Source organism: Pagrus major, chromosome 6 (genome assembly GCF_040436345.1).
Source record: "Pagrus major chromosome 6, Pma_NU_1.0".
Lineage (NCBI taxonomy): Eukaryota > Metazoa > Chordata > Actinopteri > Spariformes > Sparidae > Pagrus > Pagrus major.
In genome coordinates this window covers 31,725,831-31,865,412 of record NC_133220.1, presented here as the reverse complement: position 1 = coordinate 31,865,412, position 139,582 = coordinate 31,725,831, and the positions used below count along the sequence as shown (strand labels likewise).

The window sequence follows — 139,582 nt, the reverse complement described above, 5'->3', positions numbered from 1 at the left end:
GATCTGTATCATCTGTATGATCCAGGATTTTTTGCTCACTTTCTTCAACATTGCACTCTGGGAATAATGCATGGATCTTAACAAAGAAAATCTGGAGCATTATTTCTCTATTCTAATTCTAATTTCGTACAAGGTATCATGGGGGCTGGAAAAAATGTGGATATGAAGGAAATTTTTTTGCAAAAATATAATTCTAACACTCAAACAAGTGGCAAAAAGTTAATGCAGTGTATAGAAATAATCCAGTATAGGGAGCCTCCTTTAGCAACACAGCTACATGGCAGCCTTATGTACTTTTGTATGGATGATTTCACTCATTCACTCATGCTGCACAAGATTTATTCACTGAACTGTTGAGCAGTCACACAGGAGCCGACAGAAAATGGAGAGACGTGTTCTCCATCAGCAGTAAAACAGTTCAAACCTGCAGTTATCGAGTGTCCATTTGTGGGACAATTTCCACCAAAAGCACTTTACAATCGATTGCCAACCTCAACACATTCTGACTGATGGCGGAGAGAGCCTTGGTGTTTCTCAGTTCAGCCACACAACTGAATTTAGAGGAATATTATTGATAGCCGAGCATAATGTTCAGAATTGACAAAAGATGGTCCATAACATTAGACACATTATAACTCAGTAGTTCTGCACTGATGGTTTAAACTGCAGTCATATGCATTAAATATAAGAAAGAGGACATACTGCAAATGTCCATACAGCTTATGTAAAATCAAGAAAGCACTCTCATAGCATATAATGAGTATCGATAATTTAAAATATCAGATGACCCACGACAAAAAATGTCCTTGGTTGATTGTTGTTCTGTATAGTTCTGCCTGCTTGCAACGCATTTCTTCTGTTTCATTGTGTTTTGGCCGAGTTACTGTCTGTTTAAATCTGCATTCACTTACTTGCTTGTCATCCATGTTTGTTTGCCTGTTGCCTGGACATCACATTGGGATCCCTGATGCTGTGTTGTCTGTGATGTCAGATTAATTTTCTAAGTTAGAATAATGTGTTTGCTTTGATTGTCTTTTTATTTTGTTCTAGCTGTCCTGAGAGAAAGGTTCTTTAACACATGCACTGCTACCCTGAACTTCTGGAGGAGGAGCTGTATGCGTGAATGCAAATGTATGAATCATCTGGAGCAGACATTAAACAGACTTTACTCTGCCAACTCCATTTTTCAAAGTCCTTGTAATGATCGACTAAGCCCGTGTGTGAACAGAACCGGTCATTGTCCGAAGAATTATCAGCGAGCGAGTGGGCGTGTTGATGGCATTGCAGTGTGGCTACGTTGCACTCTTTTCCGCCTGCCCGTATATTGCTTTCCACTCTTAAGCTAATATTGCAGATACATCCAAATACATAAAGTAGAGCTATCAAAGCTAAAAAGGTCATCATATGGATGACTCCTCTACTCCTCCTGCACAATCTACCCATTAGGCCATTAGGTAGATGAGGATGCGTCTGAGGCAAACAATCTCAGAAAGCAGCTTTAGATCCCTGGATAATAGTGTCACATAATCCAAAATAAACCATAATATACTCTGTTTATCTAGGTAGTGTCTAAATCTCATTATGTAAGAATTATATGTTATATCTGCCTCCAAACCTTAAGGCATATAATAAAATCTGAAAGTGACAAGACCACACAAACAATGTGAGACCCCCCTTTGCATGTGTCCGCTCTGTGATGGTGATGAACATAGGGCAGTATTCTTTTCTGTAGCTGATCATTGGCGTTGGCTACATCTGTTCAAGCTACCAACCATTCTTCTTCTGTTTAAAAATCCATGTGTCAGACACGGCAAATATTACATCATCAAATACAGAACGTATGAATACCTTTAATGTCTGCTGTGTTCAATCAATAAACACTCAGAGCAGACAACAGATATGTATTAACGGCAAGAAGTCAAATTCTTGAAACATGTGCCCCAAGGCTCTACATCCCAGTGGTTATATTCAAAAGATTAAAGCTGGGATCCACAGACTACAGCCCAAGATGTCATGTAAAGCTTGGTGCTACCCAACAGGCGGTCAGTGGGAGACTGACTGTGTTTTCATGACGTGTTTAACATTTAACTCCTCATCAGGCATTGCATTCTGACAGTGCTGCCCATCGAAAAGACATAAATCTAACGTTCATAAAACCCTGCTGCTGCTGCTGCTGCTGCTGCTGCTCCTCTCCAGTACTGTGCCCCTTTAAATCTGCTGAATCATTCATCAGGTACAGCCACCGCCTGAGCAGCCTGCAAGCCAATGCAGCGTCACAGTGACAGTTAGAGGACTGTAGCTGTAGGGAAGACACAGCCTCGACTGCGTAGAGTGTGTGAGCTGCAAACAAAACAGTCTCTGGGATTCCACTGAAGGGGATGTTTCAAGGTTGGGCTTAGGCTAGGTTTCTCAGGTCGGACTTGGAGACGAATTTTGGATCAATCGATTTATCTTTTAGTTTATGTAATGTCAGATAATGACATAGTGAATTTTTTTTTCCCCAGAACTCAAGGTGACATCCTCAGGTTGCTTTGTTTGACAAACCCAAAGATATTCAGTTTACAATCATAGAAAACAGAGAAAGGCAGTCACTCCTCACATTTGAGAAGCTGGAACTAGCAATGTATTCCTCCAAATCCTCCAAAATTCATGAGGTTCGCTCGAGTTAAAGCAGAACATCAGTTCAGTGCTGATGGGTAGCTTTCATTTTTACTTTTAAGGGCTTCAAATCCAGCAACCAGTCTCAGCAGACAGATTTTTGCAGCTGCTGCCCCCGCCCCTCCTCCTCTTCCTTCTTTCACACTGCTGACAGATTCAAGTCAGTCAAAGAGATCAGTCTCTCCATGTCTACTCTGGGCTTAAGCGTTTGCTTTAATTACATCTGCCACAGAGAGCAAAGTATCTCTTTTTGTGATAGAGCTCTCACTCGACTGTTTCTACTCCTTATCTCTGTGGGATGCAGTGTAGATTTTGTAAAAACAATCGGTGGTCTCAAGCCTTTTTTTCTCGCCTTCCCTGGGCATCCAAGTGGTCATATCACAGCCCTCTGTTTTCATTTGTCGGCCCTTCCCATCCCCTTGTTGTGGGATGAGGATGTCAAAAGGATCAGCTGGATGCTCTGGTGTGCTCTCATGTGCAGCATATTGCTTTTACTCGGCTCTGAAAGGAATTAGGTCAGCACATGAAACATTCATAAAAGATACATTATGTGTAAATGGCTGACAGCTTAAGTCGAGTAGCTCCCCCCAACATGACTAGCCCGGTCGCTGGGTAGATCAGTGCCTCTGCTTAACACATAGTAAACCTCTGTCTTTCTTAAAGTAAGGCATATTATAGTATTTGCATATCTTACTACAGGAATGTGATTACAATTCCAGCATATTAAACTCAATAACAGCACAAAACAAAAACGTACACATGCAGAACAACAGTTATTTAAAACTATAAAGGCAGTGTTGCTCAAGTACAAATCGTAAACACAGAGAGCACAATTGCTCTGTTGGGAGAGAAAACACTAAGTTGGCTGTTGATAACATGCAGAGCAGTAAACACAAGCCATTTATCTTTTTGGCCATGGCTTCATCACCTCTCTTTTTTAAAAAAATCCTGTATTTCTGAGAATTTGAATACACCAGAGCAGCAAATTTTAAGTCTTTCTGTATGTGTGGCATCCTTGTTGTTTACAGATCCCATATTTAGTTGTAGGGGGAGGGGAGACAGTATTTGTGTGTATATGTGTGTGTTTAGCGGGGGATGGGGTACTGTACATCATTTCTGTCTGTGCTGCAGTTCAATCACGTCTGTACATGGAGACAAAGACTATCTATCTAGATTCATTTTTCTCTGTTCTCTGAAAGAGAAAACCGCCTAAGAACAGAATTTGCATATTGTTACGTGTTATTCCTTTGATGTTAATTGCATCCTGTGATATCAGACAATTTGTTCTTGATTCATGCAGCATGACTGTCAAATCACTGAGAATTTATGATAGCGACTCATTTCGAGGACACTTTGTCACCTGCCTGGTAGCCAAAAATCTCCTGTTACTCAGGATTTCCATTTCAAACTCAAAATTCTTCCTTTCTTTCTGTTTGTCAATGCTTCTTTCTTTAAAGTCCCAGAAAACCAAACATTGAGTATCGTGAGTAACTGTAACTTAAAGTTTGTTTCTGCTGCCTCAAAGTGATCACAATGTATGCAGGTTTAAGGTCGGGTTGTAACGATCCATCGATCCAAATTGATACATCGATTTAATGATTAATGATCGTACACCATAGATGCAAAGTTAGAACATCGATCCATATGATCATCTTTAGGTTACGCCTTTATTTTGAAATTCCAGCCTCACCTTTCCCGTATAAGCACACCTGCTTCCTAAACATTCAGACAGTGCTAGTGCCCGGCGGTAACGTTAAGCAGCCAAATAAAGACAACAAGAACATTGACTCCCCTCTCTTGAATAAATAAGCTGTGTGGAAATATTCCGGCAGTCTGTGAACTCTCTCTACAGCAGTATCAGCTGCTCTGTTTGAACAATGTTAGGCTGAAAAAACGTGCATGCAGACTGAAATTTCACCATTATGTTCTGTTGGGAGATGCAATGACTAAAAACCAGCGGTGAGTAAGAAAACGTATAAATAAATATAATGTAAGCTAATAATGGTGACGAGCAAAAAACATATGTCTCCTCGACCATTATTATTGAGCTGTATTTTATACTTTAAAAAGTTGTTGTTGTTAAGCCATGTTTTATGTTAGCGGAGACAGTTTAAAGTAAACTTGACTGCACTTTGTGATTTATGTGCTGGTTATAATTATTATATGTTGCTGTTTCTTCATGGCCAAAAGCAAAAAAAGGGATGGCAGCTTCCTCTGTGACTGATTGTGTTAAATGGGCAGATGATATCATCTCATATCGATTGCAGGCCCCTGAATTAAATCGAAATTGAAATCATATCATAGCAGATTTTGTGATATGGGCAGATATCGTATTGTTGTCCATACAATATCATATCAGGATCAAACTGGTGATTTGCATCCCTAGTTTAAGGTCTATGACAGCACTAAGCAATAGTCCACACCCTGTCCTACACACAGAATGTACACTTTTCTCCACCGATGGACAGCTTAACTTTTTTCCTTTTCAAAACCATAAATCTTAAATAGAATTAGATAGTGAGCTCAAAGATGGCGCCCAATGAGAACCACTCGCCCTGCACATATGCCAAAAAAGTTTTTAAGCTTCAGGGTTTGCCTCCTGGCTTTAAGGCCCACTCAATATGTTTGTAAGTCCACACTCCCACATTTTTTAGTCCTTTTTCAAACTTGTGGTCATCAGCCCCACCTGATGCCGACTCAAGTGACATCACTTGAGGAAATTAAGCAGACTTCACACAGCTCCCACAGTCATTTCACATACGCAGTAGTGCTCAACCAGAATTGAAAAACACTTTGATGAGCAAAGTCAGTGCAGTGCAGAGTTGGAAAAATCTCTCAGTCAGTGGGGTCCTGTTGGGAGACTTTGGACTCTATTTCTAGAGTTCTTGCTACTGCCCTGTATCTACCATATGAGAGTCCTCCATGTGGCGGTGTTTGTCCTTTCATTGCATTGGTGGAGGGTGATGTCATGTTTTGTCCTGCTGCTGTGCTGCTCCCCGGGGCTCTGTAGTCAGTGGGACCCAGGGACGTCTCTGCATCGTGTATAATGGCATGAGAGATGAGTTGGCACAAAAAAAAATGAGGTGCTTTTGAATTAGCCGCTGTACCGCTGTGTCTCGGCCAGCTAATAAAAAAGAATCAATGCTGCACCAAAGACTCAAGGGTAAAACTCACTGTTGTAACAACCTATTACCGTCTCAGCAAAGTCACATTTTCATTTTAGTCCTACATTAGAGTCACATCACTCCTGCAGTGCTCCACATTAACCATAACCATGCTGTCCATGCTAAATCCTTCACTGCTTTCAGATATTGCGCTTTTGAAATAGACATGAGATCCAAAAAAACTCTGAGATGTTGTATCAGTTCTAAAAATACCCACAGAGGGCCATCGAGTGAAGGAAAGTTTGGTTTTCTATGTGGAGTTTTCTGTTTCAACCACCCCTGATTGAATTTCAAAAGATTTCAAAGCTTCTTCTAATGCTGCCTGCACAACGTTCATCCCTTCTCACAGCCTGAGGGTTGATTTGGCATGAAGTGAATCTTCATTTAAAGCACAGCTCACTTAAGCCTAATTCTAACTCATCTTAAACCTTGCAGTATACCGCTGAGTAATCCTGAGTAAGTGTGTGTCCAGTCCCTCTCTATATGCAGCACGACCTTGGACAAACCATTTGTCCCTATTCTTTGTGAGAGGTCAGGTGACTGCAGTGCTGGACTCCTTGTGACAGTGACAGCTTACCTCATTTATGCTACATCTATCCATCTGCCAAGTAGAGCCCTCTTGTGGCAGTTTCACCCACTGATTCACTTTCAACTGCTCTTGACCCCACTTAGCAGCATTTTTGGACCTCTCCTACTGCGCAGCTGTTAAACATGCCTTTCAAAACTCTCTATTTTCATCTCTGCTTGGTGTATTCAAGAGGGTCCAACTGCAGACCTCATTTGTCAGATTCTAATATAATATTACTGATTTTAGTGAAATATGCTGAAGCTGCGCACTGCCTCACATGTTGGTTCACCACTTCGGTCTGGAATGAAATATTGCAATGCAATGAAATTTTCTACAGACCTTTGAGGGGCCCTATTATTCTCATATCCAGCTTGTTATTCTTGGACTGCACAAGATTAGCTTGCATGAGCTTGCATGCTCAATGGCATATGACCGCTTTAAACACAACTTTATAACTTTATTCACTGATTTTGGTGAAACTGGATCATATTTTAAGGAGGAGCAATTCTGTAATTCATGGAGATTGCTAGCGCACTAAGCCGTGCAGCTAGTTGGCTCAATTAGCTGTGCAGCTAAAGGTCCAACACTGACTCTGCTCGGAAATTGCTCTTTTTCTTGTTCTTCTCGAAATGTTTTACACCTTTAGCGCAGGGTTTTCGACTACCACTTTGATGAGGTTCTCAGGCCCGGGGTTGGGGGACCCGGTGGGGAAAGTCAGCTAATAGGACCGCTAACTGCACGGCTAACTGAGGCAACTAGCTAACACCAGCTACAGCAGTTAGTGGTTACTTTTGCAACAAGTAAAGCGCTCTTTCCATCAGAAAACTAAATCACAGAGAGTTCAGGCAGAGCAGATGCAGGACATCAGAAGGAAGACCAGAAAATATTTTCTCCACAAAATATGATCCAAATTACAGCCCTGGTGTCCTGTGTGAATCACCTCTAATACAAAAAGACAGACTAAGCAGGTGGATGGGGGCATCCCTGTAGAAAAAACGTTGGAAACCTAGTATTCAGAGCAGTCGTAAAGCAAAAAACAAAACAAAGTTTTGTCCATGTTTAATAAGAACATCCGATATTGTAACATTATATTAATGACAGAAAACAAGGGAACGCATCATCAGTCCCTTTCAATTCAGTTCTTCTAAAGATGACGTCTATTGACTTGCGATCCTCTGACTTTGCCATCATGACATTCACATGTTTGGCTTTCACTGAAATGTCTCGACAACTACTGGATGGATTATCATGACGTTTGGTACAGAGGATGACTTGTAATCACTTCTCTTCATTTGTACCATGACATGACCATCAGGTCAAATTTTTTATTAGTGGTTCATGGCCAAATACCAGCAAAACTAATCACAGCCCATCAGCCTCGGATGCTGATGTGTGTTTAGGCTAATTAGCAAATGGGTGGCCTTAAAATTGAGAAAATGCACTGAAGGGCCCTCTAGGGTGCCCTTCAGTGGAGAAAGGCAATGCAATGCCATACATGCTGTCCTGCATGCTATTAAATGAGTTGGTCTCTGTGTGCCTCAAAATGCTTAAATAGTTTATAGCTCACTATGTGTAAGTTGCCGGTGTACTAGTTAAACTCTTTTAATGTTCATCAGGGTTCGGAAATGTTTCACCAAATGCATCATGACTGGTCATCGTATGCAGCTTTAGCCCTTTCTATTTTTGTCACCCCTCATTATCAATTTTTGGTATAAGTAACAAAAAATAGGCTGTAGAGAACACTGGAAGACATTTTCAGTGAGCTCCCAGTCTATGCCATGGAGCTTTGTGACATGGCAATTCTTTACAGCTGACATCTCCTTTGAGAGAACTGTACACAATCGCACCAAAATGACATCTCTCTATTAGCAACAACGCACACCTTTCATCCCATCTCATCTTCAACTGCAGTTGCTGTGAAACGACTCATTTAGCACATGCTGAGCTGAACATGCCTGTGGGAGTGAGCTGCCAGGTGCCAGGTTGGCTATTCTCTCTGTTCAATCACAGCTCTGAATATGGAATGAGACAAACTGGCTCATGTATAGGCTTCCTGATTAATAAAACATGAGGCACCCTGATTCAAATAAAAGGAATCCTAATCTCCTCATCAGGCCCCCTCTGCCTCTTCTGTGTGAATGTGAGGACTAAACCAGGGCCTATCTGTAGCTGAGAGGTGCGGGTGGGGTGGTGGTGGTGGTGGTGGTGAGGGGGGGCAGTGGTTGGAGGACAGCGGAGGAGTCCAGGGAGAAAGCCTTTCATGTTAGAGCAGCATGTCAGATTAGTACAACAGCAGCAGCCTAAAAAGGGAGATGAGGGGAGCGAGAGAAGAGACTCCTGCAGGCTCGAAGCAGCACCAGGGATTGACAGGACACCTCTAGAGGTGTGAATCTTCACAGGCCTCACGATTCGATTACGATTCAGCTGTCAGCGAATCGATTGCAAAACGATTCTCAATGCACCTCGATGCATCTCAGTGTATGGCATCCTCAATGATCTATATCACTGCACATGGCTACTTTTTCATCATTTAAATTATTCCCCTTTTATTCAGAAAGTCCTTCCAGTAATCTGACTACAGCAGTGTACAAAATAAAAGCTGCATCTTTTCAAATCCATAAACATTACAAAAACACAACATTAATCCATCTGCAGTGCCTTACACGTTTGTTGTAATCTACAATAATATTGTTTTCACATGGCAGCTTTAAGATGAGGCATCTATTGACTCTGCTGCACACACCTCTGTCAAAGGTGGATGGCAAAGTTGACAGCGCCTCCTCAAATCTTGGCTGATTAGCTGGGCTTGCTGTAACAGTTATTATTTATGGCTGCAGACGTTAGCTTCAGGTAAAAATGGCTAACGTGTTTAGTAATTGTTGTGAGGCAGAAGTCACGCTCTGGGTCTCATCCAGTCCGTGCTTCCCAGCAAGGTCATAAAATCTGACATGTGCCCCGAGATGTTCGTTTAAAAAAATATGCCCACAATTCAAAACATGGGAGCAACGCCGTGACGTAACTAAATTGTCCAGCTGAGGCTGGACAATCATCAATCAACATAAGTGGCAGACTCTCGATTATACTCTGTCTCTGCATCGATGCAGAATCTTCCACGTCTGCATCGCGATGCATCTTAATGTCCACACCTCCATCATGTCTATTAATGTGCATCAAAAAAGATGCCCATGGTTGATGCTGTGTTCAAGCTATGGCCTGAACTGAGGTTACAACACTTCAATATCATCAGGGTGTCAGCCAGCTTCACCATTTCACTGCAGAAGCACACAACTGCACATCAGAACACTGATTGACAACACTTTCTTACCAGGATCAATAACCAGGGAATATTCATGGCTCAGATTTCCGGAAGCGAAGAATGAAACGAGGGTCACAGTCCAGGGTTCTGGTCAGGCTGAGGAGACGTGCAAACCGGCCTCCTCAACCGAATATTCCTCCAGCAAATGTCCAGTCACTGGATGATATGCTGGATGAACTCAGGAGCTGGGTGGCTTTTGAATGTGACACTAAGAACTGTAAAATTGTGGTTTTCATGGAGATTGGCTTGAATTTTCGATTTTCTTCTCAGCCATTGTTCCAGAGAGTATCCATTCACTGCATAACCTGACAACAGATTTGGGTAAGACCAAGGGTGGAGGTGTCTGCTTCATTTCAACTTAACCTAGAGCACCTTTGGATGGCACCCCTGTTATCTCGCCTGTTAAGTTTACATCAGTTGTCTTTAAAGAGGTGAACAACTCACAACTAACCAAGCCCTGGACAATCTGTATGGAGCTATTGACAGGACTGAGACCATGACCTGCTTTTTTTAACAGCGCCAACCTGAGGAAAGTCCTGCTGAGATACCACCAACTCATCAGCTGCCTATAGCGGTAACACGCTCGACCATGTTTATACTCCCTTCCTGGAAGGATAATAGGCCTTCCCTCATGCCTTCTTCAGCTAATCAGATCACGTCTCAGTTCTGCTTCTGCCTGCCTCTGGGCAGAAACTCAAGCAAGGCAGACCAATGATGCGAACCATGCAGCACTGGTCAGACCAATGAGACTTATTCACCAGTTTAGCACTACAGAGTGGTATGTGTTCCAGCTGTTCCAGCGTCAGCTAGTTATGTTTTAACCTTGAGTATGTATGTGTCATCATGGTAAAATGTGGTCCTCACGACACCTACTGTAGCAGGAACTACCACAGAAGCAATTTTGAGTACTTTGCAAGGTGTGTGTGTGTGTGTCTGTAGACAGATTTTCTCAAGGCAAATGCGTCACAGCTGCGCAAGATGCAGTCAAGAAATTTTAAAGGTGTGTAGTCTGTGGTTCTGGAGACATCTTTTGTAGCTGGGAGGCCGAATTCAAAGATGAATGTGGTCTTACCCCTGAGTACTGAGTACTAATGTAATGATCTAGTAATGACTACTGAGTAGTCATGGGTGGAACATGAACATATCGACAGGCTGGTGTGACCCCATCGCAAGATGGTCTATAGTTTTGAATTATATTTTAATCTTGTATTTTGGCTGCAGCACTTTTTCAGTTCTTGGATTCAGATGACATTTTACTTACTGGCATTCGCAGATATTAGCAATTTACTTGGCAAATACAATGTTATAGTAACCCATTGAAATAAACCAACCCATTGCTTACTTATAGCAGATACATACCAACTTTACCATTCACTTGGAGTCTTGGATGTTTCCATCTGTCTGGAAAATTTAAGTCCAATATCCACTCTAATTTAATCCCTCAACCAACTGCTGAGAAAGTATCTGGCTCGTTAGCTCCTAATGCTCCGCTATGCTTGCAAGCTCGCTGCTAACTTTTTCTGTCGGCTGCTTGCTGTGGTTGGAAACAATTCTAAAGGGAGTGGTGAGACTGGATTAAAATGGTGAAGTGATGAGTCATAAAACCAAAAAAATGAGCTTAAAGACGCTAAAACACTCCATAGAGCTGAGGGGAACTGCAGAGTCGGTGATTATTTTCTGTCAGTTCATCACTAGAAAGTGAGCAACTCCTTTCACACTAAAAATAGTGATTTCATTCATTGTTAATCTAAAATTATTGATTGGTGCAGCATTAAATTCAATTCAAATCCATTAATTAGGTATATCTTGTATGGGTATTATACTGTAGTTGAAAAATGATGAAAAAACAAACATGGATACACCCATTTGGCTTCACTTATCTAAATCACACTTGTCTTCGCTGCCAGCAGACTGTAAAATTTGGAAGAATCTGAGTCATTCTGCCAAGTTCTGTTTGCAGGCACGTTGTAGTGTCACATTGCACCAGCGTCGTCTTTCTCCTGAAGAAAGTAACGAATATCCGGTTCTACGACTCCTGCATATGCCAAAATCTAAAATGCAGCATGAGTTCCACCTTTGGGCTACAATGTTTTGGCTGCGCTTACTGTTCTGCATCATCTGTAACTCTGGAGCTAGTGATGTAACCTGTATGTGCTGAACAATGTGGCTGCTTATCACCAGCTCCAAATGAAATGAACTGCAGAAGTCAAGAGATTTTAATCGACAGCACACTGTTTTGCTCTCTCTTCATTCTCTAGCTGGTGGAGCAAAGCCTTGTCAACCAGCCTGTCAGGTGATAAGTTCTGCAAAGCATGTATTCAAGTTAAATCAGAGTCCTCGGTGCACTGTGTGCCTTATATGGCATCAAATTGAGCAGCATGAGAAATTGATCTGAAAGCATCAAGTGAGGGCTCAGTTCTCAGCACAAATGACAATTTACTGTGTTGGTTGTAGGCCAGGCCTCAGAGAAAAGACTAATTTTCCTCCAACATCATTATCGAAGCATCACGATGGAAGAAGAAGTCGTGTATCGAGTCCAGACTATTGTGCTGCTGATTCACTGTGACATTGCCCAGCTGGGTGCCATGATAATGCCACCATCAGAGATCTGTCACTCTCGCTTTTCTCCCCCTTAATGGAGACGGTTCTCCAAGTGCCAGGATCAAAGCCGCAGTAGGGGTGCCAGGGCTACGAAAGGGTTAGCTCCGAGCAGAGGGGGGGTGGAGGGGTGGGGGAGGGCAGGCGGGTTTTTCACTGCTGCATTGCCCGAGCCCCTGTCTGCCTGACGCTGCACAGGAAACGTCAGCTTTGGATGAAATCTGCGAAGGCGCTTTGGGTCGATCGGGGCGAATTTGATGTGAAGTTTGAAAAAAGGTAATGAGCGGGTATATCACAGGACAATCCCTGCCAGTGTTGTCTCGGAGTTGCACATACACCAACGCTGTTACGTAACCATAACAACCACGACAACGTGACAAGCACTGGATTCGAATCTGAGGGCAAGAGCACAACAATATCCTCCGTTGGCAAGACAACTTGAAGATCCTTCCTGCGGTGCTGCTGTGGCCCTCGTATCTAAAGATAGCTGGCCCTGCGAAATGTTCAAACAGACTGTAACATCACACACGAGTGGAAATGAGAGAGCAGTGCAGTATGCGTGCTATAATATGAAACCAAGACTCTTGTCTCAGATATTGTACTGCAACCCCCGCACACATCAGATTCAGTAACTGAGCCCCTCATTTGTACACATACAACAGCTGTACAGTATCAACTCATCACTTCTTCTGCTACCACTCTGCCATGAAACCAGTTGAATCTACAGTGCGTGGGCGATGACGGATGGCAAGCAGCAACATCAAGGACCTGCAAGTTAAAATGAGTGATTTATCCTGACTCCACATCAATCCAGCATTCAATACCTGTCAAAACAGTATATCTTACGGCTGCTGCCCGGTAGCTGTTGAGCAACGCTGAATGCCTGCCCGGTGGAAATGTGAATCCAATCTCACAAATAAACACGATTCACAGTCTAAGTGACATTTCACTTTGAATGGCTGGCTGCTGTACATCACCGAGTGTACTGGAAAAAAAAAAACGACCAGTGAGTGGAGCAGACAAACACCATGTCGGCTCACAGTTGGAGAGCCAAGTGCTGCCTTCTGCCATTTGGATCACCATGGAAACAGCCAAATACACAACCAGCACTCTCATCAGCTTCGACTCGACATACTGCAGTCCATGTGTGATGGCAAGTTGGACATTCTGTCTCCCCGTGCTGCAAATACACCTATTTCACAGATACAAAAAAACGGATCATGGAAAAATACATAGAGGACGTTCAGGTTTGCTGATTTTCATCGCTCTAATGGCATCTCTCTCATTTATCATCAACATTCATGTTTGATTGGGGATGTCAATCACAGCTTGATGATATGGAGAGATAAACTGGACAATGAGTGGGTGGCAGGAGGTGATGTACCACTACCAGTAAGCATACTGGCCTGCAAATGATTCAAATCAGAGGTGCAATGCCTGCTATCATTAACATATAGGCCTAATGAACATACAGCTGAACTAAACCTAACTGGTTTGACACCAGTTGGTCTCGTGTGTGGAATGACACAATTTTTCCTGACTCATTTAATCATTATTATCACAGCAATTCCACATATAAGGCCTGCAACACAGCAAAGCAGTGAGTCCATGTAGGGGATAGTAAATGACGCACGTTTACAACACAACCTACGTCTGTTGCATACAAATTCACTGGGATCACCGCGGGTGTGATCGGCTGCAGGCGAGCCCCAACACCGTGATGTGCTTCCTGTACGACCACCTGCCAAAGGCACACACTAATAATGAGCAGATGACAGATGTCCAACATGCGTCTCAGGGCCCCCTCTCCTCTCATTACCTGCTCTGTGCGCTTCACCCAAGCGGACCTCGGTGATGCTGCTCGGGTCACTCTGAGATCTCCCCCGCTGCAACACGCAATCCTCGTCCAGCCCGTCCGATGATGCCATGGTGGAAAGAAAAGAAAAATGCAAGAGTGAAAGGCGTAACCACCACCGTCTGCCAAGGTCACCGGCATCAAGTGGTGGAGCAGGTTTAATGTGGTCGGACTGCTGCAGCTGCAGCTCCTGGTCCCCGATAAGCAGCAGTGCTGGGGAAATCCATTACGCGCGCAGCATCATGCCACCTTCAGGTGCGGCTCGTAAACTCCTACTTCAAACATTTAAATTCGACTTCTTTTGGTTTTAAAAGCAAAATGTTTCACTGGTTTTGCGAAGGAGCTTCAGATCCTCAATGTCTGTGTAACACGAACCTATTGGTGATAAACATGGGCTGACATCTCTAGAATATGAGCAACAGCACTGTATTGATTTGTCAGGAGCAAGAATCAAAGACTAAAACGTCTCTATCTCTGTCCACAGAAAGCTGGACCCAACTATGATTTAAGCCTACATCTTCAGTATATACACAATGCGCTATTTACTGAACTGTACAACTCATCTTTACGCAAGGCTCGCAATTTCGCGCTGTAATGGCTCACATGTGAGGCCACCTCTTGAATGCGATATGTCCTACAGCCCTTGAAGGCAGCGTTGGATTCGCATCTTAAAACGTGAGGACTTTCTGAATCTAAAGGGTAACTCCACCAACACTAAGATGTGTTCACAAGTCTTTGTGGGTACTGAAGCAAATGTGAAAAAGGTAGTATCAAGCCTTTTGTAGCTCCAGAGGAAGATGCATGTAATTTGATAAATTGCCTCCAGTGATAGGCCTATATCACACTGTGGCTTGGTTGCTTTGGGGGTGATGTAGATGAGAGAGATTTTGAAAAGGAAGAGGAATGAGTGGAATGATAAAAAGACTATGTCTGGTTCTGCTGTATTGATGTGAAGATCTTTCTCTTCTGATTCAAATGTTTTCCCAAAATCACATAGTGCCCTTTAAAGGAGTGCAATGCTAGACCAGTATCGTGAATGTAACTGATGATTTGAGCATGCAAGAGCAGACTACATTTGAGCCAGCAATAGATTCCCACTCGTAATGATCAAAGCCGCTTGAGCTCCCTTTTGGCAGTCTGAATCCCCCGAGTGCAAACTCAAACTGAGAGCAGAGCATCACCTGTTCAGTTGACCAGGAAGTGAAGGATCATCCTTTACCTCTCTGACTCTAGATGGGAGTCAGTCACTATAGCTATATATCACAGTGGTTGTGTTAGATTTGTGTTAACATACATTTATAGAAGGATTTTCTGAACCAGATGTACATTTTATCTAATTTAGACCTTTTTTTAGGACTAGCCTATCATGATAATTATTAGAAAAACATAAATGAATGAGGCTCATTGTCACGTCTGAGTGCAATGCTTAACCTGACGCGCCATATGGTTTGTTACACAGAACCATGTGCAGTAGTCCTTAGAAACTGTTTGGAAAAGGGCAGGCACTTTATTTACATTATTGTTTTCAAGCACTTCTCTTTCTGCTCGTTGCCACACCTAAACCACACCCTCAGCTCTCAGGCTGCCAGTAGTTCCTCAACAGATGCTGATTGGTTCAAACACTGTGTGTTTGGCCAAAAGCCTTTAGAGTGCTGCAGGAATGAGTCCTAAAACCTCGAAATAGGTTGCCATTTTTGCACTTCCGGCTCCCTCGTGTTGAAGTCAATGGGTTTTTTTTAATGGGTTTTCAGTTAAATCCCAGATACCCAGACACCTTTACGCCTTCAGTTTGGCCACAGAAACTGTATGGGTTCTAGTCCATTTAGTTTTCGCCTGAGTTTTCACATGAACCAAGAGGTTTAAAAATAAGTCATACAGGCTGCAAGGTAAATCACTGATGGTTCAGTTTTGACAATGTCATTCAGCATCATAAGCATTACATGGCCCCCTTGAGGTAAAATCAAATTTGGGTATCCAACAGATTTATGACAGGTATGAGGTATAGTTGCTGTGTGGTCACAATATTCCTTTTGTTTCAGTGAAGAAGCACTAACCACGGTCTCAGTTCAGGTGTTTGGACCAAGTTCAATTGACGGCTTTCACATTATCATAATAACTGCAGTGTGTTTTCTGTACGCATAAACATTTACCTTCACAAGCAACACCAGCATCTTTGAGATGTCCACAGTTGTGGGACCCTGATTCCTGATGTGCACAGTCTGTTATCGATGAGTCATGTCCCGGACAATGAAGGTTGTTGACCCAGACTGGTTCGATGCCCTGTCCTTTTTTTGGTACTAACTGAGCCCAAAGGATACAAAATGACACCATGTACCCCAGCACAACCCTGCTATTTGTATAGGGAAAAACAACTGTATACTGATAGCTGTGGGATCTGCAGTATTGGAGATTTGTATTAAGATGGTTTATTAATATCCTACAGAGATTTAATCAATCAATTGGGTCTTAGGGATGAAAACCTTAAATAGAAATTATGGTAAGAAATGCGGGCGTATGACCTGAATAATAGCTGCTAAACAAAGACCTGACCTATTGAATATGTATGTCCTAGCATTTACTGGTTTCTGTTACACTTTAGTCAGCCTAAATTATTGTCAGCAGCATTGCAACAGCCTATAGTACACTTCTCCTGTTTGAACATCAGAGATTCAACATCATCCTGGCTGCCTCCCGTGCCAGCTGCACTCCTTTTAAATGGGGCTGCCTGCCCATTCTGGTATGCAACATGTGGCACATCAGCGCGGTCAGATGTGGTACTGAGAACACGAGTGGGGCTCTGAGGCCTTCCGTTTAATGTAATGCCATTAACGTCAACATTAAATAAATAAGTAAATACATACATAAATAAATAAATATGCCCAGGAGATAAATGAATATGCGCATTAAATAATTATTATGCCAATGAAAAAACAGCCACAAAGTAAATAAATGGGACATTATAAAATAAAGGCCCCTTTAAATAGATAAATGTGACATTGTGAAATAAAAGTTGTCCTAAAAAAAAAAAAAATATTGAACTATACTGACTCTTTTATATATTTATTTGTATATTTATTGCCCCATTTATTTATTTCAGGATTTATTTCATAGGCATATTTAGTTCCATATGCTTATTCATTTATTTATTGACTAAAATAGCATTTCGTACCAGTTTGACTATACCTTGAGTATTCTTGTGTACTCACTATGATATAACAATGCATATTAGGATAAAGAGACTAATAACACATAATATATGGCTGTATGTTACAATGTCGTAGGGTAAATGTCATTGAAGTGCATGAATAATTGAGATATTAAGGATTAATTTGTGAGAAACTTGATTTTGTTTTTGTTTTTGCTCCCAACAGTAGGTGGCGGTAATGTGTCGACATCTGACAGGCGACCGCTTCAGACCAGCTCAGAAGAAGATGCCAAACAAACATGTCAGGAAGGGAAGTGAACGATAGCCAAGACGCCGGCGGTTCAACTAATAATAGTGATTATCCAGAGAGTACTCCGTCACCGAAATCACCTGAAGATGAAAGCTCGGACAGTCCTGCAGCTCAGTATGCTCAGGACCTCAAAAGCGTCCTGGTCACCAGCGTTTTAAACCTGGAAGAGCTGGACGTAGACCTCTACAGGTAGCTGGCTGACGTTTGGTACTTTACCTTAGCTTATACTACAGTAAAACGATGAGGGGTATTTAGTGGAAGATACTTCAGTACTTTTAATGAAGCCGAATTTTGAATGGAGGTCTGTTGGTTGTAGCTTGACATTTTACATTGCGGTACTGCTATTTTTACCTAAGTAAAGATTCTGAGTACTTCCTCTAACACCACTGCTGGTGACCCAATATGCTTGTCATCACAAAAAAGGCTGTCTGATCAATTGGCTACGCTTACATTGGGAGTGAATGAAGCTTATAATGCTCAGTTTTTGCACATATATACTTGAGGCTAAGATAATATTAGGAAACAGCAGTCAGTATAATGTCTCATTATTGTACAACACCACCATTAAGGGTTCAAAGGTTCAAAGATTGAACTACAGCCTGAAAAAAGACAACATCTCTCAGGTGGGAAAAAAATAACTTTATTCACCTCACAAAGGCAGGATCTATTGTACGGCAACTATAATTGACTGCAATAAATTTAGGTATAGGGGTACACTTCTGTGAACTTATGAATAAATGTAAAAGACCACCCAAATACATGAATCACCTTCACTACCTAAGCATCATCTAGTGAGAGTTCATTGCAGATGTTTCAGGTGTTTTTCTATTTTTCCCCAGAGGGACACACCACTGGGTGCCTCGCAGTCAGCGTTTGTTTGGGGGTCAAATAGTTGGTCAGGCCCTAGTAGCTGCTGCCAAATCTGTCAGCGATAATCTCTATGCCCACTCTCTTCACTGCTACTTTGTACGAGCAGGTAAGATGAAGCATTGTTTTAAAGGTGCTAGTGCCCTAATATTAAAAACTGGGCTCATATTTGATGCAAATGAACTATGATGTATGAAACTCCAGCAGACTGTAACAGTAGCTGCAGTTATAATGAATCTTATGCTTTACCATGCTGCTAGTTTTATCAGCATTTGTGAACATCAAGGCCTGCATAACAAATACTGGACAAAACCTTCATCCTCCAATCATAATCCCATCAGAATCCTTGAAATGGTCTGATAAATTAGCCACTGTCAGTTCCAGTTACTGTTCCCTCATAGCTTTTTTCTGGGTGTTTTTCAGGGGATCCGAAGGTTCCGGTGCTGTACCAGGTGGAACGCACAAGAGATGGCCGCAGTTTCACAGTACGCTCTGTGAAGGCCATCCAGCATGGACAGCCCATACTTATCTGCCAAGCGTCCTTCCAAATGTTGCAGGAGAGTCCCCTGCAGCATCAATTCACTATGCCGGTGGTCCCCCCGCCTGAAGACCTCCTCACTGTAGAGGAGCTTATTCATCAATATCTCAGGTAAATCTGCTACAATGAGTCAGTCAAGAGAAAAGTAATTAAACTATTTTGATAATTTGTTGCTGCTTTTCTTTGTCACATCTGATTGTAACTTTTGAACATAAGGCTGCATGTAATAGCTGACAGCTAATCAATGCATTTTTGCAGCTCTAAAACCATCTGAGTAATATAGTATAATAGAATAATCAATAACGGCTAGAATGGCACCCAGTGGAGCACTTACCTCCGCCAAGGCGCAAATGTTCCCTTTAATTCAATCAAGCCTAATCCAATATCAAATAAAACATTTATATGTGTGAGATTTAGATTTCTTTGGGATCCACATCAAATTGTACTTACTCATGGATACCAGCCACCTACATATGCCTAATTTTTTTCATCAAGGTCCATGCATTATTCCCTGAGAAATTGAAAAAAAAACAACAAACAAAACAAATGGAAGTGTGGAAAAGTGGAAAAACAAGAACAATCTCACAGTGTCAAAAAAGTGATTAAAAAAGCCTCTCATCCTCCATCCAAGTTTTGTGGAAATCCATTCAGTAGTTTTTGTGTAATCCTGCTGACAAACCAACAAACAAACAAACAGACAGACATGGGCAAAAACACAACCTCCTTGGCGTAGGTAATAATCATAGCCTACGTAGTAGTTGCAGCCCTGGTCTCAGGTAGAATATCCAGCTATTTTATGAGTGACAAAACAACATGAACAAGGGACTTGAATAGACCCATGTGGTTTCATGCCATGCAGTTAGTTCATTTGTTTTTCTGTAGAGGATTTAAGATATCAGTCTGTCTGATCTCTGCCATCCCCCCAATAAAATGTTGGCAAATGTGGTTGATTTCTGGTGCTTCCACAAAACACATCTTGAGAAAATCCAAAAATTGAAATCTTTAGAAGGGTGCAGTAATCAAAAGACTGTATTTGTTGTATTCAAATTTACTGAACAGCGTTCAAGTATACACACCAAGGAATAACAGGGAGGCTCAGTTATGACATGTATTTTCTTCTTTTGTTTTACAGTAAACCAGACCTAGCAGAGAATGCAAGACAAGGCCTTAACAAACTGCTGGCTGATGAGGTGCCCATTGAGATAAAGCCTGTCAACCCACCACTCTTTTACGGACGTGCTGCAACTGAGCCGAAGAAGCTGTTCTGGGTGCGAGCACGAGGATATATTGGTAAAATGCAATAAACTCACATAGATATTTTAAAAATGTTTTTGCCATAAAGTTTTTATTTAAGCATTGCATACTTATTGGGTAAAATGTAATAAAAAATATTAATTAGCATTGATACTACACTAGGTAATTTTTTAGGTATTCTCAATTATAGTATTTTAGGCCCCCTTCTTAAGATTAAATGACTGCGAAAGTTAAAATAGAATACAGCATATTACATGATGACACATACTCAAGAAATAGAAACAGAGCACATTTTAACATTAAACAGCAAATAATTTCAGTACTAGACCAATATAGAAAATACATGCAAATATGAAAATACCTGAGAATGTAAATATAAACAAATATAACATGTAAAAAACAATCTCAGCAGTATTTGTGTATGCATTTCATTTGTGTGTTTATGTAGGTGAAGGCAACATGAAGCTACATTGCTGCGTTGCTGCTTATGTATCAGACTACGCATTCCTGGGCACAGCGTTGCAGCCTTATCCCAAGTACAGGGCCAGGTTTGCGGCCTCCCTGGACCACGCCATGTGGTTCCACAGCACTTTCCGCAGTGATGAGTGGATGCTGTATGAGTGTGAGAGTCCATGGGCAGGTCAGTATGTTGTTCACTTCCTATCTGCTGTACTTCATTTGTTTTGTCTGCCACAGCATCACAAGCAGGCCTTTTCCACTACAGGAATTTAAAGACCCGTAAACTGGAGCTTCCCATAACCTGAACTTGCAAGAACCCTTGAGGTCTGGGTTACAGGTTCTGCGTTGTTGCTGTCACAATATTGTCATTTTTATGCTCTGTTTTGTAGGCAAGTGCTGTGGGATACAAAACAGTAGTGGAAAGTGGAGCTAGTACTGTTTTTGTTTTACATTTACATGTGGTGACTTTTAAACATCAATACTGTTAAAATAATAGAAGACCCCTATCTGTGCTAGGAGGTCAAGAGAATGAAGCATAAAGAGAGCGCATGAGATTGACACCAGACGAGCTCCCACCCTGCTGTCCAGCTCTCCAGAGCTGCCACTCCTGTGTATCTGTTTTCTCTCATCACTGCTCAATTTAAAAGACGACTATCCTTTATGATTTTGTTATTTTCTTGAAGAAAAATATAACAATGCAGGTTTTGGTGCTGCCCCACTACTGGAACAGATGTCTCACTACTGGAAATGTGGAAATGTGAACGCTACCTGGAAGTTACTTGGAGATGAAAATAAGATTTAATTTACTCCTTATCTCCATAAATAGATTCATTCAGAATCATATGACTTCAGAATCTGGAGGCAAGGGACAAGATTTTGGTATTGGAAGCCTTAGGGTTTCCATTTGAAAAAGCAGAACCTGTGACAATGACTACACACTGAATAACTGGCCCTTCAGTTCCTGCAGTAGAAAGGGCCTACAAGTAAAGGAGGTCACATCTGGTCATACAGTTTATTTCTATGTATTTAAACAGGGCTTTGGTTCTTGTTGATTTATTTACCCGCAGATGCTTTGACAGTGCTTCACCTTTTTAACTAAACCTACACTTGCTAAACAGAAAGAACCTTAAGAATATTTAGTTATGGATGAATAGTAATGGAAACTTGTGTGTTTTGTATGTCATGTTTACTTTTGAAATATTGGTGTAAAAACAGATATTTTCAATTGTTAGTTTGACGGAAAATAGAACAGCTTACTTGTCAGTCATCCTTGTCAAAACATTGGACACAAATGACACTTTTCTGCATTCCTGGTTTGAGCCTAATGTGCAGCTTGTGTTGTGTCCCATAGGTCGCAGCAGAGGACTGGTTCAAGGCCGACTGTGGAGAGGAGACGGGGTGCTGGCTGCCTCATGTTGCCAGGAGGGTGTCCTGAGAGTGACGCCTGTCAGAGAGTCCAGCAAACTATAAGCACATTCCCAAGATTTAGATTGTTTTATTTATTTGCAATTGTAATTATACACTTAATTAAATTTTTAGACATAATTTTTTAATATAATAACAAATTCATGATAGTTTTATTTACAAATGATTGCAGAAATTAATTTTATTTCCAAACAACAACGAATATAATGGTAATAATAGATGATTACTTCTCATTTGTTAGCTGAGATGTCTTGCAAAAACTTACACCAAGTTGATTCCACTTGTTTTCATGTTCAGTCATGCTTGTATGTCAAATTCTATTGCAAAGACTGGGCTTTACATGATAACACATTAAGGCATGAAAAGCATGGGATTTTGTTCGGGTCAGAGGGTTTGTAATAAAATAAAATGGCCAATAATGGAAAGCTGCCTGCCACTGAGCTTTGTTGTGAAAGTTCCGCAAGTAGAAAGTGAGATGGCATAACATTTGTATGTCACATATGCTACTACCTGCAACAAGGTTATCTCAATAGGAAGGAAAGATCTGCCTGTTAAAGAGAAAAAAGGGGTTGAAGGAAAGGAATGCCCTGATCCACCAGTGGAAAGAGAAAAAAGTTAAATTATTGTGGAGTAGGACTTTAAAATACATGTACAACCTGATCCATGAATGGAAAATGAAATAATTGCAATCATTGAAGAGCGGGACAGCCTGTTCCTCTAAAAGAGACCAAAAAAGCTTTATGACAGGACGATAATGTATACATTTTTTACAAGGTGGCAGAAGGCCCTCCACATAATGTTAGCTAGTAACTTGCAGCATGGCTAAATTTGAGGGCCTTGAAGTTTTTCTCACAGCTATAGATTAAATGATAGTGTGAGGAAAGGAGATATTTTTACACCTACTTTCCTCACTAAACAGCAAAGTACATACATCATCTGTAATGAAGTTTCCCTCTTTTACCAAACTTAAAGGTGCTATTTGTAAGAAAAGTTCATTTCCGAGTCTCAATCCCAACTCGTCAAATAATGACTGGGATTGTAGGACGGGTCAGCCACCGTAACAAAGCATCAGTTTTTGACGAGTTGGGAGTGAGACTCAAAAATCAATTTTTCTTACAACTAGCACCATTAATTGCCTCACTGACTCATTCAAACTCAACATCAACTAAATACAACTTACCAAAACAGTCTTAGTTTGTCTTTCCATAATCACCTCTGGTTTGGTCAAAAGAAACCCTTGATTCACAGAAAAAAATGTGAAAATATTCTGGCTCTACATTCGGTTTTCACCCACTGCTGATGCTTGCCTCTTGTGTCCACCTCCTGCCGTGTCTTCTCTTCCAGAGGACATAGTCCTGATCATATCAGTTATAAATCACCTCCGTACTGTATCCCCTGTCTCGGCAGCTGTGTTCAGTCCCAGTTTGGTGTTGAGTCGTGTTCACTGGAGGCTGGTTGAACTGGGTCCTGCTGCCTACGGTGAATTCAAAGTTGCGGGCAGGCTTTCATCAGCTAATAGAGCTGCTTAGCTTCACAGCTAACTGAGCTACTTGCTAATGGTAGCTATAGTAGGGGGGTAGTGAGGGTTGTGATGCTCTTCTTTCACAATGTAAACTTAATGCAAGAGTTTTTGGGCCCCTGTGCATCCCGTGATGTTGTAATTACACTGCTCGACCACTGTGTCAAATTCACTTCATTGGCTGGCGCCCTTCCTGCAGCTTGGTCTGAAAAGTGAAGCCAGCGCGAGTAATTTGAATCTGCACTCTTCCTAAAGGCCAGCAGGGGGCTACTCCACTGGTTTCAAAAATAAACCAGAGTGTTTGTAAGCTTATGAGAAAGTGACCCCGTTTCTACCTTGATCTATTACCTCAGTAAACAGTATGATGTTCACTTAGCAAATTATGGTCGTATTTAAAGTAAAATAGACACTAAAGCAGGGTGTGCTGTAGGACATGGCTACCTTGTAACTGACAAGTCACTATCACGGCGACTGTCCATCAGGATAGAGGCACAGCAATGACCATGCTTTCCAGCTTCATCCTGTTGTTCACATATGGTCACTTCAGGCTCCAAAAAAACCCAAGATGGTGTTACTGCAGTCCATCAAGGCTGAAACCTCATGCCACAATAACAGCTTCTTTGCTGGCCTCATCAACAGGGACCCTCCCATCTCCCTCCCACCATAGATAGCAAGTTACATTAACATAAATCATGACATCTGTACATCTGCCCCAGTGCTTTACATTGACATAGATGTTTTGGATTAGTATTTCCGCATACTGCACATTTTCTTAACACTTGACACTGAACTTTTGCACATTCCTTGGTCAGTATTTTTCACATTCCTGCACAACACAGCTCTTTCGTTTCAAAAGCATATATATTATTAATATTCTCTGCTCTTTTGCAGTAGTTGCATTTTATCTTTTCTCTATTTTCTCTCTTTCGTCTCTGCTTATTGTTATGCACCAAAATACCAGGGCAAATCCTTTTTTATGTTAAAACCTGCCTGTTACTTGGGTGTACCAAGTGTTGAGCGTCGTTAATGTTATTCTGTTGGTGATTGGGTACGAAGTATTCAGGAAATAATCTAGCTCTGTCTTGCAACGCTAGTTATTGAGTCTTTAAATCCAAAATGAGGCCAAACGCGTGCCTTTCATGAATGAACTACAAACAGACTCAAGCATGTGCGCACTTGTATACTGTCCGGGTGCAGCACTGTGCCTTCGCGGTTGAGTTCCGCCCTTTTCGTTTCGTCGACATAACATTATTTAATAGTGCCTAACATAATCACAAATATAGATTTTTGGTATTTGTGACTCTTTTGAGAATCCTAGACGATCATAATAGCGACCCTTACGTGAATCGATGTCTTCACCCACCCCTACTTATTTTGCCAGACTGCTGCACTTGGTTGTCATGTGGTTAGCGCCCTTGGTTACCACTTTTCACCCATCATGCATCACTGCTAGCTAGGCAAATTGGGTAACTACAACTTGCAAGTGCAACATAACGAAGCGTTACAGCTGGACATTGATGTTATAGTCTGACAGTTACCGTAGCTCTCTCTTTAACTGAATGAGTAGAATAGAGAAACATTGATTGTACGCATCGAACTTTTACGTAAGGTAAATATGCCCAATGTTAGCCATTAGCTGCATTGCTAGTTGATGGCAATATTAGCTAAACGTCAACCCGTTAATTTAGTTGCCTTGTCAAAAAAAATGTAAACGCTAACGTCTGCATTGTAGTATTGCTGAATAATTCACGGGAATGTTAATTTTAGTCGGCTAATCACCGTGTTCACTAGATACATAAGTCGGCTAAGGTACTAATAATATTTTAAGGACATTTCAAAGGGGTCTTACTTGGAGTTACAACCTGTTTCTAGGTGTATGGACGCAAAGAAGAGTCAACTTTGGTGAGTGACTAATGAAAGAATGGAGAAGGAACAGCACAACACTGTCGTCTTCAATTTTTCGAAAAGAGAGCTGTTTACTACAAACAATGGATACAAATCCATGCAGAAAAGGCTCCGAGCTCAATGGAAAATCCAAGGGTAAGACCCTTCTCTGTTGTCTTCAGGATAGCTACTTGTTTTGGATTGAACCAATACATCTTCCATAGTTTTGCTGTAATGTTGAGGAAACCCCTCAGCTGCTGAGTAAAATGCTGTCTTCCTTAGTCTGAAGGAAGAGCTGGCTCTGGAGAGGCTGAAGGGCGTCAAGTTGTGGATAACTGCAGGTCCGAGGGAGAAGTTCACAGCATCAGAGGTGATGTATCAAAGGGGGGAAAGATGAAAAATTTCAGTTAAAAAAATAATTAACATGCTTAAATATGTTTGATTTCTATATAACTGTTCTTGGAATGTGAGATCGTAGAAATGGAAGCTTACTGGGAACTTCAGAATGAACTTTTACTGTGCTGCTTCAGATTTTCACACATTTGTCTCATTTTGTTTCAGCTCGAGGTGTTGAAGCAGTACCTGGATGGAGGAGGAAATGTCCTGGTCATGCTCGGTGAAGGAGGAGAAATGAAATATGACACCAATATCAACTTTCTCCTGGAGGATTTTGGAATAATGGTCAACAATGGTGCATATTAGAATTTCTTGAAATTGACATCATCCACACAGTTAAAGTATATGTATTTTTGTGACAACTGTATTGAATTCTGTAGTGTTTTTTCTTTGTCTTCATCACTACTGTAGATGCTGTGGTGAGGAATGTGTATTACAAATACTTCCATCCCAAAGAGGCGCTTGTATCCAATGGTGTACTGAACCGGTTTGTCTTGACAACATGTATTATTTAACTTGCACAAACACATCAATTTTATACTGTATTCAAATCAGGCCCTGAATGTTTGCAGCCTGTATACAGTATATGTATTCAAATTTAGTTGTTATAAATGTATTTCACTTGAATAAATTAGATTGTAACCTGATGCACATCAAAGTCACAATCGTTTACCTTTTTCTTGTTTAGAGAGATCAGTCGGGCTGCTGGCAAAGTGGTCACCGGAATCATTGAAGATGAAAATGTTGGAAACAATGCACAGTAAGAGATCAACTATTAGTACTGCATTTCTATTTTGAGGGGTTTTTAAAAAAACAAAACAAGCGTTTCTGTCTTTATTTGTGCAGGGCTCTCACATTTGTGTACCCGTATGGTGCCACACTGAGTGTGATCAAGCCTGCTGTGGCTGTGCTTTCAACTGGCTCAGTCTGCTTCCCCCTCAACAGACCTGTCCTGGCCTTCCATCAAGGAAAGGTCAGAGGCGCAGTGTATTTTTAATACTAAATCACAGGCCATAAAGTACTTGTGATGTTAATTAATGTCTTTTATGTCTCATGAAGGAGGCTGGCAAGCTGGCAGTGTTAGGTTCCTGCCACATGTTCAGTGACCAATACATAGACAAGGAGGAGAACAGTAAGATCATGGTGAGTCAAGTTGACATTTAAATATAATTTGTCAGCTAACAAATCAGCAGTGTAGGAGAGTATTCTGCTGTCCCGTGGAATTTGTTGAGTGTCAGTTTTTGTGTACAACAGCCTGTTGTTACATTTCATTCTAGGATGTTGTGCTCCAGTGGCTCATGACTGACAATATTCAGCTGAATCAGATTGATGCCGAAGATCCAGAGGTGAGGAAGTATACTTGACATGAGAATGTTGTCATTGATATTGTCTATTAGATGAGCTGACATCCATCTTGTCTAGGGCTGCAACTAAAGATTATTTAATTATCAATTAATCTGCAGATTGTTTCCACAAGTGTCAAAAAATTGTGAAGAATGCTCATAGGAAGAGGTACTGGAAGAACGGACATCTAACTTGGAGATGTGCCGACCATGATGAAATTACAGATAGGAAGGAAAATAGTCTCGTGTCCGTAGCCTCAATGCAAAAAATGCTTTAATATAATTACAAAGCTTTGACATGAGTTGTCCTAGGGATATTCAATGACGCAACAATACCCTTAAGAATAAGACTCATGTCGAAACTTTGGCAACTTATGAAAGCACTTTTTGTCATCGATAATTTTCCAAAGCCCAAATGATTCTTCAAATTGTTTTCTTGGTCCAATCACCAATCCATAAGACTCTTCATTTACTTTCATAAATCACAAAAAAGCAGCAAATCCTTACATTCATCAAATGTAAAAGCTGGAAACAGCAAATGTTTAACATTTTTGCTTTGAAACATTATTGAAGCAATGAATCAATTATCAGTTGTTGGTGATAAAGTTTCTCTCAATCTGCCAATCTCTGTAGCTCTTACCTTGTCCTTCTGTCCTAGATCACAGATTACACCATGTTGCCAGACACGGGGTGTTTGTCAGAGCAGCTCAGAGTGTGCTTACAAGAGGGTGATGAAAACCCCAAGGACTTCACCTCTCTCTTTGATATGTCTTTGTTCAATTTGTCAACTGACACTTTGCCCCAAGTCATTAGGTGAGAATGAAACATGTCACCCGGGTGTGTCACTGCTCTGTATTTCTTCATTGCTAAAACTTTTCTTAAATGTTTTCTGCAGTGCTTACAAGCAACTTAACGTCAAAGACGAGCCACTTCAGCTGATCACACCACAGTTTGAGACGCCTCTGCCTCAGCTTCAACCTGCTGTAAGTTTCAGTCCTGCATTTCTGTCCCAGACAGTGTTTTGTCATACTTAAACTGGCATAAAAGGTTTTTGCTTTATGAAGTAAATGTTGATTGCATAATGTCATGGCTACAGAATGACAAACTTTTGATTGGTTTTCCTGGGATTTTGTGCAGCTAAAATGTTATGGGAACAAACATTTTGTTCACAGCCTCACAAGCTTACACCCAGAACTGTCTTTTAGGTCTTTCCACCAGCATTAAGTGATTTGCCTCCACCCATGCTGGACCTGTTTGATCTAGATGAAACATTCTCTTCTGAGAAAGTGCGCCTGGCACAGCTCACCAATAAATGTAAGTTCTGTACTTCACTTAGCCAAACTTAACTGGATAGGTTTAGGCCCTATCCACCTATATAAGAATTTCTTTTTGATCACTGAAAACGGACCCTTTTTGGAAAACTCCTTCCAGGGTGGAGCTATTCAGAAACAGTTTTTATAGTTTAAAAAGTGTAAAGCTGGAGGGTTAGTGTTAGCCAACCCTTGGACAGAAATTTGGAGACAATGATGTAGACACACATTTGCTTCCTAAATAGAATCTTAGCATGTAGCTTCATTGGCAAATGTAAACCTGGAACAGGTGATATGCATTTTCAGGTATGCCTAATTGTTTTTGAAACGCTCATCTGGGTGGTATGATTGATTTTTAACTGGTTCCATTCTCAGGTACGGACGATGATCTTGAATTCTACGTGCGGAAATGTGGTGAAATCCTGGGAGTTACTCCAAAGTTGGATAAAGATCAGAGGGATGCAAAGCACATCATGGAACACATTTTCTTCCAGGTTGTAGAGTTCAAGAAACTCAATCAGGTGAGACACCCTTAAAAACTCCTACAACTGAGTTTATTATGTATCATTGGCCTCTTCTAAAATGCATTTCCCCTCTTACAGGAGCATGACATGGACACTGAGGCACGATTTACCCCATTGTGAGTGGAGTCACAAAACATTTAAGATTCTCAACTCTGTTCTTTCAATATACTGTACCATTACCAAGCAGATGTGAGTGTATCTTCAGTAAAATGAGATAATGGACTGTTACAGTTGTGGCCTATGCTCCATCAACATGGTACTGCAGTGATTAGAAACTGTACATAAAGCTACTATTTTTATACATCTTTCCATTGCATTTCATCTTGGAAAGAAATTGTTAAAATACACTTGAGAAAATAAAGTCACTTTTATTTAAATATTAAAATCTTTAAAACATGGTGTAGTATTCTTTGCATTAATCCTCACACATGGATCCTGTAAAACAAAAAGGGAGATAGAGTATGGTTTAGCAGTTTTTGCCGGAGCAAAAGAATTATTCAAATGGATAGCTATGCTGAGCTCCTTACCTTCACATGTACATCCAGTGTTTTAACTCAAATCCTTTTGTCCTTGATGCATGGTGAGTGCAGAGGCAGTCTTGTACCGCTCAAAATCCCATCCTTCTTCCTGCCAAACCTCTGAATTATCCATGATGAGGGTGGTAATGGAGGGACATTCTTGGCCACATCAGGGAGAAACTTCAGCACGTGAATGTTGTGAAGTCTGTGGTTTAGGACTCCATGTTTGCTCCAGAGCACTGGACTCCATGAAGGGTTTAGGGCTGTTGCTCTCGGGTTTAATCAAAGACACATCCCATGACATTTGAGAGGCAGTGAGATCATTGTTCAGCTGGTCAAAAAAAGCAGCCTTTTTCTGCTTTTGAAGGAGCACTTGGGGAGTAGAAGACATTCCTTGTAAAGGCACATTCAGGTGACAACTGTCAGTGTCTTGAGCATTTAAGCTGCTCATTGAATAGGCCTGAGTGGGAGAGATAGCATCTGAGGACAGGTAGAGAGAAGCCAGGATGGACAGTCTGGCGTCAGATCCATCAGCTACTGTGTCATTGGACACTCTTGATGTGGACAGTTGTTCCAGCGACAAAGCAGACAGCAAACTCTGCTCCTCAAAAAACTTCCTGTCAAGCTCCGATGGAGATGAACACTCAAAGCTTCTCATATCTAGGAGGATAAATGTTAGATACCACTTAGAATCACATCATCTGATCAGACTTAAAGGAGTAAATCTATCTTGAGAATAAAAATGGTTTTCTTACCTTTAATGACAAAAGCTTTCTCCATTGTTTCCTCTGGGCCACTGCGTGTCTGCTAAGCTCCAGGTGGGTTTTAAACTGTTGAAGCCGCTTGTTAATTGACCCAGCTGGAAGCTGAGTAGGTCATCAGTGTGGAGGAGGTTGGGTAGCATACAGCCTAGAAGAAGTGCAGATATATTTTATGTATGGTCAATTTTTGTTTTTATATTTTTTCTATCAATTTTTTAGTAAAATGTTAAGTTCATTATGTTTTTTTAAATAGTTTTTTTTCTTATAAAGTTTGGAAAAAAATCATTTTTTTTTTAACTTTCCTGAGCACTCAAATAAATAAATGCAAGGCTCCAGCTAACAATAATCTATATCACTGAGTAATGTATTGATTATTTTTTTAACTTTTAAATTAATCAGTAACTGTAAGAAAATTTCTCATTTTGAATAACCAGTATTAAGAAATTTTGACTGATAAAACTAACTTCTGACAAACTAAAAACAAAACCTTTATACATCAGATATGGGATAATTGTTTTCTAAAAATTATAATAAATATAATGTTTTTTTTATTTTCCATTATGCATTCATAATTATCATTTAACAATTATAGGTGGGGGGGTTACATGACAATATACTGTATATAGGGCAATGTACAGGATTCAGGTTGTCACTATATCGTAAATTAATGTATAACCCTTGAATGTATTACCCTAAGTTTGCTGATTGAACATTTTTGTTTAAGATAAGCACTTTTTACTTTAGATTTTATTTTGAAGCTCCCACCGGAAGTTTTCTATGCAGCCTCTTGACCCTGCGCGCACATCTAATGCGCATCTACGTCACCATCCAGTGTCTACGATAGAGAAGGGCGCGAGATAGAAATCCAGGAGCGCGGATAACCCGGGCGCTCCGCTCCAGCTGGTTACAAGCTACAACCCGACCACTCAACACAACAGCACCGAGCCTCCATCACCACCACCGACCACGTCATTTAGACAATAAACCTGTGGAATACAACCGTGTGATACTGAATATACATGCACATGACGTACAACAGCAGCAGGACAAATCACCGTCTGACCGTAACAACAGAAACAGAGGGAAATGTCTTGGTGGCCGCGCGGGTAAGATGTGAATCTGTGTTATCTGGATTAACAGTATCGTTAGCAGTAATTATTTTATTACAGACGAGTTTAACATTAATATTTAACTTTACGGTTTCGATGGCATTCAGTTGGCTAATGGTAAAGGTTTGATTTTTGACCTCCAACTTCCCATGACTACTTCACGGACCCTCGTCTGTGCCGCCCTTTTCGAAGAAACTTGATAAAAAGGCTTCAGTACTTGATTTAAGAGACACTCACAGCGATCAAGTAAACATGTCATACTCTGTACCGACCTTATAATTCTGGCAAACAGTAGTTTATAAATGTGAGATTGCCGCTAAGAAGTAAACCTGATAGTCAAGTTTTCCTCGCCCCACCACCAGGGCGGGGGTGAGGAGCTAGTTTCTGCTTCCACTGTCAGCTCACCACAGCTGTTTGTTTCTCAGTGAGGATGGAGAGGAGGCCATGCATCAGGACACTGACTCTGATGTGGCAGAGCAGAGGGACGGTGGGAAAGTGAAGGTGAAATGGACACAAGAGGAGGTGATTGCCTGGACTTGTCCCAGTGATTTGCATATTGTCTCAGGGATTCTCAACCTGTAATAATGGCTGCAGAGGCAGACAGCAGACATAAACATGCATGTTTTGTGTTTACAGGATGACAAACTCAAGGCGTTGGTTCAGAAAGTGGGACCCAATGATTGGAAATATATTGCCAGCTACGTACCGGTGAGTTTGGTTAACTATTTGGTCTTCATAGTAAGCCTTAAGGCGCCATGTCCACGTAATGTCAACAGTAATCCCACTCAGTGTTTAGAGCTATCGTGCATTTGTTTTGTTTTGCTCAGAGTCACACTGAGCACCAGTGTCAGCACCGTTGGTTTAAGGTCTTGGATCCAGAATTGGTTAAAGGTCCATGGACCAAAGAGGAGGATGAGAAGGTAGGTGACATGTTAGCTAACGGTGCAGGGGTTTAACAGAATAGTATATTCAGAATGAGTTGTAATTCAGGTGCATTCCCCTCATTCCTCAGGTTATAGAGCTTGTGAATCTTTACGGCAACAAACAGTGGGCAATGGTAGCCAAACATCTGAAGGGCAGACTGGGAAAGCAGTGTAGAGAGCGCTGGCACAACCACCTCAATCCCAATGTGAAGAAGTCATCTTGGACGGCGGAGGAGGACCTCATCATCTACAAGGCCCACTGTCTGCTTGGAAACCGCTGGGCTGAGATCGCCAAGCTGCTCCCTGGAAGGTAAATACTGTCCATCAACGCTGCATCAGCTCAGAAGATGACTTTGAAATTGCTGACATGGATTTCTGCGTGGAAATGATTTAAAATGTTATCATATTTATTCACAGAACGGATAATGCGGTGAAGAATCACTGGAATTCCACCATCAAACGCAAGTTAGAGATGGGCTTCTACGCTGGGGAGGTCTTTAGGCCAAATGAGCTTGAAGAGCTGTTGGCCCGTGTTAATAAAGATGTGCAGGTGGGCTGTCTTTCCATGATGTTCTTCTCTGAAATTGATACAGTGTATGGACAGTATTGTAAAATTCTGTTTTCTGATCCAGCAGGTGTCCAGTTGCTCTCAAGATGTTGCAGACAAAGAGCCAGAGCAGAAAACACATCCCTCAGTAAGCATCCAGTCACATTTGAAATGTGTCACAATTTAAATTAAGGGTAGCTTTGAATAATTTAATCTCGTTGGAATTGTTTTTAGGGGTCGGTAAAATATTGATATGGCAATACATCGTATTGCTTCCTCTTGCTAGACGATTATTGCCAGATATTGATTATTGACACGGGCAGGCTCTCTAAAACAGATTCCCCTGACAGTGTGACTCACCAGAGACACTACTCCATGACTCCTTGTGTTGTGATGTAAAATTCTGTAATCTTAATTTATACAGATTGAAAAGGATTTAGTGACCCGTACTTGTATCCTTCCTTCAAACATTTTAACTCCAGAACTGTTCTGTTCTCTGGCATCCCAGCCTTTTGCCAGGTTATGGCTATTTTACATTGGAATGATGGTACTCATGGACATTGTGTCAGTGTGTTAAAGAGGCATTAAGCTAAGACTCTATGCACTTTTGTACACATGGTTTCATCTCAGTTCATGTCAAATTCAGGGAAACTGACCCTATAATCCAACGCATAAATACAGAATTTGTGCATTTTACAGGATATTGTGATGTATCGTTAGATGATTGTCTTGCAATGTATCAATTATAAGCAAGGTCATGATACTATTGTTATCATGGGCAGAGTATTATATTGTGAGTTTCTCTGTGATTCCCGCCCCTGCTTGTTATGAATAGAATCTACTCGAAAGAATATCTGTATTACACTGCAGTGATCGTGTTTTAAATGTCAGTATTGACATAGTTGTTTACTATTTCCACCAGCTACAGGAAACATTGGTCTCTGCCCCTGTTAAAGTCCGACCCAGCGAAGCAGGGCCGTCAAAGGCTGAGTCCTCTCCAAAGGAGAGTTTAAGCCCCAAGACTGAAGCAGACACGACCTCAGGAGACATGAGCTGCTCCAGCTGGGTGGTGGACAGCTCCGGCTTTCTCTCCCCTAATGGTCCAGCACTGAAGGAAGTGCTGGACATGGTGGATGGGGTAAGTGTCCCCAGTAACCCAACACATAGCATGTAATTTAAATGTGTACCCAATAGTTGATGCTGCTGAACTGCAACCTCTTTACAAAATGTCTCTTCTATCAGGACCTTGAGGGTTGGTGCAACCTAGCAGCCTTTGACCTGCCAGAGGAAAGTCCGAGCCCAGAGCGCCACCAGTTCCGTCTGGAGGGCAGCGCCTTGCAGGAGTTGAGCAAAGGCAGCAAGGGGGAACTTATCCCGATCTCTCCTGGAGGGGTCACTCCGCCCTCCATACTGAACCACAGAAGCAGGAGACGCATCGCCTTGTCTCCCGATGCCAACAACTCCATGACTCCCAAGAGCACTCCTGTCAAAATCTTGCCCTTTTCTCCATCTCAGGTAGGTAACATGATGCTGTAGCATTGACCAGGGCAATGTCACATGAGACACTCTACTAACTGCAGTGTGTTGTTCCAGTTTCTCAACATGTGGACCAAGCAGGACACTCATGACCTGGAGAACCCGTCCCTCACATCAACACCAGTTTGCAGCCAGAAAGCCATTGTTACCACACCGCTACAACGTGACAAGACGCCGCTCACTCAGAAGGAAAACTCGGCGTAAGTGGTGTAAAACTAGTGATATGTTTATAGATGGTTCCATTTTGGATCGGGTTTCTGATCTGCAATAAACATGGATTCATTAAGCTCATCAAGTCTATTATCAAACCTGTCTCCTCTCGCTCTTTAATTATAAGCAAAGATCAAATAATCATCTTAAGCCATTTGAATCTGATCAATTTCATAGCTCTGAATCAGGATATTTGGAGTACATTTCTCATTCTGTCCAGGAGGCTGTTTGTTGCATGTGTCAGATACACTTAATTAACATTTCATGTATTAACCTGCTCATTTTAAGGTTGTAGCTACAGACTGCGAACATTAGTTTCTTACAAATGTGGAAAGGTAACCTAATACAATCTGATAAAGATACGAGTTCCCTAATCGATGCTGGAGTTGAATTTGATTTTGAACCTCCGTGTTTTGTTTTCATGTAGATTTGTCACACCCAACCACAAGTCCGAGCTCTGCACAACCCCACGGACTCCGACGCCGTTCAAAAATGCCATGGAGAAGTACGGTCCTCTGCAGCCTCTGGTAAGCATCTGTGACTGTCAGTGAAAAGTTATGAAATCAGTCAATGGTTTTATCACCGCTTCATTAACACTACAATGTAATGTGTGTGTAATGTCAGCCCCAGACTCCAAATCTTGAAGACGACATAAACGAGGTCATCCTAAGAGACTCTGGGATTGACTTGGTTGTTGTACGCTCGACTCCGCCTGAGCAGAGACGCAAAACGATGGTAACTATGAGTCAACTTTCAGAGTTTAACACTTGTTTTAACGTTTTAATCCACTGTTAAAGGTATACCATAACATTTTTATGTATTTGTGCTTGATCATAGAGCCATCATGAGACATAAGGCAACATAACAAAACCTCATTCAAAAAATGTGCTTATTCAAAAAACAACTACTGTTGTACATTCTTACTTATTGCTCACTGAATATAAAAACTTTTGGAACAACAGTTTTTCCGGAAGACCACTGAAATTAGACCTCTGAATTAGCTCTCCAACTCAATGTTAGTGAAAATTCTGTTATAAATGAGATGTGAAAGCATCAAACATGCATTTTAGATGAAGTAGATGTGTACACTTGGAAATAATGTCATGAAAAAAGTTCAATTGAATGTAAATTAATGTGTGATGCAGGGGTTTTCTATGCTGAAGAAATTGTAAGCAAACATTGTGATTCAATCTATTGCTCTGAAGCTAACGTAACAGCAGCTAGCCTAGATGTGAAGTTCGAGTTCAGCCCTCTGTCAAGGTGCATGGTAACACTTTAGCCCAGTGTAAATTTAGTTTATGGTACAAGCTAGACCTGTGGTGCAAAATAAGTAAGAGCTGGAAAAGTGTCCTCAAACGTCTACTTGTTAGTTTTTTTGTGATCAAGTAAAATGCTGCAACTCTTCAGTGTATGTATGTAAACTAACACTGTAGATTGTCGTTAGAAGGTGAATCTTGTTCCCCTTTCGTGCTGGCCAAAAACCCACTTACACTCGCTAACGTTTGGCTTTTGTGTGCAATGTGAATGGAAATTTTACTCCCGGCTCAATTAACCCTGCAGTTGTCACGGTTATTTATCGCCTCTGGCTCAGCTGAGCTATAATGTAAGCGTGACACTCCTTTTTAGGCGCAATGCTGTGACATTTGCTGAAGTTAAGGCTGCTAACTATCTTTCTATCTGTCCCTGTCGAGCAGTGCTTGATCATTGCTCAATCAGGCCTGAGTTTAAAAGAGGGACTGCAGTTAAAGACATTAAAAAAGTAACCATTTCATGTGCAACTCTCATCAGAGATCAGAAAGAAGCAAGATATCTCACTCACTAGCAACTTCCGTTATCAGCTCCTGGAAAAAATTATGTATATAATTTAGAATATTAGCGATTAAGACTTTAAAACAAGTTTAATGCCTTCTGGATGTATTCTGATGAAGTATATGATCTGCTGCTTTCTACTGTTCACTGTTTTTCTGGTGCCTTCGTGATGGGGGAAAAAAGCAAAGGCAAACTCGTCCACTGGCAATGTGAATGGAGTTCATTGCAGATTATAAGTGGGTTTACCCGCATTTAAAAAAAACCTACAAATACACGCTAATTTCGGTGTAAAAGTGGTTATCGTTTGACTGCTTGGGAGTGTTGTGTACTTGCTGTTTTTCAGCTCTACAATGCTTCACGTTCACACATTCACACCTTGGAGCTTTGCATTACAAAGACAGTGGTCCACTGTTGGTCAGTAGGCAGCTGCACAGGAGTGTGAAATCCCCCGTACTATCACTTCCCCCAAGCAGATATATCTTGGCTTCTGCTACCACTGCAATTCAAGAATGCTTTGAACCAATATATTTCAGCTTCCATGCTATAACCTTGATGAAACCTGCTTCTGTTTATTACCTGAACTTACTGTTATTGCTGTATTTATTTATTTATTTTTATTCCTAGCATCGGGCTCCTATGAAGAAAGTGCGAAAATCATTGGCCTTAGATGTCATGGACTGCCAGGTGATGCCTAAATCCAGACGCAAGTCCCTCAAAACTGAAGTCAAACCCAGCATCAAGGTAAACAATGTGCAAATGTATTAGTTATTAGCCTGTCCCTAGATTTAATGCATCTTAACAGATTCTCCTCTCCGTTTTTGGCCACAGGAAGAATCCGTGTTAGTTCCTCTCAACTCCTCCTCGTTTTGCAGTAAGCAGCATGAAAATATTCTGGATCAGGGCTTCCTTTTGGGACCAAGTGACAGCGCAATATTTCCCAGTTCAGTGGCTCCCGTTCCAGTAAGTTCCAGCTTTAACTTTAAATGGAATGAATTCCTTCATCAATGAAAAAGTATTTTAACATGACTTTTTTACTTTGATTTAATTCTGCTGTGATGATTTTTTTCTCTTCAGATGTCAAAAGAATGGGAGACGATTGTCTGCGGACAGACTAAAGACCAGCTCATAATGACGGAGAGAGCACGTCGCTACCTTCGCTCACTAAAACCCCACGCTACCAACCGGGCTCTGATTCTGTCCTGAGACTTCAACATGTTAAAAATACACAACTTAATATTGCTGTTGTCCCCTTACTTTTCGCTGTTGTAATTTGTGATGGGGAGAACATGACATACGTAGGTTTAGCACAGTTTTTGAACAAGTCATTATTAATCAAGCTATCAATAATTTGAGAGAATGGAGCTTTTAGATTTAGTCTCACTCCAGAGGCCTATTGCAAGGTTTAAAAAAAATGAATTCATCACAGTTCATTGTATTGTTGTCATTTAAACATGTTTGATTAGAAGAATGAATGTAAAATTGAAAAATCACGGCTATATACTTATGCTATCACTGAAAAGACATGGTTTTACATTGCATAATGTGTCTGTAATGTAACAGTTTTAAAAGTTTGAAGAGTACAAACACTCAGGTTGCACCTCCATAGCTAAAGTTCTGTTGTATAATATGTGAATATGGAGTAAATTCAGACAGCTTGATCAGGAGTACATTTAGAGACAAGGGATCAATGTTGAAAATGTCAAGTTAGCATTGTCTGTTCAGCATGTGTGTATAGATTTATAATATAAATCTCAATACAGATTAAAAAGGAGGGCATCACATGAGTTAGATTAGACATCTGGAAATGTAAGCACACACAAATAATCCATCAATTTGACTTACTGCTTACTGAGATACAACGAAGTGATGAATATACTTGGGAAGGTTTTATGTTGTATCCAAGTTGTTCAGATATAATGGAGGCATTGAAGGCGTACCAATGTTGATGGCAATGGTATAATGTTATTTGGCACTGTTTGTAAATATTTAGTGTTGTATGTTTTTACTTTATCTTAAAACATTTTGTTAAGAATTGTAATTAAAAAGCCTATAATATGGCCAATATACATTTTCCTCCTGGTATGAATGCAAGGCAGCGTCATACTGTACTGCATATCAAACCTTTCATTTAACATTTGGCTAGTTGTGGTTTTATTCAACCTGGATGAATGTCTAAAACAGTTCCACTTAATATAAAGATGTGCTTAACACAGGTGATTGAGAGCAAACAGTATTGTCTGTTACAGAATAGTGTACAGTTTCATATTTCATCTTAGCAAATGGGTAAAGTTGTTTCAGGTTGATTGTCCATTTCCCTGCTGTTTTAGTGCCTGGAAACAAGTCAAAGGACAATAAAATACTTCCAGATGGAAAATTGTTTTGTCATTTCTTGGATGCCTGTAACCTACTTAAGATTATCATAAATATCAGCTTCAATTAAATTCAGAACCCTCTATTAGGATTTTTATACATGTCACAATTTATGTAGGTTTATGGGCCTTATATGTAGTGAACTCTGGAGTGTTTTAAATGTTGAAACATAGGTATATCTTGAATACAAATAGTTACATATTTAATAGTTTCAATTGATGAATGATTATAAAAATAAAAAAATGCTTTGAAGATAAATAATAATAAATAAAATGTCCTACTTGTTTTGAATTATAAATACGCCGTAGCCTACTTATTAACATTATAAATGTGGTAATAGATTGCTAATACAATAGTCATGAAATCATCATTATTATTAAATGGTGCACAGCGTGCAATTGTGCCAACGTGTACTTTTAAGACATTGCTTTATTTTGAAATGTCAAATATACAACCGGATATTACACTTGTGATGACAGCTCACTCTCTGAGACACCGGAAGCAATCGTCGGTTTTGGTGACGCTGCATTAGACTGCAAGACATGGACCGGTCTAGTAAGTGAATTTCTTCTTAAATTTCAGATATAATATTAGAAATGTGTGTTCTTCGTGCAATTTACCTTTTGTATGCCATTTAGGAATTGCCTGTTTCAAAATTAGTGTAAAAATGGCACGCGGCGCGTGAAGTGAGTTGCTTCCTACTGACGTTAGCTAGCTCGCCTCGTTAGCTTAACCTGCAGTGAGCGAGCGAGCGTTATGTCAATGAATGAATTGATATCGTGAGAAGAAGTAGTGGATTATAAAATTGTTTTATAGTTTCCTCTCTTCGGTGGTAAAAGATAAATACACATTTCGACCGGCCGGCAGGTTAACTTGTGTAACTGTGTCCGCAGGGTTGCTCGGTTTGTTCCTCCTCAGCCTGGCTCTTGCTGGAGCTCAGGCGCTCACACCGGCGCACTACCTCTCCCTGTCTGATGTGTCCCGACTGCAGAACCTCCTGAACCAACAATTCACCGACCTGGAGTCAGCATACTACTCTGTTGTTGGTCTGACCAAGCTTGGAGCAACTGTTCCCGATCAAGACGTAAGAAAATCATTTATGCGGTTACTAGTTATAATAAAGACGAATGGGCTCTTGAAATATACATTTAGTCATACACGTTCAGATATCTAAATAATATATATTACATGAAGTGTTGATGCTCAGTGTTCTTAAATATGTGTTTTTGATTCCAGGGAGTATGCCAGTTCGTAAAATCCCAGCTGGACCCCACTAGTGTTGACTCTCTCTTCTTTGCTGCCGAGATCAGTCAGGCCATTTCAGGATGTGAAGTATGAAAATATTGTTATTGCTTTGGTCTTTTTTATCTCTCCTATAGCCTTTCATTACAATCAAATGCATTTTTGGAGTATATAAGTGTGTAGCTGTGTTGGACAAAATAGAACAAATGTGACCTTTTCTCATAATAAATCATTTTGGGTGAAACATGCATACTTGCTTCATGATAAAGATGTTAAAACCATCCCTAATATGATTTTTTTGAGAGCAGAATAACCATATAAGATAATTAGTTTGACCTGAACATTGATGTGGCAATGTGGATGTTGCTGTACTATTGTGTGAACTGCTAAGAACCAAAATATTGATTTGAGATTTTGTTCACTTCATAGATCCCTGTGTCCAACGAAACCCGTGACATCCTCCTGGCAGCAGTCAGTGAGGACTCCACCATGACTCAGATTCATCGGGCGGTGAGCGCAATCGGCTCTCTGGGGCTTCCTCTGGCTTCTCAGGAAGTTGTCGGTGCTTTGACAGGTCGCATCAACAAAGAGGACAATGTCATGGCGTAAGTGTTAGTTATGTTGGTTAAGGAGAGCGGCATTATGTGTGGAGGGTCCTACAGTGATTGTACAAATGAGTGGAGCAATTTAATTAACAATAAATGTATTTTCTCTTTGGACAGTATCACTTTAGCTCTGCAAACAGCAGCCCGCCTGTCCCAGCAGGCAGAGCTGGGAGGAATTCTCGAGGAAATTGAGGTGAGCTCTTTAACTTCCACCAGGTGGTGCTGTGCCCCTTTCCTTTGACTCAGAGCAAGACTGACTGGATCCCTCATTATGTACCACCTCCTTATGTTTTTAGCAGAATACATTTTAACCTATTTTTTGCTATCTTTCTCTCAGGACTTGACCGCTCGTTTGGATGATCTTGGTGGCATCTACCTCCAGTTCGAAGAGGGACTTGAAGTGACTGCCATGTTTGTGACTGCTGCTTATTCCCTGTCAGATCATGTGGACATGGAGCCCCCTCTGAAGGAGGTATGATCGCCGTCTGTCAGCTGTTTTTTCATGTGTTGGTGTTATCTTTCCTCTGAAAATGATAGACGATGTGTTCTCCCCACAGGACCAGGTCATCCAGCTGGTGAACTCTATCTTCAGCAAGAAATCCTGGGACTCTCTGGCTGAGGCCTTCAGTGTGGCGAGTGCCGCCGCTGCTCTCTCCAGCAACCGCTTCCATGTGCCAGTTGTTGTTAGTGCTCAGGGCCCGGCCACAGTGTCCCACAGCCAGCCAACCCTGCAGGTGCAGATGCTGCTACTCAATCCAGCTACAGTCCTCTGCATGGTGTTTAGTCACCTAATAGTGACCCTGTTTCTCTGTCTCATGCACAGCTCCTTGTCACTGATGTCATGTCTCAACCTTTGGCCTCAGCCAACGTGCTGGTGGAATCTGCATACGCTGTGGCCTCCAAGAGCATCATTCTCAGCCAGGCACCGTTCACACTTAATGAGTATGTATCATTAGAGTGATAGGTGTTAGCTTTATATTATTTACCAGAGGTGTGGACTCGGGTCACTCAACCTGACACAATCAAAATAGACTTGCAACTTGACTTTTAACACCAATGATTCATAACTTCACACAGGCATTATTTAAATGGTGTGGCACGAATCACTTAATTTCAACATTCAACTAATGAATTCCCAGGATGTTGACGCTAAATTCCTCGGATCCACTTTGTTTGAAACAATCAAACAGCATCCAATTAAGTTGCATGAGTGAACCATGAAGAACTAACAAGTTGCAAAAAGAAAGGTTAGTTGAGGCGCTGTTTTTAAATATGGCATTACATTCTGTGAAGAGCAAATTATGACTTTAGGACTCGAAATTCAAAGTTTGGGATTTAGGAATTGAGTGCAAAGACTTGAGATTACTTGTCACTTGCACAACAATGACTCTGTCGCAACTCTGTAATTTACCCAGGACCCCCGGTACTTAAGAATTATTGCAAAAGCAGGAAAAAATATACACATATGATATTTTGTTAACTCATCTGAATGTTCAGCTTAGCTTAGCATATTAAGTTTCTTTCATGGTTGTACCTACTATATCTACTTATGTTAATCTAGTTTGAGGTGTTTAAGGCAATATTCTTCATCAGTACTTCCAGGTTTTGATAGGACATGCACTATTTTTCTTTTTTCCCCAATTTTCAGTGGCATCTTTGAACTGAACTTCATGTCCAACCAGCCAGCCAGTGGATATTACCAGTTTACTGTTGCAGTGACCGGAGACAGCCGGCTGGTTGCCAATCATGTTGAGGTGAGGTGGTGTTCGGTGTCCTAGGTTGGCAGTCAATCTGAATGTGGTTTTGTCACTTTGTTTATGGATTTGCATGCTGCCCGTATTTGATGTAACTTTATGTTTTGCTTATGTCCACCCGTAGCTTAAAGTGAAAGTGTCCACTGAGGTGGCTGTCACTAACATGGACCTCTCTGTGGTGGATAAGGACCAGAGCATCGGCACAAAGACCAGCAGGTTAGGAGACAAGTTTTATAATTGAAACCCTTCTTTCTGAGCTTTAGTAGCATGATAATAAAATACTAAATGCTTTTGTGTTTTAAATGATCCAGGGTGGACTATCCTTCCAAAGCCAAGAGCTCCTTCACAGCAGACAGCCACCAAAACTTTGCTATGTCCTTCCAGCTGGTTGATGTCAACACTGGAGTGGAGCTGACCCCACACCAGGTGTGTAATCAGGGTGGGACAAGACACATCAACAGCAAAATCTGGAGAAAGCTGTTGGCTGTTTCATTATCACTGTTGTGACCACACATGTATATCTTGTTAGCCAGAACAGTCATGAAAAAACTTCGACCAGTTAGGAAAAATAAGGTTTCCAATCCTGTTTAAGATTAAGATATATACATTTTGTCTGTCACAGACTTTTGTAAGACTGCACAACCAGAAAACTGGCCAAGAGGTCGTGTTTGTGGCTGAGCCCGACAGCAAGAATCTGTACAAGTTCGAGTTGGACACAGCAGAGCGGAAATCTGAGTTTGACTCCATCTCTGGTACCTATTCCCTCTACCTCATCGTTGGGGACGCTACCCTTGAGAATCCCATCTTGTGGAATGTGGTAAGTGTCTCTTCAGCCTTGGTGGCGCTAATGAGGATTATTTACTCGTGTAACAAGTGCTCAGCCAGTCAGAAGTTGATATTGGGCTCTAACGCTGAGTTGTGTTCTTTTAAAAGGCTGATGTGGTTCTGAAGTTTGTGGACGAGGAGGCACCGGCTACCATCCAGCCCAAGACTCTTTATGTACCCAAACCAGAGATCCAGGTAATACTCATGTTCTCCTTATTCCCATCAGATAAACCACTCATTTTAATCAGAATAACTCATTTCTAGCCAAATTACTCCTTATTTATATCAGAAGAATTCCTTATTTGCATCAGAATTACTCCTAACAGAATTATGCCTTATTCCTATCCATTTAACTCCTTATTTATATCAGAATAACTCCAAACAGAATTACTCATTTCTAAAAGATTAACTCCTCATTACTTTCAGATTATCTCCTTCTTTATATCTTAAATCTTTTTCTTACTTATATCACAATTCTCTTAATTTCTATCTGAATAATTTATTTTTTATGATTCCAGCAGTTTAAACTCTCCTCTTATCTCTGCAGCACTTGTTTAGGGAACCAGAGAAGAAGCCTCCCACGGTGGTTTCCAACACCTTCACTGCACTCATCCTGTCTCCGTTACTGCTTCTGCTCATCCTGGTAATATTGGAAAACTAACTTTGTGCAAAATCAGTTCAACTGTAGAGCAACTTATTTATGGAAATGATTTACACACCATTAATGTTATTTAAAGGCACACCTAATAACAAACCTACTTCCATCAATACTCAAAAGCTTTTTTAATCGAGCATTCATCTTTGTTATTATAGTTGTAAGCACAGTGTTCTATTTTTTCTCCCAGAAAAGCTCTTCAGTAGGAAGCCTTCGTACATAGTGAATGGGGCTCCAGTACTGCATGAATATAATGTTTGTTTTAATTATTTTTTTAATTTGAAATCACAAAAGCTATGGTGTATTTTTTTCCCTGCCATTTGCAGTGCTGAGTAATAGTTATTGTTGTGGTGGATCAGAGCATTGTGTGCTTGGTGGTAAACAATTTGTCAGCCCTTTTGTGTGCAGCTCTCGCAGAGGATCCAAATCACATTGTCTTTTATTCTCCCTCTCGTCTGTAGTGGTTTAAACTCGGCGCCAACATTTCCAACTTCAGCTTCTCTCCCAGCACCGTTCTGTTCCATGTAGGACACGCAGGTGAGTCCCTATCTTTGAAATGAAATGTTTTTTTTCCCTAATGTGATTGTTTTACAGCCTCTTCATCTACTAATCACCTGCTGTTGTTCAAGATGATAAGTGAATTGCAGTAATTACAGTGTGTGACATTGGGCATTATTATAATTAATTATAATTATTAATTTCAGCTATGCATTATTCATGAACTTCCACACATAAAATCTTTTAATGAGATATCCCCAAACCACAAACATTTCTCAAACGTTCTCAGTTTTGTACATCACAGTCTAGTTACTGTCAGAATTTAGTTAAAATTGCAGGAAAATGAAAACTGAATGTGCGTTTTCATTGACTGTACATATTCAAATTATATTAATAGTCTAAGAAAATTAAAGAAATTATTCAGAAGGAAGAATAGGAATTTTAATCTCAGAAATTATTTCAAACAAAAATGGTTAAAATTTGATTCCACAAATATTTTTTTAATAATTATGAAGACTGCATTGCCGTCTGTAATTAAATTTTAGTCAAATAAAAAGAGGGAGTTATGAAGTGAAGGTCAAGTTCAAGAAGTATAAAATGTATGCTACAATATGTTTCTGAAAACATTTTAGGTGACCAATAGGCAGTGTAGCAACAGAATCTCGGCTTATAATTAAGTTTGGTCGGTCACCCCTCACTTGATTCAAGAAAGAGGAGCAGGTGTTTCTCTCTTTGTGTCCGTGGATGTAGGCATAAAACATGCAGAAGTACAATCTAATAACTCTGGTAGCTAAAGATTTTTCAAAGACGTCTCTTAAGCTTACTAATTTTGTTCATTTTCAAAAGTCATCTGCGAACTTTCCCTCTTTATGAAAATCACGTGCCAAGTAGCTTTAACCATACAGACTCGTTTTGTTTTTGGTGTCTTTGGCCCATTCTTAAGCTGAGTATATGTTTGAAAACACTATATTAAAAGGGTTAGTAATATATTCATGAAAACATCGTCCTGTCTTCTAAATATGGAGTGACGCATTATTAAATATGTACAATAAAAAAAAAATTGAAATAAATTAGAGCACCCCACTCGCTTGTAGAATCACTGACACTAGGGATGTTATATTACATTGTTGTTGTGGGAGGCACCTCACGATTTGATTCAGAGGGCTACAGTGTAATTATAAAACTATTACTGGTGCATCAACTCGGTTGTTTCATTTCAGCCATGCTGGGCCTGATGTACGTCTACTGGACCCACCTGAACATGTTCCAGACTCTGAAGTACCTGGCAATTATTGGCGGCGTAACTTTCCTCGCTGGGAATCGCATGCTGGCCCAGAAAGCAGTGAAGAGGTACGTCTCCCAATGGTGCCTGGCACAAATGATTTCTAGAGAGTCCTTCATCCCAGAGAGAAAGCCTAGCCCTCTTTAGACGACAAGGACACGGGATCTTTGAGGCCTCTTGGTAGTTCTTAGCCTTAAACCTGAGGAAAAGTGCCTATTCCATATCAGTAGCTCCTCAGTTGGTCCCCAGAGGTTGACTTCAGTGGCAGGAGAGCTAGCATGTACTTAGATCAGGAGAGAAGCGTGGCAGCAAGATCTGTCAGAGTGATGCTCTGAGTGGGCAATTTCTTCACTATCAATATGTAGAGCCCTCAAAGGGCCCGAGGGAGCAATTTGAAGCCTGTGACACTGACTCCTGACATCACTCTAGAATTGTTCACTTTTACTTCCTGTTCTTAAGACAGCCCATTTAACCCTTTAAAGCACGTAGATTATTGCAATTAATGATTTCACAAAATATCCAGTGAGGACTTTATTTTCCTTCTTTTCCTGCTAGTCTGTCTCCTTGCAGCTGTGTCTCTTTAACCCCTCTATCCACCCCTCGCTGTCTCTTTGCTCCTTTTCAGGATTGCCGCAGAGCAAAGTAGTAGGTTGGCAAAGTATAGGAGCCTACGATAAAGCCCCCCATTTGTAACAAATGAGTCGGTCGTGCTTCCAGGCTGAAGTAAGGGCATCCTCAGAGAATGCATCTCCATAATGGCTGGCAGCGTGCATGGCTGTGTGGTGCTCACTCATTCTAACTCCCCGAGCGTTCACATGTACTTGCCGCCCTCCCCCTAGTTTGCCTCTCACTCATCTCACCATGATCATTACAGCCATATCCATACCCACACTTTAATAATTCCTCCACTGTGTTCTGTTTGACTGACATATTTTGTGTTCATGAGTCAAGGTGTGCATCATCCAGATCTGAGACATTAGTCATGAGAGTTTCCCCGTGTTCTTGCCACCATACATTCTGTTTGTTCTTGAAGGGAGCACATTTAAATGCATGATCGACCCTGTATGTGCTTTGAGAAAGATGAGCTATTAAAGACTCCGGTTTGTTTTAACTAATGTTTGTTTTTTTTTCTCTTCCACAGAATTGAGAAAAAATAAGGGCGGGAAAATTAAAAGAAGACACTGACAAAGCTCATTTTTGTTTCCAAGGAGTCATTCAACGAAGCATCAAATCAGACTTTAAACACGGCGTGGCAGTTCAAGAACCCATTCAACAGTTTAAACATGCAGTTTGTCTGTGTTGCCAAATGGAAGAAATCGAGATATCACAGTGTCTCCGAGGACAAACGCTCACCTACTGAGGGCTGTACAGCCACTGATCATTGCACTTCATCTTCCTGTGAGATTTTTTTTCTTATTGTCCAACATGCCAGTGTTTTCTAAGTGAGCTGGGATTTTTATTTGTGGTCTCTTGATGGATTTTTTTCCCGTTGATTTGTGGATTTTCTTTTTTTTGTACATTCCTCTCTGTTGTTGCTCAGTGCCCATTTCACCTCATAACAGAAGCTGTTAGTCAACATGTGTCGGCTGATAAAAACTATTGGCAGTAGCACTGATTCTTTGGTCATTACTAACTACGTCAGTGTGTTTGCTTCTATGGTACATCAGATGTGTGGGAGAAGTGGTAATCTCCTATTTGATACAGAGTAAATGTCCCCCTAGAAAAAATGTTAATAAATAAATATGGGCAATTTGAGGATATGATGTTTTTGTAATGAAGGAGAGGAAATAAAGAGTCTGAGGTGAATTGAAGTTTCTTGTCTTTCTTTGGTAGCAGAAAAAGGGGACTGAAACATTGTGGGCTCAGTGGAAAACAAGTTGGGGAGATTCATGAGCAGACGTGCAAGATATTTTCCCCTAAAAAAAAAAGTCAACACCTGTTGTATTGTTAAAAGGAAAAGTTCACCCGAAAATGAAAATTAAGTCATTATCTTCTCACCCCCCTGCCGATGGGAAATGGCATAATCCAAGTCTCTGGAAGCCCCGAGATCCCAAACACATTTGAAAAGTTGCATTAACACCCTCAACCAGCAATTGAGCTTATGCACCAGCTTTAGATGGTGTGCTTGCTAAAGCTTTTAGCTTAGCAGCTACAGTGATTTGGGTGTACAGAAGGGTGGAAATAATGTCAAGCTGTATGGAGCCATTTTTTTTTCTGTTCAGTCCCCATCTCCTTCAGTTGTTGTTATTTGGAGAATACTGCAACACTGTTTTGCTGTGATGCTCCAGAAATGTTTCGTGAACCACGAAACTTCACCTGGAGATTTTCATTTCAGGGTGAACTTAGCCTTTAACATGAAAATGGTACTAGATCACAAGTTCCCTCAAGTGACTGACTTACTGCGCCAAGTGTCACAGGTTTTTTTGTTATTTTTTAAATTAATCAATTTTAAATTTTTTGGCTAGAAACGTCTGGCGGTCCAAATCAAACCTTATAGCAGGCCAACTTTGGGCTGTTCACAAGTGACAATTCCAGGATAATGCTAACCTAAGTAGAGAAGAGTCATAAAATCAGCAGACTGACTCACTAATGCCTGTTATACAGCAATATCTCTATGATGTTTCCTAAAGTTAGCCACCATAAGCTACACTTTCCAAAATGTTAGTGCTTATGAATGTAACTGAGCAAGAAGGGCTTATTTGTTCTTCAAAAGTTAAACTGTCTCACTTTAGCCCAGCAGTGAACCAGCACGCATGACACCAGGACCCCAGCACTCAGTGGAGTGGAGTATTTATCAGTTGTACCTGTGCTTTGTCAACTGTGATTACACAAAAGGTCTACAAGGGGTCCCCACCGAACAGCTGCCACAGGACTAACAGGACGATGAGAAAAATATCAACCACATTCCGTAAGTGCTCACACAGTCCTGACAAGAGGGCCAACCAGAGAATGTAAGTGAAAACACCTGTTTGTAGGAGCTGTAAAGCCCAGCTTCTCACTGTGTGATGTGTTCCTACACTGACAAACAGAAAGCTTTTGGTTATTTCACCTGAGAGAATCTTGTATTTTATTTTATTTTATTTTATTTCTTTGTCTGTGCTATTTTTACTGCTCTGAAATGGGTGGGACTCAGCTTGAAAAGTGATGTCACATTCTTCTTTAGCTGCACTGGAATCAGAATCTGATGACTGTGGGTAGGAAAATCGGCAAACCACGACCACACAGTCCTGATGAGTGAATGGTTTGTTTGTGACGTATGATCAGCAAACTGTACCAATGTAAAAATATACAGAATGGAGTGTTACATTATGACATACACCGATCAGGCGTAACATTATGACCACCTGCCAGATATTGTGAAGGTTCCCCTTGTGCAGCCAAAACAGCTCTGACCTGTCAAGACATGGACTTAAGACCTCTGAGGGTGTCCTGTGGTGTCTGGCACCAGGGCATTTTATAGTGGATCCTCTGGGTCCTGTATGTTGGGGGGTGGGGCCTCCATGGATCAGACCTGCTCCAGCACGTCTTACAGATGCTCGATCAGATTGGGATCTGGGGAATTTGGAGGGCCCTTTATTGTTGTTCCTCGAGCTGTTCCTCGAGCTGTTCCTCGAGCTGTTCCTGAGCAGTGTTTGCGGTGTGTCAGGGCACATTGTCCTGCTGGGGGGGCCACTGCCATTGGGTAGTGTTGTTGTGATGAGGGGGTGTACTTGAATACCTCTTATCAGCGGTTCTCAACCTTTTTTCTAGTCACAACCCCCCCACCACTGGGACTTTTCAATCACAACCTCCTGACAGTGCCACAATTTTTTCTTTTTTTTTCCTTTTACAATCAGAACTCATGTGACTCACACTTTGACTCTCACAAACACACTTAATAAAATCTATTTTAAGGCAAATTACATCACTTGTACAGGTAATGTAATGTTGAAAACTATTCTCCAGTCAAATTATGTTATTTTATTTTTTTGTCTATAACCAGTTAACTCAGCATCCCTTTGGCAGTCCCAGCCCTGTTATTGAGGAACAATCCTTTCCTTACTGTTGGGTAATTTAATATATGTCACTACATCATGTTTTATAAGCTAATCATATGGATTCAAACAACTTGTGGGCAACTGAATAGACAACAAACTAATAGGCCTAACTTAAAAAATAAAAAGATTGTCCTCTGAAAGGTGACTGAGCATATCGTAGAGTCTTAAATCTTTAAAATCCATTGTTGTTGAAGATTAAATTAATACAATTATTCCATGTTGGTATTTCAGTAGCCACTTAAACAAAAGTAACATTCTTGTATTTCTGTTCAAACAAGATTGTTTAATTTAAAGGGCCACTATGTCGTTTTGGAGAATAAATTTAAACTCAGAATGTTTATATTTACAATACTAATGAGGTAATAATACCATCTCAGAAATATTTATTTTTCCAATAACTGAATAAACAAGCTGTTCTCAGAGGACAATAAAGTCCCCAGAACACTGTTTGAATCTAGAAAGGTGGCAGGGTCCACCAAATATAAACATGTACATGTTTATTCAGTCATGAAAACAAAGAGAGTTTGTTCATTTAGTTTGATTAGGCATTAAAAAAAGAAGAAAAAAACAGTCAATGAAGATCTTTTTTGACCAGAACTACATAGTGCACATTTAACTGCTGGACATAAGAAGTCACAAGCTGGGCTGTAGGTTTCATCACAGCTTTAATGGGAATACAAAAATGACAACATCATTTTCATCCGTACAGAACAGGTCGGAGGAAGTTTTAGAAAACAAGCAGTGATGGCTGAATAGTGCCGCAACGAGGAGCTTTTTGTTGTCCACCCCATCAATCTCAACTCAGCAGTCTGTAAGGAGGAAAGACTGACGTCAGCACGCTGTAAAAGTCAGATTAGTATTTCTAAATGTTTTCACTGGAGCGATGAGCTTTATGGTAGCTGTTCACCTGGGCCTCATGACGTTCCCGTGCACTCCTCTGTATCTCTGATTGCTCAGAATGGATGTAAGATCTTCTTTATAGGTCCCTTCATAGATGTCTGACCGACGCTTCATGTAGCTCTCACTTTCATCTCTGTGGAAAGAAACCATCAACAACTCATGTTTCACTGTGTAGTCCTGCTGTTCATCTTACAATACACAGACTTGCAGATTGAACTGACATCGTTCCTCCTCTGCTACCTACCCCAGCCGTTTGCCCATGATTGTCTGAAGGAACTTTCTGGCAGAGATTTGACCCAGGACCTTCCTGTAACTGTTTGTAAAGATGGCATCAGCGTGGCGTCCTGAGCTAAAATCAGAAAGTGGACACTTAATTACATGACAGTATTCATGAGTAGCTTTCAGAAATAAAGTAAGCTATAGTGCCATGAAGCAACAATAAAAGCGGTAGGCCAACTAAATGGGTCAGTTCATGTAAAAGCACATTTCTTTACTTAACACTAATGGCCCAGCTGTGCAGATGGTTTTGTTTTATTTGCCCAGATGTTGAGGTGTCCTTCTATCTCACCCTCCTGGAGTAAACTTCCTGTCTTTTTTTGGAACCACGTTCTAACAAATAAGGAGTCTCTATAAAAACTGTTCACAGTGATGTCTGGAAATAATGCAGAGTAACTGGTAAACTTTTTATGAAAGTACGTGCTGATGTTGAATAATATAAAAAATAAAAATAAAACATTTAAAGATTTGGCTGCTGTGAAGACCACTACAGCAGTTTCATTTGCCTCTCTTGTACTGAGGTGGAGGCAGAAATCTTAACAGGCAGATATTTTAAAAACCAAATCAATCCTGATCCACTAGAGGTAAGTGAGATTTTTTTCTTAGTTTGACCCTTTAAACCGTCCTGTACATCGGCCACTCAGTCCATATTAACAAACTGACCGTATCTCTGTCAGCTCCCTGGGAGGACTGGCCTCTTCCCGCAGCTGCTCTGCTGGATTCTTCATAGAAGATGTCATCAGGATGGATGTATCCCTCTGGCCAAACCTGACAAACATCCACGTTAACTCAACTAAATGAATGTAGAACATCGCACTGATGTGTAAATGTATTCAAATGTCTGCCCAGAAAATGTACTGATTAAATTATTACACAGAGTTTTGATGGTGAAGATGGATTTCAGACAAAAACAGTATCTTAAGAATACTCTTGTCAAATAAAATATTCTGCAGCTTGGCTGTGACTACGGCACTGTGTAAACGTAACGTGTTGATTAATGCAGACATCTTGACCCTTTTTAGCATAACAAGTGCAGAGGGCACAGCTCTGACATGCAGTGAAAGGTTTAAACATCATGTGCTGCATGCATGAATGTGCCCATTCTTTGAGCCCTTATGTCATTGTCTGAAATCAAGCCTATGTTGTGTATTCTTCTTTTACACATGTTGATTTTATCCCTGTAAATATGAAGTTAATTATTATGCTTTACATTTCACTTTGTAAAGCTTTGTGATCATTTCAGCTGAAGCTTGGTTACATTGTTACTTAATTTGTCAGAATTGTATTTAAAAAATATCTTATTATATTATATACATACACAAATTCAACCACATTTCAGTATTTCTACAAATTTCAACACCTGAGTTTACCCACACGTGTGTATACACACACACACAAGATTATATTTGTATATATATAGATACATATACAGATATTATCTTCACGCACTTTTCAGTATTTCTTCAGATTTCAACACCTGAGTTTACCTGTCATAGTGGATTTAAATAACTTTAAAAATAATCTACTAAACACTTACACAAAAATTCAGTAATTTGTGTAAATCAGTGAGGACTTACCTAATGGATGGGTAGAGCCGGGCGCCTGATAAAGACATGACCAGGCAACAAACCAGCAGCAGTGCAGATTTCTCCATCCTCACAGCTAGTCCAGGAGAAGAATGGACAGCTAGAATAAATGACAGGAGAAGAAATTACATTAGAAAAAAATGCTGAAACCGCAGCTCCCCTCAACCAGCCTCATCGCTCTGCACAGGGCACTGAAGTTGCAGCAGGCAGAGATGTACGCTGTGATGGAAAACATCAACATTTAGTTTTAAAATGATCACAGACATGAAAGTTACAATATTACATTTACACACGAGGTGGACGAGTTACCTAGATATCTTGTGTGAATTCAGAGTGTCCCTGCAGCTCCTCTTTATTTGGCACCTTCCACTTTCATCATCTCTCACTGCCAGGAAAGGAACTGGACTGAAGAAACACTGGATCAGTGATTGTTAGCCCTGCATCCATGGTCAGTTTATATTGAACCTGGAGCGCCCAGACACTCCCCATCACACATCATCAACTCTCTCTCTCTCTCTCTCTCTCTCTCTCTCTCTCTCTCTCTCTCTCTCGTTGTACTGGAGCTGCATGCTATTTTTTTCTTTTTTTCTTTCTCCTCAGATTCAAAGAAAAATAAATTAAAATCAAAAGAATATACATGAAAGGATGAGACAGTTGTTGGTCAGTATAGGATACTGAACATAGTGGTAATGTTTAGAGCAGAACAGAGTACAGTCCCACACACATTTTTCACCCATGCATTGATAGATTTGTTAAAAAAGGTTGATGTGTCTGTCAGAGTGCGCACAGCCCACAATTAAACAGCTGTCGAAATCATTCAATATGTATAATCCCTCACACCAAGGAGAGAATTTTCCACTACTTCACTTTCAGTACTATACATAGAAAATGAAAAACCTTTTAAAACACACAGGTTAAATGTAGAAGGTCTATTTGGACATTTGGCAGTAGATTTGGTAAGTTATGTTTTATAGGACTTTTCAGAAGAAGACCTTTAGATCCAGGTCCAAAGGTCTGAGAGACTCTAATTCAGTAATTCAGGGTTCCTTTCAAAGGGTAACTCCACCAATTCTACACAATAAAGTGTGTTTATAGGTCTTGGGGAGCACTACTGCATACAGTATGTGAAAACAAGTAGCATAAAGCCGTTTGTGGCTCCAGAAGAAGCTGCTGAGGAGGGGGCTGTTAAAAGCAGCAGCAAAGTGTTCATAATCAAAAATGAACACTTTGCTGCTGCTTTTAACAGCCCCCTCCTCTGTTTTTTCTTGCATGATTGCACTTAAATGTTGTTTTTTATGTTTGTTTTTAATGTTCTTTTATACAAGCCTGTCAAAGAACAATTTCTGTCACTCATGACAGACAATAAAGTCTATCTATCTATCTATCTATCTATCTATCTATCTATCTATCTATCTATCTATCTATCTATCTATCTATCTATCTATCTATCTATCTATCTATCTATCTATCTATCTAATCTGATAATTTGCCTCCAGTGAGGTCACTCAGTGGCTAAATTACATTGCCTCCTTGTCTGTAAATTTGAATCTGAATACATGTATTAATAGTAGTATGAATAGTGTGACGATGTTCTGCCATCTTAATCTTTGAAAACATGCTGGAATATAGGCCATACTTTAAGTGTCTTTGGTACTTTGGTACCAAAGACACTTAATGAGATAGATGCCTCCGGTGGTTGTACAGGAAATTGTGCTGCAGATTTTGTACTTATTTCTTGATACAGGGTGGTGAAAAGAAAAACACTTAGTTGTGAGGTGGTATTGTGCAGTGTCCACATTTGAAATCGCCTTCTGGTAAGGTTGACACCAGTCGGGTTGATTTAATATGGAGACATTTGAGTGTACCCATTTGTCTTCGAGGTTTCTTCCTCTATGAAAGGTTATCCTAAGATGTTCTTTATACAGTTCATCAACTTGTGGGTCACCAGTTAGGACATGTCAATATCTTTAGACTCACCGCTTGATCTGTTGTCCCCTTTGAGAGTATCCCAGGACACCATCTAGGGTGTCAACATATCTAGATATGTTGGGAGCTTGTTCCAGTCTCAAATCTCCAAATATTTTATTCAATGCTGTGTTTGGTTGTTTGGTGACATATCATATCTCCTTGAGTCTTTCCTCTTTGATGGAATTTTGGGGTAATTTGACTCCCTGCATGATAAAAAAGAGATAATTTGTGTGTTGCCTTTGACTATTAGAGCCATTACATTATCATCTTCAAAATCCTTTGTGCAAAATGTTCACTAAAATAGTGTCTTCAACTATTCCTCCTCAAGGAAATACAAATGCCTTCATACCTTCAAAGCATAAGAACCTGGTGGGAAAAACAAACAGAATCACAGTTTCTACCATAGTGGATATGATGAAAAGACGCATTGCAGCCTCATAACTAGAATACATTTAAATGAGCAGTTCTGATTCAGACTGCATTGTTTTAATCATTTATGTTGTGCACTCCTTGTATTTATCAGTTGGTGATACAGATGGAGTGACAGCAAAGATAATGGTGAGTGTTTTTATTCTGATGATCAGACATATCATCATATTCTGTCACTGGAATCATTTCTGTGAAGAGGAGTTATTAGAACTGTTAGTTTTATTTTTTATTTTAATTGAACCCAACTCCTCCCTCCCCCATCGACCCCTCATCCTCGGGCTCCAGCTTGGGACCATAAGGTGAAAACTAAGTACGTATCTCTTATATACAAGAGTTCAGCTTTTATGGCCGATTCAAGATTTTAGTGATACATTCAAATGAAGCTCTGAAGCTTATTTTCGCTGATGTCCGGAACGTCAAGAAGGTTTTTAGACGGACCGTGAAGTTGGACGTACCGGAGGACACCTTTTACTAACGGACTGTTGCGATGCAAGAGGACTATCTGTCGCTTCGTTCCGTCTTTGCTGAGCAGGACAGCCCATTTTTATCCACCGTCAGGCCTTTAGCATATAACCGTGTAATGGTGATATCGTTTAGGTACGATATTTGGCTCCTGGCGCCATGTTAGAAAATTATCAGAATGAATAATAATCAAAATAATCAGGCTAACAGTTGCTCCTGTTGCTCTGGGCTAATGTCCGACACAAATATTGGTTGTGATAGTTGTGGTAGTGCCAGTAGTAATATATATAGATAGCATTTCCGCCTCCGTTCTCAAAATGATCATTATTACCGACCGGTATTATTAAATAACATTCGTATTATTTGGCAGCTCAACGCGTTTTCCGGGTTTCTATCACGTTACGGTGGAATGAGGAGATACTTCTCTTGGTATTCAGACGTCTTTGGCTCCACTTGCCATGAGTGTCTAAATGACATTCACCCAACGTAGCTAGAACTCAAACAGCACTTTATCCAGAAAGATACGTAATTGACAATGTGTGGGCTGTGAAGTCGGCTAAAAGTTGCTAACTTCGCTATGTGGTTCCTCAGTTAGCGCGACATTAGTCCAACATTAGCAACAAACCCTATGCTCTTGTAGCTAGCTAACTTCGACAAGCATGGAACACATCAGGACTTTAAAACCCTTGTTTACCATTTCCCAACACTGGAAACCCACCAGGTGTATCCGACCCAGATATTGTTCTAATTTAGCTAAAACCAGTGTGACTTCCAAAGAGAGGAGGAGAACTGTAGACAGGTTCAAGTCCCAGGTATCCTCTGGTCCAAGCTTTCAGGATTTCATCAGAGGAGTTTCAGTTAAGAAGACTTCTGCTGCAGATGGAGACCACTCTGACAATCAGAGTTACCTGTCTGAGGACTTGGAGCTGGGGAATTCAAGAAAAGGTTGGTCTGCATCACTAAGAAAAACCATCAAGTTAATTTTTAGTGTTTGGGAGAAATGCTGAACTGCTGTTTTGACTCAATGTTACAGTGTATTTTGAAACCTATGGATGTCAAATGAATGTAAACGACACAGACATAGCCTGGTCCATACTACAGGGGAAGGGATACCTACGCACGGTTGACTTAAGTGAGGTACAGGAGAACTTTAACTTCCTACAGTTTTAACGTTAGTTGTGACAAAACATTTGACTAAAAATATCATTTTGCTCACAGGCAGATGTTGTCCTGCTGGTAACATGCTCCATAAGGTAAGATCATGTCACAAACCTAAAATCAAGCTCTTTGAAATGTTACCGGAGTTTTCATGAGACTAAATCAGATACACCTACTAACTCTTCTATTAACAGAGAAAAGGCTGAACAAACTATCTGGAATAGACTACAACAACTAACAGCTATGAAGAAGAGACGGTTAAAGACACAAACACCAATGAAAATTGGGATTTTAGGTAAGTTAGTTCACTAATGTGCACAGCTTGGGCTGTCTTACAGAGGCTACAAATGTAGATCAATGGTTGTGTTTGTCCAGGGTGCATGGCAGAGAGGCTGAAGACGGAGCTTTTGGAGCGGGAGAAGCTGGTAGATGTTCTTGCTGGTCCAGACGCCTACCGGGACCTTCCCCGCCTCTTGACTGTAGCTGACGGAGGTCTTCAGGCGAGCAACGTGCTGCTGTCACTAGAGGAGACCTACGCTGACATCATGCCCGTCCACTGTGCTCCTCAGGGATACAGTGCTTTTGTGTAAGTTGTTTTTTATTCCCCCTGTTCTGCACAGCATTACTGTGTCTTTATGTTGTAACATCTGATGACTTTGTGTGTGTGTTTGTGCTGGCAGGTCCATCATGAGAGGCTGTGACAACATGTGTAGTTACTGCATTGTTCCTTTCACCCGAGGGAGGGAGAGGAGTCGACTGGTCAGCTCCATACTTGAGGAAGTTCGTATGCTCTCTGACCAGGCAAGTTAGAGCTTCAACTCTAAACTGCTACACTATCAAGCAGACATACAGATGCTCTGTTCATACCTGGTATTACTATCCGTCCCAAGTGATTGAACACAAGTGGACAGCTCTAAGTACAGTTGTGGCCACACTGACAGCCTACTCAACTGACATCAACAACAACAACAGGCAGAATGGATTACAGAACCATGTGGTTCACTGTAACCGCAATATCCCCAGACTCCTCACAAATTGTGTGATTTTAAGAGTTGGGTTAGCAGAAACTTAAAAAACTTTGCAAAATGGCTACGGAAAATTCCATTCTTTTGGTAAATTCGGCATCAATTGCAAAACATGAAATTGTTTCTTTCATTGTGAAAAATATCGGTTTGTCGCAGCATCCCTGTACCAGCTTGTCTGCTTCTGTGTCTAAAGTGCGTCTTACCTGCCAACATTTATCAGCTGTTTGAGCACACTGTTTCAACGGATTTCACAATTTACACTTAATTTATGAAAGCAGAGAACATTTTATTGACAGTAAACATGCAGAGTGCAAAAACTTGTCTGTTTGTCTCAGTGATGTACGTATTTATTGTGAGATCTGATCACAAGTGGTCACTTGAGACGCATTTTAATGGCAGGTGTGAGCTGATGGAATTAGAACAATACTAGAATAGTAAGGAAGGCTGTGACATTGTACACTGTAGATGACGATGAGGAGGTCAGTCATATAACGTGGTGCTTTAAAAATGAGTAAAATGAAGAGCTGAAAACGATGCTCAAATTTACATAATAGTGTAAGCTCAGCACTGAAAATGAATGTCGTGAATAAATAATGTGTGTATGTGTGTGTTGGGTGTTTTTGTTCAGGGTGTGAAGGAGGTGACTTTACTGGGTCAGAACGTGAACAGCTACAGAGACACGTCAGAGGAACAGTTCTGCAGCTCAGACCTGACCCAGCTCAGCCGGGGTTTCAAGACCGTCTACAGACCTAAACAGGGAGGTCTGCGCTTCTCCGACCTGCTGGACCGAGTGTCACGCATCGATCCCGACATGAGGATCAGATTCACTTCCCCTCATCCCAAGGATTTCCCTGACGAGGTACACAGTACACAAACAGAAAGGGTTCGGAAGTTCAAACAAAGTGTGATGCAGGTGCTCTTTGATATGGAAAACAAAAGAAGAAAAACAGCCTTTATTCAGATGGCTGTTTCATGGTGAAATTCTTAAAGATGTAGACCATGAATGTCAAAAACAAGCTCAGTAACAATCCACGGGTAGAGACACAAACAGCCTTCTTCAGGGTGACACACTCAGCACAGTCTCCCGTTTAATAGATCCTAGATAATTGCAAAAACATGAGTAGAAGGCAAATGAATTCACGGGTGAGAAATTACAATAATTACAAAGTATGACCACCAGATGGCCATACAACATGTATAGAAAGAAGACAAAGAATATAAAAAGTGTATTGAACAAAACAAGAAAAAATGTGTGCACAAACAACAGGAAAGAAACAGCAGGGACATGTTACACTTCACTTGCTTTCAATTCTGCTTAAGACAGCAGCTGCTGAATTATAACAAAATTAAGCACTAAAAAACTTGTCTTTTTCCTATTTGATCACACTTCCCTACAAAATCCTGCTTCTTTATTTTTCCTGCATTAACTTGGATAATTGAGACTTCCTGACCTGGTCTATGTGCTGGTGTTGTCAGGTTTTGCATCTGATTGCAGAACGAGGGAACATTTGTCAGCAGATCCACCTTCCAGCCCAGAGTGGGAGCAGCAAGGTCCTAAAAGCGATGCGCCGTGGGTAAGAGACCACTATGCTTTATTCCCAAATTAAGTCATCAAAGCAATTAGTTTCTTAAAAAAATACTTTAATTTAAATTCACAGCTACACAAGAGAGGCCTACCTTGATCTGGTAAAGAATGTCAAGAGAATTATCCCAGGTAGGCCACAAAAAACAACATTTTTTAAATTTAAATTGCAAGGATGGAAAGCGTACTAGTACTATAGTTTACTCAAGTGTGTGTGTGTGTGTGTGTGTGTGTGTATGTGTGTGTGTTAGGGGTGAGTCTCAGCAGCGACTTCATCTCAGGCTTCTGTGGGGAAACGGAGGACGACCACCAGCAGACTCTGTCTCTGATCAGAGAGGTGGGCTACAATGTGGGCTTCCTGTTTGCCTACAGTATGAGAAAGGTGAGCTTTTGTGTGTTCGTACTGTACGTGATGCCACAAAACTGTGTTTCACAATGAAATCCAAGCTGTTATTTTCAGGCGTTCTTTTCAGACGCCCTATAAAATCTAGTTTAAATGTTTCTCTCTCAGAAAACACACGCCTTCCATCGGCTACAGGACGATGTGCCAGCCGAGGTGAAGCAGCGGAGGCTGGAGGAGTGTATCAGTGTGTTCAGAGAGGAAGCTGCGAGGGTCAACGCTGCTCTCATCAGCAGCAAACAGCTTGTCCTGGTGGAGGGAGTGAGTACTGCAGGCGTGGCTGACACATACTTTAAACTTCATCATCCTTGGCTATACCTTGGATTTGATGCTGATCAGTACATGGTAGCGTGCTAACTCACTAAACTAAGATAGTGAACATGTGAAACATTACCCTCCCTCAGCATCTTCATGTTAGCATGGTGACATTTGCATTTAGCTCAAAGCAGGCGATGCCTCACAGAGCCACTATCATGGCTGTAGACTCTTGTTAATACTTTGACCTCGTTCTCATAATGTGAGGGAGGTGATTGATTGGCTCCTATAGAAATGCAGACATTGAATCATGAATGAGAAACCCTGCTCCACCTGGATGAAAGAGGAAGTCCTGTTCCAGTGTACCGGGCTACTGCAACATGTTACCAGGCAACAACGCTCATCTCTGCTTTCCATTTTTATGCAGGAGAGTAAAAGATCTGCTCAGGACCTGTGTGGGAGAACTGATGGCAACATGAAAGTGATTTTCCCCAAAGAAGATGTTTCTGTTCAGCCTGCAGAGTCCAACACTGCAGCGGTCACTGCTGGAGACTATGTGCTGGTGAAGGTAGTATAACTTTAAAAAGTCACACACTTGGTTACATGTTTTATTAAATCAAGCCTGACTGGTAGATTTTAGTTTAAGACATATATTGATATTAATTGGCTTATAGTACAGAAAGATATGTTTAAGGTCATTCAGAAATAATGTTAAGGGTCGTCCACACCAAGAACAAGAACTATAACAATATACTATATGTAAAATAAATAACAGATAAAACAATTTTCTAACTCAAGCACATGGTGGAGTCCATACCACAACTATAAAGTCAAAGACAGATTGGCTGTCAGTGATCCCAAAGAAAACGATCGCTGACAGCCAATCAGAATCCATCTGAATTTACAGAGGCATCAATTAGTTTGATTCTGGAGACATTTTTCTACAAAATAATTGTTGCAGGAGTGCTGATAATATTGGTTTCTACCTGTAGCTGACCTCTTTTATGTTGGCTAATTGAAACACTTTTCAGATGGTCTACTGTAGAGACTCAGTCTTGGTTATGTATACAACTTATTAATCACTTAGTGAACAGACATGCTGCCAACAGTCGGTGGCACTAATGGGGTCTCTAAAGTTCATTTAGTCTTTAATGATATCCCCAGGATCATTGATTTTTACTTGTACCACAGTAGGAATAAAAGACAGCAACTTTCATGTCAGTGTTGGATTCCCTGAACTCTGCTTATCTTTGAAGAATTTTGTGAAACCATTTTAAAATGTCATTTGTTTGTTAGTTTTTGCATCGTGCAGCAGTAACAGGTCATCTGAAACTATTTTCCTAAGATGCCGACACAGCTGGAGCATGCAGCGGCGCTCGATGTCACATTGTTATCATTATAATGATAATGATCCTTCTTGGTGTGGATGGCCTTTGCTTTTTGCACCAAAGAGCACTAATATGTTTTTTTACCAGTGTAAAAAACTCTACACTCATTCTCGATAAAAACATGTACCTTTCCTCTCCAGTCAGTGCTCTTGATCAAGGCACTGGCTAAGATCTGGAGTTGGTCTCCGGGCGCATACGCTGCCCACCACTCCCCTGGGATGGGTTCAATGCAGAGTGCCAGTTTCACCATGTTGTACGTTGTATGATATGTGACATAAATAAAGATTCTTCTTCTTCTTCTAAAATGAGAAATTAATCCCAGGTGTTCAGATTTAGGCATCTTTATTAAAATCACATAAAATTCATGAATGTCTCAGAAACTAGCATGAACAAACAGTCTGCTGATAGTCAATGGTAACAGTCGGAGGACATCATTTCAACACAGTGAAGAACTTTAAGGCATTATCTGGTAATTTAAAAGGTTTCTTCATTCACTCATTCATTCTTTGTGTCTTTAATATAGATACTGGCGGCCAACTCGCAGAGCCTGAGAGGCCGCGCCATCGGTCACAGCTCCCTGAGAGGCACGGTGAAGCACAGCGAGCTTGATGAACATGTGGCCTCAGACATAAGCAGGACTGAGACATGCCCTTGATTGACCCAGGTGACACCGCAGGAAACAAACTCTTATTCCTTTGGAAAACTAGCACACTACCCTTGTTGACAGTGAAGACACACAGAGGCTGGTTTTACTGGGATTTTGGTCATCTTACAGTCACCCTGGACTGCTGTGAAAACTGCAATGTGTTATTTATACAGTCAGTATTTACTAGAGCTGCGATGATAAGTTGATTAATCAACTAGTGAATCAATATGAAAATCATTGTTGGCTGCAGCCCTAGTAATACCAATGTGTATGTACATACTGAACTGCTGATGATGATGATGTCAAATATAGTGATTATTTAATACAAACTACTGTATCTTATCTGTTTTGTCTTGTATTTGATTGATGTCTTTGCATTTTTTTCTGGGACTGCAGTCAAGATGTCGTGGGTCAGCACATTTGCCGAAATCGCTCCGTGAGCTACAAAGTCAGAAAGTTTTTAGAAAGAATTTTCCCAAAGTCAGCAACAGAAAGTGCTGCGATCTGCTTTGGAAGAAGCATGTTATTATAAAGAAGATGATTGTGGTGACAAACTGCAAACCCTGTCCTGCAGACTGTGTCCTGTTACTACACGACTGCAGTTACCCTGCTGGAGAAGTTCATCTACATTTCATATATAGAAAACCTGGTCTGTGTTCAAATTTAAAAGATACAGAAAAATAGAATAAAAAAGCCAAATTATAAAAAAAAAAATTGAGGAGATGCTTGTTTCTCAGGCTCGTAGAAGTTGTACTCTGGCTGTGATCATGGTGGCGTGTGCAGTGCAGAAATAATCTTTGGGAGTTTGCAGAAATGCCATTAACCTGTGAACCGGACATCTGTCCCAATCAGGATATTGTCCTAGAGAAAAACACACCACAGAAAGATTTTAACAGTTATTAACAGATCTGAGGTTATGAATTCTGTTGATAATCTACACATTTAAATTCCATGTCAAATAAGAAACGCAGCTCGCCACAAAACATGCATTTTGCAGAAAACATGCAGCCTCTTACCTTCAGGATCTGAACCCTGGTGTTCAGAAGGGTCATGTTTCTAAGTGCAGGAAGTGGGTATCCCTTTGCAAGTTGAACTATGAAGCAAAATTCATACATTTTAATAAACAAGCATCAAAGTCCAACATTACAAACATTATTATGATATTAGCCTGGGTTTTGTGTTAAATTTTAATTATATTGAACATCATGAAATAGATAAACATAACAAGAACTAGAACAAACGGGATTAAATGAACTCTAAAAAATAAAATTAAAGGTGAAATGCAATATAAGCACAGATGCTAACAATGTGCTAGGAGGTTGTATAAATATGACATTAATTAAAACAAAGTTGTTTAAAAAGGGAAACCAAGTCTTTCGCCTGTGTTTAATTTAATCTGCAATAACATTTTTCCTTCTGGCCACTTGGGGGCAGCAGGAACAAGTTGTGAACAGACAGACATTACATCACCTTTCACCTTGCTTATAATATTCACACATCCAGCAGTTATGGAGCAACATTATTATTTAATTGGATTCCTGGTGAATGTAAGTCCAACATTCACTCTCCTAGCTCTCTTTTTGGTCTCTACTGTCAAATTATGTGTTCTCATCTTATAGTTTTAGATGTATTATCTCATTTGTTAGAATAATATGCTCCCTTATTATGATTTACGACCAATTTATTTTATCCACCTATTTTGCAAGTCATACATACAATGTGACTTGTTTTTTTTGTGTGTGCAGAGAGGCATTGTGGGTTGTCATGTTGTTTAGTTCTAACGGAGCACTTGCCATGGCTACTGATGATTTTCCCGGAGCTGTGAAGAAATGAATAAACACATGGAAAGATCTATACGTTGTATTTCATTAATATGGCAAATGAAAACGGAAACGCAAGAGGTTATGGGCCCAGACGTGATACAGGAGGAGGAAGATGGCAAAGATTAGTTTTTGACGGAGATGAAAATAACTTTGAGCTGTGGGAAGTAAAGTTTCTCGGACACCTGCGCATTGGTAGGCTTAAAGGACACGATACACTCTGAGGATGACCCAGATCCAGAAAAGAACGACGAATGCTACGCAGAGCTAATTCAATTCCTCGATGATGAAAGCCTGTTGTTGGTGATAAGAGAGGTGGCAGATGACGGCAGAAAAGCGCTACAAATATTAAGGGACCATTACGCCAGTTAGGGTAAGCCCAGAATTATTGCCCTATACACAGAACTAACTTCACTAAAGAAAGAGTCAGAAGAAACTGTGATGGACTACATCATCCGAGCTGAAAAGGCAGTAACTTCCCTAAGAACTGCAAAAGAAGTCGTAAGTGACGGGCTGATAATAACCATGATACTGAAAGGCCTCCCAGAGTCATATAAGCCTTTCGCCATTCATACAACGCAGAGCAGCGAGAAATTAATGTTTGTCCAGTTCAAGAATAAAGTACAAAGCTATGAAGAGACAGAAAAGTTCGACACTAAGGTAAAATCAGACAATGTGATGAAAGCAGACATGTCATCTGTCGTCTGCTATGGATGTGGAAACCGCAGCCATATTGCGAAAGGTTGCCACCAAAAAGAAGAACCAAAGTGGTGCAGCTACCACAGAAGCTCACCACACAGTGACGAGACAGGCAAGAGAATGACCAAGCACAAAGATGAGCAGAAGAACAAGAAGACCAAGAGGAAGAACAAACATTTGTATTCAAGGTCATACAAACATTTCTGCCAGACAATATCAAAAGAAACGGACTAATGGTAGATTGTGGAGCAACATCACACATCATAACTGAAGAAAGCACATTCACAAAATTTCATGGGACCTTAGACCCAAATGCACATTACATGGAGCTAGCTGATGGAACCAGGATAAACAACGTGGCATTAAAACGAGGGGAGGCAGAGGTGTGTTTGCAAGACAGAGAAGGAAGATGCATCAAGGTCACACCTAGGAAGGCCTTATTCATCCCATCGTATCCACAGAGCATATTCTCTGTACAAGCAGCTACAACCAACGGAGCCAAAGTCATCTTCCAAGAGGGACAAAATGAACTGATACACAAAGAGTGGACTGTTTTCAACATAGAGGTGTATGAGAGACTGTACTACCTGAAAATGGTAAATGCCAAACAATGTGTTGAAAATATAGTAAATGATATGATGTCCAGTGACAAAGTGAGTTTATCTTGCGATGTCAAAACATGGCATGAAATTCTGGGACACTGCAATATTGATGATGTGTTGAAATTACCAAATGTAGTAGAGGGTATGAAGATCACAGGTAACACCAAGATAGACTGCATTGTCTACACTGAGGGTAAATTCACCAATAGCAAAAATAAGAAAACTGATGCAAAAGCTAGTGTGCCCCTGGAGGTAGTACATACAGACTTAGCAGGTCCCATTGAACCAACTACTCAAGATGGACATAAGTATGCAATTTCATTCACAGATGATTTTTCAGGTGCTGTGTTTGTTTACTTCCTTAAAAACAAAAGTGACACGACTCTGGCTACAAAGAAATTCCTTGCAGACAGTGCACCATATGGTAGGTTCAAGTGTGTAAGATCAGACAATGGCATTGAATACACTGAGTGATGCTTTCTAATCACTGTTGAGGGAAAAGGGTATAAGACATGAAACATCATCTCCATACTCTCCTCATCAAAATGGTACAGCCGAGAGACAGTGGAGAACCCTTTTTGAAATGGGAAGATGTCTCTTATTAGAGAAGGGATTACCAAAAGTATTCTGGCCCTATGCTGTACAACATGCCTCTCATGTTCGAAACAGATGTTACAATGACAGGACCAAAAATACACCATATTGCATGTTAACAGGAAGAAAACCAAATCTGTCAAAAATGTGGGTGTTTGGATCTGAGTGTTATACCTACAAACATGATCATAAGAAACTAGATCTCAGAGGTGAGAAAGGTATATTTGTTGGGCACAGTAAGAACAGCCTGGCATACCTGATCTACAATCCACACACAGAAAAGGTGTGAAAACATAGACTGGTGAAGTTCATTAAAAGGAACAGTGTTGAACAACAGTCACAAACTGAATTTGATTCAGAAATCCAGGGTTATGAAGACGGAAAGCTTTGTACTGAGAACAGTATCGATGTGACACAGTGAAAAGGAGGAAAATCTGTCCACAGAGTATACAGATGAATCACAACATGATGAGACAACAGAGAACGTAGTCCTAGATAAAACCAAAAACAGTGCAGATCCTGAACCTTGTCACAGTCAAAACCACCACCAAAAGAGAGAAAGAAAACCCCCAAAATACTTAGAGGACTACATAACAGGTGTTAAAGATAAAGATGTAACCCATGCAAGTGTTGATTATTGTTACAGGGCAGTTGTTGGGATTCCCCAGAACTACAGAGAAACACTGAGGTCACCCGAGGGGCCAGGATGGGAACGTGCTATGAAAGAAGAGCTCGACTCACTTAAAGAAAATGACACATTTGAACTGACCTCTCCCCCCAAGGGTAGGAATACAGTGGGGGGGAAATGGGTCTATGCCATTAAAGAAAATGCTGAAAAGGGGAGTATATTTAAGGCTAGATACGTTGCAAAGGGGTACAACCAAACAGAAGGCATAGACTACCATTGGACGTTTGCTCCAACAGCAAACCTCACTTCTGGGCGAGCATTGATGCAGGTAGCAGTTCAAAACGACATAATTGTTCATCAGATGGATGTGAAAACAGCATACTTGCATGCCCCAATAGAGGAAGAAATTTTCTTAGAACAACCAGAGTGTTTTGAAAAGACATCAGACACAGGAGAGAAACTAGTATACAAACTAAAGTACCAAGTACCAAGACCCCCAACATTAACAACTCTAGGGCAGAGAAGATCAGCCAGATAAGGCAGGAGCTGCGTGTCCTGAAGCGGCAGTACAAGGAAGCGTGAGAAGAGGAAAGGGATGCACTATCAGAACTTCACGGCATCCTCAGGAAGAAGCTCACTACTCTTCGAAGGGCAGAATGGCACAGACGGCGGGAGAAAGAGACTGCCAAGAGATGATCTGTCTTCATCGCAAACCCCTTTGGAGACACCAAGCAGTTGCTTGGGCAGAAACGAAGCGGCCACCTCGTTTGTCCCAAAGAGGAGATCGACCACCATCTCCGCAACACCTACAGTGATGCTGCTAGGGAGGAAGACCTAGGTCCCTATAGACCTTTGATAGACCCCCCAGGACCCACCACAGACTTCAACAGCAAGGAGCCCAGTTGGAAGGAGGTTCAGGAGGTCGTCAAGGCAGCCAGAGTCAGCTCAGCCCCTGGACCAAGCGGAGTGCCCTACAAGGTTTGCAAGAGGTGTCCCAGACTCCTTCACCAGCTGTGGAAGATCCTGAGGGTTATCTGGAGGAGGGGAATGGTAGCCCAACAATGGAGATTTGCAGAAGGTGTCTGGATTCCCAAGGAGGAGAATGCTAAGAACATCGAGCAGTTCAGAACCATCTCACTGCTCAGCGTTGAGGGGAAAATATTCTTTGCCATCCTATCCCGTCGGTTGATGGAATTCCTCCTGAAGAATGAGTACATTGACACCTCTGTACAGAGAGTGGAATCCCAAGGGTCCCAGGATGCCTCGAGCATACAGGTGTGGTCACGCAGTTGATCAGAGAGGCAAGAGAAGGGAAAGGAAACCTAGCAGTGCTGTGGTTCGACCTCACCAATGCTTATGGATCCATTCCCCATAAGCTGGTGGAAACAGCACTGGATCGGCACCATGTCCCAGGTAAAATCAGGGACCTTATCTTGGACTATTACAAGAGTTTCAAGCTGAGAGTCACCTCTGGGACAGTCACATCAGAGTGGCATCGGCTGGAGAAAGGGATCATTACTGGATGTACTATTTCAGTGATCCTCTTTGCCTTGGCCATGAACATGCTGGTCAAGTCAGCCGAAGTCGAGTGCAGAGGTCTGCTCACCAAGTCTGGAGTCCGCCAGCCCCCCATCAGAGCCTTTATTGATGACCTGACAGTTACAATGATGTCAGTGCCGGGGTGCCGTTGGATCCTTCAGGGCTTGGAGAAGATCATCACCTGGGCTCGGATGTGTTTCAAGCCTGCAAAATCTAGGTCCCTGGTGCTCAAGAAAAGGAAAGTGACTGACAAGTTCCGCTTCTCTCTGGACGGTACCCAGATTCCATTGGTCACCATGAAACCCATCAAGAGCCTCGGCAAGACCTCTGATTGCACCCTGAAGGACGCTGCACCTATCAAGGCCACAAATCGGGAGCTGGAGGCGTGGCTGACAGCAGTGGACAAGTCGGGTCTGCCTGGTAAATTCAAGGCTTGGATTTACCAGCACGGTGGTCTCCCCAGGATTCTGTGGCCCCTGCTTGTGTACGAGGTCCCATTAACATCAGTAGAGGGCTTCAAGGGGAGGATCAGCCGCTACCTCTGTAGATGGCTGGGCCTGCCACGAAGCCTGAGTAGCATCGCTCTGTACGGGCACCAACAAACTGAATCTCCCCATTAGCAGCCTGAATGAGGAGTTTATGGTTACCTGTGCAAGAGAGGTGCTGCAGTACAGGGAATCCAGTGACCCGAAAGTCTCCCAGGCTGGCATCGTAGTCAGGACTGGGAGGAAGTGGAGGGCGCAGGAAGCAGTCGAGCAGTCGAGCAGGCTGAGTCATGCTTGCATCACAGTGTGCTGGTCGGCCCAGTGGCATCTGGACGAGCAGGGCTTGGTAGCGTTCCAACCACGCGCTATGACAAAGCTCTGGGCAAAGACAGACACCGACTGGTCCAAGAGGAGGTGAGAGCTGGTGTGGAGGAACTGCGAGCAAGCCAGATGGTGGGGATGTGACAGCAAGGCGCATGGACGAGATAGGAACAGGCAGTGGACCGCAAGATCTCCTGGTCCAAGCTGAGCCTCACCGGATCAAGTTCCTGATTGCGTCCGTCTATGACGTCTTACCCAGCCCATCCAACCTCTTCTGCTGGGGCAAGGTTGACACACCAGCATGTCCTTTGTGCCTCAGAAGAGGAATGCTAGAGCATATCCTCAGCTGTTGCCCAAAAGCCCTGGGAGAAGGACGCTACACTTGGCGCCATGACCTGGTGCTGAAGGCGATAGCAGAAACCATCTACACCAGCATCACCCAGAACAAGCCTCTCCGACCAGCAAGGCAGGTGATTGCTTTCGTCCGAGCAGGGGAGAAGCCTAAGCCCAAGCCAAGGGGGGCAGTAGGACTCCTTGGAACCGCACCGGACTGGCAGATGAAGGCCGACCTGGGGAAGCAGCTCAGATTCCCAGAGCACATTGTTGAAACCACCCTGAGACTAGACATAGTTCTGTTCTCAGATTCAATAAAACAGGTGGTCCTACTGGAGCTGACAGTTCCCTGGGAGGAGCGCATGGAAGAGGCCAATGAGAGTAAGCGTGACAAGTACGCCGACTTAGTGGAGGCGTGCCGCAGACGGGGGTGGCGTGCCCGGTGTGTGCCAATAGAGGTAGGCTGTAGAGGCTTTGCAGTGCGATCTCTCTGCAAAGTATACAGCCTGCTTGGCATCACAGGTGCACGCTAGAGAAAGGCCATCAAAACCACCACAGAGGCTGCTGAGAAGGCCTCTAGATGGCTGTGGATCAAGAGGGGCATTCCATGGGTACATGCTACTTAGACACAAGTCGGGACTTGATCAATCCCGGCTGGGTCGCCTGGGTAAAGGTGTATGATGTTGAAAGACACGAAACACCCAATGATCCTAGGTTCCATCACTGATGATGTGTCTAAGTGCATCAATAGATGTATATTTAACAACTAGAAGAAAACAGCTTTGTGAGAAATCTATCTGACCACTATGTGTATAGAAAGCAGATAGGAAATGAAACTATTATCGTGTTAATCTGAGTGAACGATCTGCTCAACAGGTTCAAAGAGACCAAGAAATCCCAATTCAAAATGAAAGATCTGTGGAAAAAATCATTCTTCCTGTGCATTGAGTTTGAACAAAAGGCAAAGGAAATCAAAATGAGTCAGAAAAGGTACATCCTAAAAATGCTTAAAAAGTTCGGAATGTCAGACTGTAAACCTAGTTCTATCCCATGTGAGCCAAGTGACAGCGAGAAGGAGGGCAACAGCAATGATGTTGCAAATCCCAAAGAATACCGGGAAATTGTAGGCAGTCTGATATATGCCATGACTTGTACCAGACCGGGTATTAGTTGGATAGTGAGTAAACTGTCGCAAACACTGGCAAAGCCAAAAGCAAACAACACTAACGAACTTAGTGGCTGCTAAACATGTTTTGAGATACCTAAAAGGTACTTATGACTACAAGTTACACTTCAAGAAAACCGATGAGGACTTGAAACTAATAGCCTTCAGTGATTCTGACTGGGCATCTTCTGTTGAAGATAGACGTAGTACAACAGGGTACCATTCAAGCTTAACAAAACAAGGCCCTGCCATCTCATGTAAATCAAAGAAACAACCCACAGTGGCATTGCCAACATGCAAAGCTGAATACATTGGCATGGCAAACACTACTAAGGAAAGCATGTATCTAACCCAACTACTAAATGGCATAGATAATAGAGCCTACAGTTGCACAAAGATCCATGGAGACAATCAGGGTGCCATTGCACTGAGTAAGAATCCAGTGCACAGATAGAGGTCCAAACACATAGATGTAAAATATCACTTCATTCATGATGCACAGAGGGAGGGCAAAATAGACACTGTCTATTGCCCATCAGAAGACATGGTTGCAGACATATTGACAAAACCTGTAACTAAGATTAGAATGGTTCTTCTAGAAAAGGTTCTTCTTTGGAAGTTAAACTTGTATGAAGATGTATATGGCTTTGGATGATGAGAACAAGTGGGGGTGTTAAATTATGTGTTCTCATCTTATAGTTTAAGTTGTATTATCACATTTGTTAGAATAATATGCTCCTGTATTATATGATTTACGACCAATTTATTTTATCCACCTATTTTTGTAAGTCATACATACAATGTGACTTGTTTTTGTTTTTTGTGTGTGCAGAGAGTCATTGTGGGTTGTCTTGTTGTTTAGTTCTAACGGAGCACTTGCCATGGCTACTGATGATTTTCCCGGAGCTGTGAAGAAATGAATAAACACATGGGAAGAGATCTATATGTTGTATTTCATTAATATGGCAAATGAAAACGGAAACGCAACATCTAACAACTTCTGAGGGAAATATCTTGCTTTTTTGCTCCACTGTGTTCACCAGCTAGTCTCTAACTGTCTGTCTGTGTTTGGATACCGAGCAGGTAGTGTTCAGTGGGTTTTAAGGGCTTTTTCTCTAAAAAATAGCTACCTGACTGCTGTGGTGAGAGTGAATTAAAACATGTTGCAGCTGTACAGGTAACCAATGAGCTGAAACTCAATGTAAAGCTCCATAAAGCTGAGGAAAGCAGCAGATTCAGCTGGTAATTCTCTGTAGGCTCATCATTACGACGGACTCCTTTCACATTGACACGTGATTTTCACATTGTTGTTGATTTCGGTATCGATTATAGCTGCTTTTAAACAAAACCACATTCCTAGTTTCATAAATTAGGGTGTAACACATACAATGATAATGAATCTGCAATATAAACATGTCCAAGACTATTAAGAGCTTTGAATGTAAGTGAAAGAATTTGAAATCAATTTTAAAAGTTACAGGAAGCCAGCACAGCCTGTCCGCAATTGGCTTGACTTCTCTTTTGGGTTTTATACAGCACTGTTCAGATTCAGAGTTGTGTACCTGAAGCCTGTCAGCAGAGCATTTAGTAGTGATATGGCACCTTCTTCATATAGAGTACAAACTGAAAATGCAAGAACTCACCATTCAGCGCAGGTATCGCCACCAATTTGAGGACCATTTCAAAGATGCTGTTGAGGGATTTGACCTGCGGGGGTTAGAGTCAGGGTTAGTCTGTTGTGTTGGTACTGATGGTACCTACGGTGACTCATGTTAGAATGCAGCTCTCACCTGAAACTCTCCCACAGAACTTGTCCCCATGGTCAGATCAAATCTGTGCAAACCAGACAAGCAAAATTAGACTGTGATGTTCATTTTTACGAAGACCTTTTGGCCCCACTTTTCTCTTCTGAGAGCAAGTAGTATTTTTTTAGTAACTCACTTGTTTAGGGTGACAGCTCCACCCAGCCTCATTCCTCTGAGAAACACTCGGACACTGACACTGCTCTCCTGTAAAGACAATTACATAAAGTCAAACTCTTGAAATAAACAACAAAGTTTTTGCCAACGTCTTATCTTTTATTGAGACCATTTGCTTTTCCTCTTCACTAAAACTTGAATCTTTAAGTTTTAGAAACTAAAAATTCTCAGATTAATTGTTAATGACACCATTGACATAGCTTGGTTTACTATAAACCTCACTTTCACTAATCTCGATTTTTTTCCTGGAAAATTGAGGGTTGAATAACGACACTGAGGAGGCGTGTCTGCCACTGCAAAACCAAACCAGGAATAGGCATAGTTTTACCCAGTCGCTATTCCCAGGTAACGGTGGAACAACCGTAATAACTGTGGAAACTCTACACTGCAAAAGAGGAACCCCGCTGATGGAGGAGGCAAAGAAGGTGACGAGGAAGAATGATAGAAACCGAGGTAAAACGAGAGTGGACCGACAATGGAGAGCGCCGTGACTGTGTCAAAGTCTGTTCCCCCGCTGATGTGTTCCCCCTTCCCAGCAGGACTTGAGACTGTTTTTTCCACTTGATCAGCAAGTAACAAAACCTGCCTACTTATTTATACAACTCTGTGTTTTACTCCAAAGTGGGATTTTTAGGGTTGTTTTTTTTTTGTCTATTTGAGCTTTACAGGAGCAACATGTAAGAACTGGCCTCCTGTTGAATTCAAACTACAGACAAAACGAAACAAATAGTGGGCAGCGTATTACAATCGCAACTGCTAATTGCTGCTAGCTTTAGCTGCCATTACCTACTTAGCTGAGTTAGCAGTGTAGCTAGTGGCCCAATTAGCTGACGGGGGTATGCCCGCACTGTGAGCTCACATCATTAGCACAGGAGCCATGGGCAGTTGGGACTAGCTGGTTAGCATGATAACCTTGAGTACATTTTTTCTGCAAAACAATATATAGAAGTCTTTTTTCCTTTTTTTGTTTTTTACAGTGTTCACTTTTTCATCATGCGAGCTGTGTAACCTACCAAGTTCAGGACAAAGAGAGAGGAAAGCGTGGCATTGGGTTGGATAGCGTAGGCCGTCACCGTGCCAGTGACATTAACTGTCATGTTGTCAGGCTCAAAAGTGACAATGGGATCTTTAGCTGCCTTCACCACCAGTTTCATCATCAGGCCTGGGAAATGCCTGGCAATCTGAAAATAAACCAAGATACAGCTGACTGCTCACCAATGAAGGTAATGCTTCTTATAAAATCAGTGGAATCTGTGTGTCACCTCCGGGATGAAGAGTCCAAACGTTCTGGTGTTGAGTCGGATGGGCGAAAATCCTGGGATCTGTTGTGACAGAAAGGATGTAGATCAGTGTGATGTCATGAAGGTGGATTTATTAGGAAATTTGGAGGATAAAGCTCACCATGTCATCAGTGACGTCCTGGCTGAGGATTCCAGCTCTGTTGTAGACGAAGCCTGCAGAGTTGGCAGTGTAGGCGGACAAGCTGATGTACACCATGTTGTTGACCTGGGGCGGCAGGGAGATGGCTTTTGGGGAGAAAGGAGGCTCCTGATGGTTCCCGATGTTGTAAAACTCACCCTAAATGACAAAGACGGGCAGAAAAGTTGTGATATGACCACGACTGTCTATTTCTTTATTACCAACCTGTCCTTAAATGTACAGTATAACAGTGTGCAATTTTTTACCTTCAAGTTCAAGTCAATGAAGGATGTTGTAACTGAGGGCGATGACACCATGGAGTATTCAATCTCTGCATGCTTGTCCACCCTGGCCAAAACTGCAGTGAGGCAGAAAGTCTCTCAGATATTCAGCATCAAAACATCCAAATATTTCACACAAAGAAATTTTCTTTTCTTGTTTTACCTTTGAGAAGTTGCAGACGAGGGTTCATAGCAGATACTGCCTTGGTCACCAAAGGGCAGATCTGCAACAATGAAGAGCAGAGAAAAATCTATTGTTGCCAAAATGAATACACCATTGTTTACTTTTGTTTTGTAGATCAGATTTTTAGAGTAAATGGAGATACCTCTGAGGCAGATTTTTTTGTTTTGTTAGATCTGAAGGATTGTAGTTTCTCTACACTCTCCACGATAACTTCCAATCATCAGAATGTATTTTTGTTGTGGCTGAATTCATTAAACATCATAAGATCGTAAGTTTAACTTGTAATTGAGTATTTTTATACCATTGTCTACATTGTTTACTTAAAGCTATTATAAGGAATGTTCATTTTCTGATGGTTCTGGCGCCCCCTGTGGACAAAAGATGACGATGGCAACACAAAATTGGATCGCTTTAGTGTTGCACCATACCAACAGCCTGTAGGGCAGATTCTTTCCTCAGGCTGTGCTACCTCCCAATTCATCCTCAACACTCCGCTCCAAAAAATAGTTTTAAATTATGACTTATCTGACCCGGTGACAGGCATTAAGAATAACTGTAATAACTATAGCAAATCTTCTCGCAGATGGTCTCCTTTGCTTATGTAGGTCATATAGAGGCATCAGTATTAAAGTGACCAGTTAAAAGTTTCTTGTAGTACGTTTAAGTAAAGTATCATTTGCTAATCTTTTCTGACATTTATCCAACTGAAAACAGTGAAAGACAATATATATATGTGTATATATATATATATATATATATATATATATGTATATATATATATATATATATATACATATATATATATATATATATATATATATATATATATACACTGAACAAAAATATAAATGCAACACTTTTGTTTTTGCTCCCATTTTTCATGAGCTGAACTCAAAGATCTAGAACATTTTCTATATATACAAAAGAACCATTTCTGTCAAATATTGTTCACAAATCTGTCTAAATCTGTGTTAGTGTAACCTTCACTGGCTCCCTGTCCCACACCGAATCAACTTCAAGCTCCTCCTACTCACCCATAAAGCCCTCCACAACCAGGCCCCTCCCTACCTCACGGACATCCTCCACCACCACACTCCTTCTCGAAACCTCAGATCCTCAGACGCTAACCTTCTCTCACCCCCCCTCAGGACCAAGCACCGTACCTGGGGGGACAGAGCCTTCTCCATTGCTGCCCCCTCCCTCTGGAACTCCCTCCCCAAACACATCCGTGACTGCCCAGACTCATCCACCTTCAAGTCATTACTCAAAACCCACCTCTTCAAACTCGCTTTTCATCTGCACCTGTAGCTGTTTGCTGTACTCAACCTGTTCTCCCAAAAAACCTACACAGATCCATATCCTCATACACTGTTCTTTTTACTACATATTTCTCCTCTATCGCACCATGCACCTGTGTTTATGCACCATGCACTTGATTTTATGTATTCTTGTATGTATTCTATTCTTGTAAAGTGTCTTTGAGAGTTTTTAAAAGCGCTGTACAAATAAAATGTATTATTATTATTATTTATTATTAGTGTTCACTTCTCCTTTGCCGAGATAATCCATCCCACCTCACAGGTGTGGCATATCAAGATGCTGATTAGACAGCATGAATATTGCACAGGTGTGCCTTAGGCTGGCCACAATAAAAGGCCACTCTGAAATGTGCAGTTTTGCTTTATTGGGGGGGTCTGGGGGGGTCAGAAAACCAGTCAGTATCTGGTGTTCAGCTCATGAAAAATGGGAGCAAAAACAAAAGTGTTGCGTTTATATTTTTGTTCAGTGTATGTATATAAGTATATATATTTCATTGATTTCTGAAAATGTATGCTTATTGTGAATTTGATGCCAGCAACAGGTTCCAAGCAAACTGGGACGGGGCAACAAAAGACTGGGAAAGACCTGTTTGGAATATTCCACATTTTCATTGCTGACAGGTGATAGTGTCATGATTGAGTATTAAAGGCTCAGTTGTTCAGATGGGGCGAGGTTCACCACTTTGTGAAACACTTGATTGTATAAAGGATATTACTACATCACACTCCATAAAGTCGTTGCTGATTGCGCTCTTTTTTTATTCCGTTTTATACAACGTCCACATTTTTGGGTGTCAGGGTTTCCTCCATGGCTGCTCTCGGTAAAAGTTTCTCTTAGCAGTGAACAAGTTAGAAGAAGAACATGTTAAGAGGATTTCCCTCACCTGTTTCTCCAATGCTCTTCGCAAAGCCATATTAATGTGTTTTGAGAAGAGATTGTACAGCCAGCTGCAACAGAAAGCAAACATGGTAATTAGAGGAGAATGCAGTGTGTCAAGGACGAAAAGTTACACTGATCATTCACATGACTTCAATCGTAGTGCATGGCAGGGTTTCTTTTACCTGGCCCCACGGTGGAATTTGACTTTAGCACTGCCGACATTGGCCGCACAGTTGGCACTACTGACCACGGGATGGCCTGTCGCATCACTGCTGATGGCAATACTAGCAGAGATACTGAGATCCTTCACATCCAGATCAAAATAGCCACTGCCACTTCTGTCAAGAGAGAGACATCACTGCTGTAGCAAAATATCACACAATAGATTTTAGTGCATTAAAGAAGAAATATTTTCACACTCACATAAAGAGGTACTTGACCCTCCAGTTTCCACGCAGACTGATAAAGGCACCACTAATGGACATCTTGACACCCGTCCCTGGCACCAGATTCACTGCAGATGTCGGCAATCCCACACTCGTGATAACGATACTGGAAGAAACAACATGCTTCTTTGTAAAGGCACTTGGCTTCCCAGTATCCCAGTTTTCCAACAGAATTTACAGTGTTGGATGAATTGGTGACTTACTTTGACAGGCTGTAACTGACCCTGCCAATGACAGACAGCCTCTCTTTCCCTGAAAAATCAGGGACCCGGATGGCTTTGAGTTTCTCCTGGAGTGACGCCATCCCCAGTTGTCTGCCTATAACGAAATGCAAGACAATTTGATGCTGAAGCACTGGAGAGATCGTTGTCGTTTTCCGACTGACAGAGGAAACCGGTGCTGCAGTGCTTACCATATTCAATGCCTTTTGCTGTTAGTCTGACCTTCACCCCGGGTTCGGTGCTTAAGGTCATAGGGATCAATGCCACCATAGCCAGCCAACAGAACAGGGACATCTTGACTGTTGGGAGACAAAAAGGACAAGATTGTTGACAGAATTCTCATCATTTTTCTCAATATGACACCTTAAAATCAGGCGAAGTTTCTCCTTTTGTGTGATTGGCAGGTTTGCTTTTCTACAAAGTACATTTAGGAAGCAATGCAACGTGGCTTTGTCTTTATAGAGCACCTCTCCTGTTTATTACAAGTTACTGGTTCCTTATTCTTCAGATATCCCATAGATAGATGCCTTAACATAGATACTTACTCAGTGGCTTCTCCTTAAAGCTCAGACCATTATTTACTGTACTACTGTAATCATAGACCTCTGGAATGCGACAAGGAGCCCTGCTTCTTCCAAAAGATCAGCCATAACATTTTTTGGTTCGTCCTCTAACGGTGTCTTCTGTTTTAATAAGCATATCATATATTTTTTTTAAAGGGGCACTTTGTAGTTTTGGAGAAGAAATTCAAACACAGAATTTCAATATTCCAATTTCAATGAGGTAATAATACAAACTCAGAAATATTTCTTTCTTTCATAAACAAATAAACGAGCTGTTCTTAGAGGGAAATGAGGTCTCCAGAACACTGTTTGAAGCTAGGAAGGTGGCAGGGTCCGCCACATATAAACAAAGTAAAACGGTATGAAACTGTGTCGTCCTTCAAGGTCAGTATGTTTATTCAGTCATGAAGTGAGTTCATTTAGTTTGTTTAGGCATAAAAAAATCAGTCAGTGAAGATCTTTCTCTTCTGAATAAAATTTCTTCCCCCAAACTACAAAGTGCACCTTTAAAATAAAGGCTTAACATGAACATTAAATCCACAACAACTTAATGTCGTGGACTGAAAAGTTAAGTCATGTTTCCCTCTGAAAGTATCTTTCTGCACTGTATATCAGATCATTTTGAGATAGAGATACTTGTAATTGTACTACTTGAGTACGTGTACTTTCCAGTGCAGCCTTTGGATTCCTGTCACCTGTAGAAGAAACCACATCAGCACTTGATTGAATTAGGCTGAGATTAAAGGCGCAGGCCACCATTTTAGTCCAGTCTGAAAATGGATATTTGAATCAGTGTAGATATTTTTGAGGTTTTACAGATGGAAATAACTTTCTGGATCATTCAAGTCATCGCGTTTCAAGACACAATTTCAAAATTTCAGTGCAAGAAAATGCTACGGCCGTCACGTGCTGTTTTTCTACAATGAAGAGCAGTGGAAGTAGTGGAAATCTGTCTTCAGGACATTTCCATGTTGGTCACAAGTGCAGTGAAGGAAGGGAGGTGTTATTTTCTGTATTTATGTGCACAAATAAATAAAGAATGAAACACTCTTTGTCTCTGACTGGACATTCAAAGACATCAGCACTTAATTTCTCCCTAAGTCATTATATTTCATCAAAATGTTGGCCTCCACGTCAAAAAACAAGCAGCACTGACACTACTATCTTTCCTAATTTGTTTTGCAGCCATTTCAGTAACTGAATGTCTATCGTATGAAAACATCCTTCACCCCAAACACATCAGAACCAACTTCAGGACAACTTATCCACACTGGAATCTGCCTTTGTTAAAACTTTCTGATAACTCAAGTTTAAAGTTGGACCCATGCAGATAATATACAGCCATTCTTACCTGAAGCAGCAGTTTTTCAGGACCAGATGTGTCACTCTGACTACCAACAACTGGACTGGGACTTGCATTTATATAGACAGAGTGAAAGAGGAAGTGAAGCACACACCCTCTGATTCACTTACTTACTCAGAAACTACTCATATCAGTCTCATATCGATTCTATGTTATTATGACTGAAATGTGCTTTATTTGGAAGCAATTCGTCATGTGATTAACTTTAGCCTACTAGTTGCATTAGTTGTGCACTATTAGATGAATCCGCTGCTTCACCGCTCCCCCGCATCCGTAGGGAGAGCTGAGGTCCGAGGTGACCCTATCCCCCAGACTGCTAGCGGTAGCCATGTTGCTAACACTGTCTTTTTGACACGGAAACGCTAGGGGGGTGGAAAGTTGACAGAAAGTTGTCAATTTGAGCTTTACAGGAGCAACATGTAAGAACTGGCCTCCTGTTGAATTCAAACTACAGACAAAAAAAAAAACAAATAGTGGGCAGCATATTACCATTGCAACTGCTAACTGCTGCTAGCTTTAGCTGCCATTACCTACTTAGCTCAGTTAGCAGTGTAGCCAGTGGCCCAATTAGCTGACGGGGGTATGCTCGCACTGTGAGCTCACATCATTAGCACAGGAGCCATGGGCAGTTGGGACTAGCTGGTTAGCATGATAACCTTGAGTACATTTTTTCTGCAAAACAATATACAGAAGTCTTTTTTCCTTTTTTTGTTTTTTACAGTGTTCATCTTTTCATCATGCCAGCTGTGTAACCTACCAAGTTCAGGACAAAGAGAGAGGAAAGTGTGGCATTTGGTTGGATAGCGTAGGCCGTCACTGTGCCAGTGACATTAACTGTCATGTTGTCAGGCTCAAAAGTGACAATGGGATCCTTAGCTGCCTTCACCACCAGTTTCATCATCAGGCCTGGGAAACGCCTGGCAATCTGAAAATACACCAAGATACAGCTGACTGTTCGCCAATGAAGGTAATGCTTCTTATAATATCAGCGGAATGTGTGTGTCACCTCCGGGATGAAGACTCCAAACGTTTTGGTGTTGAGTCGGATGGGTGATAATCTTGGGATCTGTTGTGACAGAAAGGTTGTAGATCAGTGTGATGTCATGACGGTGGATTGATTAGGAAATTTGGAGGATAAAGCTCACCATGTCATCAGTGACGTCCTGGCTGAGGATTCCAGCTCTGTTGTAGACGAAGCCTACAGAGTTGGCTTGGCTGACAAGCTGATGTACACCATGTTGTTGACCTGGGGCGGCAGGGAGATGGCTTTTGGGGAGAAAAGAGACTCCTGATGGTTCCTGATGTTGTAAAAACTCACCCTAAATGACAAAGACGGACAGAAAAGTTGTGATATGACCACGACTGTCTATTTCAGCAGATGGTTTTGTTTTATTTGCCCAGATGTTGAGGTGTCCTTCTATCTCACCCTCCTGTAAACTTCCTGTCTCTTTTTGGAACCACGTTCTAACAAATAACGAGTCTCTATAAAAACTGTTCGCAGTGATGTCTGGAAATAATAAGTAACTGGTAAACTTTTTATGAAAGTACATGCTGATGTTGAATAATATAAAAAATAAAAATAAAACATTTAAAGATTTGGCTGCTGTGAAGACCACTACAGCAGTTTCATTTGCCTCTCTTGTACTGAGGTGGAGGCAGAAATCTTAACAGGCAGATATTTTAAAAACCAAATCAATCCTGATCCACTAGAGGTAAGTGAGATTTTTTTTTCTTAGTTTGGGTAAACTGACCCTTTAAACTGTCCTTTACATCGGCCACTCAGTCCATATTAACAAACTGACCGTATCTCTGTCAGCTCCCTGGGAGGACTGGCATCTTCCCGCAGCTGCTCTGCTGGATTCTTCATAGAAGATGTCATCAGGATGGATGTATCCCTCTGGCCACACCTGACAAACATCCACGTTAACTCAACTAAATGAATGTAGAACATCGCACTGATGTGTAAATGTATTCAAATGTCTGCCCAGAAAATGTACTGATTAAATTATTACACAGAGTTTTGATGGTGAAGATGGATTTCAGACAAAAACAGTATCTTAAGAATACTCTTGTCAAATAAAATATTCTGCAGCTTGGCTGTGACTACGGCACTGTGTAAACGTAACGTGTTGATTAATGCAGACATCTTGACCCTTTTTAGCATAACAAGTGCAGAGGGCACAGCTCTGACATGCAGTGAAAGGTTTAAACATCATGTGCTGCATGCATGAATGTGCCCATTCTTTGAGCCCTTATGTCATTGTCTGAAATCAAGGCTATGTTGTGTATTCTTCTTTTACACATGTTGATTTTATCCCTGTAAATATGAAGTTAATTATTATGCTTTACATTTCACTTTGTAAAGCTTTGTGATCATTTCAGCTGAAGCTTGGTTACATTGTTACTTAATTTGTCAGAATTGTATTTAAAAAATATCTTATTATATTATATACATACACAAATTCAACCACATTTCAGTATTTCTACAAATTTCAACACCTGAGTTTACCCACACATGTGTGTATACACACACACACAAGATTATATTTGTATATATATAGATACATATACAGATATGATCTTCACGCACTTTTCAGTATTTCTTCAGATTTCAACACCTGAGTTTACCTGTCATAGTGGATTTAAATAATAAATAATCTACTAAACACTTACACAAAAATTCAGTAATTTGTGTAAATCAGTGAGGACTTACCTAATGGATGGGTAGAGCGGGGAGCCTGATAAAGACATGACCAGGCAACAAACCAGCAGCAGTGCAGATTTCTCCATCCTCACAGCTAGTCCAGGAGAAGAATGGACAGCTAGAATAAATGACAGGAGAAGAAATTACATTAGAAAAAAATGCTGAAACCACAGTTCCCCTCAACCAGCCTCATCGCTCTGCACAGGGCACTGAAGTTGCAGCAGGCAGAGATGTACGCTGTGATGGAAAACATCAACATTTAGTTTTAAAATGATCCCAGACATGAAAGCTATAATATTACATTGACACACGTGGTGGATGAGTTACCTAGATATCTTGTGTGAATTCAGAGTGTCCCTGCAGCTCCTCTTTATTTGGCACCTTCCACTTTCATCATCTCTCACTGCCAGGAAAGGAACTGGACTGAAGAAACACTGGATCAGTGATTGTTAGCCCTGTATCCATGGTCAGTTTATATTGAACCTGGAGCGCCCAGACACTCCCCATCACACATCATCAACTCTCTCTCTCTCTCTCTCTCTCTCTCTCTCTCTCTCTCTCTCTCTCTCTCTCTCTCTCTCTCTCTCTCTCTCTCTCTCTCTCTCATTGTACTGGAGCTGCATGTTATTTTTTTCTTTTTTTCTTTCTCCTCAGATTCAAAGAAAAATAAATTAAAATCAAAAGAATATACCTGAAAGGATGAGACAGTTGTTGGTCAGTATAGGATACTGAACATAGTGGTAATGTTTAGAGCAGAACAGAGTACAGTCCCACACACATTTTTCACCCATGCTTTGATAGATTTGTTAAAAAAGGTTGATGTGTCTGTCAGAGTGCGCACAGCCCACAATTAAACAGCTGTCGAAATCATTCAATATGTATAATCCCTCACACCAAGAAGAGCATTTTTCACCATTTCACTTTCAGTACTATACATAGGAAATGGAAAACCTTTTAAAACACACAGGTCAAATGTAGAAGGTCTATTTGGACATTTGGCAGTAGATTTGGTAAGTTATGTTTTATAGGACTTTTCAGAAGAAGACCTTTAGATCCAGGTCCAAAGGTCTGAGAGACTCTAATTCAGTAATTCAGGGTTCCTTTCAAAGGGTAACTCCTATAATTCTACACATTAAAGTGTGTTTATAGGTCTTGGGGAGCACTACTGCATACAGTATGTGAAAACAAGTAGCATAAAGCCGTTTGTGGCCAGTGATGTCACTCAATGGCTAAATTGCATTGTGGGTCATGTAAGCATTGGTTAAAATTGATGAAGTTACCCTTTAAGTTGCCTCCTTGTCTGTAAATTTTAACCTGAACATGCTGAAATAGGCTATACCCCAAAGACACTTAATGAGATAGATGCCTCCGGTGGTTGTACAGGAAATTGTGCTGCAGATTTTGTACCTATTTCTTGATACAGGGTGGTGAAAAGAAAAACACTTAGTTGTGAGGTGGTATTGTGCACTGTCCACATTTGAAATCGCCTTCTGGTAAGGTTGACACCAGTCGGGTTGATTTAATATGGAGACAATTTGAGTGTACCCATTTGTCTTCGAGGTTTCTTCCTCTACGAAAGGTTATCCTAAGATGTTCTTTATACAGTTCACCAACTTGTGGGTCACCAGTTAGGACATGTCAATATCTTTAGACTCACCGCTTGATCTGTTGTCCCCTTTGAGAGTATCCCAGGACACCATCTAGGGGAGATTTGTTGGGGGCTTGTTCCAGTCTCAAATCTCCAAATATTTTATTCAATGTTGTGTTTAGTTGTTTGGTGACATATCATATCTCCTTGAGTCTTTCCTCTTTGATGGAATTTTGGGGGAATTTGACTCCCTGCATCACAAAAAAGAGATAGATTGTGTGTTGCCTTTGACTATTAGAGCCATTACATTACCATCTCCTAAATCCTTTGTGCAAAATGTTCACTAAAATAGTGTCTTCAACTATTCCTCCTCAAGGAAATACAAATGCCTTCATACCTTCAAAGCATAAGAACCTGGTGGGAAAAACAAACAGAATCACAGTTTCTACCAGAGTGGATATGATGAAAAGACGCATTGCAGCCTCATAACTAGAATACATTTAAATGAGCAGTTCTGATTCAGACTGCATTGTTTTAATCATTTATGTTGTGCACTCCTTGTATTTAACAGTTGGTGATACAGATGGAGTGACAGCAAAGATAATGGTGAGTGTTTTTATTCTGATGATCAGACATATCATCATATTCTGTCACTGGAATCATTTCTGTGAAGAGGAGTTATTAGAACTGTTAGTTTTATTTTTTATTTTAATTGAACCCAACTCCTTCCCTCCCCCATCGACCCCTCATCCTCGGGCTCCAGCTTGGGACCATAAGGTGAAAACTAAGTACGTATCTCTTATATACAAGAGTTCAGCTTTTATGGCCGATTCAAGATTTTAGTGATACATTCAAATGAAGCTCTGAAGCTTATTTTCGCTGATGTCCGGAACGTCAAGAAGGTTTTTAGACGGACCGTGAAGTTGGACGTACCGGAGGACACCTTTTACTAACGGACTGTTGCGATGCAAGAGGACTATCTGTCTCTTCGTTCCGTCTTTGCTGAGCAGGACAGCCCATTTTTATCCACCGTCAGGCCTTTAGCATATAACCGTGTAATGGTGATATCGTTTAGGTACGATATTTGGCTCCTGGCGCCATGTTAGAAAATTATCAGAATGAATAATAATCAAAATAATCAGGCTAACAGTTGCTCCTGTTGCTCCGGGCTAATGTCCGACACAAATATTGGTTGTGATAGTTGTGGTAGTGCCAGTAGTAATATATATAGATAGCATTTCCGCCTCCGTTCTCAAAATGATCATTATTACCGACCGGTATTATTAAATAACATTCGTATTTTTTGGCAGCTCAACGCGTTTTCCGGGTTTCTATCACGTTACAGTGGAATGAGGAGATACTTCTCTTGGTATTTAAAAGGACTTTAAAACCCTTGTTTACCATTTCCCAACACTGGAAACCCACCAGGTGTATCCGACCCAGATATTGTTCTAATTTAGCTAAAACCAGTGTGACTTCCAAAGAGAGGAGGAGAACTGTAGACAGGTTCAAGTCCCAGGTATCCTCTGGTCCAAGCTTTCAGGATTTCATCAGAGGAGTTTCAGTTAAGAAGACTTATGCTATTACTTATCTGTCTGAGGACTTGGAGCAGAAAAAAAAAAATCAAGTCAAGTTAATTTTTAGTGTTTGGGAGAAATGCTGAACTGCTGTTTTGACTCAATGTTACAGTGTATTTTGAAACCTATGGATGTCAAATGAATGTAAACGACACAGACATAGCCTGGTCCATACTACAGGGGAAGGGATACCTACGCACGGTTGACATAAGTGAGGTACAGGAGAACTTTAACTTCCTACAGTTTTAACGTTAGTTGTGACAAAACATTTGACTAAAAATATCATTGTGCTCACAGGCAGATGTTGTCCTGCTGGTAACATGCTCCATAAGGTAAGATCATGTCACAAACCTAAAATCAAGCTCTTTGAAATGTTACCGGAGTTTTCATGGGACTAAATCAGATACACCTACTAACTCTTCTATTAACAGAGAAAAGGCTGAACAAACTATCTGGAATAGACTACAACAACTAACAGCTATGAAGAAGAGACGGTTAAAGACGCAAACACCAATGAAAATTGGGATTTTAGGTAAGTTAGTTCACTAATGTGCACAGCTTGGGCTGTCTTACAGAGGCTACAAATGTAGATCAATGGTTGTGTTTGTCCAGGGTGCATGGCAGAGAGGCTGAAGACGGAGCTTTTGGAGCGGGAGAAGCTGGTAGATGTTCTTACTGGTCCAGACGCCTACCGGGACCTTCCCCGCCTCTTGACTGTAGCTGACGGAGGTCTTCAGGCGAGCAACGTTGAGCAATGTGTACGCACATGCATCCTGGGCCACACTGACAGCCTACTGAACTGACATCAACAACAACAACAGGCAGAATGGATTACAGAACCATGTGGTTCACTGTAACCGCAATATCACCAGACTCCTCACAAATTGTGTGATTTTAAGAGTTGGGTTAGCAGAAACTTAAAAAACTTTGCAAAATGGCTACGGAAAATTCCATTATTTTGGTAAATTCGGCATCAATTGCAAAACATGAAATTGTTTCTTTCATTGTGAAAAGTATCGGTTTGTCGCAGCATCCCTGTACCAGCTTGTCTGCTTCTGTGTCTAAAGTGCGTCTTACCTGTCAACATTCATCAGCTGTTTGAACACACTGTTTCAACAGATTTCACAATTTACTCTTAATTTATGAAAGAAGACAACATTTTATTGACAGTAAACTTGCAGAATTTTACAAATACAGGAAACAGTAACCGATATAGGACACTCTTTTGTCGCCCATGTAGAAAATCCCAAGACTCCCTTAAAAATCACTTAGTTTTGTGGGTCGTTGTGTCAGGAGAAACTTTATAAAGTTAGTGAAACGCTGTCTCTGACAAATTCTTAATCATTTGGACCTTCTTGTAAATTTGACAAACATTATACAACAATTTCTTTCTTTGTGTAAAATATTTGTCTATTTGTCTCAGTGATGTACGTGTTTATTGTGATATCTGATCACAAGTGGTCACTTGAGACGCATTTTAATGGCAGGTGTGAGCTGATGGAATTAGAGCAATACTAGAATAGTAAGGAAGGCTGTGACATTGTACACTGTAGATGATGATGAGGAGGTCAGTCATATAACGTGGTGCTTTAAAAATGAGTAAAATGAAGAGCTGAAAACGATGCTCAAATTTACATATTAGTGTAAGCTCAGCACTGAAAATGAATGTCGTGAATAAATAATGTGTGTATGTGTGTGTTGGGTGTTTTTGTTCAGGGTGTGAAGGAGGTGACTTTACTGGGTCAGAACGTGAACAGCTACAGAGACACGTCAGAGGAACAGTTCTGCAGCTCAGACCTGACCCAGCTCAGCCGGGGTTTCAAGACCGTCTACAGACCTAAACAGGGAGGTCTGCGCTTCTCCGACCTGCTGGACCGAGTGTCACGCATCGATCCCGACATGAGGATCAGATTCACTTCCCCTCATCCCAAGGAATTCCCTGACGAGGTACACAGTACACAAACAGAAAGGGTTCGGAAGTTCAAACAAAGCGTGATGCAGGTGCTCTTTGATATGGAAAACAAAAGAAGAAAAACAGCCTTTATTCAGATGGCTGTTTCATGGTGAAATTCTTAAAGATGTAGACCATGAATGTCAAAAACAAGCTCAGTAACAATCCACGGGTAGAGACACAAACAGCCTTCTTCAGGGTGACACACTCAGCACAGTCTCCCGTTTAATAGATCCTAGATAATTACAAAAACATGAGTGGAAGGCAAATGTTTATAATTACACTGTTCATATTGTAAATATTATGTATATACAAGTCAATTCCATTTCTTATCTTCTTAATATATTGTTCATTTTTTACTTTTTATTATTGTTTATTGTAATTACTGTCCTTTGGCTGCTGTGACAAAGAAATTTCCCCATTTGCGGGACAAATAAAGGAATTCTGATTCTGATGAATTCACGGGTGAGAAATTACAATAATTACAAAGTATGACCACCAGGTGGCCATGCAACATGTATAGAAAGAAGATAAAGAATATAAAAAGTGTACTGAACAAAACAAGAAAAAATGTGTGCACAAACAACAGGAAAGAAACAGCAGGGACATGTTACACTTCACTTGCTTTTGTAACGGGCGTGCATTGTCTTTAACAGTTTCATATCAGATTGGATGCACATCTGTTAACCCTTGTATGTTCTGCGTTGTGTTCTATGTTGTGCTGAATGAAGGAAGGACCGGGACCACGACCTGCTGCTGGTTGCTCTTTAAATGAAGGTAGAACAGTGGATTTGTCTGTACAAATCAACAGAAAAACACATAAGGCTCTGTAACATGCAGTCTCCTCCACACAGCACACAGGTCTCAAGCTCCTTTTAGCAGATAAACATACAGAATTCCTGTAGACTAGCATGTGGAAACATGTCTACTTTAAAGCTTGCAAAAAGTCTGTTTACAAGGTTTATATTCAATTGACACATTAACTGCATGTTCACAACCTAGAGACTAACATTTATACATGCATAAAACAAGGTTTGCATTGTCCAAAAACCGAAATAAATGTTCAAAAATGACGAGCAAAATAATACATTACCTCCTCTCAGCTAGTTTGGCGCGACTGAGAGAAGCACCGGATGACGGCACAAGGCCTGCAACCTCTGAAAGTGACAGTAGAGGTATTAACACTTTGGTCTGACTACAACATTCAGACATGAATATAGGCAATAAAACACATCTTAAACATATAGAAAACAATATTCATCAGGATTTGGTGACATTTCAAACGTAAAAATAAAGATATAATTTCAACCCAGTTACACTTTCAATTCTGCTGAAGACAGCAGCAGCTGAATATGCATTCTCAAAAGCACTAAATTACAACAAAATTAAGCACTAAAAAACTTGTCTTTTTCCTATTTGATCACACTTCCCTACAAAATCCTGCTTCTTTATTTTTCCTGTATTAACTTGGATAATTGAGACTTCCTGACCTGGTCTGTGTGCTGGTGTTGTCAGGTTTTGCATCTGATTGCAGAGCGAGGGAACATTTGTCAGCAGATCCACCTTCCAGCCCAGAGTGGGAGCAGCAAGGTCCTAAAAGCGATGCGCCGTGGGTAAGAGACCACTATGCTTTATTCCCAAATTAAGTCATCAAAGCAATTAGTTTCCTAAAAAATACTGTAATTTAAATTTATAGCTACACAAGAGAGGCCTACCTTGATCTGGTAAAGAATGTCAAGAGAATTATCCCAGGTAGGCCACAAAAAACAACATTTTTTAAATTTAAATTGCAAGGATGGAAAGCGTACTAGTACTATAGTTTACTCAAGTAAAAGCACTGTTACTTTAAAGACAGCTTACTTAAGTAAACGTAAAACTACTTGTGTATCACAGCCATGTTGCACTTCCCTGCTCATAATTTGTTTAAGATAAAGTAGTATGTTTTCTGTGTTTAACATGAATGACGTGTGTGTGTGTGTGTGTGTGTGTGTGTGTGTGTGTGTGTGTGTGTGTTAGGGGTGAGTCTCAGCAGCGACTTCATCTCAGGCTTCTGTGGGGAAACGGAGGACGACCACCAGCAGACTCTGTCTCTGATCAGAGAGGTGGGCTACAATGTGGGCTTCCTGTTTGCCTACAGTATGAGAAAGGTGAGCTTTTGTGTGTCCACACTGTTCGTGATACCACAAAACTGTTCTGTATTTCACAGTGAAATCCAAGCCGTTATTTTCAGGCGTTCTTTTCAGATGCCCTATAAAATCTAGTTTAAATGTTTCTCTCTCAGAAAACACACGCCTTCCATCGGCTACAGGACGATGTGCCAGCCGAGGTGAAGCAGCGGTGGCTGGAGGAGTGTATCAGTGGCTGTGTCCCAATTCAGGGGCTGCATCCTTCGAAGGGCGCATTTGAAGGCCAATTACGTCACAACGGTGCGCGAAGGCTGTCCCAATTGGAAGGCTCCTTCAAATGCACCCCACAAATGCAGCCTTCCTTTCCCTCTTTTTGTAGGACACACTGCTACTATCCTTTGCGGCCTCCCATATCCCAAGATCCTTTGCGCACTGCTGCTCAGTCCCAAAACAGAAGAGGAAGCAAGAGAAAATGGCGACATCAAGTGGCGCAGACTTGACATTTAAATGTAAGTATTGGGTTTATACTCGGTTTTTAGTCATTTGAACATCCAACGCCAGATATGTTAAACTTCAAGGGACTATAAAACCTCCAAATTTGAACTTTCAGTTAAAATACGTGACACTGGTAATGCTATGGTAAATGTAGTTGTTATTCACCAATGGGTTAATGTTTATTTTGTAATGTTGATAATTTAATTTTAGATTTGACACATTTTGTCATTAATTTTTGTACACACACAGATAAATGTACACGTTTGATAGATTTGAACCAAAACAGACCTATAATAATGCATCTCTTCATTCATAGTCGTGACGTAAGAGTAAGGGGCGGGAACATCTGGTGACGCAACCAGGAAATGCTCCGAAGGCTAGACCGTCCCATTTAACAACGGTGGACGCGGCTTTCGAAGGTCTCTCCGAAGGACTCGCCTTCAGAGACCGCAAAGGCTGCGTCCTCGAAGGATGCAGACCCTGAATTGGGACACAGCCAGTGTGTTCAGAGAGGAAGCTGCAAGGGTCAACGCTGCTCTCATCGGCAGCAAACAGCTTGTCCTGGTGGAGGGAGTGAGTACTGCAGGCGTGGCTGACACATACTTAAAACTTCATCATCCTCAGCTATACTTTGGATTTAATGCTGATCAGTAATTATAATAATAACAATAATACATTTTATTTGGAGGCGCCTTTCATGGCACTCAAGGTCACCTTACAAAACAATAAAACAAATAACAACAAAATAAAAAATACTAAATGACTAAAAACAAATCTGCAATCTTCAAAAATGAGAGATGCAGGGGGGGGGGCAAAGAGAGTTAGAGGGAGTAGGCTTGTTTAAAATGTTTTCTGTTTTCAGATGGGATTTGAAGGTGGAGAATGAGTCAATGTTCCTGATGCTTTGGGGGAGGGAGTTCCAGAGACGGGGGGCAGAGCGGCTGAAGGCTCTGGCCCCGATGGTGGACAGACAGGCAGGAGGCACAATGAGGCTGATCTGAGTGTCCGGGAAGGGGTGTTGATGTGGAGGAGGTCAGAGAGGTATGGAGGAGAGGTTATGGATGGCCTTGAAGGAGTGGAGCAGAATTTTGAAGTCCATGCGGAATTTGACTGGAAGCCAGTGAAGCTGTTGCAGAACAGGTGTGATGTGATTGATGGATGGGATCCTGGTGATGATGCGGGCGGCAGAGTTCTGAACCAATTGGAGTTTATGGATGAACTTGTGGGGGAGACCAAAGAGAAGGGAGTTGCAATAGTCCAGGCGGGATGTGACCAGAGTGTGGACCAGGATGGCAGTGGAGTTGGGAGCAAGGGATGGACGGAGGCGGTTGATGTTGCGTAGATGGTAATAGGCTGACCGGGTAATGTTATTGATGTGGGTTTGAAATGAGAGAGTACTGTCAAGAACGACACCCAGACTCTTAACCTGTAGGGAGGGGCAAACAGAGGAGTTATTGATGGGGATGGTGAAACTTGGAGTGTTAGTGAGAGTGGATTTGGAACCAATGAGGAGAACCTCGGTTTTATCACCTATGAGTTTCAGGAAATTGGAAGAGAACCAGGTTTTGATTTCTTGTAAACAGTCACAGAGGGAGGAGGGCGGGAAGGTGGAGGTGGGTTTGGAAGAAAGGTAGAGCTGGGTGTCGTCAGTACATGGTAGCGTGCTAACTCACTAAACTAAGATAGTGAACATGGGAAACATTACCCTCCCTCAGCATCTTCATGTTAGCATGGTGACATTTGCATTTAGCTCAAAGCAGGCGTTGCCTCACAGAGCCACTATCATGGCCTATCACAATAAATCCGCGACAATATCATCTCCACCTGCTGTATCAATATCATCTCCACCTGTTGCCATTTTCAACGTCGGCTATCAATCACAACTCGCTAGTTAAGCTAGGTCTCGCGTGATTGCAATCGGTTCATTGGATAAACGCAGCGTGATAGGCCCTCCCATTCCCAGAAGGCTTTGCTCCATTCTACGTTAATTTAAGTGACCATGAAAGTTCTGTAACGCCTGAATAAGAAGAATGAAATTAAGATAGGCTACACAAAAATCAGTAGATTGATGGGAGAGATCAGAGATGAGTGTGCAGGGTAACCATGACTGAGATATAGAGAGTGAGCAAGTGGCATAAATATTGGTTGGACTTTCAAATTACTCTAATATAGTAGATCTTAGAGATTTTCGCGGAGAATTTAAATAACGTCAATAATTTCGAGGAACCCAAGGGTCGGCCGCGGTTGTCTCACGGCCGCTTAGAATAATCTGTGGGCTGTTTCGCGCAAATTCATCGGCCAACCGGGAAAAATCCCGATCGTCCCGATTACCACTCCGCCCCTGGCTGTAGACTCTTGTTAATACTTTGACCTCGTTCTCATAATGTGAGGGAGGTGATTGATTGGCTCCTATAGAAATGCAGACATTGAATCATGAATGAGAAACCCTTGTCCACCTGGATGAAAGAGGAAGTCCTGTTCCAGTGTACCGGGCTACTGCAACATGTTACCAGGCAACAACGCTCATCTCTGCTTTCCATTTTTATGCAGGAGAGTAAAAGATCTGCTCAGGACCTGTGTGGGAGAACTGATGGCAACATGAAAGTGATTTTCCCCAAAGAAGATGTTTCTGTTCAGCCTGCAGAGTCCAACACTGCAGCGGTCACTGCTGGAGACTATGTGCTGGTGAAGGTAGTATAACTTTAAAAAGTCACACACTTGGTTACATGTTTTATTAAATCAAGCCTGACTGGTAGATTTTAGTTTAAGACATATATTGATATTAATTGGCTGATAGTACAGAAAGATATGTTTTAAGGTCATTCAGAAATAATGTTAAGGGTCTTCCACACCAAGAACAAGAACTATAACAATATACTATATGTAAAATAAATAACAGATAAAACAATTTTCTAACTCAAGCACATGGTGGAGTCCATACCACAACTATAAAGTCAAAGACAGATTGGCGGTCAGTGATCCCAAAGAAAATGATCACTGACAGCCAATCAGAATCCATCTGAATTTACAGAGGCATCAATTAGTTTGATTCTGGAGACATTTTTCTACAAAATAATTGTTGCAGGAGTGCTGATAATATTGGTTTCTACCTGTAGCTGACCTCTTTTATGTTGGCTAATTGAAACACTTTTCAGATGGTCTACTCAGACAGCAGCATGGCGCCTGTGACTGGCACGGCCGCTGCCTCGGCGTCTCGTCTCTTTACGTTGATTCTTGTCCTGACACTTTCACAAGTCCTATCAACCTGCCTTTCCAGCCTGTGCTATGATCGGACCATGCTACTACACATCAGAAACTCTATGGAAGAATTCAGTGCAAATTGGGGCTACAACTTCTTACCTCCCCCGTCTGTCTGCGCTGACCTGTCGCTCGGGGGGCTGTTGCTGCCTCCACTTCGCAGAAGACTGCGGAAACGCGGATCCAGGGCCGGCGTCCAGGTGTGGCTGAGGCGGAGCAGGCAGTTCCCTCCCGTGTATGACCGGGCGGAACCCACGAGCTACCTGCGTCCCATCTCCTTGCGAGAAACCGAGGAGGACAATGACCCTCAGCCTCTACCCCGGTATTCCCAGGTCTACCGCAGTCTCTGCCCATGGCGTGTCGTCGCTCCGCAGGTCAGCTGTCTGTCAGCCGTCAGATCTCAGTCAGCTGGCGGTGACGTCACGGTGGTTTCACGGTCCAAGATGGCCTTACTCAATGCACGCTCCATTGCAAACAAATCCTTTCTCCTGTATGATTTGCTCATCCAGAAAGATCTTGATTTCCTGTTCCTGTCTGAAACTTGGCAGCAGCACGGGGAATTTATCCACTTAAAGGAGCTGTTTCCCCCGGAATACTCTTTTGTTGCTACACCCCACCTCACAGGATGCGGCGGGGGCCTCGCTGTTGTCTTCCGTGACCGCCTCAAAATTAGGTTGGTGAACTCTGACTGTTTCCCCTCGTTTGAGCTTCAAGTGACTAAGATAAATGAACAAAACCCATTTTACTGCATTTTAATCTATCGCCCTCCTGGCCTAGCTAGTGGGTTTCTATCCGACTTCACTGAACTTTTAACTTCTATTATCAAACTGGATAAGGTCCTAATTATTGGTGATTTTAATATTCATATAGATGTTCAGTCATCTAACACTGCTGCTGAGCTTTTAAATATCACTGAGTCTTTTAACTTTGTGCAGCATGTCTCTGGTCCCACACACACACTAAGGGACATACACTGGACCTTGTCTTCTCACATGGATTGACTGTTGAAAATCTACATGTGGAGGATTCTCTTGTCAGTGACCACAGCTGTGTCTCCTTTGATTATGGAATACGCTGAGAAGCACCTACCATGTTTTGCTCAAGGAAAGAAACGTTTTATTAATCAGTTGTTGAGAGCTTTATTTCCTTGTTTGATGCTGAGCCTGCTTCAAACGATGATGATGACTGTGATGATGATGATGATGATGATGTAAATTCACTGGTACAGTGTTTTAATCTTCGATGCAAGTCTGTTATTGATAAAGTAGCTCCAATCAAACCAAGATCCACCTCTCTAAGGAAGCCCTGCCCTTGGATAAATGAAGAGATTCAAAATCATAGGAGAAGCTGCCGCAAGGCAGAGCGGCTGTGGAAAGCATCAAAGCTAGAGGTCCACAGGCTGTACCTCAAGGATCTGAGATTAGTTTTAAACAATACGCTAAAAACAGCAAGAACTGCTTATTTTGCCAAACTTATCTCTCTTAATAAAAGAAACCCTAAGTTTCTGTTTGATACCATTAGCTCCATTACATCCCCAAATGTCCCCACTGCCCCAGTCTCCTCTACGACTGATTGTAATGCTTTTGCCAGCTTTATGGTAAACAAGATAAATGACATTAGGGCCAACATTCCTCTAACTGTTTCAAACCCTTGCACTATTCAGCCTCCCCGGTGCAACTGGTCCTTGTTTTCTTTGGTCACACTGTCAGACATCAGTGCGCTCCTTGCCACCATGACTCCGTCCTCTAGCCCTCTGGACATACTTCCGACATCACTGTTCCTTAACACTTTTGGCTTTATTGGCCCCTGCATTGTAGAGATTATAAATCAATCTCTCCAAACTGGCGTTGTCCCAGTTTTCTTTAAACAAGCAGCAGTGGAACCTAAATTAAAGAAACCAAACTTGGACCCTGCTGATCTGAAAAATTATAGGCCCATTTCAAAGCTCCCTTTTCTGGCCAAAATTCTAGAAAAGGTAGTAGCCGAACAATTAACTGCCTTTATTGATGAAAATTCTATCTTTGACACCTTCCAATCAGGTTTCCGGAAAAAACACTCCACTGAGACTGCCTTAATTAGAGTTTCAAGTGATGTCCTGATGGCAGCAGACTCTGGTCAACATACAGTCCTGGTACTGTTAGATCTAACCGCTGCATTTGACACGGTGGACCATAAAGTCTTATTAAATAGACTCAGAGACACTTTTGGGATTACTGGCACTGTTTTAAATTGGTTCAGGTCCTATCTGACTGACAGGAGTTTTCTGGTCCATGTAAATCAGTTATTATCTGACCCGACAGGGCTAGCCTGTGGGGTCCCACAGGGATCAGTCCTCGGCCCTTTTCTCTTCTTGCTTTACATGACCACTCTTGGACAGATTATCAGTGAGTTCAGTGATGTCTCTTATTATCTATATGCTGATGATGTTCAGCTCTACTGCTCTTTCAAGGAGACTGAGCTGCATAAATTAGACAACCTAATTGCCTGTTTGACTGCCATCAAAAAATGGCTAAATGACAACCTTCTTCAACTGAACTATGCCAAAACTGAAACACTGATTATTGCCCCAGATAGTGCCAGTCCCCCCATAAAGCAGCATTTTGGTCAGTTAGGTCTCTCTGTCCAACCTAGCTTACGTAACCTAGGTGTTGTGTTTGACAAGGACATGTCTCTGGACCACCACTGTAAACAGTTGGTGAAGAACTGCTTCTATCATCTGCGGAATATTGCTAAACTGAGGTCCATGATTTCAAGACCTGAAATGGAGATGATAATTCATGCCTTTGTTCGCCTTCAAACTGTGCAGAATGCAGCTGCAAGGCTCATAACTGGATCGAAGAAAAGGGATCATATCAGCCCAATTTTATATTCCCTACATTGGTTACCAATTAATTTTAGGATTCATTTTAAGATTTTAGTACCTCCTTTTCGAGCCCTCCATGACCAAGCTCCCTCCTACATCATGGAGCTACTGAGACCCTACTCTCCCTCACGCTCTTTAAGGTCATCAGATCAGAAACTCTTGATGGTCCCCTGCACTCATTTTAAAACACGAGGTGATTGCTCTTTCCAGGCCACTGCCCCTCGCCTCTGGAATGCACTACCATTGACCTTACGTAGCATAGAGTCCACTGAAGGTTTTAAGAGAGAACTTAAAACCTATCTTTTTAGACAGGCTTTTTACTGATGTTGATGTTCTGGGACCTCTGTGAAGCTACCTGGATTTGTGCCATTGTGTGTTTTTTGTTGTGATCTCTGTATTCTATTGCATTTTATCCTTGTTGTAAAGCACTTCGTGATTTTATCTATGAAAAGTGCTATATAAATTAAATTTACTTACTTACTTACTTACTGTAGAGACTCAGTCTTGGTTATGTATACAACTTATTAATCACTTAGTAAACAGACATGCTGCCAACAGTCGGTGGCACTAATGGGGTCTCTAAAGTTCATTTAGTCTTTAATGATATCCCCAGGATCACTGATTTTGACTCGTACGACAGTAGGAATAAAAGACAGCAACTATCATGTCAGAGTGTTGGATTCCCTGAACTCTGCTTATCTTTGAAGAATTTCGTGAAACCATTTTAAAATGTTGTTTGTTTGTTAGTTTTTACATCGTGCAGCAGTAACAGGTCATCTGAAACTATTTTCCTAAGATGCCGACACAGCTGGAGCATGCAGCAGGTGCTGGATTGTCACATTGTTATCATTATAATGATAATGATCCTTCTTGGTGTGGATGGCCTTTGCTTTTTGCACCAAAGAGCACTAATATGTTTTTTTACCAGTGTAAAAAACTCTACACTCATTCGAGATAAAAACATGTACATTTCCTCTCCAGTCAGTGCTCTTGATCAAGGCACTGGTTAAGATCTGGAGTCAGGCGCATACGCTGCCCACCGCTCCCCTGGGATGGGTTCAATGCAGAGTGCCAGTTTCACCATGTTGTACGTTGTATGATATGTGACATAAATAAAGATTCTTCTTCTTCTTCTAAAATGAGAAATCAATCCCAGGTGTTCAGATTTAGGCGTCTTTATTAAAATCACATAAAATTCATGAATGTCTCAGTAACCAGCATGAACAAACAGTCTGCTGATAGTCAATGGTAACAGTCGGAGGACATCATTTCAACACAGTGAAGAACTTTAAGGCATTATCTGGTCATTTAAAAGGTTTCTTCATTCACTCATTCATTCTTTGTGTCTTTAATATAGATACTGGCGGCCAACTCGCAGAGCCTGAGAGGCCGCGCCATCAGTCACAGCTCCCTGAGAGGCACGGTGAAGCACAGCGAGCTTGATGAACATGTGGCCTCGGACATAAGCAGGACTGAGACATGCCCTTGATTGACCCAGGTGACACCGCAGGAAACAAACTCTTATTCCTTTGGAAAACTAGCACACTACCCTTGTTGACAGTGAAGACACACAGAGGCTGGTTTTACTGGGATTTTGGTCATCTTACAGTCACCCTGGACTGCTGTGAAAACTGCAATGTGTTATTTATACAGTCAGTATTTACTAGAGCTGCGATGATAAGTTGATTAATCAACTAGTGAATCAATATGAAAATCATTGTTGGCTGCAGCCCTAGTAATACCAATGTGTATGTACATACTGAACTGCTTAAAGTACTAAAACCTGTCAAGATGATGTCAAATATAGTGATTATTTAATACAAACTACTGTATCTTATCTGTTTTGTCTTGTGCTTGATTGATGTCTTTGCATTTTTTTCTGGGACTGCAGTCAAGATGTTGTGGGTCAGCACATTTGCCGAAATCGTTCCGTGAGCTACAAAGTCAGAGAGTTTTTAGAAAGAATTTTCCCAAAGTCAGCAGCAGAAAGTGCTGCGATCTGCTTTGGAAGAAGCATGTTATTATAAAGAAGATGATTGTGGTGACAAACTGCAAAACCCTGTCCTGCAGACTGTGTCCTGTTACTACACGATCACAAGTTCATCTACATTTCATATATAGAAAACCTGGTCTGAGTTCAAATTTAAAAGATACAGAAAAATAGAATAAAAAAGCTAAATTTTTTTAAAAAAATTGAGGAGATGCTTGTTTCTCAGGCTTGTAGGAGAAGTTGTACTCTGGCTGTGATCATGGTGGCGTGTGCAGTGCAGAAATAATCTCTGGGAGTTTGCAGAAATGCTGTTTAACCTGTGAACTGGACATCTGTCCCAATCAGGATATTGTCCTAGAGAAAAACACACCACAGAAACGTTTCAACAGTTATTAACAGCTCTGAGGTTATGAATTCTGTTGATAATCTACACATTTAAATTCCATGTCAAATAAGAAACGCAGCTCGCCACAAAACATGCAGTTTTGCAGAAAACATGCAGCCTCTTACCTTCAGGATCTGAAGCCTGGTGTTCAGAAGGTTCATGTTTCTAAGTGCAGGAAGTGGGTATCCCTTTGCAAGTTGAACTATGAAGCAAAATTCATACATTTTAATAAACGAGCATCAAAGTCCAACATTACAAACATTATTATGATATTAGCCTGGGTTTTGTGTTAAATTTTAATTATAGTGAACATCATGAAATAGATAAACATAACAAGAACTAGAACACACAGGATTAAATGAACTCTAAAACAACAATGCAGTGTAATTCAATTAGAAAATAAAATTAAAGGTGAAATGCAATATAAGCACAGATGCTAACAATGTGCTAGGAGGTTATATAAATATGACATTAATTAAAACAAATTTGTTTAAAAAAGGCAACCAAGTCTTTCACCTGTGTTTAATTTAACCTGCAATAACATTTTTTTTCTGGCTACTTGGGGGCAGCAGAAACAAGTTGTGAACAGACAGACATCACATCACCTTTCACCTTGCTTATTATATTCACACATCCAGCAGTTATGGAGCAACATTATTATTTAATTGGATTCCTGGTGAATGTAAGTCCAACATTCACTCTCTTCTAGCTCTCTTTTTGGTCTCTACCAACTTCTGAGGGAAATATCTAACTTTTTTTTCTCCACTGTGTTCACCAGCTAGTCTCTAACTGTCGTTCTGTGTTTGGATACCGAGCAGGTAGTGTTCAGTGGGTTTTAAGGGCTTTTTCTCTAAAAAAAATAGCTGCCTGACTGCTGTGGTGAGAGTGAATTAAAACATGTTGCAGCTGTACAGGTAACCAATGAGCTGAAACTCAATGTAAAGCTCCATAAAGCTGAGGAGAGCAGCAGATTCAGCTGGTAATTCTCTGTAGGCTCATCATTACGACTGACTCCTTTCACATTAACATGTTATTTTCACATTGTCGTTGATATCGGTATCGATTATAGCTGCTTTTAAACAAAACCACATTCCTAGTTTTATAAATTGGGGTGTAACACATAACATGATAATGACTCTGTAATATAAACATGTCCAAGACTATTTAGAGCTTTGAATGTAAGTGAAAGAATTTGAAATCAATTTTAAAAGTTACAGGAAGCCAGCACAGCCTGTCCGCAATTGGCTTGACTTCTCTTTTGGGTTTTATACAGCACTGTTCAGATTCAGAGTTGTGTACCTGAAGCCTGTCAGCAGAGCATTTAGTAATGATATGGCACCTTCTTCATATAGAGTACAAACTGAAAATGCAAGAACTCACCATTCAGCACAGGTATCACCACCACATTGAGGACCATTTCAAAGATGCTGTCGAGGGATTTGACCTGCGGGGGTTAGAGTCAGGGTTAGTCTGTTGTGTTGGTACTGATGGTACCTGCGGTGACTCATGTTAGAATGCAGCTCTCACCCGAAACGCTCCCACAGAACTTGTCCCCACGGTCAGATCAAAACTGTGCAAACCAGACAGGCAAAATTAGACTGTGATGTTCATTTTTACGAAGACCTTTTGGCCCCACTTTTCTCTTCTGAGAGCAAGTAGTGTTTTTTTAGTTTCTCACTTGTTTAGGGTGACAGCTCCACCCAGCCTCATTCCTCTGAGAAACACTCGGGCGCTGACACTGGTCTCCTGTAAAGACAATTACATAAAGTCAAACTCAAACTCTTGAAATAAACAACAAAGTTTTTGCCAACCTCTTATCTTTTATTGAGATCATTTACTTTTCCTCTTCACTAAAACTTGAATCTTTAAGTTTTTGAAACTAAAGTTGACAGTTGACAGAAAGTTGTCTATTTGAGCTTTACAGGAGCAACATGTAAGAACTGGCGTCTTGTTGAATTCAAACTACAGACAAAAAAAACAAATAGTGGGCAGCATATTACCATCGCAACTGTTAACTGCTGCTAGCTTTAGCTGCAGTTACCTACTTAGCTCAGTTAGCAGTGTAGCTAGTGGCCCAATAAGCTGGCGGGGGTATGCTCGCACTGTGAGCTCACATCATTAGCACAGGAGCCATGGACAATTGGGACTAGCTGGTTAGCATGACAACCTTGACTACATTTTTTCTGCAAAACAATATACAGAAGTCTTTTTCGCTTATTTTGTTTTTTACAGTGTTCACCTTTTCATCATGCCAGCTGTGTAACCTACCAAGTTCAGGACAAAGAGAGAGGAAAGCCTGCCATTGGGTTGGATAGCGTAGGCCGTCACTGTGCCAGTGACATTAACTGTCATCTTGTTAGGCTCAAAAGTGACAACAGGATCCTTAGCTGCCTTCACCACCAGTTTCATCATCAGGCCTGGGAAACGCCTGGCAATCTGAAAATACACCAAGATACAGCTGACTGTTCGCCAATGAAGGTAATGCTTTTTATAAAATCAGCGGAATCTGTGTGTCACCTCCGGGATGAAGACTCCAAACGTTTTGGTGTTGAGTCGGATGGGTGAAAATCTTGGGATCTGTTGTGACAGAAAGGTTGTAGATCAGTGTGATGTCATGACGAGGATTGATTAGGAAATTTGGAGGATAAAGCTCACCATGTCATCAGTGACGTCCTGGCTGAGGATTCCAGCTCTCTTGTAGACGAAGCCTGCAGAGTTGGCAGTGTAGGCGGACAAGCTGATGTACACCATGTTGTTGACCTGGGGCGGCAGGGAGATGGCTTTTGGGGAGAAAGGAGGCTCCTGATGGTTCCCGATGTTGTAAAACTCACCCTAAATGACAAAGACGGGCAGAAAAGTTGTGATATGACCACGACTGTCTATTTCTTTATTACCAACCTGTCCTTAAATGTACAGTATAACAGTGTGCAATTTTTACCTTCAAGTTCAAGTCAATGTAGGATGTTGTAACTGAGGGCGATGACACCATGGAGTATTCAATCTCTGCATGCTTGTCCACCCTGGCCAAAACTGCAGTGAGGCAGAAAGTCTCTCAGATATTCAGCATCAAAACATCCAAATATTTCACACAAAGATTTTTTTTTCTTTTTTTTACCATTGAGACTTTGCAGACGAGGGTTCATACCAGATACTGCCTTGGTCACCTCAGGGCAGATCTGCAACAATGAAGAGCAGAAAAAAATCTATTGTTAGACTCCAAAAGAAACTTGATGTTACACAGTGAATTCTGAGAAAAATTATTCTTAGAAGTGCCCCAAAATGAATACACCATTGTTTACTTTTGTTTTTTAGATTAGATTTTTCTGATGGTTCTGGTGCCCCCTGTGGACAAAAGATGACGATGGCGACACAAAGTGCGGATCGCTTTAGTGTTGCACGATACCAACAGACTGTAGGGCAGCTTCTTTCCTCAGGCTGTGCTACCTCCCAATTCATCCTCAACACTCCGCTCCAAAAAATAGTTTTAAATTATGACTTATCTGACCCGGTGACAGGCATTAAGAATAACTGTAATAACTATAGCAAATCTTCTCGCAGATGGTCTCCTTTGCTTATGTAGGTCATACAGAGGCATCAGTATTAAAGTGACCAGTTAAAAGTTTCTTGTAGTACATTTAAGTAAAGGATTATTTGCTAATCCTTTCTGACATTTACCCAACTGAAAACAGTGGAAACACAATATATATATATATAAGTATATATACTTCATTGATTTCTGTAAATGTATGCTAATTGTGAACTTGATGCCAGCAGCACGTTTCAAACAAACTGGGACGGGGCAACAAAAGACTGGGAAAGGCCTGTTTGGAATATTCCACATTTTCATTGCTGACAGGTGATAGTGTCATGATTGAGTATTAAAGGCTCAGTTGTTCAGATGGTTGAGGCTTACCACTTTGTTAAACACTTGATTGTATAAAGGATATTACTACATCACACTCCATAATGCCGTTGTTGGGAAACACAGTTCAGTTCCAAATGATTGCGCTCTTTTTTTATTCCGTTTTACACAACGTCCACATTTTTGGGTGTCAGGGTTTCCTCCATGGCTGCTCTCAGTAAAAGTTTCTCTTAGCAGTTGTGAACAAGTTAGAAGAAGAACATGTTAAGAGGATTTCCCTCACCCTTTTCTCCAATGCTCTTCGCAAAGCCCTATTAAGGTATTTTGAGAAGAGATTGTACAGCCAGCTGCAACAGAAAGCAAACATGGTAATTAGAGGAGAATGCAGTGTGTCAAGGACGAAAAGTTACACTGATCATTCACATGACTTCAATCGTAGTGCATGGCAGGGTTTCTTTTACCTGGCCCCACGGTGGAATTTGAATCTAGCACTGCCGATATTGGCCACACAGTTGGCAGTACTGACCACGGGATGGCCTGTCGCATCACTGCTGATGGCAATACTAGCAGAGATACTGAGAGCCCCCACATGCAGATCAAAATAGCCGCTGTCCCTTCTGTCAAGAGAGAGACATCACTGCTGCAGCAGAAAATATCACACAATAGATTTTAGTGTATTAAAGAAGAAATATTTTCACACTCACATAAAGAGGTACTTGACCCTCCAGTTTCCACGCAGACTGATAAAGGCACCTCTAATGGACATCTTGATACCCGTCCCTGGCACCAGATTCACTGCAGATGTCGGCAATCCCACACTCGTGATAACGATACTGGAAGAAACAACATGCTTCTTTGTAAAGGCACTTGGCTTCCCAGTATCCCAGTTTTCCAACAGAATTTACAGTATTGGATGAATTGGTGACTTACTTTGACGCCCTGTACCTGACCCTGCCAATGACAGGCACCCTCTCTTTCCCTGAAAAAATAGGGAGCCGGATGGTTTTGAGTTCCTCCTGGAGTGCCGCCATCCCCAGTTGTCTGCCTATAACGAAATGCAAGACAATTTGATGATGAAGCACTGGAGAGATCGTTGTCATTTTCCAACTGACAGAGGAAACCGGTGCTGCAGTGCTTACCATATTCAAGGCCTTTTGCTGTTAGTCTGACCTTCACCCCGGGTTCGGTGCTTAAGGTCATAGGGATCAATGCCACCAGAGCCAGCCAACAGAACAGGGACATCTTGACTGTTGGGAGACAAAAAGGACAAGATTGTTGACAGAAGTTGACAGAAATTTCTGCTTTTGTGTGATTGGCAGGTTTGCTTTTCTACAAAGTACATTTAGGAAGCAATGCAACGTGGCTTCCTCTTTATAGAGCACCTCTCCTGTTTATTACAAGTTACTGGTTCCTTATTCTTCAGATATCCCATAGATAGATGCCTTAACATAGATACTTACTCAGTGGCTTCTCCTGAAAGCTCAGGCCATTCTTTACTGTACTACTGTAATCATAGACCTCTGGAATGCGACAAGGAGCCCTGCTTCTTCCAAAAGATCAGCCATAACATTTTGGAAACAACTGGTTCGTCCTCTAACGGTGTCTTGTGTTTTAATAAGCATATCATATATTTTTACAAAGGGGCACTTTGTAGTTTTGGAGAAGAAATTTTAGTAATACAATATTAATGATGTAATAATACAAACTCAGAAATATTTCTTTCTTTCATAAACAAATAAAGAAGTTGTTCTCAGAGGTCAATAAAGTCTCCAGAACACTGTTTGAAGCTACAAAGGTGGCAGGGTCCGCCACATATAAAGAAAGTAAAACAGTATGAAACTGTGTCCTCCTTTAAGGTCAGTATGTTTATTCAGTCATGAAGTGAGTTTATTTAGTTTGTTTAGGCATAAAAAAATCAGTCAGTGAAGATCTTTCTCTTCTGAATAAAATTTCTTCCCCCAAACTACAAAGTGCACCTAATAAAGGCTTAACATGAACATTAAATCCACAACAACTTAATGTCGTGGACTGAAAAGTTAAGTTATGTTTCCCTCTGAAAGTATCTTTCTGCACTGTATATCAGATCATTTTGAGATAGAGATACTTGTAATTGTACTACTTGAGTACGTGTACTTTCCAGTGCAGCCTTTGGATTCCTGTCACCTGTAGAAGAAACCACATCAGCACTTGATTGAATTAGGCTGAGATTAAAGACGCAGGCCACCATTTTAGTCCAGTCTGAATGGATATTTGAATCAGTGTAGATATCTTTGAGGTTTTACAGATGGAAATAACTTTCTGGAACATTCAAGTCATCGCGTTTCAAGACACAATTTCAGTATTTCAGTGTAAGAAAATGCTACGGCTGTCACGTGCTGTTTTTCCACAATGAAGAGCTCTATCAGTCATTGAGAAATGAGAAACATTTAATTAATTCTATCTTATGCTTTTCTCTCCAGCTGATTTTGCTTGAACTTTAGTGTGTTGCATGTGAGAATAAAAGATTTAGACTCTGAATGCATCAAAGGACTGAACTGATGATCTAAGACATGTGACTAGCAGTGGAAATCTGTCTTCAGGACATTTCCATGTGGGTCACAAGTGCAGTGAAGGAAGGGATGTGTTATTTTCTGTATTTATGTGTACTGGACATTCAAAGACGTCAGCACTTAGTTTCTCCCTGAGTCAAAAAAGACAAGCAGCACTGACACTACTATCTTTCCTAATCTGTTTTGCAGCTACTTAACACAGTTTCTAAACGTGTAATACTTGTCTTACTTGTTTGCTTCCAAGTGAACGTAATTGAATGTCTATCGTATGAAAACATCCTTCACACCAAACACATAAGAACCAACTTCAGGACAGCTTATCCACACTGGAATCTGCCTTTGTTAATAACACTTTCTGATAACTCAAGTTTAAAGTTGGGCCCATGCAGATAATATACAGCCACTCTTACCTGAAGCAGCAGTTTTTCAGGACCAGACAGCTTCAGATGTGTCACTCTGACTACCAACAACTGGACTGGGACTTGTATTTATATAGACAGAGTGAAAGAGGAAGTGAAGCACACACCCTCTAATTCACTTACTCAATCAGGAACTGATTGGCCGCTTGGAAATTTACATTTCTTCATTACTTCACTGCCCTGCTCTCTTATAACCTCTTCAAAATCCCAATCCACCTACGGTGCTCTTATCTGAGTGCTATTTACCTGAAAAACAAACTCAGACAGCTACAGTTTGACATGGTTTGGCAGTGGTGGTCCTAGCTTGCATGACGCCCTGGGAAAACCTCACCTTCAGTGCCCCCCCAAAAAAATTAAAGGACAAAAAAAAACACCTCATGCACAAAATAACTTTTTTACTAAACTAAAGCACGGGACTAGTATCACCTGGGGACCTCATGGGATTTAGAAAATCCCCCACCATGTCTGTGTTTTGTGTGGCGCATTCGCACGTGATAAGCGAAGTCTGTGTTTTAACTTGAATTTACTGACATTATCCCCCAGATATGATGTCAAGGCTCTGCGTAACCAACAACAACAGTAACTGTTCTACACGGAAAAATGAATAAATAAATAAAGAACACTCAGTGTTGGATTTATTTTTATGGATTTATTTTCTCCTAAAAGACAATGCAGTACAAGGCTGGATTACAAAGGCTCTGAAAGGGATACGATCACACCGGAGCCCTCGTTGGAGCAGCACAACCGTTAGATATGGATATTTTTAATATTATAATAACTGGTGAGCCTGTTGAAAGATGCTGCCATGCATGTAATCCATCTAATCATCTTTCGAGATTTCGCTCTTCTGATGGATTTGAGCTTGCTCTTTCTGCAAATGGGTCTCCATGCTGTGTACCTAGATGAGCCTCCTGAATTTGCACCCAAAATGCTGTCAAATCTTTCATTTATAATTGCCAACGCAGCCTCCATAATTCTCAACTGGGAAAAAGGCAGAAAAAAGGCATGGAAAACACAAAAACCCTTAAAAAAAAACAAAAAAACGACCCCAAATCACAGAGATGCTGATTCGCACGGGACTAATATTATAACATGACCTCTGTGTTTGGCGAAATATGGTAGGTAATTTGTGGTGGAATTTTTACATCACAAATTACGGACATAGCAGATTCGCACAGGATTAAGATCACAGACGACCTCCACAATTATTACAAAATACTAGAGGTCCCCAGGTAATACTAGTCCCGTGTGAGGAGTCCACAATATTTACATTATTATTGTACAATATCAGTCTGTTGTTGCGAGCACCATCTTCTTTGCTGTGTTGTCCTGGGGTGCGGGCATCAAAACGAAGGACACTAACAGACTGAATAAACTCACCAAAAAAGCAGGGTCTGTTGTTGGCTCTAAGCTTGTCACCCTGGAGGAGGTGGTGGAGGACAGGATGCTGGGACAACTGCTGGCAATCATGGGCAATGTCTCTCACCCCCTCCACAAAACTCTGGACAAGCTTAAGAGCAGCTTCAGCAACAGGCTTATTCAACCCCGCTGCCTAAAGGAACGGCACAGGAACTGATTCCTACCTGGTGCCATCAGACTTTATAACGCTCACTCCACAACACACAAATAATGCGCTTTAAATTATTATTTTCGTATATACTGCACCTTATCCTCTTGCACCTTATGTTCCACTTACCTTTACTCTTCGATACCTAAGTATTTTATTTTATTTACCTCAGTGTTTTATTTTATTTTATTTTATTTTATAGCTACTTAAGCATTTTATTATATATAGTACTTTATTGTTTCTATATTTGCCCTTGTATTTTGATTGTATTTGTACTTGAATGTACCCACTGCTATGATAACCTTATTTCCCCTCAGGGATTAATGAATCTATCTATCTATCTATCTATCTATCTATCTATCTATCTATCTATCTATCTATCTATCTATCTATCTATCTATCTATCTATCTATCTACCTACCTACCTACCTACCTACCTACCTACCTACCTATGTATGTTATTATGACTGAAATGTGCTTTATTTGGAAGCAATTCGTGATGTGTGTGTGTGTTTTAACAAAGTTTAAAAAAAAAAGAGCGCAATCATTTGTAACTGAACTGGATATTACTACATTACACTGGATATTACTACATTACACAACTACATTACACTCCATAAAGCCGTTGTTGGGATGTTTCCCAACAACGGCTTTATGGAGTGTAATGTAGTAATAATATCGAGGGACTGAGAGCAGCCATGGAGGAACCCTGACACCGAAAAATGTGGATGTTGTGTAAAACAAAATTTAAAAAAAGAGCGCAATCATTTGTAACTGAACTGGATATTACTACATTACACTCCATAAAGCCGTTGTTGGGATGTTTCCCAACAACGGCTTCCACATTTTTCGGTGTCAGGGTTCCTCCATGGCTGCTCTCAGTCCCTCTCAGTCCCTCGATAAAAGTTCGACAAACCCCCCTCTGATCAGATAGTCAAAACTCCAGCACCTTCCTATCTATCTATCTATCTATCTATCTATCTATCTATCTATCTATCTATCTATCTATCTATCTATCTATCTATCTATCTATCTATCTATCTACCTACCTACCTACCTACCTACCTACCTACCTATGTATGTTATTATGACTGAATTGTGCTTTATTTGGAAGCAATTTGTGATGTGTGTGTGTGTGTGTTTTAACAAAGTTTAAAAAAAAGAGCGCAATCATTTGTAACTGAACTGGATATTACTACATTACACTGGATATTACTACATTACACTCCATAAAGCCGTTGTTGGGAAACATCCCAACAACGGCTTTATGGAGTGTAATGTAGTAATAATATCGAGGGACTGAGAGGGACTGAGAGCAGCCATGGAGGAACCCTGACACCGAAAAATGTGGATGTTGTGTAAAACAAAATTTAAAAAAAGAGCGCAATCATTTGTAACTGAACTGGATATTACTACATTACACTCCATAAAGCTGTTGTTGGGATGTTTCCCAACAACGGCTTCCACATTTTTCGGTGTCAGGGTTCCTCCGTGGCTGCTCTCAGTCCCTCTCAGTCCCACGATAAAAGTTCGACAAACCCCCCTCTGATCAGATAGTCAAAACTCCAGCACCTTCCTTTGTTCTCTCTCCTCTCTTCTCCTCAAGCTCTCTCCTGTCTTACTCTAACGCTCTCTCTTACTCTAACGCCCTCCACTCCTTCGACTTCTTATCCTCAAGGGCTCCTCTCTATCTCCCCCCCATGGGTCTGCCCTCAAGATCTCTTCTTCTGGGCCTAACAGCTGCGGAGAGCTGCAAGCTGCATTTGCAGCAGGCCCAAAGAACTTTTCCTCACTGCAGCGACACGAGGTCCTGCCAGTATTCCTGATCAGTTAGCACCAGCAGCTGCAACACAAAGCTTGCCAGCTAACTTCACAATCTGAGGAACACCAAGCCAGTTAGCACCGAGCTGCTATCCTTGCAAAGGAGAGGAGCGAACCGTTTTCTCCTCTGCCGACTTTCATCCGTCCTTGCACAGCAAGAACAGCATTCAAAATTAGAATCCCAACGTTCTCCTGCAACCACCAGCACTTTTTCTTCAAAGACTGGTAATGTTGAACTGGGCTTAGATAGCATAGCATAGCACGGCTAAGCACAGGACTTTAAACTCTGGTTGATGTAATGCATATGTGTTCAATTTATGTGTGTCCACTGTTTGAGTGTTATTGTGATCTCAGGTCAGGTTATTGGTAGTTTGCTTTCCTAAACGGCTAATTCGACTTTTTGTCAAATGATGCATCACACAGACTCAGGGTTTTTGCATGCAACTAACCATCTTCTATAACCTGGCATCACGTCACACACACACACACACGCACACGCACACGCACACGCACACGCACACGCACACACACACACACACACACACATTCCTTGAGCCTGGAGCATATCACACCCACATGTGATATCAGTGACCACACACATACACACACACACCTGTATATAGTACATGTTAGTTAGTGTGTTTTCATCTTTGTGTAAATAAAAGACTTTGAACCTTCAAGCTGCCTATTTAATATTGTACAAGTGTGAATGTTGCCAACCTCTACTCTGTCAATAATAACTTTTCTGAGACTGATTTGGTGAATTGGCTAACTTTTCCCTTCTTCAAGGGTGGTGCCCCGAGGTAATCTAATGTAAATTGGATCTTATTATTAATCATAATTAATAATTATCCCTGATAATCATTAATTATTATTGATAGCCAAATTTAACCCAAAACTCCCTATTACTGTTGCATGAAGCACTACATAATGGTGCCTCGTGTGATGTGAGCACAACATAAATGGTGCTCCGTGTGAGGAAGTGTACTGTTGGCAATCATTCATAAATGTGCAATATTAATTTCAGCATAATTTGGACAGTGCTAAAATTTGAGATTCACATCTTGAACCTTTTAGCCAAAAGTCTTTACATTTAACCCCACTAGTCTACTACAGGAGTAGACGTTGATTTGTACCTACAAACAATTGCAGTGTGGTGAGAATTGATTCATCAATCAAATTTATAACCAATGTGATTAACCAAAATCTTTTAGGTCATTATCTGCCACTTTGAGCCATTTGCTATTGCCGCTATTGATTCAAGTTGAAAGTGCTCTGTAGAAATTGTAAGAATTTCAGTTCAGCATTTGAATATCCCATATTCAATGCATTGTAGTCAAGCTGTCAGAATTTGATGACAGTTTAAATGCTCCTCGTGTTAATCACAGCATGCCACCGGCCCTGTGATACAAAGAAGTTTATATGTGGCTGTTACTGCCTTGCATTTCAGCCTGAGTAAGAAGTAGAGCTGGAGATAGAGCCACAGCGTGCTACAAGCCCTGTGAAACAGAAGTTTTGTACTTAGCTGTTAATGTTACGTGTTTCAGCCCGAGTCAGCTTTAAAAGATAATCGTCTGACTGAAACACTTTTCAGATGGTCTACTGTAGAGACTCAGTCTTGGTTATGTATACAACTTATTAATCACTTAGTGAACAGACATGCTGCCAACAGTCTGTGGCACTAATGGGGTCTTTAAAGTTCATTTAGTCTTTAATGATATTCCCAGGATCATTGATTTTGACTCGTACGACAGTAGGAATAAAAACAGCAACTATCATGTCAGAGTTGGATTCCCTGAACTCTGCTTATCTTTGAAGAATTTTGTGAAACCATTTTAAAATGTTGTCTGGTTGTTAGTTTTTGCATCGTGCAGCAGTAACAGGTCATCTGAAACTATTTTCCTAAGATGCCGACACAGCTGGAGCATGCAGCGGGTGCTCGATGTCACATTGTTATCATTATAATGATAATATTAATGATCCTTCTTGGTGTGGTTGGCCTTTGCTTTTTGCACCAAAGAGCACTAATACGTTTTTTTTACCAGTGTAAAAAACTCTACACTCATTAGAGAGAAAAACATGTACATTTCCTCTCCAGTCAGTGCTCTTGATCAAGGCACTGGCTAAGATCTGGAGTCAGGCGCATACACTGCCCACCGCTCCCCTGGGATGGGTTCAATGCAGAGTGCCAGTTTCACCATGTTGTACGTTGTATGATATGTGACATAAATAAAGATTCTTCTTCTTCTTCTAAAATGAGAAATTAATCCCAGGTGTTCAGATTTAGGCATCTTTATTAAAATCACATAAAATTCATGAATGTCTCAGAAACTAGCATGAACAAACAGTCTGCTGATCAATGGTAACAGTCGGAGGACATCATTTCAACACAGTGAAGAACTTTAAGGCATTATCTGGTAATTTAAAAGGTTTCTTCATTCACTCATTCATTCTTTGTGTCTTTAATATAGATACTGGCGGCCAACTCGCAGAGCCTGAGAGGCCGCGCCATCGGTCACAGCTCCCTGAGAGGCACGGTGAAGCACAGCGAGCTTGATGAACATGTGGCCTCAGACATAAGCAGGACTGAGACATGCCCTTGATTGACCCAGGTGACACCGCAGGAAACAAACTCTTATTCCTTTGGAAAACTAGCACACTACCCTTGTTGACAGTGAAGACACACAGAGGCTGGTTTTACTGGGATTTTGGTCATCTTACAGTCCCCCTGGACTGCTGTGAAAACTGCAATGTGTTATTTATACAGTCAGTATTTACTAGAGCTGCGATGATAAGTTGATTAATTGACTTGTGAATCAATATGAAAATCATTGTTGGCTGCAGCCCTAGTAATACAAATACAAACAATACTTTACGCAGTTCAGTATGTACATACAAATGTGTATGTACATACTGAACTGCTTAAAGTACTAAAACCTGTCAAGATGATGTCAAATATAGTGATTATTTAATACAAACTACTGTATCTTATCTGTTTTGTCTTGTGTTTGATTGATGTGTTTGCATTTTTTTCTGGGACTGCAGTCAAGATGTCGTGGGTCAGCACATTTGCCGAAATCGCTCCGTGAGCTACAAAGTCAGAAAGTTTTTAGAAAGAATTTTCCCAAAGTCAGCAGCAGAAAGTGCTGCGATCTGCTTTGGAAGAAGCATGTTATTATAAAGAAGATGATTGTGGTGACAAACTGCAAACCCTGTCCTGCAGACTGTGTCCTGTTACTACACGACTGCAGTTACCCTGCTGGAGAAGTTCATCTACATTTCATATATAGAAAACCTGGTCTGAGTTCAAATTTATAAGATACAGAAAAATAGAATAAAAAAGCTAAATTATAAAAAAAAAAATTGAGGAGATGCTTGTTTCTCAGGCTCGTAGAAGTTGTACTCTGGCTGTGATCATGGTGGCGTGTGCAGTGCAGAAATAATCTCTGGGAGTTTGCAGAAATGCTGTTTAACCTGTGAACCGGACATCTGTCCCAATCAGGATATTGTCCTAAAGAAAAACACACCACAGAAACGTTTCAACAGTTATTAACAGCTCTGAGGTTATGAATTCTGTTGATAATCTACACATTTAAATTCCATGTCAAATAAGAAACGCAGCTCGCCACAAAACATGCATTTTTGCAGAAAACATGCAGCCGCTTACCTTCAGGATCTGAACCCTGGTGTTCAGAAGGTTCATGTTTCTAAGTGCAGGTAGTGGGTATCCCTTTGCAAGTTGAACTATGAAGCAAAATTCATACATTTTAATAAACGAGCATCAAAGTCCAACATTACAAACATTATTATGATATTAGCCTGGGTTTTGTGTTAAATTTTAATTATAGTGAACATCATGAAATAGATAAACATAACAAGAACTAGAACACACAGGATTAAATGAACTCTAAAACGACAATGCAGTGTAATTCAATTAGAAAATAAAATTAAAGGTGAAATGCAATATAAGCACAGATGCTAACAATGTGCTAGGAGGTTATATAAATATGACATTAATTAATACAAAGTTGTTTAAAAAGGGCAACCAAGTCTTTCACCTGTGTTTAATTTAACCTGCAATAACATTTTTTTTCTGGCCACTTGGGGGCAGCAGAAACAAGCTATGAACAGACAGACATCACATCACCTTTCACCTTGCTTATTATATTCACACATCCAGCAGTTATGGAGCAACATTATTATTTAATTGGATTCCTGGTGAATTTAAGTCCAACATTCACTCTCTTCTAGCTCTCTTTTTGGTCTCTACCAACTTCTGAGGGAAATATCTAACTTTTTTTTCTCCACTGTGTTCACCAGCTAGTCTCTAACTGTCGTTCTGTGTTTGGATACCGAGCAGGTAGTGTTCAGTGGGTTTTAAGGGCTTTTTCTCTAAAAAAAATAGCTGCCTGACTTTTCAGATTCAGCTGGTAATTCTCTGTAGGCTCATCATTACGACTGACTCCTTTCACATTGACACATTATTTTCACATTGTCGTTGATATCGGTGTCGATTATAGCTGCTTTTAAACAAAACCACATTCCTAGTTTCATAAATTGGGGTGTAACACATAACATGATAATGACTCTGCAATATAAACATGTCCAAGACTATTTAGAGCTTTGAATGTAAGTGAGAGAATTTGAAACCAATTTTAAAAGTTACAGGAAGCCAGCACAGCCTGTCCACAACTGGCTTGACTTCTCTTTTGGGTTTTATACAGCACTGTTCAGATTCAGAGTTGTGTACCTGAAGCCTGTCAGTAGAGCATTTAGTAATGATATGGCACCTTCTTCATATAGAGTACAAACTGAAAATGCAAGAACTCACCATTCAGCACAGGTATCACCACCACATTGAGGACCATTTCAAAGATGCTGTCGAGGGATTTGACCTGCGGGGGTTAGAGTCAGGGTTAGTCTGTTGTGTTGGTACTGATGGTACCTGCGGTGACTCATGTTAGAATGCAGCTCTCACCCGAAACGCTCCCACAGAACTTCTCCCCACGGTCAGATCAAATCTGTGCAAACCAGACAGGCAAAATTAGACTGTGATGTTAATTTTTAAGAAGACCTTTTGGCCCCACTTTTCTCTTCTGAGAGCAAGTAGTGTTTTTTTAGTAACTCACTTGTTTAGGGTGACACCTCCAGCCAGCCTCATTCCTCTGACAAACACTCGGGCGCTGACACTGGTCTCCTGTAAAGACAATTACATAAAGTCAAACTCAAACTCTTGAAATAAACAAAGTTTTTGCCAATCTCTTATCTTTTATTGAGATCATTTACTTTTCCTCTTCACTAAAACTTGAATCTTTTAGTTTTAGAAACTAAAAATTCTCAGATTAACTGTTTATAATTCAATTTGTCACTTGCAATTATTGTATTATCTCAACAAAAGATCATAGGTTGGCAAATAATGACACCATCGACATAGCTTGGTTTACTATAAACCTCACTTTCACTAATATCGATTTTTCCTAGAAAATTGAGGGTTGAATAACGACACTTAGGAGGCTTTGGACAAGTTTTTTTGCTTTGGACAGTAGCCAGACTGCTAGCGGTAGCCATGTTGCTAACACTGTCTTTGTGACATGGAAACACTAAGGGGGGGGGGGAGTTGACAGAAAGTTGTCAATTTGAGCTTTACAGGAGCAACATGTAAGAACTGGCCTCCTGTTGAATTCAAACTACAGACAAAAAAAAAAAAAATAGTGGGCAGCATATTACCATCGCAACTGCTAACTGCTGCTAGCTTTAGCTGCAGTTACCTACTTAGCTGAGTTAGCAGTGTAGCTAGTGGCCCAATTAGCTGACGGGGGTATGCCCGCACTGTGAGCTCACATCATTAGCACAGGAGCCATGGGCAGTTGGGACTAGCTGGTTAGCATGACAACCTTGAGTACATTTTTTCTGCAAAACAATACATAGAAGTCTTTTTCGCTTATTTTGTTTTTTACAGTGTTCACCTTTTCATCATGCCAGCTGTGTAACCTACCAAGTTCAGGACAAAGAGAGAGGAAAGCCTGCCATTGGGTTGGATAGCGTAGGCCGTCACCATGCCAGTGACATTAACTGTCATCTTGTTAAGCTCAAAAGTGACAACGGGGTCCTTAGCTGCCTTCACCACCAGTTTCATCATCAGGCCTGGGAAACGCCTGGCAATCTGAAAATACACCAAGATACAGCTGACTGTTCGCCAATGAAGGTAATGCTTTTTATAAAATCAGTGTAATCTGTGTGTCACCTCCGGGATGAAGACTCCAAACGTTTTGGTGTTGAGTCGGATGGGAGATAATCTTGGGATCTGTTGTGACAGAAAGGTTGTAGATCAGTGTGATGTCATGACGGTGGATTTATTAAGAAATTTAGAGGATAAAGCTCACCATGTCATCAGTGACGTCCTGGTTGAGGATTCCAGCTCTGTTGTAGACGAAGCCTGCAGAGTTGGCAGTGAAGGCGGACAAGCTGATGTACACCATGTTGTTGACCTGGGGCGGCAGGGAGATGGCTTTTGGGGAGAAAGGAGGCTCCTGATGGTTCCCGATGTTGTAAAACTCACCCTAAATGACAAAGACGGACAGAAAAGTAGTGATATGACCACGACTGTCTATTTCTTTATTACCAACCTGTCCTTAAATGTACAGTATAACGGTGTGCAATTTTTACCTTCAAGTTCAAGTCAATGAAGGATGCTGTAACTGAGGGCGATGACACCATGGAGTATTCAATCTCTGCATGCTTGTCCACCCTGGCCAAAACTGCAGTGAGGCAGAAAGGCTCTCAGATATTCAGCATCAAAACATCCAAATATTTGACGCTAATACATTTTTTTTCTTCTTTTACCATTGAGAGTTTGCAGACGAGGGTTCATACCAGATACTGCCTTGGTCACCAGAGGGCAGATCTGCAACAATGAAGAGCAGAGAAAAATCTATTGTTAGACTCCAAAAGAAACTTGATGTTACACAGTGAATTCTGAGAAAATGATTCTTAGAAGTGCCCCAAAATGAATATATCATTGTTTACTTTTGTTTTGTAGATCAGATTTTTAGAGTAAATGGAGATACCTCTGAGGCAGATTTTTTTTTGTTATATCTGAAGGATTGTAGTTTCTCTACGCTCTACATGATAACTTCCAATCATCAGAATGTATTTTTGTCGTGGCTGAATTCATTAAACATCATAAGATCGTAAGTTTAACTTGTAATTGAGTATTTTTATACCATTGTGTACATTGTTTACATAAAGCTACTATAAGGAATGTTCATTTTCTGATGGTTCTGGCGCCCCCTGTGGACAAAAGATGACGATGCGACACAAAGTGCGGATCGCTTTAGTGTTGCACGATACCAACAGACTGTAGGGCAGCTTCTTTCCTCAGGCTGTGCTACCTCCCAATTCATCCTCAACACTCCGCTCCAAAAAACAGTTTTAAATTACAACTTATGTGACCCGGTGACAGGCATTAAGAATAACTGTAATAACTATAGCAAATCTTCTCGCATATGGTCTCCTTTGCTTATGTAGGTCATACAGAGGTATCAGTATTAAAGTGACCAGTTAAAAGTTTCTTGTAGTACCTTTAAGTAAAAGATTATTTGCTAATCCTTTCTGACATTTACCCAACTGAAAACAGTGGAAAGAATATATATATATATATATATATATATATATATATATATATATATGTATATATATATATATATATATATATATATATATATATATATATATATATATATATATATATATATATAAGTATATATACTTCATTGATTTTTGTAAATGTATGCTAATTGTGAATTTGATGCCAGCAGCACGTTTCAAACAAACTGGGACGGGGCACCAAAAGACTGGGAAAGACCTGTTTGGAATATTCCACATTTTCATTGCTGACAGGTGATAGTGTCATGATTGAGTATTAAAGGCTCAGTTGTTCAGATGGCGCGAGGTTCACCACTTTGTGAAACACTTGATTGTATAAAGGATATTACTACATCACACTCCATAAAGCCGTTGTTGGGAAACACAGTTCAGTTACAAATGATTGCGCTCTTTTTTTATTCCGTTTTATACAACGTCCACATTTTTGGGTGTCAGGGTTTCCTCCATGGCTGCTCTCAGTAAAAGTTTCTCTTAGCAGTTGTGAACAAGTTAGAAGAAGAACATGTTAAGAGGAATTCCCTCACCTGTTTCTCCAATGCTTTTCGCAAAGCCCTATTAATGTATTTTGAGAAGAGATTGTACAGCCAGCTGCAACAGAAAGCAAACATAGTAATTAGAGGAGAATGCAGTGTGTCAAGGACGTAAAGTTACACTGATCATTCACATGACTTCAATCGTAGTGCATGGCAGGGTTTCTTTTACCTGGCCCCACGGTGGAATTTGACTTTAGCACTGCCGACATTGGCCGCACAGTTGGCAGTACTGACCACGGGATGGCCTGTCGCATCACTGCTGATGGCAATACTAGCAGAGATACTGAGAGCCCTCACATCCAGATCAAAATATCCTCTGTCCCTTCTGTCAAGAGAGAGACATCACTGCTGCAGCAGAAAATATCACACAATAGATTTTAGTGTATTAAAGAAGAAATATTTTCACACTCACATAAAGAAGTACTTGACCTTCCAGTTTCCACGCAGACTGATAAAGGCACCACTAATGGACATCTTGACACCCGTCCCTGGCACCAGATTCACTGCAGATGTCGGCAATCCCACACTCTTGATATTGATACTGGAAGAAACAACATGCTTCTTTGTAAAGGCACTTGGCTTCCCAGTATCCCAGTTTTCCAACAGAATTTACAGTGTTGGATGAATTGGTGACTTACTTTGACAGCCTGTACCTGACCTTGCCGATGCGAGACACCCTACGTTTCCCTGAAAAATCAGGGACCCGGATGGCTTTGAGTTTCTCCTGGAGTGCCGCCATCCCCAGTTGTCTGCCTATAACGAAATGCAAGACAATTTGATGCTGAAGCACTGGAGAGATCGTTGTCGTTTTCCAACTGACAGAGGAAACCGGTGCTGCAGTGCTTACCATATTCAAGGCCTTTTGCTGTTAGTCTGACCTTCACCCCGGGTTCGGTGCTTAAGGTCATAGGGATCAATGCCACCAGAGCCAGCCAACAGAACAGGGACATCTTGACTGTTGGGAGACAAAAAGGACAAGATTGTTGACAGAATTCTCATCATTTTTCTCAATATGACACCTTAAAATCAGGCAAAGTTTCTGCTTTTGTGTGATTGGCACGTTTGCTTTTCTACAAAGTATATTTAGGAAGCAATGCAACGTGGCTTTGTCTTTATAGCCTTTTATTACAAGTTACCGGTTCAGATATCCCATTGATAGATGCCTTAACATAGATACTTACTCAGTGGCTTCTCCTTAAAGCTCAGGCCATTCTTTACTGTACTACTGTAATCATAGACCTCGGGAATGCGACAAGGAGCCCTGCTTTTTCTAAAAGATCAGCCATAACATTTTAGAAACCACTGGTTCGTCCTCTAACGGTGTCTTCTGTTTTAATAAGCATGTCATATATTTTTTTTAAAGGGGCACTTTGTAGTTTTGGAGAAGAAATTTAATAAATTCACAATATTAATGAGGTAATAATACAAACTCAGAAATATTTCTTTCTTTCATAAACAAATAAAGAAGCTGTTCTCAGAGGAAAACAAGGTCTCCAGAACACCGTTTGAGGCTAGAAAGGTGGCAGGGTCCGCCACATATAAAGAAAGTAAAACAGTATGAACAATACCACACTGTGGTGGCATCAGTGCTCCTTTTGCAGTGGTAAAAAAAAAAAGTAAAAATAAAACACTACTCGTCTCTGACTGGACATTCAAAGACATCAGTATTTAATGTCTCCCTAAGCCGTTATATTTCATCAAAATGTTGGCCTCCATGTCAAAAGACAAGCAGCACTGACACTACTATCTTTCCTAATCTGTTTTGCAGCTACTTAACACAGTTTCTAAACGTGTAATACTTGTCTTACTTGTTTGCTTCAAAGTGAACGTAATTGAATGTCTATCGTATGAAAACATCCTTCACACCAAACACATTAGAACCAACTTCAGGACAACTTATCCACACTGGAATCTGCCTTTGTTAAGAACACTTTCTGATAACTCAAGTTTAAAGTTGGGCCCATGCAGATAATATACAGCCACTCTTACCTGAAGCAGCAGTTTTTCAGGACCAGACAGCTTCAGATGTGTCACTCTGACTACCAACAACTGGACTGGGACTTGTATTTATATAGACAGAGTGAAAGAGGAAGTGAAGCACACACCCTCTAATTCACTTACTCAATCAGGAACTGATTGGCCGCTTGGAAATTTACATTTCTTCATTACTTCACTGCCCTGCTCTCTTATAACCTCTTCAAAATCCCAATCCACCTACAGTGCTCTTATCCGAGTGCTATTTATCTAAAAAACAAACTCAGACAGCTACAGTTTGATATGGCTTGGCAGTGGTGGTCCTAGCTTGCATGATGCCCTGGGCGAACCTCACCTTCAGTGCCCCCCCAAAAAAATTAAAGGAAAGAAAAACAACCTCATGCACAAAATAACTTTTTACTTAACTAATATTCATAACATTATTGTACAATATCAGTCTGTTGTTGCGAGCACCATCTTCTTTGCTGTGTTGTCCTGGGGTGCGGGCATGAAAACGAAGGACGCTAACAGACTGAATAAACTCATCAAAAAAGCAGGGTCTGTTGTTGGCTCTAAGCTTGTCACCCTGGAGGAGGTGGTGGAGGACAGGATGCTGGGACAACTGCTGGCAATCATGGGCAATGTCTCTCACCCCCTCCACAAAACTCTGGACAAGCTTAAGAGCAGCTTCAGCAACAGACTTATTCAACCCCGCTGCCTAAAGGAACGGCACAGGAACTGATTCCTACCTGGTGCCATCAGACTTTATAACGCTCACTCCACAACACACAAATAATGCGCTTTAAATTATTATTACCTTAAATACTGCACCTTATCTTCTTGCACCTTATGTTCCACTTACCTTTACTCTTCGATACCTCAGTATTTAATTTTATTTACCTCAGTGTTTTATTTTATAGCTATTTAAGCATTTTATTGTATATAGTACTTTATTGTTTCCATATTTGCCCTTGTATTTTGATTGTATTTGTACTTGAATGTACCCACTGCTATGATAACCTTATTTCCCCTCAGGGATTAATGAATCTATCCATCCATCCATCCATCCATCCATCCATGACTGAAATGTGCTTTATTTGGAATCAATTTGTGATGTGATTGACTTTAGCCTACTAGTTTCATTAGTTGTGCACTATTTGATGAATCCCCTGCTTCACCACTCCCCTGCACCCGTAGGGAGAACTGAGGTCCAGAGGTGACCCTATCCCCCAGACTGCTCGCAGTAGCCATGTCGCTAACACTGTCTTTGTGACACGGAAACGCTAGGGGGGTGTAACTAGCTGGTTAGCATGATAACCTTGAGTATTTTTTTTCTGCAAAACAATACATAGAAGTCTTTTTTGCTTTGTTCACCTTTTCATCATGCCAGCTGTGTAACCTACCAAGTTCAGGACAAAGAGAGAGGAAAGCGTGGCATTGGGTTGGATAGCGTAGGCCGTCACTGTGCCAGTGACATTAACTGTCATCTTGTTAGGCTCAAAAGTGACAATGGGATCCTTAGTTGCCTTCACCACCAGTTTCATCATCAGGCCTGGGAAACGCCTGGCAATCTGAAAATACAACAAGATACAGCTGACTGCTCGCCAAAGAAGGTAATGCTTCTTATAAAATCAGCGGAATCTGTGTGTCACCTCCGGGATAAAGACTCCAAACGTTTTGGTGTTGAGTCGGATGGGAGATAATCTTGGGATCTGTTGTGACAGAAAGGATGTAGATCAGTGTGATGTCATGACGGTGGATTTATTAGGAAATTTGGAGGATAAAGCTCACCATGTCATCAGTGACGTCCTGGCTGAGGATTCCAGCTCTGTTGTAGACGAAGCCTGCAGAGTTGGCAGTGAAGGCGGACAAGCTGATGTACACCATGTTGTTGACCTGGGGCGGCAGGGAGATGGCTTTTGGGGAGAAAGGAGGCTCCTGATGGTTCCTGATGTTGTAAAACTCACCCTAAATGACAAAGACGGACAGAAAAGTAGTGATATGACCACGACTGTCTATTTCTTTATTACCAACCTGTCCTTAAATGTACAGTATAACGGTGTGCAATTTTTACCTTCAAGTTCAAGTCAATGAAGGATGCTGTAACTGAGGGCGATGACACCATGGAGTATTCAATCTCTGCATGCTTGTCCACCCTGGCCAAAACTGCAGTGAGGCAGAAAGTCTCTCAGCTATTTAGCATCAAAACATTCAAATATTTGACACAAAGAGATTTTTTTTTTTTTTTTTACCATTGAGAGTTTGAAGTAGAGGATTCATATCAGATACTGCCTTGGTCACCAGAGGGCAGATCTGCAACAATGAAGAGCAGAGAAAAATCTATTGTTAGACTCCAAAAGAAACTTGGTGTTACACAGTGAATTCTGAGAAAATGATTTTCAGAAGCGCCCCAAATGAATACACCATTGTTTACTTTTGTTTTTTAGATCAGATTTTTAGAATAAATGGAGATACCTCTACTTCAAATCATCAGAATGTATTTTTGTCATGGTTGAATTCATTCATACATCAAACATCATGAGATCGTAAGTTTAACTTGTAATTGAGTATTTTTATATCATTGTCTACATTGTTTACTTAAAGCTACTATAAGGAATGTTAGTTTTTGATGGTTATGGCGCCCCCTGTGGACAAAACATGACGATGGTGACACAAAGTATGGATTGCTTTAACGTTGCCCCATACCAACAGACTGTAGGGCAGCTTCTTTCCTCAGGCTGTGCTACCTCCCAAGTCATCCTCAACACTCCGCTCCAAAAAACAGTTTTAAATTATGACTTATCTGACCCGGTGACAGGCATTAAGAATAACTGTAATAACTATAGCAAATCTTCTCGCAGATGGTCTCCTTTGCTTATGTAGGTCATACAGAGGCATCAGTATTAAAGTGACCAGTTAAAAGTTTCTTGTAGTATGTTTAAGTAAAGGATTATTTGCTAATCCTTTCTGACATTTACCCAACTGAAAACAGTGAAAAGAACTGGGACGGGGCAACAAAAGACTGGGGAAGACCTGTTTGGAATATTCCACATTTTCATTGCTGAGAGGTGATAGTGTCATGATTGAGTATTAAAGGCTCAGTTGTTCAGATGGGGCGAGGTTCACCACTTTGTGAAACACTTGATTGTATAAAGGATATTACTACATTACACTCCATAAAGCCGTTGTTGGGATGTTTCCCAACAACGGCTTTATGGAGTGTAATGTAGTAATATCCAGTTCAGTTACAAATGATTGCGCTCTTTTTTTAAATTCCGTTTTACACAACGTCCACATTTTTGGGTGTCAGGGTTTCCTCCATGGCTGCTCTCAGTAAAAGTTTCTCTTAGCAGTTGTGAATAAGGTAAAAGTAGAACATGTTAAGAGGATTTCCCTCACCTGTTTGTTTATTGCTCTTCGCAAAGCTCTATTAATGTACTTTGAGAAGAGATTGTACAGCCAGCTGCAACAGAAAGCAAACACAGTAATTAGAGGAGAATGCAGTGTGTCAAGGACGAAAAGTTACACTGATCATTCACATGACTTCAATCGTAGTGCATGGCAGGGTTTCTTTTACCTGGCCCCACGGTGGAATTTGACTTTAGCACTGCCGGCATTGGCCGCACAGTTGGCACTACTGACCGCGGGATGGCCTGTCGCATCACTGCTGATGGCAATACTAGCAGAGATGCTGAGAGCCCTCACATCCAGATCAAAATATCCTCTGTCCCTTCTGTCAAGAGAGAGACATCACTGCTGCAGCAGAAAATATCACACAATAGATTTTAGTGTATTAAAAAAGAAATATTTTCTCACTCACATAAAGAGATACTTGACCCTCCAGTTTCCACGCAGACTGATAAAGGCACCACTAATGGACATCTTGACACCCGTCCCTGGCACCAGATTCACTGCAGATGTCAGCAATCCCACACTCATGATAACGATACTGGAAGAAACAACATGCTTCTTTGTAAAGGCACTTGGCTTCCCAGTATCCCAGTTTTCCAACAGAATTTACAGTATTGGATGAATTGGTGACTTACTTTGATAGCCTGTACCTGACCCTGCCAATGACAGACACCCTACGTTTCCCTGAAAAATCAGGGACCCGGATGGCTTTGAGTTTCTCCTGGAGTGACGCCATCCCCAGTTGTCTGCCTATAATGAAATGCAAGACAATTTGATGCTGAAGCACTGGAGAGATCGTTGTCGTTTTCCAACTGACAGAGGAAACCGGTGCTGCAGTGCTTACCATATTCAATGCCTTTTGCTGTTAGTCTGACCTTCACCCCGGGTTCGGTGCTTAAGGTCATAGGGATGAAGGCCACCATAGCCAGCCAACAGAACAGGGACATCTTGACTGTTGGGAGACAAAAAGGACAAGATTGTTGACAGAATTCTCATCGTTTTTCTCAATATGACACCTTAAAATCAGGCAAAGTTTCTGCTTTTGTGTGATTTGCACATTTGCTTTTCTACAAAGTACATTTAGGAAGCAACACAACATGGCTTCCTCTTTATAGAGCGCCTCTCCTTTTATTACAAGTTACTGGTAATATACTCCTTATTACTCAGATATACTCCTTATTCTTCAGATATCCCATAGATAGATGCCTTAACATAGATAACTTACTCAGTGGCTTCTCCTGAAAGCACAGACCATTCTTTACTGTACTATTGTAATCATAGACCTCTGGAATGCGACAAGGAGCCCTGCTTTTTCTAAAAGATCAGCCATAACATTTTGGAAAGAACTGGTTCGTCCTCTAACGGTGTCTTGTGTTTTAATAAGCATATCATATATTTTTTTTAAAGGGGCACTTTGTAGTTTTGGAGAGGAAATTCAAACAGAATTTTAATATTACAATTTTAATGAGGTAATAATACAAACTCAGAAATATTTCTTTCTTTCATAAACAAATAAACAAGCTGTTTTCAGGAAAATAAGGTCTCCAGAACACTGTTTGAAGGCAAGGCAAGGCAACGAAACATTTATTTGTATAGCACATTTCAGACACAAGGCAACTCAAAGTGCTTTACAGGGTCATAAAAAATACATTCAAAGAAATTAAAAATTGCATTTAAAAATACATTAAAACAAAACATTAAAACATCTTAAGAAATAGGAAAGTTGGCTAAAATAGAAAAGGTTTAAAAGAGATAAAATATTAGCGTGGCGTCCTGAGCTAACATCAGAAAGTGGACACTTAATTACATGACAGTATTCATGAGTAGCTTTCAGAAATAAAGTAAGCTATAGTGCCATGAAGCAACAATAAAAGCGGTAGTCCAGCTTAAAGGGTCAGTTCATGTAAAAGCACATTTCTTCACTTAACACTAATGGCCCAGCTGTGCAGATGGTTTTGTTTTATTTGCCCAGATGTTGAGGTGTCCTTCTATCTCACCCTCCTGGAGTAAACTTCCTGTCTTTTTTTGGAACCACGTTCTAACAAATAATGAGTCTAAAAAAAAAAAAACTGTTCACAGTGATGTCTGGAAATTATGCAGAGTAACTGGTAAACTTTTTATGAAAATACGTGCTGATGTTGAATAATATAAAAAATAAAAATAAAACATTTAAAGATTTGGCTGCTGTGAAGACCACTACAGCAGTTTCATTTGCCTCTCTTGTACTGAGGTGGAGACAGAAATCTTAACAGGCAGATATTTTAAAAACCAAATCAATCCTGATCCACTAGAGGTAAGTGAGATTTTTTTCTTAGTTTGACCCTTTAAACTGTCCTTTACATCGGCCACTCAGTCCATATTAACAAACTGACCGTATCTCTGTCAGCTCCCTGGGAGGACTGGTGTCTTCCTACAGCTGCTCTGCTGGATTCTTCATAGAAGATGTCATCAGGATGTATGTATCCCTCTGGCCACACCTGACAAACATCCACGTTAACTCAACTAAATGGATGTAGAACATCGCACAAGCATTTCCACACACACATCTTTCCATACTGATGTGTAAATGTATTCAAATGTCTGCCCAGAAAATGTACTGATTAAATTATTACACAGAGTTTTGATGGTGAAGATGGATTTCAGACAAAAACAGTATCTTAAGAATACTCTTGTCAAATAAAATATTCTGCAGCTTGGCTGTGACTACGGCACTGTGTAAATGTAACGTGTTGATTAATGCAGACATCTTGACCCTTTTTAGCATAACAAGTGCAGAGGGCACAGCTCTGACATGCAGTGAAAGGTTTAAACATCATGTGCTGCATGCATGAATGTGCCCATTCTTTGAGCCCTTATGTCATTGTCTGAAATCAAGCTGTGGAGGGGGCGTGGTGCATCGGCTGCAGGAGAGAGGTGTGGGGAGGGCTCAGGAGAGCAGCGCCAGGTGAGAGTGATTGGCACACCGGTTTCCTGTTGAGCTAATCACTCTCTCCTTTAAAACACAGTAGCGTGCTGGACCTGGAGGAGGACGAGTGAGCCACACATGGACGGATGCTCCTGGCGGTCGGCAGCAAAGGACGCCTGTGATCGACCCCGAGAGAGCTATTGTGTGGCCCGAGTGTAGAGAAATAAAAGAGCGTAAAAATCATCCCTCCGTGTGTCTTTTCCTGCCGAGAAACCCACAGTGGCATCAGACTACGCCACATTGGCGCCCAACGTGATTCGGCAGGCGAACGCAGAGACGGGGGATGACAGAACCGCAGCAACCAATTATGGCGCTGGCTCAGATGCTGGCAGAAATAGCGGCCATGAACCGAGACCAGGCCATGCTCAGCAGGCAGCAGCTGGCAGCGCTTCAGGGTCAGGCCGAGAAACAGACCCAGCTGTTAGAGGTGATGGTGAATCGGGCGGGGGCAGCGGCACCGGCCCCCTCGCTCGTTGGGTTGGCGCTCCATAAAATGTCGGAGCAGGACGACCCACAGACATTTCTGGGGATGTTTGAAGAGACGGCGAAGGCATGCGGCTGGCCGGAGGCGGAGTGGGCCGTGCGACTGCTCCCCCTTCTGTCGGGGGACGCTCAAACTGCGGCGCTCGGCCTGCCTGCCCCCTCCCGACAGTACGAGAACATAAAGAGGGCCATCCTGGACCGACTGGGATTCTCCGCGGAGGACCATCGCCGCAGGTTTCGGGGAGCCAGGCTCGGACCCGCAGAGCGGCCGTTCGTCTTCGCACAGCAGCTGAAGGACGCGGCAACGCGATGGCTGCAGCCCGGGGATTCCGCCGGCGAGGTCCGGTTGGTAGACCAGGTCGTCTTGGAGCAGTTCACGGAGGGGCTTCCAGCTGCCACCTCGGACTGGGTGCACTGCCACCGCCCGGTGGACCTGACCGCGGCCATCACACTGGCGGAGGACCATCTGGCCGTGCTCTCCAGAGCCCGGGCACATGAGGGTCGGCCAGCCGCTCCCGCCCGCCCCACGCCGGAACCCCGGAGAAGACCTGCGCCCGACCCACACACATACACGCACACACCCGCTCGACCCTCTCCTATTTCCCGATCTAATCCCCCTTCTCCTCTCTTTCCTTCCCAGGTTCCAGCCGCTACAGGGGCTGCTCTCAGCCCACAGAGGGTTCCTCAGGCGGCAGGGCAGGAGTGCTGGAGGTGTGGACAGCCCGGACACTTCCGCCGTGAATGCCCACTCATGGAGGTCGGTCAAGTGATTCGGGTTGTCGGCCCTCCAGCACCCTCCCCCGGTCCAAGAGGGACGTACAGCGTTCCGGTAAGGATTCAGGGGGGTACATATCAGGCGATGGTGGACTCGGGCTGCATGCAGTCTATAGTTCGCCAGAGTCTGATTCAACCCGGGGCTCTGATAGAGGCTGGATGGGTGGATATTAGGTGTGTGCATGGGGATATTCACAGATACCCTGTAGTACCAGTGGAAATTCGGTTTAAGGGAAAAAAGCATAGTGTGAAGGCTGCGGTTAGCTCCCGCCTAACGCACCCCCTGATTCTGGGTACTGATTGGCCGGGGTTTGATAAGCTAGTGGGGCAGTGTGTGGGGGTGCGCTCATGGCCGACAGGGACATGGGATATGTGCGCTGTGCTCAGCAGTGACGCGAGGTTGTCCGACACTGCAGACGGGGAGGGGGAGCCAGCGGAGCCTTCTCAGGAGACTCCGCAGGTTCCTGTGTTTGACTCCATGGAAGATTTTCCACTCGAGCAGTCTCGTGATGATACTCTACGCTTTGCCTTTGACCAAGTGATAAAAATTGATGGTCACACGGTGCGCCCTGACACAACGTTAACATATCCACACTTTTCATTACGTAGGGACAGACTTTACAGAGTGAGCCGTGACACTCAGACAGGAGAAATAATGACCCAGTTGTTGGTACCGAAAAGCCGCCGGGAAATGGTCTTCCAGGCGGCTCATTATAACCCGATGGCTGGACATATGGGGTGTGAAAAGACACTTAACCGTGTAATGGCCCGATTCTATTGGCCTGGTATTTGGGCGGACGTGCGCCGCTGGTGTGCGTCTTGTCCCGAATGCCAGTTGGTTAACCAACCGGCCACCCCGAGAGCGCCTTTGCGCCCATTACCACTGATTGAGGTCCCTTTTGACCGTATTGGGATGGACCTCATCGGGCCATTTCACCGGAGCGCACGTGGATATCGCTTTGTGTTAGTTCTTGTGGATTACGCAACACGATATCCAGAGGCAGTGCCGCTGCGCACCATCTCTGCAAAGAGTGTGGCGCAGGCGCTGGTTCAAGTTATCTCCCGAGTCGGGATCCCGAAAGAGATCCTGACTGACCAAGGCACCCAATTTATGTCACGAACACTGAGAGAACTGTACAGATTATTGGGCATCAAGTCAATTCGGACCAGTGTTTACCACCCTCAAACTGACGGCCTCGTTGAGCGCCTGAATAAGACGTTGAAGTCCATGATCCGTAAATTTGTTCACGATGATAGTAGCAATTGGGATAAGTGGCTAGATCCTCTGTTGTTTGCAGTACGCGAGGTACCCCAGGCCTCCACGGGATTTTCTCCCTTTGAACTGCTGTTTGGCAGGAGACCACGCGGGGTTTTGGACCTGGTTAAAGAAAGCTGGGAGGAAGGTCCAAGCCCCAGTAAAAACGAAGTTCAATACGTCCTGGACCTGAGAGCAAAACTCCACACACTAGGACAGTTATCACGTGAGAATTTGCTCCGGGCCCAGGAACGTCAGCAGCGGCTGTACAACAGAGGATCTAGGTTAAGACAATTCTCACCGGGAGATGAAGTGCTTGTATTGCTCCCATCTTCCAACTCCAAATTACTCGCCAAGTGGCAAGGGCCCTTTGTGGTCACACGCCGAGTGGGTGAGGTTGACTATGAGCTTGTGCGATCTGACCGGGGAGGGGCTACACAGATTTATCACCTCAACCTCCTTAAAGCTTGGAGAGAGGCGGAGTCTGTTTCCCTGGTGACGGCAGTGGCAGAGAGAGATGAGTTGGGGCCTGAGGTACCAAAATCGACCAATCCTGCCTCGCTCCTATGTGAAAACCATCTCTCGCCGTCCCAGAGAGCAGACATTGCCAGGTTGCAGCAGCGTTACGCTGATGTGTTCTCCCCCCTGCCAGGACGCACAAGCCTTATTCAACACCACGTGCAGACTCACCCGGGCGTGACAGTGCGTTCACGGCCCTATCGTTTGCCTGAACACAAGAGAAAAGTGGTCCAGGCAGAATTGAAAGCCATGTTGGAGATGGGGGTAATAGAAGAGTCCAACAGTGCCTGGTGTATCCCCATCGTTCTTGTAACCAAGAAAGATGGGTCTATCCGGTTCTGTGTGGACTATCGTAAGGTGAATGATGTTTCACGGTTTGACGCCTATCCTATGCCCCGGGTCGACGAACTCCTGGACCGCTTGGGCACTGCTCGTTTTTTCACGACGCTGGATTTGACCAAAGGCTACTGGCAGATTCCCTTATCTCCAGAGTCTAGGGAGAAAACGGCCTTCTCCACTCCGTACGGTTTGTACCAATTTGTTACACTTCCATTCGGGTTGTTCGGGGCCCCAGCCACGTTTCAACGCCTCATGGACCGGGTGCTGTGTCCACATGCTGTATATGCTGCCGCCTACCTGGATGACGTCATCATCCATAGTAACACCTGGGTGGAGCATGTGCAGCAGGTGGCCGCGGTGCTCGAGTCACTGAGGCAGGCGGGGCTCACGGCCAACCCGAAGAAGTGTGCAGTTGGACGGAGGGAGGTACGGTATCTGGGGTACCACTTGGGCGGCGGGCAGGTGCGTCCTCAGGTAGATAAGACAGCAGCGATTGCAGCCTGCCCAAGGCCCAAGACCAAAAAAGAGGTGCGGCGGTTTTTGGGGCTGGCCGGCTATTACCGGCGATTTATTCCCAACTTCGCAGAGCTGACCAGCCCCTTGACTGACCTCACCCGAAAGGGTGCCTCAGATCCGGTCCAGTGGACGGAGCAGTGCCAGGGGTCGTTTGAGAGGGTTAAGCAGGCCCTCTGTGGGGAGCCTCTTCTCCACACACCTGACTTCTCTCTCCCTTTTGTCCTGCAGACTGATGCGTCGGGCAGAGGGCTGGGGGCCGTTCTGTCCCAGCAGGTGCGGGGCTTCGACCGCCCAGTGCTGTACATCAGCCGCAAGCTGTCCGAGAGGGAGGCCAGGTACAGCACGGTGGAGAGGGAGTGCCTGGCCATCCGGTGGGCGGTCGATGCTCTGCGGTACTACCTGCTGGGGCGCCCATTCACCCTCTGCTCGGACCACGCTCCCCTCCAGTGGCTCCACCGCATGAAGGATGCCAACGCCCGGATCACCCGGTGGTATCTGGCTCTTCAGCCGTTTAAGTTCACGGTGATCCATAGGCCGGGGGTGCAGATGGCTGTGGCCGACTTCCTTTCCCGCTCTCATGAGGAGGGGGGGGGGGAGTGGGTTAGGCCGGACGGCTCCCCGGCCTAAGTCGGGCGGTGGAGGTATGTGGAGGGGGCGTGGTGCATCGGCTGCAGGAGAGAGGTGTGGGGAGGGCTCAGGAGAGCAGCGCCAGGTGAGAGTGATTGGCACACCGGTTTCCTGTTGAGCTAATCACTCTCTCCTTTAAAACACAGTAGCGTGCTGGACCTGGAGGAGGACGAGTGAGCCACACATGGACGGATGCTCCTGGCGGTCGGCAGCAAAGGACGCCTGTGATCGACCCCGAGAGAGCTATTGTGTGGCCCGAGTGTAGAGAAATAAAAGAGCGTAAAAATCATCCCTCCGTGTGTCTTTTCCTGCCGAGAAACCCACAGTGGCATCAGACTACGCCACACAAGCCTATGTTGTGTATTCTTTTTTTACACATGTTGATTTTATCCCTGTAAATATGAAGTTAATTATTATGCTTTACATTTCACTTTGTAAAGCTTTGTGATCATTTCAGCTGAAGCTTGGTTACATTTAATGTTACTTAATTTGTCAGAATTGTATTTAAAAAATATCTTATTATATTATATACATACACAAATTCAACCACATTTCAGTATTTCTACAAATTTCAACACCTGAGTTTACCCACACATGTGTATACACACACACAAGATTATATTTGTATATATATAGATACATATACAGATATGAGCTTCACGCACTTTTCAGTATTTCTTCAGATTTCAACACCTGAGTTTACCTGTCATAGTGGATTTAAATATATTTAAAAATGATCTACTAAACACTTACACAAAAATTCAGTAATTTGTGTAAATCAGTGAGGACTTACCTAATGGATGGGCAGAGCCGGGCGCCTGATAAAGACATGACCAGGCAACAAACCAGCAGCAGTGCAGATTTCTCCATCCTCACAGCTAGTCCAGGAGAAGAATGGACAGCTAGAATAAATGACAGGAGAAGAAATTACATTAGAAAAAAATGCTGAAACCGCAGCTCCCCTCAACCAGCCTCATCGCTCTGCTCAGGGCACTGAAATTGCAGCAGGCAGAGATGTACGCTGTGATGGAAAACATCAACATTTAGTTTTAAAATGATCACAGACATGAAAGCTATAATATTACTGTGATGAGATTTTTGTACTTCATGTAGAGGTATGTGAATTGAAGTCTTACACAGCCCTATTCAAAATAACTGTTTAACGTGAACTATGACCTGTGACCTTGTTTTATGACCCATGTAAGGTATTGATATGGTATTGTAAGGTACTAAAGGTTGTCATTTCCTTCTCTGTTAATTATTTCTTTAAGTGCTGGAGGGCATAAATTAGTAGCTTTCAGAATGAAAACACACCCACAGAAATAGATAAATAGCTAAGGTTTCCTCCTCAGAAATTGAGTCTTCACTTTGTAACTGTGCTGATCCCCCCATCTGTTTAATGCCACCTGCTGGTAGTTTTTGGTATAGTTAATGCTCTTAAGTTTCATTTTCTCACTATGTGCTCAGTTGATGAGCTAGCAGCCTACAGTGTGTGCAGCATTTTCTTTATGTTACAGCCTTGGGAAAGATTTGTCCGTGAGTATAACTCAGATATTGTTTAAATTCATATTTTTTGTGTTGATTAAGATTCATAGTTGTTCTAAAAAGGGCAATATGCTACTACAATAAGTTACTGCTTTAAAGCTGCAAATGTTTGCTTTGTCATCATTTCAAGTACATATATGTATCGTGTACAATGTGTATTGATTTGTTATTTTTGTTGTGTTGTATCAGTTTTACAGAAACATTAAACCACAAAACCAGAAGACGGATTGTGGGAGGTTTTGTTTGCTATCTGTATAGCATTGTTCTGCTACACCAGTGTGAGGGCAGAATAGTAAAAGGACATCCACACGGCAGGCTAAGACCTGGAGATTCAACGCTAAGAAGCACACTGTTCTTCAAAGCAGCTCTGAGTGATCAGTTATGCCATGGAGCAACAACATGATACCAACCAGACGCAGCAACGCTTCGAAATCAGGTCAGAGGTCTCAGGCTCTAAGTCATCATCCAGATCAAGTAGGTCTTCGGACAGCGCAGTGGCAACCAAAGCGAGGGCCAAAGCGGAGGCAGCTTGTATACAGGTCTCATATGCTGAAAAGGAAGCTGCAGTGATGAGAGAGAAAGTACGACTTGAGGCAGAGCACCAGAAAATGTTAGCTGAAGCAGCACAACGCAAAGCGGACTTAGAGGCCAAACTGTACATGTTGCAGAGAGAGAGAGCAGTGCTACTGCAGCCTCAGCTGAAGCAGCAGTCTATGAAGCGGCAGCAGAGATCAAAGCTGAGCCTCTTGAGGATTTACCCCAGGTTGCTCTTGAATGCACAGGTGAGTATGTTCAGGCCCATTCTTTGCCATCAGACACTCAACAACATGATCCAGTCGTACAGCAACCACTTGTCACACCTCACCACGTTGAACCGAAAGCAGATCATGTTATTCCACCTGCTAAGACAGAGAAACTTCTCTCCAAGCTGAGCATTAAAGATGAAACTATTGATGACACACAAAGGAGACTTTATTCGTATCAGCCACCTCCACCTATGTCTCATGCTGCCAGCTTTCACAACTATCCACGTGAAGCTCCAGTAATGACAGATTTGGTGAAATACCTGGTAAGGAGAGAGATGGTGAGTTCTGGGTTGTTAAAATTTGATGACCATCCGGAAAACTACTGGGCTTGGAAATCTTCCTTCCTAGATGTTACAGAAGGGCTTGATTCATCAGCCAGAGAAGAGCTTGACCTACTGATTAAGTGGCTTGGTCCACAGTCAGCTTCGCAAGTGATGAGGATCAGATCAGCTCATGTCCACAGTCCTTTAGCGGGTGTTCAGATGGTTTGGCAGTGATTGGAGGAGACATATGGCTCTCCTGAGGTCATTGAACATGCCCTGCTACAGAAACTGGAGAATTTTCCAAGAATCTCCAACAAAGACAGCCAGCATCTAAGAGAACTGGGAGACTTACTGGTAGAGGTAGAGTCAGCAAAAACAGGTGGCCACTTACCTGGTTTAGCTTATCTTGACACTGCTCGAGAAAAGCTTCCATATGGTCTGCAAGAATGCTGGGTTGTACAAGGCTCCAAATACAAAGAAGAACAAAATGTTTCCTTTCCACCATTCAGTTATTTTGTAGACTTCATCGGCAACCAAGCAAAGATCAGGAATGACCCAAGTTTTGCCTTCTCTATGCCCAGTAGCTTCAGCCATTCAAAAACAGAGAGACCTGGGAAGTACAACAGTCAGAGATCTGTCTCAGTGAGGAAAACTGACATGTCATCCCTTCCCTCGGCTTGCCAGGAAAGCACATCTGGAAAGACAACAGATGAACCACATGATCGGTGTCCAATACACAATAAGCCACATCCTTTAGCAAAGTGTCATGGATTTAGAGGTAAACACCTAGATGAAAGAAGGGTGTACCTTAAGGAAAAGTCTATCTGTTTTCGGTGCTGTGCATCCACATATGGCATATGGCTAAGGACTGTAAGATTGCAGTGAAGTGCAAGGGATGCAGCAGCAACAGACACATTTCTGCACTGCATCCAGGTCTGGCTCCTTGGTCGGAGGAGGCTCAAGTGAAGGACCAACAGCATGGCAGGGAGCAAGAAAATTATTCTTCCTTTGAAGTCACATCTAAGTGCACAGAGATCTCTGGCAACGTTCCTGGTCCCAGATCTGTCTAGTCCATGTATACCCTGCTAATCATCCAGACAAGGCTCAGAAAATGTATGTGGTCTTAGATGACCAAAGTAATCGGTCACTAGCCAAGTCTGATTTCTTTAATCACTTTGGTATCAAGGGAGCTCCATCTTGCTACACTCTGAAGACCTGCTCAGATGTAATGGAGACAGTAGGAAGAAAGGCTAGCAATTTTGTTGTTGCATCACTTGATGGGAAAACCCAGACAGCACTTCCCCCTCTTCTTGCGTGCAACATGTTCCCAGACGATAGATCTGAAATTCCCACCCCTGACATTGCTCAGTTCTCCCCTCATCTTGTACCAGTCTCCAACAAAATCCCACCAGCAGACTCCAGTGCTCCTATTTTTCTGTTGTAAGGATGGGACATTCTGAGTGTGCAAAAAGTGCGAGAACAACACAATGGTCCACATAACACACCGTATGCTCAGCGTCGGGATTTAGGCTGGGTGATTGTTGGCGAGGTGTGCCTAGGAGGAACCCACAGGCAAACTAAGGTGAACATCTACAGGACAAATGTGCTACAAAATGGACGCACCTCATTTCTCATGCCATGTACTGGATCAATCCATGTAAAGGAGAAATTCAGCATTCCCACACAGCAACTTCTTTTTAACCCCACTGAAGTGGCTGAAGTCACCAACACAGATAACCTGGGACACACAGTTTTCCAAAGGACTCCACATGATGATAAACCAGCACCGTCAGTTGAAGATACAATCTTCCTTCAAATCATGGACAGAGAGGTCTACATTGACGAAGAGAACCACTGGGTGGCACCGTTGCCTTTCCGAACACCTCTGCGGTTTCTTCCAAACAACAGAGACCAAGCTCTGAAGCGTCTCAGCAACCTGTGGCACATGCTTCAGAGGAAGGCAGAAATGAAAGAACAATTCATCGACTTCATGAAGCAAATGTTTGAGAAAGATCAAGCAGAAGCAGCCCCACCTCTGACACCTGGCGAGGAGTCCTGGTATCTCCCCATTTTTGGAGTTTATCACCCCCAGAAACCGGGGGAAAATTCGGGTTGTCTTTGACTCCAGTGCACAGTGTGAAGGGATTTCCCTGAATGATGCACTCCTGAATGGACCAGATCTCAATAACATGCTGATAGGTGTTTTGCTGCGCTTTTGCAGGGAGTTAGTGGCTATCACCGTTGATGTTGAGCAAATGTTTTACTGTTTCAGGGTCAGGGAGGACCACAGAAACTATCTCAGGTTCCTTTGGTTCCAAGATAATGACCTCACTAAAGATGTTGCTGAGTTCCGCATGAAAGTGCACGTTTTTGGTAATAGCCCTTCACCAGCCGTGGCTATTTATGGGCTGAGACGGGCAGCTGAATTGGGTGAAGAGGAACACGGCTCAGATGCGAAGCAGTTCATCTTTAGGAATTTTTATGTGGATGATGGACTAACATCTGTACCCACCGAAGAGGAAGCCATCAACCTCTTGAAACACGCAAGAAGCATGATGGCAGAGTCAAATATCGGGCTTCACAAAATAGCCTCCAATCACCCATGGGTAATGAATGCATTCCCACCAGAGGAGAGAGCCAATGATCTCAAGGACTTAGACCTGAGTGCTGATCCTCTGCCGCTTCAGAGAAGCCTTGGTGTGAGTTGGAACTTGCAGACTGGCAGCTTCACATTTCAAGTGGCACCAGATGGCAAGCCCTTCACACGGAGAGGAATTCTTTCTGTTATCAACAGTCTGTATGACCCCCTTGGGTTTGCTGCCCCTGTCGTGATTCAAGGGAAATCATTATACAGGGAACTTACCTTGGAGCAGCAGGCGTGGGACGAACCTTTACCAGCAGACAGGGAAGTACAGTGGAGGAAGTGGACTGACTCACTCAGCGAGCTTGAGCATCTCCAAATACTCAGACCCTATGTACCAGTGTCATTGTCCTGCACTCAAAAGAGAGAGATATGTATCTTTTCAGATGCATCTACCATGGCTATAGCAGCTGTCGCATACCTCAGGGTTATAGACACTGATGGTCAGTGCCATGTTGGCTTTATCATGGGCAAAGCTAAGCTAGCGCCATCCTCTGCTCAAACAGTTCCACGCTTGGAGCTATGTGCAGCCGTCTTAGCAGTCGAACTGGCTAAACTGATTACAGAGGAGAGCGACATTGATCTGCACAGAGTCACCTTCTACATGGATAGTAGAATTGTCCTTGGATACATTCACAACAGTGTAGGAACACATGTCCCTCGCCTCTGCATTCCATTGAGGTTCTGATCTTGGATTAATTACTCCTCTCATCTGCAAGCCGACTGTTTTCAGGAAAGAGACGCCATGAAGTCTCTCACCTCTTCACCTGACTTGTTTTGCTTTCAATGAAACCGTCAGATGGACGCTTCACAGGAGAAACCCCCTCATTTATTTACAGCTTTGGATAACCATTTGTCCTCTTTCCCCACTCAAGATATTGACACTCCTTTCTCTCAGGTCGGTCGAGGTCATCATCAAATGAATCCACTCTCCAGAGTAAAAGTACTCTGGGCCTCTTCTCTGTTTTTCTAGCCCTCCTGCCCTAATGGTTTACTACTATGCTTCTCTTATCACACATTCCAAACTATAATGGTTTCTGCCCTCATCCCGATTTCAAGCAAGTTCTAAAATACCATTAAACCAGGAACTCATCCTCTTAATTTTAACAGATTAGGAAACAGTGAAAGAAGTTCATAAAACTGATCTTTTTCCCGTTTCTCTACGATTAAGATTGACTGAGATCAAGTTTTAATGTTTAATCTGTCCTGTGTTCGGTGGAACCACAGCACCTCCTGATGGTGAGTCCTGGTACAGTTGGAGGAGCTGTTTAAGAAATATTCTGTTTAATATGTTCATGGTTATCCCCAGTAAATGTCTCATATGTTTTTGTTTTAATAAGTATTAAGCTAGAACTAGGAGAAATATGTATAAGTGATCAATTCTACCAGTTCTACCTACTGTATATTCAAGTGTGTTTTCTTTTACGTTTTAATCAAGTTTTAATTCCTTTTGAATGTTAAGTGATTTTAATCATGTCATAATCCTTTTTCATGATAGACAAAGTCCATCTATTGAGCCATGGTGAGATTCTGTGAAAGGTGAAGCACGGTTTTGAAACGTTTAAAACTATAGTTTAGTTTTAGTGAGTTCCTGTGAATTTTCACACTTTCACACTATCTACTTCGAGACAAAAAGCCGGCAGTCCTGCCCCCAGGCACGCCCGCCATTTGGAGACAACAAAACAGAGAGACATCACTTCTCTCGAGTTAGTCTAAGCTTAGTTTTTCACTCTTACTCTTGTAACTTACTTTTGAAACTCTCGTCTTCAATTTTTCCGCTCTTTACTTTTACTTTGAAACATGCTTCAAGACAGCGACCTCAGCAGAAGTGCTCATGCTGAGGTCTGACGTTGATTTTTCTCACTTTTATATTTTTCGCAGTATTGATTATGTGACGGCCTCTCTCTAATCCTCCCTTATGTTTACCTCTCTGTAGCCTCCAAGTATCTTCCAGGCCGTCAGCTGGTTGGTTACACCTTGAGAGGGTGGAGCTGGATGATATATAAAGGGCGGCCATCTTAGAGTCTCTCTCTCTCTTTTGTTCTGACAGCATGGGAAATTCAGTTTGTTTTGAGTTTGTTCATTTATTTGCCACTCACACATACACCCGCTCTACACCACTGATGAATAACATTCGCACAGTTTAGGTTGTGTTATGTTTAGTTAAATAAATGTTTTGTTGCACTATATTGGTGTGTGGACTCATCTCCTTTTGTTGTGAACCTTTGAGCCAGGTTCGTAACAAATGGGGGCTCGTCAGGGATCTTGGATCCTTAGTTTTCTATTAAGTATTTGATAGTATTTGGTAGCGATACAGCTAGAGGATGAGAATCATACGGGTTATGGTGAGTACAGAGTCTAGTGATTGTTATTGGGATTCTGTGCATTTTTGTAGCTGTAGGCTGAAAACAATAGTACTGGAGAGAGTCCACCACATAGGGTTGATAGTGCAAGTGGTTCAGATTAGTGTGGAGTGAGGTTCCAGGCTTCCAGGCTTTCAGGCTACCTGCACTGAGAAACTGTGTTCTTTCAATTTGTGTTGCTCCCTGATCTGGTTAAAAACTTAAGCCACCCTTGTTTGTGGAACTACTTTCCCGTTAGGCATCAGAACGACTTCCATTCCTGGATTCGTTGTTTGTTGTTTTAGTTTATTTTTTTTGTGCAGTAGTGTGGCCAGAGCATTTTGCTGAGGGTACACCTCCATGATTGTCTGGGTAGGTCACCAGCTTGCTGGTTGCCTGGCTGAGTCATTGGGCTTTGTGTTTAAATCTCCCACCGCCGCTATTGCATGAAGACTAGGGTTGAGTCAGCTAGCCAGTTGCTGGTTAGGTAGACAGCTAGGGGAAAGGATGTTCCACATGGTCGCTGTTGTGCTGGTTTAAAGGGGGTTCAAAAAAAAAAAAAAAAAAAAAAAAGTGGCAGTTTCTGAGTGACAGGGGAGCTTATTGAGGTTTAGGAATAGTCAGTGTGGTACAGTGGTTTGTGTGATGTCTGCTGTGGAGGAATTTGAGAATAGTCCAAGTGAAGATCGGTTGGTGGCCTTCACTAAGGATAACTTGGTAAAAATAGCAGAACATTATGACATTAAAATCCCTAGTCAGGGACGTAAGGACCACCTTTTTGGGGTTATTAAAGAAGGGTTGGTTCAGTTGGGAGTTTTGGTTGCTGGGGTAAAAGAAATGGACAAGCAGGATGAAGTTGCTCCCCAGGTTAGTTTCCCTGACCTGCCTGTGGAAAATGTACAGCCTGTAGCTGGGGTAGGGTTGACATTTGAACAGCAAAAGGAGTTGTTAATGTTGCAGCACAAGCATGAGTTGGAGCGCGAAGAATGGGCTTTGGAACGAGAGCGTACAATTCGGGCACAGGAGCAAGCTGTGGAGATTGAGAAGCTGAAGTTGGAACACTATAAGCTGGAGTTGATCAAGGACGGTAAGATCTTTGATCCCTCAGCAGTTGTACAAGGAGATAGTGGGGGGAGCAGCTTCTCACGTTTTGATGTCTCTAGTTGTTTACGGTTAGTTCCTAAGTTTTCAGAGAAGGATCCAGACACATTTTTCTTGCTGTTTGAGAGGTTGGCTAAAAACAGGAAGTGGAGCGATCCTGAGCAGACTTTGCTGCTGCAATGTGTTTTAACTGGGAAGGCTCAAGAAGCTTATTCTGCTCTGTCTACAGCCGATAGTGAGAACTTTCAGAAGGTAAAAACAGCAGTGCTAAAAGCATATGAACTAGTACCTGAGGCTTATCGACAGAAGTTTAGAGGTGTGCGAAAATATGACAAACAGACCTATGTGGAGTTTGCACGTGAGCTGTCTACTCTTTTTGGTAGATGGAGGTTGGCATCTGAGGTGCACACATTTGAACAGTTGTGTGAACTAATTTTGGTGGAGCAGTTCCATGACACACTTCCTGAACGCATAGCTACTTATCTGAGTGAAAGAAATGCCAAAACGTTGACTGAAGCAGCAACCATTGCAGATGAGTATGCATTAACACATAAAGTACGAGGTGACCGACACAGGGAGGTGTTTTTTGGTCATCAGAAAGGGTCAGGAAGTGAGTTTCCATCATTCAAATCAAGTAACACTGGCAGTAAGTTAGATCAAAGTTGGGTTTGTAATTATTGTCTGGGTAAAGGTCACTGGAAAGCTGAATGTCCAGTGCTGAAATCAAAACAAAAATCACAGCACGGTAATCGTTATATAAAACCTGTGGCCCTTTCTGCTCCAGCACGGTTAGGTGAGAAGGCTGATGCTATTGCGGCAGTTCGCCAGCACACCAAGTCTAACATAGTGGATGATCTTGTCTCCCAGGTTGCTGAGCATGCACCTTCTCCTGTGGAATCGCCTGGACTCTCCCAGGAAGTCTCCTCTCTAACTAACATGTCCAGTGAAATTGATCCAGGCTATGATCCATTTGTGTCCAGCGGGTTTGTATCTTTAACAGGATCTGATGAGAGAATTCCTGTCAAGATATTGAGAGATTCTGGTGCTTTGGATTCTTTCATTCTGTCATCAGTGCTACCATTCTCTTCAGAAACAGACACAGGAAATTCTGTATTGGTTAGAGGTATGAGTCTAAATTTGGTCCCTGCTCCTTTGCATAAGGTTGTTTTGTGTTCAGATCTGGTTAAAGGTGAGGTTGTTTTGGGAGTGCGGCCTGCTCTACCAGTGGAAGGGGTGCAAGTTATTCTGGGAAATGAGTTAGCTGGGGGTCGTATCTGGGCAGATTCACAACCCTCTCTAGTGGTTACCCATACTCCTTCTGTGAATAAAACTGAGATTGAGGACAAGGGCCATCCACAGGTTTTTCCAGCATGTGCTGTTACGAGGGCTCAGGCTTGTCTGAACAAAAACAAATTAGAAGAGAAAAAGGACGAAAAAGTTTCTCTCAATGTTGTGTTGCCATTGCCTGCTTTTCCCTTCTCTGTGTCTCGCTCTGACCTGGTACAGGAGCAGCAGAACGATCCTACTCTGGTTGAAGTGTTTCAGCAGGTGCATCCAGTGGAAGAGATTGAAAGTGTGGCACACGGATACTTTTTGGAAGAAGGCATGTTGGTGAGAAAATGGCTGCCTCAAGGTGATAGGTTTGTTGGCGATGCCAGGTTCCAGATTGTCGTTCCAACAAAGCTGAGGGATGGGATTTTGAGTACTGCTCATGACATGGTAGCTGGGCATTTGGGAGTTAAGAAAACGTATGATAAAATCTTCCGTTACTTTTACTGGCCCCGCCTGAAAAAAGACATTTCAGCATACATCAAAACCTGTCACACTTGTCAGCTCACAGGAAAACCGAATCAGTCAATTAAACCTGCTCCATTGCATCCCATACCAGCAGCTGGTCAGCCATTTGAACATTTGCAGATTGACTGTGTGGGCCCACTG

General features: G+C 41.8%; 11 protein-coding genes and 1 long non-coding RNA gene across 16 annotated transcripts; 6 read left to right on the top strand and 6 right to left on the bottom strand.

The window, feature by feature from the left end:
• Window positions 1-4,535: 4,535 nt before the first annotated feature.
• acot8 (acyl-CoA thioesterase 8) lies at window positions 4,536-22,582 on the top strand. The gene is made up of 7 exons (XM_073468930.1): window positions 4,536-4,617; window positions 17,531-17,803; window positions 18,454-18,590; window positions 18,905-19,130; window positions 20,152-20,309; window positions 20,722-20,913; window positions 22,084-22,582. The coding sequence occupies exons 2-7, from the start codon at window positions 17,604-17,606 to the stop codon at window positions 22,200-22,202; spliced, it is 1,032 nt and encodes a 343-aa protein (XP_073325031.1). The 5' UTR covers window positions 4,536-4,617; window positions 17,531-17,603; the 3' UTR covers window positions 22,203-22,582.
• A 2,230-nt stretch (window positions 22,583-24,812) lies between these two features.
• On the top strand, window positions 24,813-29,530 carry ift52 (intraflagellar transport 52 homolog (Chlamydomonas)). Its single transcript, XM_073467480.1, has 14 exons — window positions 24,813-25,285; window positions 25,549-25,716; window positions 25,843-25,930; window positions 26,122-26,251; window positions 26,368-26,443; window positions 26,645-26,716; window positions 26,803-26,929; window positions 27,016-27,099; window positions 27,234-27,302; window positions 27,958-28,112; window positions 28,195-28,282; window positions 28,505-28,613; window positions 28,985-29,130; window positions 29,212-29,530. Exons 2-14 carry the CDS (start codon window positions 25,598-25,600, stop codon window positions 29,251-29,253), a joined length of 1,305 nt encoding a protein of 434 aa, XP_073323581.1. The 5' UTR covers window positions 24,813-25,285; window positions 25,549-25,597; the 3' UTR covers window positions 29,254-29,530.
• On the bottom strand, window positions 29,482-30,498 carry LOC140997536 (uncharacterized). Its single transcript, XR_012179373.1, has 3 exons — window positions 30,407-30,498; window positions 29,661-30,311; window positions 29,482-29,568 (listed from the first exon to the last, which is right to left on the bottom strand). It is a non-coding gene; the product is annotated as an uncharacterized lncRNA (long non-coding RNA).
• An 803-nt stretch (window positions 30,499-31,301) lies between these two features.
• mybl2b (v-myb avian myeloblastosis viral oncogene homolog-like 2b) lies at window positions 31,302-38,910 on the top strand. 4 transcript variants are annotated; one of them, XM_073468677.1, is made up of 15 exons: window positions 31,302-31,518; window positions 31,947-32,043; window positions 32,158-32,229; window positions 32,349-32,441; window positions 32,534-32,754; window positions 32,862-32,994; window positions 33,080-33,139; window positions 33,914-34,129; window positions 34,234-34,506; window positions 34,585-34,727; window positions 35,165-35,264; window positions 35,362-35,472; window positions 37,171-37,287; window positions 37,375-37,506; window positions 37,621-38,910. In XM_073468677.1, the coding sequence occupies exons 1-15, from the start codon at window positions 31,499-31,501 to the stop codon at window positions 37,747-37,749; spliced, it is 1,917 nt and encodes a 638-aa protein (XP_073324778.1). In that variant the 5' UTR covers window positions 31,302-31,498; the 3' UTR covers window positions 37,750-38,910. The 4 variants fall into 4 exon arrangements, with proteins under 4 accessions (XP_073324778.1, XP_073324780.1, XP_073324779.1 ...); XM_073468679.1 differs by having other exon boundaries at window positions 31,336-31,518; window positions 33,920-34,129; window positions 37,621-37,828; XM_073468678.1 differs by having other exon boundaries at window positions 31,415-31,518; window positions 33,077-33,139; window positions 33,920-34,129; window positions 37,621-37,828.
• A 493-nt stretch (window positions 38,911-39,403) lies between these two features.
• rpn2 (ribophorin II) lies at window positions 39,404-47,583 on the top strand. The gene is made up of 17 exons (XM_073468199.1): window positions 39,404-39,471; window positions 39,810-40,000; window positions 40,153-40,248; window positions 40,588-40,763; window positions 40,881-40,956; window positions 41,101-41,235; window positions 41,321-41,497; window positions 41,587-41,705; window positions 42,412-42,517; window positions 42,642-42,733; window positions 42,829-42,943; window positions 43,140-43,334; window positions 43,451-43,537; window positions 43,890-43,985; window positions 44,459-44,534; window positions 45,716-45,845; window positions 46,919-47,583. Exons 1-17 carry the CDS (start codon window positions 39,459-39,461, stop codon window positions 46,932-46,934), a joined length of 1,896 nt encoding a protein of 631 aa, XP_073324300.1. The 5' UTR covers window positions 39,404-39,458; the 3' UTR covers window positions 46,935-47,583.
• Window positions 47,584-50,717: 3,134 nt separating this feature from the next.
• Window positions 50,718-52,668, bottom strand: ghrh (growth hormone releasing hormone). Its single transcript, XM_073468200.1, has 4 exons — window positions 52,568-52,668; window positions 51,654-51,758; window positions 50,959-51,063; window positions 50,718-50,847 (listed from the first exon to the last, which is right to left on the bottom strand). The coding sequence occupies exons 1-4, from the start codon at window positions 52,642-52,644 to the stop codon at window positions 50,718-50,720; spliced, it is 417 nt and encodes a 138-aa protein (XP_073324301.1). The 5' UTR covers window positions 52,645-52,668.
• A 2,900-nt stretch (window positions 52,669-55,568) lies between these two features.
• LOC140998610 (mitochondrial tRNA methylthiotransferase CDK5RAP1-like) lies at window positions 55,569-62,231 on the top strand. 2 transcript variants are annotated; one of them, XM_073468943.1, is made up of 13 exons: window positions 55,569-56,380; window positions 56,469-56,572; window positions 56,654-56,688; window positions 56,788-56,888; window positions 56,969-57,179; window positions 57,274-57,394; window positions 58,247-58,477; window positions 59,095-59,192; window positions 59,277-59,332; window positions 59,452-59,582; window positions 59,712-59,861; window positions 60,283-60,423; window positions 61,767-62,231. In XM_073468943.1, the coding sequence occupies exons 1-13, from the start codon at window positions 56,095-56,097 to the stop codon at window positions 61,896-61,898; spliced, it is 1,797 nt and encodes a 598-aa protein (XP_073325044.1). In that variant the 5' UTR covers window positions 55,569-56,094; the 3' UTR covers window positions 61,899-62,231. The 2 variants fall into 2 exon arrangements, with proteins under 2 accessions (XP_073325044.1, XP_073325045.1); XM_073468944.1 differs by lacking the exons at window positions 59,277-59,332; window positions 61,767-62,231 and having other exon boundaries at window positions 55,857-56,380; window positions 60,283-60,375.
• Window positions 62,232-62,389: 158 nt separating this feature from the next.
• Window positions 62,390-77,098, bottom strand: LOC140998611 (bactericidal permeability-increasing protein-like). Its single transcript, XM_073468945.1, has 15 exons — window positions 76,996-77,098; window positions 76,787-76,901; window positions 76,561-76,689; window positions 76,320-76,475; window positions 76,142-76,205; window positions 73,918-73,978; window positions 73,740-73,831; window positions 73,456-73,632; window positions 73,317-73,376; window positions 73,068-73,235; window positions 72,017-72,084; window positions 71,866-71,908; window positions 71,719-71,782; window positions 62,906-62,982; window positions 62,390-62,750 (listed from the first exon to the last, which is right to left on the bottom strand). The coding sequence occupies exons 1-15, from the start codon at window positions 77,096-77,098 to the stop codon at window positions 62,709-62,711; spliced, it is 1,419 nt and encodes a 472-aa protein (XP_073325046.1). The 3' UTR covers window positions 62,390-62,708.
• Window positions 77,099-84,224: 7,126 nt separating this feature from the next.
• On the top strand, window positions 84,225-97,129 carry LOC140997965 (mitochondrial tRNA methylthiotransferase CDK5RAP1-like). The gene is made up of 13 exons (XM_073468063.1): window positions 84,225-84,586; window positions 84,712-84,815; window positions 84,897-84,931; window positions 85,031-85,131; window positions 85,212-85,388; window positions 86,278-86,546; window positions 88,066-88,163; window positions 88,247-88,302; window positions 88,567-88,697; window positions 88,832-88,907; window positions 89,668-89,744; window positions 91,722-91,862; window positions 96,650-97,129. Coding segments are annotated over exons 1-13 (1,398 nt in total). The 5' UTR covers window positions 84,225-84,585; the 3' UTR covers window positions 96,782-97,129.
• Window positions 96,452-104,558, bottom strand: LOC140997819 (bactericidal permeability-increasing protein-like). The gene is made up of 16 exons (XM_073467855.1): window positions 104,489-104,558; window positions 102,669-102,776; window positions 102,460-102,574; window positions 102,234-102,362; window positions 101,991-102,146; window positions 101,813-101,876; window positions 100,783-100,843; window positions 100,606-100,697; window positions 100,323-100,499; window positions 100,185-100,244; window positions 99,936-100,103; window positions 99,346-99,413; window positions 99,195-99,237; window positions 99,048-99,111; window positions 97,793-97,869; window positions 96,452-97,636 (listed from the first exon to the last, which is right to left on the bottom strand). The coding sequence occupies exons 2-16, from the start codon at window positions 102,769-102,771 to the stop codon at window positions 97,595-97,597; spliced, it is 1,419 nt and encodes a 472-aa protein (XP_073323956.1). The 5' UTR covers window positions 102,772-102,776; window positions 104,489-104,558; the 3' UTR covers window positions 96,452-97,594.
• Window positions 104,559-110,161: 5,603 nt separating this feature from the next.
• Window positions 110,162-118,139, bottom strand: LOC140998816 (bactericidal permeability-increasing protein-like). Its single transcript, XM_073469203.1, has 16 exons — window positions 118,073-118,139; window positions 116,931-117,038; window positions 116,722-116,836; window positions 116,496-116,624; window positions 116,253-116,408; window positions 116,075-116,138; window positions 114,729-114,789; window positions 114,552-114,643; window positions 114,269-114,445; window positions 114,130-114,189; window positions 113,881-114,048; window positions 113,015-113,082; window positions 112,864-112,906; window positions 112,717-112,780; window positions 111,553-111,629; window positions 110,162-111,396 (listed from the first exon to the last, which is right to left on the bottom strand). The coding sequence occupies exons 2-16, from the start codon at window positions 117,031-117,033 to the stop codon at window positions 111,355-111,357; spliced, it is 1,419 nt and encodes a 472-aa protein (XP_073325304.1). The 5' UTR covers window positions 117,034-117,038; window positions 118,073-118,139; the 3' UTR covers window positions 110,162-111,354.
• A 1,288-nt stretch (window positions 118,140-119,427) lies between these two features.
• LOC140997964 (bactericidal permeability-increasing protein-like) lies at window positions 119,428-122,415 on the bottom strand. Its single transcript, XM_073468062.1, has 10 exons — window positions 122,313-122,415; window positions 122,104-122,218; window positions 121,878-122,006; window positions 121,635-121,790; window positions 121,457-121,520; window positions 120,310-120,370; window positions 120,132-120,223; window positions 119,849-120,025; window positions 119,710-119,769; window positions 119,428-119,628 (listed from the first exon to the last, which is right to left on the bottom strand). The coding sequence occupies exons 1-10, from the start codon at window positions 122,413-122,415 to the stop codon at window positions 119,428-119,430; spliced, it is 1,158 nt and encodes a 385-aa protein (XP_073324163.1).
• Between the last annotated feature and the right edge of the window lie 17,167 nt (window positions 122,416-139,582).

Bases quoted from the DNA above. Each gene is read 5' to 3' on its own strand.
- acot8 (XM_073468930.1), top strand. From the start codon at position 17,604: ATGTCAGGAAGGGAAGTGAACGATAGCCAAGACGCCGGCGGTTCAACT. The intron at 17,804-18,453 runs GTAGCTGGCTGA...ATTTTTCCCCAG, and splicing joins CTGGACGTAGACCTCTACAG to AGGGACACACCACTGGGTGC. The intron at 18,591-18,904 runs GTAAGATGAAGC...GGTGTTTTTCAG, and splicing joins CTGCTACTTTGTACGAGCAG to GGGATCCGAAGGTTCCGGTG.
- ift52 (XM_073467480.1), top strand. From the start codon at position 25,598: ATGGAGAAGGAACAGCACAACACTGTCGTCTTCAATTTTTCGAAAAGA. The intron at 25,931-26,121 runs GTGATGTATCAA...ATTTTGTTTCAG, and splicing joins AGAAGTTCACAGCATCAGAG to CTCGAGGTGTTGAAGCAGTA. The intron at 26,252-26,367 runs GTGCATATTAGA...TCACTACTGTAG, and splicing joins TGGAATAATGGTCAACAATG to ATGCTGTGGTGAGGAATGTG.
- mybl2b (XM_073468676.1), top strand. From the start codon at position 31,499: ATGTCTTGGTGGCCGCGCGG. The intron at 31,519-31,946 runs GTAAGATGTGAA...TTTGTTTCTCAG, and splicing joins ATGTCTTGGTGGCCGCGCGG to TGAGGATGGAGAGGAGGCCA. The intron at 34,130-34,233 runs GTAAGTGTCCCC...CTCTTCTATCAG, and splicing joins TGCTGGACATGGTGGATGGG to GACCTTGAGGGTTGGTGCAA.
- rpn2 (XM_073468199.1), top strand. The intron at 40,249-40,587 runs GTATGAAAATAT...TTCACTTCATAG, and splicing joins AGGCCATTTCAGGATGTGAA to ATCCCTGTGTCCAACGAAAC. The intron at 42,944-43,139 runs GTGTGTAATCAG...TGTCTGTCACAG, and splicing joins TGGAGCTGACCCCACACCAG to ACTTTTGTAAGACTGCACAA.
- ghrh (XM_073468200.1), bottom strand. From the start codon at position 52,644: ATGGAGAAATCTGCACTGCTGCTGGTTTGTTGCCTGGTCATGTCTTTA. The intron at 51,759-52,567 runs GTAAGTCCTCAC...GATGTTTGTCAG, and splicing joins CGGCTCTACCCATCCATTAG to GTTTGGCCAGAGGGATACAT. The intron at 51,064-51,653 runs GTCAGTTTGTTA...TTCTGATTTTAG, and splicing joins AGGGAGCTGACAGAGATACG to CTCAGGACGCCACGCTGATG.
- LOC140998610 (XM_073468943.1), top strand. From the start codon at position 56,095: ATGGAACACATCAGGACTTTAAAACCCTTGTTTACCATTTCCCAACAC. The intron at 59,862-60,282 runs GTGAGTACTGCA...ATTTTTATGCAG, and splicing joins AGCTTGTCCTGGTGGAGGGA to GAGAGTAAAAGATCTGCTCA. The intron at 60,424-61,766 runs GTAGTATAACTT...TCTTTAATATAG, and splicing joins GAGACTATGTGCTGGTGAAG to ATACTGGCGGCCAACTCGCA.
- LOC140998611 (XM_073468945.1), bottom strand. From the start codon at position 77,098: ATGTCCCTGTTCTGTTGGCTGGCTATGGTGGCATTGATCCCTATGACC. The intron at 76,476-76,560 runs GTGAGTGTGAAA...CTCTCTTGACAG, and splicing joins AGGGTCAAGTACCTCTTTAT to AAGTGGCAGTGGCTATTTTG. The intron at 73,633-73,739 runs GTAAAAAATTGC...TTTGTCATTTAG, and splicing joins TCATTGACTTGAACTTGAAG to GGTGAGTTTTACAACATCGG.
- LOC140997965 (XM_073468063.1), top strand. The intron at 88,303-88,566 runs GTAGGCCACAAA...TGTGTGTGTTAG, and splicing joins TGTCAAGAGAATTATCCCAG to GGGTGAGTCTCAGCAGCGAC. The intron at 91,863-96,649 runs GTAGTATAACTT...TCTTTAATATAG, and splicing joins GAGACTATGTGCTGGTGAAG to ATACTGGCGGCCAACTCGCA.
- LOC140997819 (XM_073467855.1), bottom strand. From the start codon at position 102,771: ATGTCCCTGTTCTGTTGGCTGGCTCTGGTGGCATTGATCCCTATGACC. The intron at 102,363-102,459 runs GTAAGTCACCAA...TGTTTCTTCCAG, and splicing joins GTCAGGTACAGGGCGTCAAA to TATCGTTATCACGAGTGTGG. The intron at 97,870-99,047 runs GTGAGTTCTTGC...TTTGCTTCATAG, and splicing joins GGTGATACCTGTGCTGAATG to TTCAACTTGCAAAGGGATAC.
- LOC140998816 (XM_073469203.1), bottom strand. From the start codon at position 117,033: ATGTCCCTGTTCTGTTGGCTGGCTCTGGTGGCATTGATCCCTATGACC. The intron at 114,644-114,728 runs GTAAAAGAAGAA...GCCTCACTGCAG, and splicing joins TCGTCTGCAAACTCTCAATG to TTTTGGCCAGGGTGGACAAG. The intron at 114,446-114,551 runs GTAAAAATTGCA...TTTGTCATTTAG, and splicing joins TCATTGACTTGAACTTGAAG to GGTGAGTTTTACAACATCGG.
- LOC140997964 (XM_073468062.1), bottom strand. From the start codon at position 122,415: ATGTCCCTGTTCTGTTGGCTGGCTATGGTGGCCTTCATCCCTATGACC. The intron at 122,219-122,312 runs GTAAGCACTGCA...ATTTCATTATAG, and splicing joins AGCAAAAGGCATTGAATATG to GCAGACAACTGGGGATGGCG. The intron at 122,007-122,103 runs GTAAGTCACCAA...TGTTTCTTCCAG, and splicing joins GTCAGGTACAGGCTATCAAA to TATCGTTATCATGAGTGTGG.